Here is a 144179-nt window from a genome sequence, read left to right as displayed (position 1 = left end):
AAGCAGATATTTCCCTGGGCTTTCTGCTGTTTCTTCCATATGCCGGTATTGGGCTGAAAACGCCTGTTTTGAAACTCTGCACAGAAAGTGTTTGCAGACTGCTGAATCCACACACGGGTTTAACTCTGGAAGTTGAGTGCTCACATTGACAACCGTTCTGTTAGATAGCTGCGTTTTGGATTTAGAAGCAGATATTTCCCTGGGCTTTCTGCTGTTTCTTCCATATGCCGGTATTGGGCTGAAAACGCCTGTTTTGAAACTCTGCAGAGAAAGTGTTTGCAGACTGCTGAATCCACACACGGGTTTAACTCTGGAAGTTGAGTGCACACATTGACAACCGTTCTGTTAGATAGCTGCGTTTTGGATTTAGAAGCAGATATTTCCCTGGGCTTTCTGCTGTTTCTTCCATATGCCGGTATTGGGCTGAAAACGCCTGTTTTGAAACTCTGCACAGAAAGTGTTTGCAGACTGCTGAATCCACACACGGGTTTAACTCTGGAAGTTGAGTGCACACATTGACAACCGTTCTGTTAGATAGCTGCGTTTTGGATTTAGAAGCAGATATTTCCCTGTGCTTTCTGCTGTTTCTTCCATATGCCGGTAACGGGCTGAAAACGTCTGTTTTGAAACTCTGCACAGAAATTGTTTGCAGACTGCTGAATCCACACACGGGTTTAACTCTGGAAGTTGAGTGCACACATTGACAACCGTTCTGTTAGTTGGCTGTGTTTTGGATTTAGAAGCAGATATTTCCCTGGGCTTTCTGCTGTTTCTTCCATATGCCGGTATTGGGCTGAAAACGCCTGTTTTGAAACTCTGCACAGAAAGTGTTTGCAGACTGCTGAATCCACACACGGGTTTAACTCTGGAAGTTGAGTGCACACATTGACAACCGTTCTGTTAGATAGCTGCGTTTTGGATTTAGAATCAGATATTTCCCTGGGCTTTCTGCTGTTTCTTCCATATGCCGGTATTGGGCTGAAAACGCCTGTTTTGAAACTCTGCACAGAAAGTGTTTGCAGACTGCTGAATCCACACACGGGATTAACTCTGGAAGTTGAGTGCACACATTGACAACCGTTCTGTTAGATAGCTGTGTTTTGGATTTAGAATCAGATATTTCCCTGTGCTTTCTGCTGTTTCTTCCATATGCCGGTAATGGGCTGAAAACGTCTGTATTGAAACTCTGCACAGAAAGTGTTTGCAGACTGCTGAATCCACACACGGGTTTAACTCTGGAAGTTGAATGCACACATTGACAACCGTTCTGTTAGATAGCTGCGTTTTGGATATAGAAGCAGATATTTCCCTGGGCTTTCTGCTGTTTCTTCCATATGCCGGTATTGGGCTGAATACGCATGTTTTGAAACTCTGCACAGAAAGTGTTTGCAGACTGCTGAATCCACACACGGGTTTAACTCTGGAAGTTGAGTGCACACATTGACAACCGTTCTGTTAGATAGCTGCGTTTTGGATTTAGAAGCAGATATTTCCCTGGGCTTTCTGCTGTTTCTTCCATATGCCGGTAATGGGCTGAAAACGTCTGTTTTGAAACTCTGCACAGAAAGTGTTTGCAGACTGCTGAATCCACACACGGGTTTAACTCTGGAAGTTGAGGGCACACATTGACAACCGTTCTGTTAGATAGCTGCGTTTTGGATTTAGAAGCAGATATTTCCCTGGGCTTTCTGCTGTTTCTTCCATATGCCGGTATTGGGCTGAAAACGCCTGTTTTTAAACTCTGCACAGAAAGTGTTTGCAGACTGCTGAATCCACACACGGGTTTAACTCTGGAAGTTGAGTGCACACATTGACAACCGTTCTGTTAGATAGCTGCGTTTTGGATTTAGAATCAGATATTTCCCTGGGCTTTCTGCTGTTTCTCCAATATGCCGGTAACGGGCTGAAAACGTCTGTTTTGAAACTCTGCACAGAAAGTGTTTGCAGACTGCTGAATCCACACACGGGTTTAACTCTGGAAGTTGAGTGCACACATTGACAACCGTTCTGTTAGATAGCTGCGTTTTGGATTTAGAAGCAGATATTTCCCTGGGCTTTCTGCTGTTTCTTCCATATGCCGGTATTTGGCTGAAAATGCCTGTTTTGAAACTCTGCACAGAAAGTGTTTGCAGACTGCTGAATCCACACACGGGTTTAACTCTGGAAGTTGAGTGCACACATTGACAACCGTTCTGTTAGATAGCTGCGTTTTGGATTTAGAAGCAGATATTTCCCTGGGCTTTCTGCTGTTTCTTCCATATGCCGGTATTGGGCTGAAAACGCCTGTTTTGAAACTCTGCACAGAAAGTGTTTGCAGACTGCTGAATCCACACACGGGTTTAACTCTGGAAGTTGAGTGCACACATTGACAACCGTTCTGTTAGATAGCTGCGTTTTGGATTTAGAAGCAGATATTTCCCTGGGCTTTCTGCTGTTTCTTCCATATGCCGGTATTGGGCTGAAAACGCCTGTTTTGAAACTCTGCACAGAAAGTGTTTGCAGACTGCTGAATCCACACACGGGTTTAACTCTGGAAGTTGAGTGCTCACATTGACAACCGTTCTGTTAGATAGCTGCGTTTTGGATTTAGAAGCAGATATTTCCCTGTGCTTTCTGCTGTTTCTTCCATATGCCGGTATTGGGCTGAAAACGCCTGTTTTGAAACTCTGCACAGAAAGTGTTTGCAGACTGCTGAATCCACACACGGGTTTAACTCTGGAAGTTGAGTGCTCACATTGACAACCGTTCCGTTAGATAGCTGCATTTTGGATTTAGAAGCAGATATTTCCCTGGGCTTTCTGCTGTTTCTTCCATATGCCGGTATTGGGCTGAAAACGCCTGTTTTGAAAATCTGCAGAGAAAGTGTTTGCAGACTGCTGAATCCACACACGAGTTTAACTCTGGAAGTTGAGTGCACACATTGACAACCGTTCTGTTAGATAGCTGCGTTTTGGATTTAGAAGCAGATATTTCCCTGGGCTTTCTGCTGTTTCTTCCATATGCCGGTATTGGGCTGAAAACGCCTGTTTTGAAACTCTGCACAGAAAGTGTTTGCAGACTGCTGAATCCACACACGGGTTTAACTCTGGAAGTTGAGTGCACACATTGACAACCGTTCTGTTAGATAGCTGCGTTTTGGATTTAGAAGCAGATATTTCCCTGTGCTTTCTGCTGTTTCTTCCATATGCCGGTATTGGGCTGAAAACGCCTGTTTTGAAACTCTGCACAGAAAGTGTTTGCAGACTGCTGAATCCACACACGGGTTTAACTCTGGAAGTTGAGTGCACACATTGACAACCGTTCTGTTAGATAGCTGCGTTTTGGATTTAGAAGCAGATATTTCCCTGGGCTTTCTGCTGTTTCTTCCATATGCCGGTATTGGGCTGAAAACGCCTGTTTTGAAACTCTGCACAGAAAGTGTTTGCAGACTGCTGAATCCACACACGGGTTTAACTCTGGAGGTTGAGTGCACACATTGACAACCGTTCTGTTAGATAGCTGCGTTTTGGATTTAGAAGCAGGTATTTCCCTGGGCTTTCTGCTGTTTCTTCCATATGCCGGTAACGGGCTGAAAACGTCTGTTTTGAAACTCTGCACAGAAAGTGTTTGCAGACTGCTGAATCCACACACGGGTTTAACTCTGGAAGTTGAGTGCACACATTGACAACCGTTCTGTTAGATAGCTGCGTTTTGGATTTAGAAGCAGATATTTCCCTGGGCTTTCTGGTGTTTCTTCCATATGCCGGTATTGGGCTGAAAACGCCTGTTTTGAAACTCTGCACAGAAAGTGTTTGCAGACTGCTGAATCCACACACGGGTTTAACTCTGGAAGTTGAGTGCACACATTGACAACCGTTCTGTTAGATAGCTGCGTTTTGGATTTAGAAGCAGATATTTCCCTGTGCTTTCTGCTGTTTCTTCCATATGCCGGTAATGGGCTGAAAACGTCTGTTTTGAAACTCTGCAGAGAAAGTGTTTGCAGACTGCTGAATCCACACACGGGTTTAACTCTGGAAGTTGAGTGCACACATTGACAACCGTTCTGTTAGATAGCTGCGTTTTGGATTTAGAAGCAGATATTTTCCTGTGCTTTCTGCTGTTTCTTCCATATGCCGGTATTGGGTTGAAAACGTCTGTTTTGGGCCTCTGCAGAGAAAGTGTTTGCAGACTGCTGAATCCACACACGGGTTTAACTCTGGAAGTTGAGTGCACACATTGACAACCGTTCTGTTAGATAGCTGCGGTTTGGATTTAGAAGCAGATATTTCCCTGGGCTTTCTGCTGTTTCTTCCATATGCCGGTATTGGGCTGAAAACGCCTGTTTTGAAACTCTGCACAGAAAGTGTTTGCAGACTGCAGAATCCACACACGGGTTTAACTCTGGAAGTTGAGTGCACACATTGACAACCGTTCTGTTAAATAGCTGCGTTTTGGATTTAGAATCAGATATTTCCCTGGGGTTTCTGCTGTTTCTTCCATATGCCGGTATTGGGCTGAAAACGCCTGTTTTGAAACTCTGCACAGAAAGTGTTTGCAGACTGCTGAATCCACACACGGGTTTAACTCTGGAAGTTGAGTGCACACATTGACAACCGTTCTGTTAGATAGCTGCGTTTTGGATTTAGAAGCAGATATTTCCCTGTGCTTTCTGTGTTTCTTCCATATGCCGGTAATGGGCTGAAAACGTCTGTTTTGAAACTCTGCACAGAAAGTGTTTGCAGACTGCTGAATCCACACACGGGATTAACTCTGGAAGTTGAATGCACACATTGACAACCGTTCTGTTAGATAGCTGCGTTTTGGATTTAGGAGCAGATATTTCCCTGGGCTTTCTGCTGTTTCTTCCATATGCAGGTATTGGGCTGAAAACGCCTGTTTTGAAACTCTGCACAGAAAGTGTTTGCAGACTGCTGAATCCACACACGGGTTTAACTCTGGAAGTTGAGTGCACACATTGACAACCGTTCTGTTAGATAGCTGCGTTTTGGATTTAGAAGCAGATATTTCCCTGGGCTTTCTGCTGTTTCTTCCATATGCCGGTATTGGGCTGAAATCGCCTGTTTTGAAACTCTGCACAGAAAATGTTTGCAGACTGCTGAATCCACATACGGGTTTAACTCTGGAAGTTGAGTGCACACATTGACAACCGTTCTGTTAGATAGCTGCGTTTTGGATTTAGAAGCAGATATTTCCCTGGGCTTTCTGCTGTTTCTTCCATATGCCGGTATTGGGCTGAAAACGCCTGTTTTGAAACTCTGCACAGAAAGTGTTTGCAGACTGCTGAATCCACACACGGGTTTAACTCTGGAAGTTGAGTGCACACATTGACAACCGTTCTGTTAGATAGCTGCGTTTTGGATTTAGAAGCAGATATTTCCCTGTGCTTTCTGCTGTTTCTTCCATATGCCGGTATTGGGCTGAAAACGCCTGTTTTGAAACTCTGCACAGAAAGTGTTTGCAGACTGCTGAATCCACACACGGGTTTAACTCTGGAAGTTGAGTGCACACATTGACAACCGTTCTGTTAGATAGCTGCGTTTTGGATTTAGAAGCAGATATTTCCCTGTGCTTTCTGCTGTTTCTTCCATATGCCGGTAATGGGCTGAAAACGTCTGTTATGAAACTCTGCACAGAAAGTGTTTGCAGACTGCTGAATCCACACACGGGTTTAACTCTGGAAGTTGAGTGCACACATTGACAACCGTTCTGTTAGATAGCTGCGTTTTGGATTTAGAAGCAGATATTTCCCTGTGCTTTCTGCTGTTTCTTCCATATGCCGGTATTGGGCTGAAAACGCCTGTTTTGAAACTCTGCATGGAAAGTGTTTGCAGACTGCTGAATCCACACACGGGTTTAACTCTGGAAGTTGAGTGCACACATTGACAACCGTTCTGTTAGATAGCTGCGTTTTGGATTTAGAAGCAGATATTTCCCTGTGCTTTCTGCTGTTTCTTCCATATGCCGGTAATGGGCTGAAAACGTCTGTTTTGAAACTCTGCACAGAAAGTGTTTGCAGACTGCTGAATCCACACACGGGTTTAACTCTGGAAGTTGAGTGCACACATTGACAACCGTTCTGTTAGATAGCTGCGTTTTGGATTTAGAATCAGATATTTCCCTGGGCTTTCTGCTGTTTCTTCCATATGCCGGTATTGGGTTGAAAACGCCTGTTTTGAAACTCTGCACAGAAAGTGTTTGCAGACTGCTGAATCCACACACGGGTTTAACTCTGGAAGTTGAGTGCACACATTGACAACCGTTCTGTTAGATAGCTGCGTTTTGGATTTAGAAGCAGATATTTCCCTGTGCTTTCTGCTGTTTCTTCCATATGCCGGTATTGGGCTGAAAACGTCTGTTTTGAAACTCTGCACAGAAAGTGTTTGCAGACTGCTGAATCCACACACGGGTTTAACTCTGGAAGTTGAGTGCACACATTGACAACCGTTCTGTTAGATAGCTGCGTTTTGGATTTAGAATCAGATATTTCCCTGGGCTTTCTGCTGTTTCTTCCATATGCCGGTATTGGGCTGAAAACGCCTGTTTTGAAACTCTGCACAGAAAGTGTTTGCAGACTGCTGAATCCACACACGGGTTTAACTCTGGAAGTTGAGTGCACACATTGACAACCGTTCTGTTAGATAGCTGCGTTTTGGATTTAGAAGCAGATATTTCCCTGTGCTTTCTGCTGTTTCTTCCATATGCCGGTAATGGGCTGAAAACGTCTGTTTTGAAACTCTGCACGGAAAGTGTTTGCAGACTGCTGAATCCACACACGGGTTTAACTCTGGAAGTTGAGTGCACACATTGACAACCGTTCTGTTAGATAGCTGCGTTTTGGATTTAGAATCAGATATTTCCCTGGGCTTTCTGCTGTTTCTTCCATATGCCGGTATTGGGCTGAAAACGCCTGTTTTGAAACTCTGCACAGAAAGTGTTTGCAGACTGCTGAATCCACACACGGGTTTAACTCTGGAAGTTGAGTGCACACATTGACAACCGTTCTGTTAGATAGCTGCGTTTTGGATTTAGAATCAGATATTTCCCTGTGCTTTCTGCTGTTTCTTCCATATGCCGGTATTGGGCTGAAAACGCCTGTTTTGAAACTCTGCACAGAAAGTGTTTGCAGACTGCTGAATCCACACACGGGTTTAACTCTGGAAGTTGAGTGCTCACATTGACAACCGTTCTGTTAGATAGCTGCGTTTTGGATTTAGAAGCAGATATTTCCCTGGGCTTTCTGCTGTTTCTTCCATATGCCGGTATTGGGCTGAAAACGCCTGTTTTGAAACTCTGCACAGAAAGTGTTTGCAGACTGCTGAATCGACACACGGGTTTAACTCTGGAAGTTGAGTGCACACATTGACAACCGTTCTGTTAGATAGCTGCGTTTTGGATTTAGAAGCAGATATTTCCCTGTGCTTTCTGCTATTTCTTCCATATGCCGGTAATGGGCTGAAAACGTCTGTTTTGAAACTCTGCACAGAAAGTGTTTGCAGACTGCTGAATCCACACACGGGTTTAACTCTGGAAGTTGAGTGCACACATTGACAACCGTTCTGTTAGATAGCTGCGTTTTGGATTTAGAAGCAGATATTTCCCTGGGCTTTCTGCTGTTTCTTCCATATGCCGGTATTGGGCTGAAAACGCCTGTTTTGAAACTCTGCACAGAAAGTGTTTGCAGACTGCTGAATCCACATACGGGTTTAACTCTGGAAGTTGAGTGCACACATTGACAACCGTTCTGTTAGATAGCTGCGTTTTGGATTTAGAAGCAGATATTTCCCTGGGCTTTCTGCTGTTTCTTCCATATGCCGGTAATGGGCTGAAAACGTCTGTTTTGAAACTCTGTACTGAAAGTGTTTGCAGACTGCTGAATCCACACACGGGTTTAACTCTGGAAGTTGAGTGCACACATTGACAACCGTTCTGTTAGATAGCTGCGTTTTGGATTTAGAAGCAGATATTTCCCTGGGCTTTCTGCTGTTTCTTCCATATGCCAGTATTGGGCTGAAAACGCCTGTTTTGAAACTCTGCACAGAAAGTGTTTGCAGACTGCTGAATCCACACACGGGTTTAACTCTGGAAGTTGAGTGCACACATTGACAACCGTTCTGTTAGATAGCTGCGTTTTGGATTTAGAAGCAGATATTTCCCTGTGCTTTCTGCTGTTTCTTCCATATGCCGGTAACGGGCTGAAAACGTCTGTTTTGAAACTCTGCACAGAAAGTGTTTGCAGACTGCTGAATCCACACACGGGTTTAACTCTGGAAGTTGAGTGCACACATTGACAACCGTTCTGTTAGATAGCTGCGTTTTGGATTTAGAATCAGATATTTCCCTGGGCTTTCTGCTGTTTCTTCCATATGCCGGTATTGGGCTGAAAACGCCTGTTTTGAAACTCTGCACAGAAAGTGTTTGCAGACTGCTGAATCCACACACGGGTTTAACTCTGGAAGTTGAGTGCACACATTGACAACCGTTCTGTTAGATAGCTGCGTTTTGGATTTAGAAGCAGATATTTCCCTGGGCTTTCTGCTGTTTCTTCCATATGCCGGTATTGGGCTGAAAACGCCTGTTTTGAAACTCTGCACAGAAAGTGTTTGCAGACTGCTGAATCCACACACGGGTTTAACTCTGGAAGTTGAGTGCACGCATTGACAACCGTTCTGTTAGATAGCTGCGTTTTGGATTTAGAAGCAGATATTTCCCTGGGCTTTCTACTGTTTCTTCCATATGCCGGTATTGGGCTGAAAACGCCTGTTTTGAAACTCTGCACAGAAAGTGTTTGCAGACTGCTGAATCCACACACGGGTTTAACTCTGGAAGTTGAGTGCACACATTGACAACCGTTCTGTTAGATAGCTGCGTTTTGGATTTAGAAGCAGATATTTCCCTGGGCTTTCTGCTGTTTCTTCCATATGCCGGTAACGGGCTGAAAACGTCTGTTTTGAAACTCTGCACAGAAAGTGTTTGCAGACTGCTGAATCCACACACGGGTTTAACTCTGGAAGTTGAGTGCACACATTGACAACCGTTCTGTTAGTTGGCTGTGTTTTGGATTTAGAAGCAGATATTTCCCTGGGCTTTCTGCTGTTTCTTCCATATGCCGGTATTGGGCTGAAAACGCCTGTTTTGAAACTCTGCACAGAAAGTGTTTGCAGACTGCTGAATCCACACACGGGTTTAACTCTGGAAGTTGAGTGCACACATTGACAACCGTTCTGTTAGATAGCTGCGTTTTGGATTTAGAAGCAGATATTTCCCTGTGCTTTCTGCTGTTTCTTCCATATGCCGGTATTGGGCTGAAAACGCCTGTTTTGAAACTCTGCACAGAAAGTGTTTGCAGACTGCTGAATCCACACACGGGTTTAACTCTGGAAGTTGAGTGCACACATTGACAACCGTTCTGTTAGATAGCTGCGTTTTGGATTTAGAAGCAGATATTTCCCTGGGCTTTCTGCTGTTTCTTCCATATGCCGGTATTGGGCTGAAAACGCCTGTTTTGAAACTCTGCACAGAAAGTGTTTGCAGACTGCTGAATCCACACACGGGTTTAACTCTGGAAGTTGAGTGCTCACATTGACAACCGTTCTGTTAGATAGCTGCGTTTTGGATTTAGAAGCAGATATTTCCCTGGGCTTTCTGCTGTTTCTTCCATATGCCGGTATTGGGCTGAAAACGCCTGTTTTGAAACTCTGCACAGAAAGTGTTTGCAGACTGCTGAATCCACACACGGGTTTAACTCTGGAAGTTGAGTGCACACATTGACAACCGTTCTGTTAGATAGCTGCGTTTTGTATTTAGAAGCAGATATTTCCCTGGGCTTTCTGCTGTTTCTTCCATATGCCGGTATTGGGCTGAAAACGCCTGTTTTGAAACTCTGCACAGAAAGTGTTTGCAGACTGCTGAATCCACACACGGGTTTAACTCTGGAAGTTGAGTGCACACATTGACAACCGTTCTGTTAGATAGCTGCGTTTTGGATTTAGAAGCAGATATTTCCCTGGGCTTTCTGCTGTTTCTTCCATATGCCGGTATTGGGCTGAAAACGCCTGTTTTGAAACTCTGCACAGAAAGTGTTTGCAGACTGCTGAATCCACACACGGGTTTAACTCTGGAAGTTGAGTGCACGCATTGACAACCGTTCTGTTAGATAGCTGCGTTTTGGATTTAGAAGCAGATATTTCCCTGGGCTTTCTGCTGTTTCTTCCATATGCCGGTATTGGGCTGAAAACGCCTGTTTTGAAGCTCTGCACAGAAAGTGTTTGCAGACTTCTGAATCCACACACGGGTTTAACTCTGGAAGTTGAGTGCACACATTGACAACCGTTCTGTTAGATAGCTGCGTTTTGGATTTAGAAGCAGATATTTTACTGTGCTTTCTGCTGTTTCTTCCATATGCCGGTAACGGGCTGAAAACGTCTGTTTTGAAAGTCTGCACAGAAAGTGTTTGCAGACTGCTGAATCCACACACGGGTTTAACTCTGGAAGTTGAGTGCACACATTGACAACCGTTCTGTTAGTTGGCTGTGTTTTGGATTTAGAAGCAGATATTTCCCTGGGCTTTCTGCTGTTTCTTCCATATGCCGGTATTGGGCTGAAAACGCCTGTTTTGAAACTCTGCACAGAAAGTGTTTGCAGACTGCTGAATCCACACACGGGTTTAACTCTGGAAGTTGAGTGCACACATTGACAACCGTTCTGTTAGATAGCTGCGTTTTGGATTTAGAATCAGATATTTCCCTGGGCTTTCTGCTGTTTCTTCCATATGCCGGTATTGGGCTGAAAACGACTGTTTTGAAACTCTGCACAGAAAGTGTTTGCAGACTGCTGAATCCACACACGGGATTAACTCTGGAAGTTGAGTGCACACATTGACAACCGTTCTGTTAGATAGCTGCGTTTTGGATTTAGAATCAGATATTTCCCTGTGCTTTCTGCTGTTTCTTCCATATGCCGGTATTGGGCTGAAAACGTCTGTTTTGGGCCTTTGCAGAGAAAGTGTTTGCAGACTGCTGAATCCACACACGGGTTTAACTCTGGAAGTTGAGTGCACACATTGACAACCGTTCTGTTAGATAGCTGTGTTTTGGATTTAGAAGCAGATATTTCCCTGGGCTTTCTGCTGTTTCTTCCATATGCCGGTATTGGGCTGAAAACGCCTGTTTTGAAACTCTGCACAGAAAGTGTTTGCAGACTGCTGAATCCACACACGGGTTTAACTCTGGAAGTTGAGTGCACACATTGACAACCGTTCTGTTAGATAGCTGCGTTTTGGATTTAGAATCAGATATTTCCCTGGGCTTTCTGCTGTTTCTTCCATATGCCGGTATTGGGCTGAAAACGCCTGTTTTGAAACTCTGCACAGAAAGTGTTTGCAGACTGCTGAATCCACACACGGGTTTAACTCTGGAAGTTGAGTGCACACATTGACAACCGTTCTGTTAGATAGCTGCGTTTTGGATTTAGAATCAGATATTTCCCTGTGCTTTCTGCTGTTTCTTCCATATGCCGGTAATGGGCTGAAAACGTCTGTTTTGAAACTCTGCACAGAAAGTGTTTGCAGACTGCTGAATCCACACACGGGTTTAACTCTGGAAGTTGAATGCACACATTGACAACCGTTCTGTTAGATAGCTGCGTTTTGGATTTAGAAGCAGATATTTCCCTGGGCTTTCTGCTGTTTCTTCCATATGCCGGTATTGGGCTGAAAACGCCTGTTTTGAAACTCTGCACAGAAAGTGTTTGCAGACTGCTGAATCCACACACGGGTTTAACTCTGGAAGTTGAGTGCACACATTGACAACCGTTCTGTTAGATAGCTGCGTTTTGGATTTAGAAGCAGATATTTCCCTGTGCTTTCTGCTGTTTCTTCCATATGCCGGTTATGGGCTGAAAACGTCTGTTTTGAAACTCTGCACAGAAAGTGTTTGCAGACTGCTGAATCCACACACGGGTTTAACTCTGGAAGTTGAGTGCACACATTGACAACCGTTCTGTTAGATAGCTGCGTTTTGGATTTAGAAGCAGATATTTCCCTGGGCTTTCTGCTGTTTCTTCCATATGCCGGTATTGGGCTGAAAACGCCTGTTTTGAAACTCTGCACAGAAAGTGTTTGCAGACTGCTGAATCCACACACGGGTTTAACTCTGGAAGTTGAGTGCACACATTGACAACCGTTCTGTTAGATAGCTGCGTTTTGGATTTAGAAGCAGATATTTCCCTGGGCTTTCTGCTGTTTCTCCAATATGCCGGTAACGGGCTGAAAACGTCTGTTTTGAAACTCTGCACAGAAAGTGTTTGCAGACTGCTGAATCCACACACGGGTTTAACTCTGGAAGTTGAGTGCACACATTGACAACCGTTCTGTTAGATAGCTGCGTTTTGGATTTAGAAGCAGATATTTCCCTGGGCTTTCTGCTGTTTCTTCCATATGCCGGTATTGGGCTGAAAACGCCTGTTTTGAAACTCTGCACAGAAAGTGTTTGCAGACTGCTGAATCCACACACGGGTTTAACTCTGGAAGTTGAGTGCACACATTGACAACCGTTCTGTTAGATAGCTGCGTTTTGGATTTAGAAGCAGATATTTCCCTGGGCTTTCTGCTGTTTCTTCCATATGCCGGTATTGGGCTGAAAACGCCTGTTTTGAAACTCTGCACAGAAAGTGTTTGCAGACTGCTGAATCCACACACGGGTTTAACTCTGGAAGTTGAATGCACACATTGACAACCGTTCTGTTAGATAGCTGCGTTTTGGATTTAGAAGCAGATATTTCCCTGGGCTTTCTGCTGTTTCTTCCATATGCCGGTATTGGGCTGAAAACGCCTGTTTTGAAACTCTGCACAGAAAGTGTTTGCAGACTGCTGAATCCACACACGGGTTTAACTCTGGAAGTTGAGTGCACACATTGACAACCGTTCTGTTAGATAGCTGCGTTTTGGATTTAGAATCAGATATTTCCCTGGGCTTTCTGCTGTTTCTTCCATATGCCGGTATTGGGCTGAAAACGCCTGTTTTGAAACTCTGCACAGAAAGTGTTTGCAGACTGCTGAATCCACACACGGGATTAACTCTGGAAGTTGAGTGCACACATTGACAACCGTTCTGTTAGATAGCTGCGTTTTGGATTTAGAATCAGATATTTCCCTGTGCTTTCTGCTGTTTCTTCCATATGCCGGTATTGGGCTGAAAACGTCTGTTTTGGGCCTCTGCAGAGAAAGTGTTTGCAGACTGCTGAATCCACACACGGGTTTAACTCTGGAAGTTGAGTGCACACATTGACAACCGTTCTGTTAGATAGCTGTGTTTTGGATTTAGAAGCAGATATTTCCCTGGGCTTTCTGCTGTTTCTTCCATATGCCGTTATTGGGCTGAAAACGCCTGTTTTGAAACTCTGCACAGAAAGTGTTTGCAGACTGCTGAATCCACACACGGGTTTAACTCTGGAAGTTGAGTGCACACATTGACAACCGTTCTGTTAGATAGCTGCGTTTTGGATTTAGAAGCAGATATTTCCCTGGGCTTTCTGCTGTTTCTTCCATATGCCGGTATTGGGCTGAAAACGCCTGTTTTGAAACTCTGCACAGAAAGTGTTTGCAGACTGCTGAATCCACACACGGGTTTAACTCTGGAAGTTGAGTGCACACATTGACAACCGTTCTGTTAGATAGCTGCTTTTTGGATTTAGAATCAGATATTTCCCTGTGCTTTCTGCTGTTTCTTCCATATGCCGGTAATGGGCTGAAAACGTCTGTTTTGAAACTCTGCACAGAAAGTGTTTGCAGACTGCTGAATCCACACACGGGTTTAACTCTGGAAGTTGAATGCACACATTGACAACCGTTCTGTTAGATAGCTGCGTTTTGGATTTAGAAGCAGATATTTCCCTGGGCTTTCTGCTGTTTCTTCCATATGCCGGTATTGGGCTGAAAACGCCTGTTTTGAAACTCTGCACAGAAAGTGTTTGCAGACTGCTGAATCCACACACGGGTTTAACTCTGGAAGTTGAGTGCACACATTGACAACCGTTCTGTTAGATAGCTGCGTTTTGGATTTAGAAGCAGATATTTCCCTGTGCTTTCTGCTGTTTCTTCCATATGCCGGTTATGGGCTGAAAACGTCTGTTTTGAAACTCTGCACAGAAAGTGTTTGCAGACTGCTGAATCCACACACGGGTTTAACTCTGGAAGTTGAGTGCACACATTGACAACCGTTCTGTTAGATAGCTGCGTTTTGGATTTAGAAGCAGATATTTCCCTGGGCTTTCTGCTGTTTCTTCCATATGCCGGTATTGGGCTGAAAACGCCTGTTTTGAAACTCTGCACAGAAAGTGTTTGCAGACTGCTGAATCCACACACGGGTTTAACTCTGGAAGTTGAGTGCACACATTGACAACCGTTCTGTTAGATAGCTGCGTTTTGGATTTAGAAGCAGATATTTCCCTGGGCTTTCTGCTGTTTCTCCAATATGCCGGTAACGGGCTGAAAACGTCTGTTTTGAAACTCTGCACAGAAAGTGTTTGCAGACTGCTGAATCCACACACGGGTTTAACTCTGGAAGTTGAGTGCACACATTGACAACCGTTCTGTTAGATAGCTGCGTTTTGGATTTAGAAGCAGATATTTCCCTGGGCTTTCTGCTGTTTCTTCCATATGCCGGTATTGGGCTGAAAACGCCTGTTTTGAAACTCTGCACAGAAAGTGTTTGCAGACTGCTGAATCCACACACGGGTTTAACTCTGGAAGTTGAGTGCACACATTGACAACCGTTCTGTTAGATAGCTGCGTTTTGGATTTAGAAGCAGATATTTCCCTGGGCTTTCTGCTGTTTCTTCCATATGCCGGTATTGGGCTGAAAACGCCTGTTTTGAAACTCTGCACAGAAAGTGTTTGCAGACTGCTGAATCCACACACGGGTTTAACTCTGGAAGTTGAATGCACACATTGACAACCGTTCTGTTAGATAGCTGCGTTTTGGATTTAGAAGCAGATATTTCCCTGGGCTTTCTGCTGTTTCTTCCATATGCCGGTATTGGGCTGAAAACGCCTGTTTTGAAACTCTGCACAGAAAGTGTTTGCAGACTGCTGAATCCACACACGGGTTTAACTCTGGAAGTTGAGTGCACACATTGACAACCGTTCTGTTAGATAGCTGCGTTTTGGATTTAGAAGCAGATATTTCCCTGTGCTTTCTGCTGTTTCTTCCATATGCCGGTTATGGGCTGAAAACGTCTGTTTTGAAACTCTGCACAGAAAGTGTTTGCAGACTGCTGAATCCACACACGGGTTTAACTCTGGAAGTTGAGTGCACACATTGACAACCGTTCTGTTAGATAGCTGCGTTTTGGATTTAGAAGCAGATATTTCCCTGGGCTTTCTGCTGTTTCTTCCATATGCCGGTATTGGGCTGAAAACGCCTGTTTTGAAACTCTGCACAGAAAGTGTTTGCAGACTGCTGAATCCACACACGGGTTTAATTCTGGAAGTTGAGTGCACACATTGACAACCGTTCTGTTAGATAGCTGCGTTTTGGATTTAGAAGCAGATATTTCCCTGGGCTTTCTGCTGTTTCTTCCATATGCCGGTATTGGGCTGAAAACGCCTGTTTTGAAACTCTGCACAGAAAGTGTTTGCAGACTTCTGAATCCACACACGGGTTTAACTCTGGAAGTTGAGTGCACACATTGACAACCGTTCTGTTAGATAGCTGCGTTTTGGATTTAGAAGCAGATATTTTACTGTGCTTTCTGCTGTTTCTTCCATATGCCGGTAACGGGCTGAAAACGTCTGTTTTGAAAGTCTGCACAGAAAGTGTTTGCAGACTGCTGAATCCACACACGGGTTTAACTCTGGAAGTTGAGTGCACACATTGACAACCGTTCTGTTAGTTGGCTGTGTTTTGGATTTAGAAGCAGATATTTCCCTGGGCTTTCTGCTGTTTCTTCCATATGCCGGTATTGGGCTGAAAACGCCTGTTTTGAAACTCTGCACAGAAAGTGTTTGCAGACTGCTGAATCCACACACGGGTTTAACTCTGGAAGTTGAGTGCACACATTGACAACCGTTCTGTTAGATAGCTGCGTTTTGGATTTAGAATCAGATATTTCCCTGGGCTTTCTGCTGTTTCTTCCATATGCCGGTATTGGGCTGAAAACGACTGTTTTGAAACTCTGCACAGAAAGTGTTTGCAGACTGCTGAATCCACACACGGGATTAACTCTGGAAGTTGAGTGCACACATTGACAACCGTTCTGTTAGATAGCTGCGTTTTGGATTTAGAATCAGATATTTCCCTGTGCTTTCTGCTGTTTCTTCCATATGCCGGTATTGGGCTGAAAACGTCTGTTTTGGGCCTTTGCAGAGAAAGTGTTTGCAGACTGCTGAATCCACACACGGGTTTAACTCTGGAAGTTGAGTGCACACATTGACAACCGTTCTGTTAGATAGCTGTGTTTTGGATTTAGAAGCAGATATTTCCCTGGGCTTTCTGCTGTTTCTTCCATATGCCGGTATTGGGCTGAAAACGCCTGTTTTGAAACTCTGCACAGAAAGTGTTTGCAGACTGCTGAATCCACACACGGGTTTAACTCTGGAAGTTGAGTGCACACATTGACAACCGTTCTGTTAGATAGCTGCGTTTTGGATTTAGAATCAGATATTTCCCTGGGCTTTCTGCTGTTTCTTCCATATGCCGGTATTGGGCTGAAAACGCCTGTTTTGAAACTCTGCACAGAAAGTGTTTGCAGACTGCTGAATCCACACACGGGTTTAACTCTGGAAGTTGAGTGCACACATTGACAACCGTTCTGTTAGATAGCTGCGTTTTGGATTTAGAATCAGATATTTCCCTGTGCTTTCTGCTGTTTCTTCCATATGCCGGTAATGGGCTGAAAACGTCTGTTTTGAAACTCTGCACAGAAAGTGTTTGCAGACTGCTGAATCCACACACGGGTTTAACTCTGGAAGTTGAATGCACACATTGACAACCGTTCTGTTAGATAGCTGCGTTTTGGATTTAGAAGCAGATATTTCCCTGGGCTTTCTGCTGTTTCTTCCATATGCCGGTATTGGGCTGAAAACGCCTGTTTTGAAACTCTGCACAGAAAGTGTTTGCAGACTGCTGAATCCACACACGGGTTTAACTCTGGAAGTTGAGTGCACACATTGACAACCGTTCTGTTAGATAGCTGCGTTTTGGATTTAGAAGCAGATATTTCCCTGTGCTTTCTGCTGTTTCTTCCATATGCCGGTTATGGGCTGAAAACGTCTGTTTTGAAACTCTGCACAGAAAGTGTTTGCAGACTGCTGAATCCACACACGGGTTTAACTCTGGAAGTTGAGTGCACACATTGACAACCGTTCTGTTAGATAGCTGCGTTTTGGATTTAGAAGCAGATATTTCCCTGGGCTTTCTGCTGTTTCTTCCATATGCCGGTATTGGGCTGAAAACGCCTGTTTTGAAACTCTGCACAGAAAGTGTTTGCAGACTGCTGAATCCACACACGGGTTTAACTCTGGAAGTTGAGTGCACACATTGACAACCGTTCTGTTAGATAGCTGCGTTTTGGATTTAGAAGCAGATATTTCCCTGGGCTTTCTGCTGTTTCTCCAATATGCCGGTAACGGGCTGAAAACGTCTGTTTTGAAACTCTGCACAGAAAGTGTTTGCAGACTGCTGAATCCACACACGGGTTTAACTCTGGAAGTTGAGTGCACACATTGACAACCGTTCTGTTAGATAGCTGCGTTTTGGATTTAGAAGCAGATATTTCCCTGGGCTTTCTGCTGTTTCTTCCATATGCCGGTATTGGGCTGAAAACGCCTGTTTTGAAACTCTGCACAGAAAGTGTTTGCAGACTGCTGAATCCACACACGGGTTTAACTCTGGAAGTTGAGTGCACACATTGACAACCGTTCTGTTAGATAGCTGCGTTTTGGATTTAGAAGCAGATATTTCCCTGGGCTTTCTGCTGTTTCTTCCATATGCCGGTATTGGGCTGAAAACGCCTGTTTTGAAACTCTGCACAGAAAGTGTTTGCAGACTGCTGAATCCACACACGGGTTTAACTCTGGAAGTTGAATGCACACATTGACAACCGTTCTGTTAGATAGCTGCGTTTTGGATTTAGAAGCAGATATTTCCCTGGGCTTTCTGCTGTTTCTTCCATATGCCGGTATTGGGCTGAAAACGCCTGTTTTGAAACTCTGCACAGAAAGTGTTTGCAGACTGCTGAATCCACACACGGGTTTAACTCTGGAAGTTGAGTGCACACATTGACAACCGTTCTGTTAGATAGCTGCGTTTTGGATTTAGAATCAGATATTTCCCTGGGCTTTCTGCTGTTTCTTCCATATGCCGGTATTGGGCTGAAAACGCCTGTTTTGAAACTCTGCACAGAAAGTGTTTGCAGACTGCTGAATCCACACACGGGATTAACTCTGGAAGTTGAGTGCACACATTGACAACCGTTCTGTTAGATAGCTGCGTTTTGGATTTAGAATCAGATATTTCCCTGTGCTTTCTGCTGTTTCTTCCATATGCCGGTATTGGGCTGAAAACGCCTGTTTTGAAACTCTGCACAGAAAGTGTTTGCAGACTGCTGAATCCACACACGGGTTTAACTCTGGAAGTTGAGTGCACACATTGACAACCGTTCTGTTAGATAGCTGCGTTTTGGATTTAGAAGCAGATATTTCCCTGTGCTTTCTGCTGTTTCTTCCATATGCCGGTTATGGGCTGAAAACGTCTGTTTTGAAACTCTGCACAGAAAGTGTTTGCAGACTGCTGAATCCACACACGGGTTTAACTCTGGAAGTTGAGTGCACACATTGACAACCGTTCTGTTAGATAGCTGCGTTTTGGATTTAGAAGCAGATATTTCCCTGGGCTTTCTGCTGTTTCTTCCATATGCCGGTATTGGGCTGAAAACGCCTGTTTTGAAACTCTGCACAGAAAGTGTTTGCAGACTGCTGAATCCACACACGGGTTTAATTCTGGAAGTTGAGTGCACACATTGACAACCGTTCTGTTAGATAGCTGCGTTTTGGATTTAGAAGCAGATATTTCCCTGGGCTTTCTGCTGTTTCTCCAATATGCCGGTAACGGGCTGAAAACGTCTGTTTTGAAACTCTGCACAGAAAGTGTTTGCAGACTGCTGAATCCACACACGGGTTTAACTCTGGAAGTTGAGTGCACACATTGACAACCGTTCTGTTAGATAGCTGCGTTTTGGATTTAGAAGCAGATATTTCCCTGGGCTTTCTGCTGTTTCTTCCATATGCCGGTATTGGGCTGAAAACGCCTGTTTTGAAACTCTGCACAGAAAGTGTTTGCAGACTGCTGAATCCACACACGGGTTTAACTCTGGAAGTTGAGTGCACACATTGACAACCGTTCTGTTAGATAGCTGCGTTTTGGATTTAGAAGCAGATATTTCCCTGGGCTTTCTGCTGTTTCTTCCATATGCCGGTATTGGGCTGAAAACGCCTGTTTTGAAACTCTGCACAGAAAGTGTTTGCAGACTGCTGAATCCACACACGGGTTTAACTCTGGAAGTTGAGTGCACACATTGACAACCGTTCTGTTAGATAGCTGCGTTTTGGATTTAGAAGCAGATATTTCCCTGGGCTTTCTGCTGTTTCTTCCATATGCCGGTATTGGGCTGAAAACGCCTGTTTTGAAACTCTGCACAGAAAGTGTTTGCAGACTGCTGAATCCACACACGGGTTTAACTCTGGAAGTTGAGTGCTCACATTGACAACCGTTCTGTTAGATAGCTGCGTTTTGGATTTAGAAGCAGATATTTCCCTGTGCTTTCTGCTGTTTCTTCCATATGCCGGTATTGGGCTGAAAACGCCTGTTTTGAAACTCTGCACAGAAAGTGTTTGCAGACTGCTGAATCCACACACGGGTTTAACTCTGGAAGTTGAGTGCTCACATTGACAACCGTTCTGTTAGATAGCTGCGTTTTGGATTTAGAAGCAGATATTTCCCTGGGCTTTCTGCTGTTTCTTCCATATGCCGGTATTGGGCTGAAAACGCCTGTTTTGAAACTCTGCAGAGAAAGTGTTTGCAGACTGCTGAATCCACACACGGGTTTAACTCTGGAAGTTGAGTGCACACATTGACAACCGTTCTGTTAGATAGCTGCGTTTTGGATTTAGAAGCAGATATTTCCCTGGGCTTTCTGCTGTTTCTTCCATATGCCGGTATTGGGCTGAAAACGCCTGTTTTGAAACTCTGCACAGAAAGTGTTTGCAGACTGCTGAATCCACACACGGGTTTAACTCTGGAAGTTGAGTGCACACATTGACAACCGTTCTGTTAGATAGCTGCGTTTTGGATTTAGAAGCAGATATTTCCCTGTGCTTTCTGCTGTTTCTTCCATATGCCGGTATTGGGCTGAAAACGCCTGTTTTGAAACTCTGCACAGAAAGTGTTTGCAGACTGCTGAATCCACACACGGGTTTAACTCTGGAAGTTGAGTGCACACATTGACAACCGTTCTGTTAGATAGCTGCGTTTTGGATTTAGAAGCAGATATTTCCCTGGGCTTTCTGCTGTTTCTTCCATATGCCGGTATTGGGCTGAAAACGCCTGTTTTGAAACTCTGCACAGAAAGGGTTTGCAGACTGCTGAATCCACACACGGGTTTAACTCTGGAAGTTGAGTGCACACATTGACAACCGTTCTGTTAGATAGCTGCGTTTTGGATTTAGAAGCAGATATTTCCCTGTGCTTTCTGCTGTTTCTTCCATATGCCGGTAATGGGCTGAAAACTTCTGTTTTGAAACTCTGCACAGAAAGTGTTTGCAGACTGCTGAATCCACACACGGGTTTAACTCTGGAAGTTGAGTGCACACATTGACAACCGTTCTGTTAGATAGCTGCGTTTTGGATTTAGAAGCAGATATTTCCCTGGGCTTTCTGCTGTTTCTTCCATATGCCGGTATTGGGCTGAAAACGCCTGTTTTGAAACTCTGCACAGAAAGTGTTTGCAGACTGCTGAATCCACACACGGGTTTAACTCTGGAAGTTGAGTGCACACATTGAGAACCGTTCTGATAGATAGCTGCGTTTTGGATTTAGAAGCAGATATTTCCCTGTGCTTTCTGCTGTTTCTTCCATATGCCGGTAATGGGCTGAAAACGTCTGTTTTGAAACTCTGCACAGAAAGTGTTTGCAGACTGCTGAATCCACACACGGGTTTAACTCTGGAAGTTGAGGGCACACATTGACAACCGTTCTGTTAGATAGCTGCGTTTTGGATTTAGAAGCAGATATTTCCCTGGGCTTTCTGCTGTTTCTTCCATATGCCGGTATTGGGCTGAAAACGCCTGTTTTGAAACTCTGCACAGAAAGTGTTTGCAGACTGCTGAATCCACACACGGGTTTAACTCTGGAAGTTGAGTGCACACATTGACAACCGTTCTGTTAGATAGCTGCGTTTTGGATTTAGAAGCAGATATTTCCCTGTGCTTTCTGCTGTTTCTTCCATATGCCGGTAATGGGCTGAAAACGTCTGTTTTGAAACTCTGCACAGAAAGTGTTTGCAGACTGCTGAATCCACACACGGGTTTAACTCTGGAAGTTGAGTGCACACATTGACAACCGTTCTGTTAGATAGCTGCGTTTTGGATTTAGAATCAGATATTTCCCTGGGCTTTCTGCTGTTTCTTCCATATGCCGGTATTGGGCTGAAAACGCCTGTTTTGAAACTCTGCACAGAAAGTGTTTGCAGACTGCTGAATCCACACACGCGTTTAACTCTGGAAGTTGAGTGCTCACATTGACAACCGTTCTGTTAGATAGCAGCGTTTTGGATTTAGAAGCAGATATTTCCCTGGGCTTTCTGCTGTTTCTTCCATATGCCGGTATTGGGCTGAAAACGCCTGTTTTGAAACTCTGCACAGAAAGTGTTTGCAGACTGCTGAATCCACACACGGGTTTAACTCTGGAAGTTGAGTGCACACATTGACAACCGTTCTGTTAGATAGCTGCGTTTTGGATTTAGAAGCAGATATTTCCCTGTGCTTTCTGCTGTTTCTTCCATATGCCGGTAATGGGCTGAAAACGTCTGTTTTGAAACTCTGCACAGAAAGTGTTTGCAGACTGCTGAATCCACACACGGGTTTAACTCTGGAAGTTGAGTGCACACATTGACAACCGTTCTGTTAGATAGCTGCGTTTTGGATTTAGAAGCAGATATTTCCCTGGGCTTTCTGCTGTTTCTTCCATATGCCGGTATTGGGCTGAAAACGCCTGTTTTGAAACTCTGCACAGAAAGTGTTTGCAGACTGCTGAATCCACACACGGGTTTAACTCTGGAAGTTGAGTGCACACATTGACAACCGTTCTGTTAGATAGCTGCGTTTTGGATTTAGAAGCAGATATTTCCCTGGGCTTTCTGCTGTTTCTTCCATATGCCGGTAATGGGCTGAAAACGTCTGTTTTGAAACTCTGCACAGAAAGTGTTTGCAGACTGCTGAATCCACACACGGGTTTAACTCTGGAAGTTGAGTGCACACATTGACAACCGTTCTGTTAGATAGCTGCGTTTTGGATTTAGAAGCAGATATTTCCCTGGGCTTTCTGCTGTTTCTTCCATATGCCGGTATTGGGCTGAAAAGGCCTGTTTTGAAACTCTGCACAGAAAGTGTTTGCAGACTGCTGAATCCACACACGGGTTTAACTCTGGAAGTTGAGTGCACACATTGACAACCGTTCTGTTAGATAGCTGCGTTTTGGATTTAGAAGCAGATATTTCCCTGTGCTTTCTGCTGTTTCTTCCGTATGCCGGTAACGGGCTGAAAACGCCTGTTTTGAAACTCTGCACAGAAAGTGTTTGCAGACTGCTGAATCCACACACGGGTTTAACTCTGGAAGTTGAGTGCACACATTGACAACCGTTCTGTTAGATAGCTGCGTTTTGGATTTAGAAACAGATATTTCCCTGGGCTTTCTGCTGTTTCTTCCATATGCCGGTATTGGGCTGAAAACGCCTGTTTTGAAACTCTGCACAGAAAGTGTTTGCAGACTGCTGAATCCACACACGGGTTTAACTCTGGAAGTTGAGTGCACACATTGACAACCGTTCTGTTAGATAGCTGCGTTTTGGATTTAGAAGCAGATATTTCCCTGGGCTTTCTGCTGTTTCTTCCATATGCCGGTATTGGGCTGAAAACGCCTGTTTTGAAACTCTGCACAGAAAGTGTTTGCAGACTGCTGAATCCACACACGGGTTTAACTCTGGAAGTTGAGTGCACACATTGACAACCGTTCTGTTAGATAGCTGCGTTTTGGATTTAGAAGCAGATATTTCCCTGTGCTTTCTGCTGTTTCTTCCATATGCCGGTATTGGGCTGAAAACGTCTGTTTTGGGACTCTGCAGAGAAAGTGTTTGCAGACTGCTGAATCCACACACGGGTTTAACTCTGGAAGTTGAGTGCACACATTGACAACCGTTCTGTTAGATAGCTTCGTTTTGGATTTAGAAGCAGATATTTCCCTGGGCTTTCTGCTGTTTCTTCCATATGCCGGTATTGGGCTGAAAACGCCTGTTTTGAAACTCTGCACAGAAAGAGTTTGCAGACTGCTGAATCCACACACGGGTTTAACTCTGGAAGTTGAGTGCACACATTGACAACCGTTCTGTTAGATAGCTGCTTTTTGGATTTAGAAGCAGATATTTCCCTGTGCTTTCTGCTGTTTCTTCCATATGCCGGTAATGGGCTGAAAACGTCTGTTTTGAAACTCTGCACAGAAAGTGTTTGCAGACTGCTGAATCGACACACGGGTTTAACTCTGGAAGTTGAGTGCACACATTGACAACTGTTCTGTTAGATAGCTGCGTTTTGGATTTAGAAGCAGCTATTTCCCTGTGCTTTCTGCTGTTTCTTCCATATGCCGGTATTGGGCTGAAAACGCCTGTTTTGAAACTCTGCACAGAAAGTGTTTGCAGACTGCTGAATCCACACACGGGTTTAACTCTGGAAGTTGAGTGCTCACATTGACAACCGTTCTGTTAGATAGCTGCGTTTTGGATTTAGAAGCAGATATTTCCCTGGGCTTTCTGCTGTTTCTTCCATATGCCGGTATTGGGCTGAAAGCGCCTGTTTTGAAACTCTGCACAGAAAGTGTTTGCAGACTGCTGAATCCACACACGGGTTTAACTCTGGAAGTTGAGTGCACACATTGACAACCGTTCTGTTAGATAGCTGCGTTTTGGATTTAGAAGCAGATATTTCCCTGGGCTTTCTGCTGTTTCTTCCATATGCCGGTATTGGGCTGAAAACGCCTGTTTTGAAACTCTGCACAGAAAGTGTTTGCAGACTGCTGAATCCACACACGGGTTTAACTCTGGAAGTTGAGTGCACACATTGACAACCGTTCTATTAGATAGCTGCGTTTTGGATTTAGAAGCAGATATTTCCCTGGGCTTTCTGCTGTTTCTTCCATATGCCGGTATTGGGCTGAAAACGCCTGTTTTGAAACTCTGCACAGAAAGTGTTTGCAGACTGCTGAATCCACACACGGGTTTAACTCTGGAAGTTGAGTGCACGCATTGACAACCGTTCTGTTAGATAGCTGCGTTTTGGATTTAGAAGCAGATATTTCCCTGGGCTTTCTGCTGTTTCTTCCATATGCCGGTATTGGGCTGAAAACGCCTGTTTTGAAACTCTGCACAGAAAGTGTTTGCAGACTGCTGAATCCACACACGGGTTTAACTCTGGAAGTTGAGTGCACACATTGACAACCGTTCTGTTAGATAGCTGCGTTTTGGATTTAGAAGCAGATATTTCCCTGGGCTTTCTGCTGTTTCTTCCATATGCCGGTAATGGGCTGAAAACGTCTGTTTTGAAACTCTGCACAGAAAGTGTTTGCAGACTGCTGAATCCACACACGGGTTTAACTCTGGAAGTTGAGTGCACACATGGACAACCGTTCTGTTAGATAGCTGCGTTTTGGATTTAGAAGCAGATATTTCCCTGGGCTTTCTGGTGTTTCTTCCATATGCCGGTATTGGGCTGAAAACGCCTGTTTTGAAACTCTGCACAGAAAGTGTTTGCAGACTGCTGAATCCACACACGGGTTTAACTCTGGAAGTTGAGTGCACACATTGACAACCGTTCTGTTAGATAGCTGCGTTTTGGATTTAGAAGCAGATATTTCCCTGTGCTTTCTGCTGTTTCTTCCATATGCCGGTAATGGGCTGAAAACGTCTGTTTTGAAACTCTGCACAGAAAGTGTTTGCAGACTGCTGAATCCACACACGGGTTTAACTCTGGAAGTTGAGTGCACACATTGACAACCGTTCTGTTAGATAGCTGCGTTTTGGATTTAGAAGCAGATATTTCCCTGGGCTTTCTGCTGTTTCTTCCATATGCCGGTATTGGGCTGAAAACGCCTGTTTTGAAACTCTGCACAGAAAGTGTTTGCAGACTGCTGAATCCAAACACGGGTTTAACTCTGGAAGTTGAGTGCACACATTGACAACCGTTCTGTTAGATAGCTGCGTTTTGGATTTAGAAGCAGATATTTCCCTGTGCTTTCTGCTCTTTCTTCCATATGCCAGTAACGGGCTGAAAACGTCTGTTTTGAAACTCTGCACAGAAAGTGTTTGCAGACTGCTGAATCCACACACGGGTTTAACTCTGGAAGTTGAGTGCACACATTGATAACCGTTCTGTTAGATAGCTGTGTTTTGGATTTAGAAGCAGATATTTCCCTGGGCTTTCTGCTGTTTCTTCCATATGCCGGTATTGGGCTGAAAACGCCTGTTTTGAAACTCTGCACAGAAAGTGTTTGCAGACTGCTGAATCCACACACGGGTTTAACTCTGGAAGTTGAGTGCACACATTGACAACCGTTCTGTTAGATAGGTGTGTTTTGGATTTAGAAGCAGATATTTCCCTGGGCTTTCTGCTGTTTCTTCCATATGCCGGTATTGGGCTGAAAACGCCTGTTTTGAAACTCTGCACAGAAAGTGTTTGCAGACTGCTGAATCCACACACGGGATTAACTCTGGAAATTGAGTGCACACATTGACAACCGTTCTGTTAGATAGCTGCGTTTTGGATTTAGAAGCAGATATTTCCCTGTGCTTTCTGCTGTTTCTTCCATATGCCGGTATTGGGCTGAAAATGTCTGTTTTGGGCCTCTGCAGAGAAAGTGTTTGCAGACTGCTGAATCCACACACGGGTTTAACTCTGGAAGTTGAGTGCACACATTGACAACCGTTCTGTTAGATAGCTGTGTTTTGGATTTAGAAGCAGATATTTCCCTGGGCTTTCTGCTGTTTCTTCCATATGCCGGTAACGGGCTGAAAACGTCTGTTTGGAAACTCTGCACAGAAAGTGTTTGCAGACTGCTGAATCCACACACGGGTTTAACTCTGGAAGTTGAGTGCACACATTGACAACCGTTCTGTTAGATAGCTGCGTTTTGGATTTAGAAGCAGATATTTCCCTGGGCTTTCTGCTGTTTCTTCCATATGCCGGTATTGGGCTGAAAACGCCTGTTTTGAAACTCTGCACAGAAAGTGTTTGCAGACTGCTGAATCCACACACGGGTTTAACTCTGGAAGGTGAGTGCACACATTGACAACCGTTCTGTTAGATAGCTGCGTTTTGGATTTAGAAGCAGATATTTCCCTGGGCTTTCTGCTGTTTCTTCCATATGCCGGTAATGGGCTGAAAACGCCTGTTTTGAAACTCTGCACAGAAAGTGTTTGCAGACTGCTGAATCCACACACGGGTTTACCTCTGGAAGTTGAGTGCACACATTGACAACCGTTCTGTTAGATAGCTGCGTTTTGGATTTAGAAGCAGATATTTCCCTGGGCTTTCTGCTGTTTCTTCCATATGCCGGTATTGGGCTGAAAACGCCTGTTTTGAAACTCTGCACAGAAAGTGTTTGCAGACTGCTGAATGCACACACGGGTTTAACTCTGGAAGTTGAGTGCACACATTGACAACCGTTCTGTTAGATAGCTGCGTTTTGGATTTAGAAGCAGATATTTCCCTGGGCTTTCTGCTGTTTCTTCCATATGCCGGTAATGGGCTGAAAACGTCTGTTTTGAAACTCTGCACAGAAAGTGTTTGCAGACTGCTGAATCAACACACGGGTTTAACTCTGGAAGTTGAGTGCACACATTGACAGCCGTTCTGTTAGATAGCTGCGTTTTGGATTTAGAAGCAGATATTTCCCAGGGCTTTCTGCTGTTTCTTCCATATGCCGGTATTGGGCTGAAAACGCCTGTTTTGAAACTCTGCACAGAAAGTGTTTGCAGACTGCTGAATCCACACACGGGTTTAACTCTGGAAGTTGAGTGCTCACATTGACAACCGTTCTGTTAGATAGCTGCGTTTTGGATTTAGAAGCAGATATTTCCCTGGGCTTTCTGCTGTTTCTTCCATATGCCGGTAATGGGCTGAAAACGTCTGTTTTGAAACTCTGCACAGAAAGTGTTTGCAGACTGCTGAATCCACACACGGGTTTAACTCTGGAAGTTGAGTGCACACATTGACAACCGTTCTGTTAGATAGCTGCGTTTTGGATTTAGAAGCAGATATTTCCCTGGGCTTTCTGCTGTTTCTTCCATATGCCGGTATTGGGCTGAAAACGCCTGTTTTGAAACTCTGCACAGAAAGTGTTTGCAGACTGCTGAATCCACACACGGGTTTAACTCTGGAAGTTGAGTGCACACATTGACAACCGTTCTGTTAGATAGCTGCGTTTTGGATTTAGAAGCAGATATTTCCCTGTGCTTTCTGCTGTTTCTTCCATATGCCGGTAACGGGCTGAAAACGTCTGTTTTGAAACTCTGCACAGAAAGTGTTTGCAGACTGCTGAATCCACACACGGGTTTAACTCTGGAAGTTGAGTGCACACATTGACAACCGTTCTGTTAGATAGCTGCGTTTTTGATTTAGAATCAGATATTTCCCTGGGCTTTCTGCTGTTTCTTCCATATGCCGGTATTGGGCTGAAAACGCCTGTTTTGAAACTCTGCACAGAAAGTGTTTGCAGACTGCTGAATCCACACACGGGTTTAACTCTGGAAGTTGAGTGCACACATTGACAACCGTTCTGTTAGATAGCTGCGTTTTGGATTTAGAAGCAGATATTTCCCTGGGCTTTCTGCTGTTTCTTCCATATGCCGGTATTGGGCTGAAAACGCCTGTTTTGAAACTCTGCACAGAAAGTGTTTGCAGACTGCTGAATCCACACACGGGTTTAACTCTGGAAGTTGAGTGCACACATTGACAACCGTTCTGTTAGATAGCTGCGTTTTGGATTTAGAAGCAGATATTTCCCTGGGCTTTCTGCTGTTTCTTCCATATGCCGGTAATGGGCTGAAAACGTCTGTTTTGAAACTCTGCACAGAAAGTGTTTGCAGACTGCTGAATCCACACACGGGTTTAACTCTGGAAGTTGAATGCACACATTGACAACCGTTCTGTTAGATAGCTGCGTTTTGGATTTAGAAGCAGATATTTCCCTGGGCTTTCTGCTGTTACTTCCATATGCTGGTATTGGGCTGAAAACGCCTGTTTTGAAACTCTGCACAGAAAGTGTTTGCAGACTGCTGAATCCACACACGGGTTTAACTCTGGAAGTTGAGTGCACACATTGACAACCGTTCTGTTAGATAGCTGCGTTTTGGATTTAGAAGCAGATATTTCCCTGGGCTTTCTGCTGTTTCTTCCATATGCCGGTATTGGGCTGAAAACGCCTGTTTTGAAACTCTGCACAGAAAGTGTTTGCAGACTGCTGAATCCACACACGGGTTTAACTCTGGAAGTTGAGTGCACACATTGACAACCGTTCTGTTAGATAGCTGCGTTTTGGATTTAGAAGCAGATATTTCCCTGGGCTTTCTGCTGTTTCTTCCATATGCCGGTAATGGGCTGAAAACGCCTGTTTTGAAACTCTGCACAGAAAGTGTTTGCAGACTGCTGAATCCACACACGGGTTTAACTCTGGAAGTTGAGTGCACGCATTGACAACCGTTCTGTTAGATAGCTGCGTTTTGGATTTAGAAGCAGATATTTCCCTGGGCTTTCTGCTGTTTCTTCCATATGCCGGTATTGGGCTGAAAACGTCTGTTTTGAAACTCTGCACAGAAAGTGTTTGCAGACTGCTGAATCCACACACGGGTTTAACTCTGGAAGTTGAGTGCACACATTGACAACCGTTCTGTTAGATAGCTGCGTTTTGGATTTAGAAGCAGATATTTCCCTGTGCTTTCTGCTGTTTCTTCCATATGCCGGTAATGGGCTGAAAACGTCTGTTTTGAAACTCTGCACAGAAAGTGTTTGCAGACTGCTGAATCCACACACGGGTTTAACTCTGGAAGTTGAGTGCACACATTGACAACCGTTCTGTTAGATAGCTGCGTTTTGGATTTAGAATCAGATATTTCCCTGGGCTTTCTGGTGTTTCTTCCATATGCCGGTATTGGGCTGAAAACGCCTGTTTTGAAACTCTGCACAGAAAGTGTTTGCAGACTGCTGAATCCACACACGGGTTTAACTCTGGAAGTTGAGTGCAGACATTGACAACCGTTCTGTTAGATAGCTGCGTTTTGGATTTAGAAGCAGATATTTCCCTGTGCTTTCTGCTGTTTCTTCCATATGCCGGTAATGGGCTGAAAACGTCTGTTTTGAAACTCTGCACAGAAAGTGTTTGCAGACTGCTGAATCCACACACGGGTTTAACTCTGGAAGTTGAGTGCACACATTGACAACCGTTCTGTTAGATAGCTGTGTTTTGGATTTAGAAGCAGATATTTCCCTGGGCTTTCTGCTGTTTCTTCCATATGCCGGTATTGGGCTGAAAACACCTGTTTTGAAACTCTGCACAGAAAGTGTTTGCAGACTGCTGAATCCACACACGGGTTTAACTCTGGAAGTTGAGTGCACACATTGACAACCGTTCTGTTAGATAGCTGCGTTTTGGATTTAGAAGCAGATATTTCCCTGTGCTTTCTGCTGTTTCTTCCATATGCCGGTATTGGGCTGAAAACGCCTGTTTTGAAACTCTGCACAGAAAGTGTTTGCAGACTGCTGAATCCACACACGGGATTAGCTCTGGAAGTTGAGTGCACACATTGACAACCGTTCTGTTAGATAGCTGCGTTTTGGATTTAGAAGCAGATATTTCCCTGTGCTTTCTGCTGTTTCTTCCATATGCCGGTATTGGGTTGAAAACGTCTGTTTTGGGCCTCTGCAGAGAAAGTGTTTGCAGACTGCTGAATCCACCCACGGGTTTAACTCTGGAAGTTGAGTGCACACATTGACAACCGTTCTGTTAGATAGCTGCGTTTTGGATTTAGAAGCAGATATTTCCCGGGGCTTTCTGCTGTTTCTTCCATATGCCGGTTTTGGGCTGAAAACGCCTGTTTTGAAACTCTGCACAGAAAGTGTTTGCAGACTGCTGAATCCACACACGGGTTTAACTCTGGAAGTTGAGTGCACACATTGACAACCGTTCTGTTAGATAGCTGCGTTTTGGATTTAGAATCAGATATTTCCCTGTGCTTTCTGCTGTTTCTTCCATATGCCGGTATTGGGCTGAAAACGCCTGTTTTGAAACTCTGCACAGAAAGTGTTTGCAGACTGCTGAATCCACACACGGGTTTAACTCTGGAAGTTGAGTGCACACATTGACAACCGTTCTGTTAGATAGCTGCGTTTTGGATTTAGAAGCAGATATTTCCCTGGGCTTTCTGCTGTTTCTTCCATATGCCGGTAATGGGCTGAAAACGTCTGTTTTGAAACTCTGCACAGAAAGTGTTTGCAGACTGCTGAATCCACACACGGGTTTAACTCTGGAAGTTGAATGCACACATTGACAACCGTTCTGTTAGATAGCTGCGTTTTGGATTTAGAAGCAGATATTTCCCTGGGCTTTCTGGTGTTTCTTCCATATGCCGGTATTGGGCTGAAAACGCCTGTTTTGAAACTCTGCACAGAAAGTGTTTGCAGACTGCTGAATCCACACACGGGTTTAACTCTGGAAGTTGAGTGCACACATTGACAACCGTTCTGTTAGATAGCTGCGTTTTGGATTTAGAAGCGGATATTTCCCTGGGCTTTCTGCTGTTTCTTCCATATGCCGGTATTGGGCTGAAAACGCCTGTTTTGAAACTCTGCACAGAAAGTGTTTGCAGACTGCTGAATCCACACACGGGTTTAACTCTGGAAGTTGAGTGCACACATTGACAACCGTTCTGTTAGATAGCTGCGTTTTGGATTTAGAAGCAGATATTTCCCTGGGCTTTCTGCTGTTTCTTCCATATGCTGGTATTGGGCTGAAAACGCCTGTTTTGAAACTCTGCACAGAAAGTGTTTGCAGACTGCTGAATCCACACACGGGTTTAACTCTGGAAGTTGAGTGCACACATTGACAACCGTTCTGTTAGATAGCTGCGTTTTGGATTTAGAAGCAGATATTTCCCTGTGCTTTCTGCTGTTTCTTCCATATGCCGGTATTGGGCTGAAAACGCCTGTTTTGAAACTCTGCACAGAAAGTGTATGCAGACTGCTGAATCCACACACGGGTTTAACTCTGGAAGTTGAGTGCACACATTGACAACCGTTCTGTTAGATAGCTGCGTTTTGGATTTAGAAGCAGATATTTCCCTGTGCTTTCTGCTGTTTCTTCCATATGCCGGTATTGGGTTGAAAACGTCTGTTTTGGGCCTCTGCAGAGAAAGTGTTTGCAGACTGCTGAATACACACACGGGTTTAACTCTGGAAGTTGAGTGCACACATTGACAACCGTTCTGTTAGATAGCTGCGTTTTGGATTTAGAAGCAGATATTTCCCTGGGCTTTCTGCTGTTTCTTCCATATGCCGGTTTTGGGCTGAAAACGCCTGTTTTGAAACTCTGCACAGAAAGTGTTTGCAGACTGCTGAATCCACACACGGGTTTAACTCTGGAAGTTGAGTGCACACATTGACAACCGTTCTGTTAGATAGCTGCGTTTTGGATTTAGAATCAGATATTTCCCTGTGCTTTCTGCTGTTTCTTCCATATGCCGGTATTGGGCTGAAAACGCCTGTTTTGAAACTCTGCACAGAAAGTGTTTGCAGACTGCTGAATCCACACACGGGTTTAACTCTGGAAGTTGAGTGCACACATTGACAACCGTTCTGTTAGATAGCTGCGTTTTGGATTTAGAAGCAGATATTTCCCTGGGCTTTCTGCTGTTTCTTCCATATGCCGGTAATGGGCTGAAAACGTCTGTTTTGAAACTCTGCACAGAAAGTGTTTGCAGACTGCTGAATCCACACACGGGTTTAACTCTGGAAGTTGAATGCACACATTGACAACCGTTCTGTTAGATAACTGCGTTTTGGATTTAGAAGCAGATATTTCCCTGGGCTTTCTGCTGTTTCTTCCATATGCCGGTATTGGGCTGAAAACGCCTGTTTTGAAACTCTGCACAGAAAGTGTTTGCAGACTGCTGAATCCACACACGGGTTTAACTCTGGAAGTTGAGTGCACACATTGACAACCGTTCTGTTAGATAGCTGCGTTTTGGATTTAGAAGCGGATATTTCCCTGGGCTTTCTGCTGTTTCTTCCATATGCCGGTATTGGGCTGAAAACGCCTGTTTTGAAACTCTGCACAGAAAGTGTTTGCAGACTGCTGAATCCACACACGGGTTTAACTCTGGAAGTTGAGTGCACACATTGACAACCGTTCTGTTAGATAGCTGTGTTTTGGATTTAGAAGCAGATATTTCCCTGGGCTTTCTGCTGTTTCTTCCATATGCTGGTATTGGGCTGAAAACGCCTGTTTTGAAACTCTGCACAGAAAGTGTTTGCAGACTGCTGAATCCACACACGGGTTTAACTCTGGAAGTTGAGTGCACACATTGACAACCGTTCTGTTAGATAGCTGCGTTTTGGATTTAGAAGCAGATATTTCCCTGTGCTTTCTGCTGTTTCTTCCATATGCCGGTATTGGGCTGAAAACGCCTGTTTTGAAACTCTGCACAGAAAGTGTTTGCAGACTGCTGAATCCACAAACGGGTTTAACTCTGGAAGTTGAGTGCACACATTGACAACCGTTCTGTTAGATAGCTGCGTTTTGGATTTAGAAGCAGATATTTCCCTGTGCTTTCTGCTGTTTCTTCCATATGCCGGTAATGGGCTGAAAACGTCTGTTATGAAACTCTGCAGAGAAAGTGTTTGCAGACTGCTGAATCCACACACGGGTTTAACTCTGGAAGTTGAGTGCACACATTGACAACCGTTCTGTTAGATAGCTGCGTTTTGGATTTAGAAGCAGATATTTCCCTGTGCTTTCTGCTGTTTCTTCCATATGCCGGTACTGGGCTGAAAACGCCTGTTTTGAAACTCTGCATGGAAAGTGTTTGCAGACTGCTGAATCCACACACGGGTTTAACTCTGGAAGTTGAGTGCACACATTGACAACCGTTCTGTTAGATAGCTGCGTTTTCGATTTAGAAGCAGATATTTCCCTGTGCTTTCTGCTGTTTCTTCCATATGCCGGTAATGGGCTGAAAACGTCTGTTTTGAAACTCTGCACAGAAAGTGTTTGCAGACTGCTGAATCCACACACGGGTTTAACTCTGGAAGTTGAGTGCACACATTGACAACCGTTCTGTTAGATAGCTGCGTTTTGGATTTAGAATCAGATATTTCCCTGGGCTTTCTGCTGTTTCTTCCATATGCCGGTATTGGGTTGAAAACGCCTGTTTTGAAACTCTGCACAGAAAGTGTTTGCAGACTGCTGAATCCACACACGGGTTTAACTCTGGAAGTTGAGTGCACACATTGACAACCGTTCTGTTAGATAGCTGCGTTTTGGATTTAGAAGCAGATATTTCCCTTTGCTTTCTGCTGTTTCTTCCATATGCCGGTATTGGGCTGAAAACGCCTGTTTTGAAACTCTGCACAGAAAGTGTTTGCAGACTGCTGAATCCACACACGGGTTTAACTCTGGAAGTTGAGTGCACACATTGACAACCGTTCTGTTAGATAGCTGCGTTTTGGATTTAGAAGCAGATATTTCCCTGGGCTTTCTGGTGTTTCTTCCATATGCCGGTATTGGGCTGAAAACGCCTGTTTTGAAACTCTGCACAGAAAGTGTTTGCAGACTGCTGAATCCACACACGGGTTTAACTCTGGAAGTTGAGTGCACACATTGACAACCGTTCTGTTAGATAGCTGCGTTTTGGATTTAGAAGCGGATATTTCCCTGGGCTTTCTGCTGTTTCTTCCATATGCCGGTATTGGGCTGAAAACGCCTGTTTTGAAACTCTGCACAGAAAGTGTTTGCAGACTGCTGAATCCACACACGGGTTTAACTCTGGAAGTTGAGTGCACACATTGACAACCGTTCTGTTAGATAGCTGCGTTTTGGATTTAGAAGCAGATATTTCCCTGGGCTTTCTGCTGTTTCTTCCATATGCTGGTATTGGGCTGAAAACGCCTGTTTTGAAACTCTGCACAGAAAGTGTTTGCAGACTGCTGAATCCACACACGGGTTTAACTCTGGAAGTTGAGTGCACACATTGACAACCGTTCTGTTAGATAGCTGCGTTTTGGATTTAGAAGCAGATATTTCCCTGTGCTTTCTGCTGTTTCTTCCATATGCCGGTATTGGGCTGAAAACGCCTGTTTTGAAACTCTGCACAGAAAGTGTATGCAGACTGCTGAATCCACACACGGGTTTAACTCTGGAAGTTGAGTGCACACATTGACAACCGTTCTGTTAGATAGCTGCGTTTTGGATTTAGAAGCAGATATTTCCCTGTGCTTTCTGCTGTTTCTTCCATATGCCGGTATTGGGTTGAAAACGTCTGTTTTGGGCCTCTGCAGAGAAAGTGTTTGCAGACTGCTGAATACACACACGGGTTTAACTCTGGAAGTTGAGTGCACACATTGACAACCGTTCTGTTAGATAGCTGCGTTTTGGATTTAGAAGCAGATATTTCCCTGGGCTTTCTGCTGTTTCTTCCATATGCCGGTTTTGGGCTGAAAACGCCTGTTTTGAAACTCTGCACAGAAAGTGTTTGCAGACTGCTGAATCCACACACGGGTTTAACTCTGGAAGTTGAGTGCACACATTGACAACCGTTCTGTTAGATAGCTGCGTTTTGGATTTAGAATCAGATATTTCCCTGTGCTTTCTGCTGTTTCTTCCATATGCCGGTATTGGGCTGAAAACGCCTGTTTTGAAACTCTGCACAGAAAGTGTTTGCAGACTGCTGAATCCACACACGGGTTTAACTCTGGAAGTTGAGTGCACACATTGACAACCGTTCTGTTAGATAGCTGCGTTTTGGATTTAGAAGCAGATATTTCCCTGGGCTTTCTGCTGTTTCTTCCATATGCCGGTAATGGGCTGAAAACGTCTGTTTTGAAACTCTGCACAGAAAGTGTTTGCAGACTGCTGAATCCACACACGGGTTTAACTCTGGAAGTTGAATGCACACATTGACAACCGTTCTGTTAGATAACTGCGTTTTGGATTTAGAAGCAGATATTTCCCTGGGCTTTCTGCTGTTTCTTCCATATGCCGGTATTGGGCTGAAAACGCCTGTTTTGAAACTCTGCACAGAAAGTGTTTGCAGACTGCTGAATCCACACACGGGTTTAACTCTGGAAGTTGAGTGCACACATTGACAACCGTTCTGTTAGATAGCTGCGTTTTGGATTTAGAAGCGGATATTTCCCTGGGCTTTCTGCTGTTTCTTCCATATGCCGGTATTGGGCTGAAAACGCCTGTTTTGAAACTCTGCACAGAAAGTGTTTGCAGACTGCTGAATCCACACACGGGTTTAACTCTGGAAGTTGAGTGCACACATTGACAACCGTTCTGTTAGATAGCTGTGTTTTGGATTTAGAAGCAGATATTTCCCTGGGCTTTCTGCTGTTTCTTCCATATGCTGGTATTGGGCTGAAAACGCCTGTTTTGAAACTCTGCACAGAAAGTGTTTGCAGACTGCTGAATCCACACACGGGTTTAACTCTGGAAGTTGAGTGCACACATTGACAACCGTTCTGTTAGATAGCTGCGTTTTGGATTTAGAAGCAGATATTTCCCTGTGCTTTCTGCTGTTTCTTCCATATGCCGGTATTGGGCTGAAAACGCCTGTTTTGAAACTCTGCACAGAAAGTGTTTGCAGACTGCTGAATCCACAAACGGGTTTAACTCTGGAAGTTGAGTGCACACATTGACAACCGTTCTGTTAGATAGCTGCGTTTTGGATTTAGAAGCAGATATTTCCCTGTGCTTTCTGCTGTTTCTTCCATATGCCGGTAATGGGCTGAAAACGTCTGTTATGAAACTCTGCAGAGAAAGTGTTTGCAGACTGCTGAATCCACACACGGGTTTAACTCTGGAAGTTGAGTGCACACATTGACAACCGTTCTGTTAGATAGCTGCGTTTTGGATTTAGAAGCAGATATTTCCCTGTGCTTTCTGCTGTTTCTTCCATATGCCGGTACTGGGCTGAAAACGCCTGTTTTGAAACTCTGCATGGAAAGTGTTTGCAGACTGCTGAATCCACACACGGGTTTAACTCTGGAAGTTGAGTGCACACATTGACAACCGTTCTGTTAGATAGCTGCGTTTTCGATTTAGAAGCAGATATTTCCCTGTGCTTTCTGCTGTTTCTTCCATATGCCGGTAATGGGCTGAAAACGTCTGTTTTGAAACTCTGCACAGAAAGTGTTTGCAGACTGCTGAATCCACACACGGGTTTAACTCTGGAAGTTGAGTGCACACATTGACAACCGTTCTGTTAGATAGCTGCGTTTTGGATTTAGAATCAGATATTTCCCTGGGCTTTCTGCTGTTTCTTCCATATGCCGGTATTGGGTTGAAAACGCCTGTTTTGAAACTCTGCACAGAAAGTGTTTGCAGACTGCTGAATCCACACACGGGTTTAACTCTGGAAGTTGAGTGCACACATTGACAACCGTTCTGTTAGATAGCTGCGTTTTGGATTTAGAAGCAGATATTTCCCTTTGCTTTCTGCTGTTTCTTCCATATGCCGGTATTGGGCTGAAAACGCCTGTTTTGAAACTCTGCACAGAAAGTGTTTGCAGACTGCTGAATCCACACACGGGTTTAACTCTGGAAGTTGAGTGCACACATTGACAACCGTTCTGTTAGATAGCTGCGTTTTGGATTTAGAATCAGATATTTCCCTGGGCTTTCTGCTGTTTCTTCCATATGCCGGTATTGGGCTGAAAACGCCTGTTTTGAAACTCTGCACAGAAAGTGTTTGCAGACTGCTGAATCCTCACACGGGTTTAACTCTGGAAGTTGAGTGCACACATTGACAACCGTTCTGTTAGATAGCTGCGTTTTGGATTTAGAAGCAGATATTTCCCTGGGCTTTCTGCTGTTTCTTCCATATGCCGGTAATGGGCTGAAAACGTCTGTTTTGAAACTCTGCACAGAAAGTGTTTGCAGACTGCTGAATCCACACACGGGTTTAACTCTGGAAGTTGAGTGCACACATTGACAACCGTTCTGTTAGATAGCTGCGTTTTGGATTTAGAAGCAGATATTTCCCTGTGCTTTCTGCTGTTTCTTCCATATGCCGGTATTGGGCTGAAAACGCCTGTTTTGAAACTCTGCACAGAAAGTGTTTGCAGACTGCTGAATCCACACACGGGTTTAACTCTGGAAGTTGAGTGCACACATTGACAACCCTTCTGTTAGATAGCTGCGTTTTGGATTTAGAAGCAGATATTTCCCTGTGCTTTCTGCTGTTTCTTCCATATGCCGGTATTGGGCTGAAAACGCCTGTTTTGAAACTCTGCACAGAAAGTGTTTGCAGACTGCTGAATCCACACACGGGTTTAACTCTGGAAGTTGAGTGCACACATTGACAACCGTTCTGTTAGATAGCTGCGTTTTGGATTTAGAAGCAGATATTTCCCTGGGCTTTCTGCTGTTTCTTCCATATGCCGGTAATGGGCTGAAAACGTCTGTTTTGAAACTCTGCACAGAAAGTGTTTGCAGACTGCTGAATCCACACACGGGTTTAACTCTGGAAGTTGAGTGCACACATTGACAACCGTTCTGTTAGATAGCTGCGTTTTGGATTTAGAAGCAGATATTTCCCTGGGCTTTCTGCTGTTTCTTCCATATGCCGGTATTGGGCTGAAAACGCCTGTTTTGAAACTCTGCACAGAAAGTGTTTGCAGACTGCTGAATCCACACACGGGTTTAACTCTGGAAGTTGAGTGCACACATTGACAACCGTTCTGTTAGATAGCTGCGTTTTGGATTTAGAAGCAGATATTTCCCTGGGCTTTCTGCTGTTTCTTCCATATGCCGGTAACGGGCTGAAAACGTCTGTTTTGAAACTCTGCACAGAAAGTGTTTGCAGACTGCTGAATCCACACACGGGTTTAACTCTGGAAGTTGAGTGCACACATTGACAACCGTTCTGTTAGATAGCTGCGTTTTGGATTTAGAATCAGATATTTCCCTGGGCTTTCTGCTGTTTCTTCCATATGCCGGTAATGGGCTGAAAACGTCTGTTTTGAAACTCTGCACAGAAAGTGTTTGCAGACTGTTGAATCCACACACGGGTTTAACTCTGGAAGTTGAGTGCACACATTGGCAACCGTTCTGTTAGATAGCTGCGTTTTGGATTTAGAAGCAGATATTTCCCTGGGCTTTCTGCTGTTTCTTCCATATGCCGGTAACGGGCTGAAAACGCCTGTTTTGAAACTCTGCACAGAAAGTGTTTGCAGACTGCTGAATCCACACACGGGTTTAACTCTGGAAGTTGAGTGCACACATTGACAACCGTTCTGTTAGATAGCTGCGTTTTGGATTTAGAAGCAGATATTTCCCTGTGCTTTCTGCTGTTTCTTCCATATGCCGGTAATGGGCTGAAAACGTCTGTTATGAAACTCTGCACAGAAAGTGTTTGCAGATTGCTGAATCCACACACGGGTTTAACTCTGTAAGTTGAGTGCACACATTGACAACCGTTCTGTTAGATAGCTGCGTTTTGGATTTAGAAGCAGATATTTCCCTGTGCTTTCTGCTGTTTCTTCCATATGCCGGTATTGGGCTGAAAACGCCTGTTTTGAAACTCTGCACGGAAAGTGTTTGCAGACTGCTGAATCCACACACGGGTTTAACTCTGGAAGTTGAGTGAACACATTGACAACCGTTCTGTTAGATAGCTGCGTTTTGGATTTAGAATCAGATATTTCCCTGGGCTTTCTGCTGTTTCTTCCATATGCCGGTATTGGGCTGAAAACGCCTGTTTTGAAACTCTGCACAGAAAGTGTTTGCAGACTGCTGAATCCACACACGGGTTTAACTCTGGAAGTTGAGTGCACACATTGACAACCGTTCTGTTAGATAGCTGCTTTTTGGATTTAGAAGCAGATATTTCCCTGTGCTTTCTGCTGTTTCTTCCATATGCCGGTAATGGGCTGAAAACGTCTGTTTTGAAACTCTGCACAGAAAGTGTTTGCAGACTGCTGAATCCACACACGGGTTTAACTCTGGAAGTTGAGTGCACACATTGACAACCGTTCTGTTAGATAGCTGCGTTTTGGATTTAGAATCAGATATTTCCCTGGGCTTTCTGCTGTTTCTTCCATATGCCGGTATTGGGCTGAAAACACCTGTTTTGAAACTCTGCACAGAAAGTGTTTGCAGACTGCTGAATCCACACACGGGTTTAACTCTGGAAGTTGAGTGAACACATTGACAACCGTTCTGTTAGATAGCTGCGTTTTGGATTTAGAAGCAGATATTTCCCTGTGCTTTCTGCTGTTTCTTCCATATGCCGGTATTGGGATGAAAACGCCTGTTTTGAAACTCTGCACAGAAAGTGTTTGCAGACTGCTGAATCGACACACGGGTTTAACTCTGGAAGTTGAGTGCTCACATTGACAACCGTTCTGTTAGATAGCTGCGTTTTGGATTTAGAAGCAGATATTTCCCTGGGCTTTCTGCTGTTTCTTCCATATGCCGGTAATGGGCTGAAAACGTCTGTTTTGAAACTCTGCACAGAAAGTGTTTGCAGACTGCTGAATCCACACACGGGTTTAACTCTGGAAGTTGAGTGCACACATTGACAACCGTTCTGTTAGATAGCTGCGTTTTGGATTTAGAAGCAGATATTTCCCTGGGCTTTCTGCTGTTTCTTCCATATGCCGGTATTGGGCTGAAAACGCCTGTTTTGAAACTCTGCACAGAAAGTGTTTGCAGACTGCTGAATCCACACACGGGTTTAACTCTGGAAGTTGAGTGCACACATTGACAACCGTTCTGTTAGATAGCTGCGTTTTGGATTTAGAAGCAGATATTTCCCTGGGCTTTCTGCTGTTTCTTCCATATGCCGGTAACGGGCTGAAAACGTCTGTTTTGAAACTCTGCACAGAAAGTGTTTGCAGACTGCTGAATCCACACACGGGTTTAACTCTGGAAGTTGAGTGCACACATTGACAACCGTTCTGTTAGATAGCTGCGTTTTGGATTTAGAAGCAGATATTTCCCTGGGCTTTCTGCTGTTTCTTCCATATGCCGGTATTGGGCTGAAAACGCCTGTTTTGAAACTCTGCACAGAAAGTGTTTGCAGACTGCTGAATCCACACACGGGTTTAACTCTGGAAGTTGAGTGCACACATTGACAACCGTTCTGTTAGATAGCTGCGTTTTGGATTTAGAAGCAGATATTTCCCTGGGCTTTCTGCTGTTTCTTCCAAATGCCGGTATTGGGCTGAAAACGCCTGTTTTGAAACTCTGCACAGAAAGTGTTTGCAGACTGCTGAATCCACACACGGGTTTAACTCTGGAAGTTGAGTGCACGCATTGACAACCGTTCTGTTAGATAGCTGCGTTTTGGATTTAGAAGCAGATATTTCCCTGGGCTTTCTGCTGTTTCTTCCATATGCCGGTATTGGGCTGAAAACGCCTGTTTTGAAACTCTGCACAGAAAGTGTTTGCAGACTGCTGAATCCACACACGGGTTTAACTCTGGAAGTTGAGTGCACACATTGACAACCGTTCTGTTAGATAGCTGCGTTTTGGATTTAGAATCAGATATTTCCCTGGGCTTTCTGCTGTTTCTTCCATATGCCGGTAACGGGCTGAAAACGTCTGTTTTGAAACTCTGCACAGAAAGTGTTTGCAGACTGCTGAATCCACACACGGGTTTAACTCTGGAAGTTGAGTGCACACATTGACAACCGTTCTGTTAGATAGCTGCGTTTTGGATTTAGAAGCAGATATTTCCCTGGGCTTTCTGGTGTTTCTTCCATATGCCGGTATTGGGCTGAAAACGCCTGTTTTGAAACTCTGCACAGAAAGTGTTTGCAGACTGCTGAATCCACACACGGGTTTAACTCTGGAAGTTAAGTGCACACATTGACAACCGTTCTGTTAGATAGCTGCGTTTTGGATTTAGAAGCAGATATTTCCCTGTGCTTTCTGCTGTTTCTTCCATATGCCGGTAATGGGCTGAAAACTTCTGTTTTGAAACTCTGCACAGAAAGTGTTTGCAGACTGCTGAATCCACACACGGGTTTAACTCTGGAAGTTGAGTGCACACATTGACAACCGTTCTGTTAGATAGCTGCGTTTTGGATTTAGAAGCAGATATTTCCCTGGGCTTTCTGCTGTTTCTTCCATATGCCGGTATTGGGATGAAAACGCCTGTTTTGAAACTCTGCACAGAAAATGTTTGCAGACTGCTGAATCCACACACGGGTTTAACTCTGGAAGTTGAGTGCACACATTGACAACCGTTCTGTTAGATAGCTGCGTTTTGGATTTAGAAGCAGATATTTCCCTGTGTTTTCTGCTGTTTCTTCCATATGCCGGTAACGGGCTGAAAACGTCTGTTTTGAAACTCTGCACAGAAAGTGTTTGCAGACTGCTGAATCCACACACGGGTTTAACTCTGGAAGTTGAGTGCACACATTGACAACCGTTCTGTTATATAGCTGCTTTTTGGATTTAGAAGCAGATATTTCCCTGTGCTTTCTGCTGTTTCTTCCTTATGCCGGTATTGGGCTGAAAACGTCTGTTTTGAAACTCTGCACAGAAAGTGTTTGCAGACTGCTGAATCCACACACGGGTTTAACTCTGGAAGTTGAGTGCACACATTGACAACCGTTCTGTTAGATAGGTGCGTTTTGGATTTAGAAGCAGATATTTCCCTGTGCTTTCTGCTGTTTCTTCCATATGCCGGTATTGGGCTGAAAACGCCTGTTTTGTAACTCTGCACAGAAAGTGCTTGCAGACTGCTGAATCCACACACGGGTTTAACTCTGGAAGTTGAGTGCACACATTGACAACCGTTCTGTTAGATAGCTGCGTTTTGGATTTAGAAGCAGATATTTCCCTGTGCTTTCTGCTGTTTCTTCCATATGCCGGTATTGGGCTTAAAACGTCTGTTTTGGGCCTCTGCAGAGAAAGTGTTTGCAGACTGCTGAATCCACACACGGGTTTAACTCTGGAAGTTGAGTGCACACATTGACAACCGTTCTGTTAGATAGCTGCGTTTTGGATTTAGAAGCAGATATTTCCCTGGGCTTTCTGCTGTTTCTTCCATATGCCGGTATTGGGCTGAAAACGCCTGTTTTGAAACTCTGCACAGAAAGTGTTTGCAGACTGCTGAATCCACACACGGGTTTAACTCTGGAAGTTGAGTGCACACATTGACAACCGTTCTGTTAGATAGCTGCGTTTTGGATTTAGAATCAGATATTTCCCTGGGCTTTCTGCTGTTTCTTCCATATGCCGGTATTGGGCTGAAAACGCCTGTTTTGAAACTCTGCACAGAAAGTGTTTGCAGACTGCTGAATCCACACACGGGTTTAACTCTGGAAGTTGAGTGCACACATTGACAACCGTTCTGTTAGATAGCTGCGTTTTGGATTTAGAAGCAGATATTTCCCTGGGCTTTCTGCTGTTTCTTCCATATGCCGGTAATGGGCTGAAAACGTCTGTTTTGAAACTCTGCACAGAAAGTGTTTGCAGACTGCTGAATGCACACACGGGTTTAACTCTGGAAGTTGAATGCACACATTGACAACCGTTCTGTTAGATAGCTGCGTTTTGGATTTAGAAGCAGATATTTCCCTGGGCTTTCTGCTGTTTCTTCCATATGCCGGTATTGGGCTGAAAACGCCTGTTTTGAAACTCTGCACAGAAAGTGTTTGCAGACTGCTGAATCCACACACGGGTTTAACTCTGGAAGTTGAGTGCACACATTGACAACCGTTCTGTTAGATAGCTGCGTTTTGGATTTAGAAGCAGATATTTCCCTGGGCTTTCTGCTGTTTCTTCCATATGCCGGTATTGGGCTGAAAACGCCTGTTTTGAAACTCTGCACAGAAAGTGTTTGCAGACTGCTGAATCCACACACGGGTTTAACTCTGGAAGTTGAGTGCACACATTGACAACCGTTCTGTTAGATAGCTGCGTTTTGGATTTAGAAGCAGATATTTCCCTGGGCTTTCTGCTGTTTCTTCCATATGCCGGTATTGGGCTGAAAACGCCTGTTTTGAAACTCTGCACAGAAAGTGTTTGCAGACTGCTGAATCCACACACGGGTTTAACTCTGGAAGTTGAGTGCACACATTGACAACCGTTCTGTTAGATAGCTGCGTTTTGGATTTAGAAGCAGATATTTCCCTGTGCTTTCTGCTGTTTCTTCCATATGCCGGTATTGGGCTGAAAACGCCTGTTTTGAAACTCTGCACAGAAAGTGTTTGCAGACTGCTGAATCCACACACGGGTTTAACTCTGGAAGTTGAGTGCACACATTGACAACCGTTCTGTTAGATAGCTGCGTTTTGGATTTAGAATCAGATATTTCCCTGGGCTTTCTGCTGTTTCTTCCATATGCCGGTAATGGGCTGAAAACGCCTGTTTTGAAACTCTGCACGGAAAGTGTTTGCAGACTGCTGAATCCACACACGGGTTTAACTCTGGAAGTTGAGTGCACACATTGACAACCGTTCTGTTAGATAGCTGCGTTTTGGATTTAGAATCAGATATTTCCCTGGGCTTTCTGCTGTTTCTTCCATATGCCGGTATTGGGCTGAAAACGCCTGTTTTGAAACTCTGCACGGAAAGTGTTTGCAGACTGCTGAATCCACACACGGGTTTAACTCTGGAAGTTGAGTGCACACATTGACAACCGTTCTGTTAGATAGCTGCGTTTTCGATTTAGAAGCAGATATTTCCCTGTGCTTTCTGCTGTTTCTTTCATATGCCGGTAATGGGCTGAAAACGTCTGTTTTGAAACTCTGCACAGAAAGTGTTTGCAGACTGCTGAATCCACACACGGGTTTAACTCTGGAAGTTGAGTGCACACATTGACAACCGTTCTGTTAGATAGCTGCGTTTTGGATTTAGAATCAGATATTTCCCTGGGCTTTCTGCTGTTTCTTCCATATGCCGGTATTGGGTTGAAAACGCCTGTTATGAAACTCTGCACAGAAAGTGTTTGCAGACTGCTGAATCCACACACGGGTTTAACTCTGGAAGTTGAGTGCACACATTGACAACCGTTCTGTTAGATAGCTGCGTTTTGGATTTAGAAGCAGATATTTCCCTGTGCTTTCTGCTGTTTCTTCCATATGCCGGTAATGGGCTGAAAACGTCTGTTATGAAACTCTGCACAGAAAGTGTTTGCAGACTGCTGAATCCACACACGGGTTTAACTCTGGAAGTTGAGTGCACACATTGACAACCGTTCTGTTAGATAGCTGCGTTTTGGATTTAGAAGCAGATATTTCCCTGTGCTTTCTGCTGTTTCTTCCTTATGCCGGTATTGGGCTGAAAACGCCTGTTTTGAAACTCTGCACGGAAAGTGTTTGCAGAATGCTGAATCCACATACGGGTTTAACTCTGGAAGTTGAGTGCACACATTGACAACCGTTCTGTTAGATAGCTGCGTTTTCGATTTAGAAGCAGATATTTCCCTGTGCTTTCTGCTGTTTCTTCCATATGCCGGTAATGGGCTGAAAACGTCTGTTTTGAAACTCTGCACAGAAAGTGTTTGCAGACTGCTGAATCCACACACGGGTTTAACTCTGGAAGTTGAGTGCACACATTGACAACCGTTCTGTTAGATAGCTGCGTTTTGGATTTAGAATCAGATATTTCCCTGGGCTTTCTGCTGTTTCTTCCATATGCCGGTATTGGGTTGAAAACGCCTGTTTTGAAACTCTGCACAGAAAGTGTTTGCAGACTGCTGAATCCACACACGGGTTTAACTCTGGAAGTTGAGTGCACACATTGACAACCGTTCTGTTAGATAGCTGCGTTTTGGATTTAGAAGCAGATATTTCCCTGTGCTTTCTGCTGTTTCTTCCATATGCCGGTAATGGGCTGAAAACGTCTGTTTTGAAACTCTGCACAGAAAGTGTTTGCAGACTGCTGAATCCACACACGGGTTTAACTCTGGAAGTTGAGTGCACACATTGACAACCGTTCTGTTAGATAGGTGCGTTTAGGATTTAGAAGCAGATATTTCCCTGGGCTTTCTGCTGTTTCTTCCATATGCCGGTATTGGGCTGAAAACGCCTGTTTTGAAACTCTGCACAGAAAGTGTTTGCAGACTGCTGAATCCACACACGGGATTAACTCTGGAAGTTGAGTGCACACATTGACAACCGTTCTGTTAGATAGCTGCGTTTTGGATTTAGAAGCAGATATTTCCCTGTGCTTTCTGCTGTTTCTTCCATATGCCGGTATTGGGCTTAAAACGTCTGTTTTGGGCCTCTGCAGAGAAAGTGTTTGCAGACTGCTGAATCCACACACGGGTTTAACTCTGGAAGTTGAGTGCACACATTGACAACCGTTCTGTTAGATAGCTGCGTTTTGGATTTAGAAGCAGATATTTCCCTGGGCTTTCTGCTGTTTCTTCCATATGCCGGTATTGGGCTGAAAACGCCTGTTTTGAAACTCTGCACAGAAAGTGTTTGCAGACTGCTGAATCCACACACGGGTTTAACTCTGGAAGTTGAGTGCACACATTGACAACCGTTCTGTTAGATAGCTGCGTTTTGGATTTAGAATCAGATATTTCCCTGGGCTTTCTGCTGTTTCTTCCATATGCCGGTATTGGGCTGAAAACGCCTGTTTTGAAACTCTGCACAGAAAGTGTTTGCAGACTGCTGAATCCACACACGGGTTTAACTCTGGAAGTTGAGTGCACACATTGACAACCGTTCTGTTAGATAGCTGCGTTTTGGATTTAGAATCAGATATTTCCCTGGGCTTTCTGCTGTTTCTTCCATATGCCGGTAATGGGCTGAAAACGTCTGTTTTGAAACTCTGCACAGAAAGTGTTTGCAGACTGCTGAATCCACACACGGGTTTAACTCTGGAAGTTGAGTGCACACATTGACAACCGTTCTGTTAGATAGCTGCGTTTTGGATTTAGAAGCAGATATTTCCCTGTGTTTTCTGCTGTTTCTTCCATATGCCGGTAACGGGCTGAAAACGTCTGTTTTGAAACTCTGCACAGAAAGTGTTTGCAGACTGCTGAATCCACACACGGGTTTAACTCTGGAAGTTGAGTGCACACATTGACAACCGTTCTGTTATATAGCTGCTTTTTGGATTTAGAAGCAGATATTTCCCTGTGCTTTCTGCTGTTTCTTCCTTATGCCGGTATTGGGCTGAAAACGTCTGTTTTGAAACTCTGCACAGAAAGTGTTTGCAGACTGCTGAATCCACACACGGGTTTAACTCTGGAAGTTGAGTGCACACATTGACAACCGTTCTGTTAGATAGGTGCGTTTTGGATTTAGAAGCAGATATTTCCCTGTGCTTTCTGCTGTTTCTTCCATATGCCGGTATTGGGCTGAAAACGCCTGTTTTGTAACTCTGCACAGAAAGTGCTTGCAGACTGCTGAATCCACACACGGGTTTAACTCTGGAAGTTGAGTGCACACATTGACAACCGTTCTGTTAGATAGCTGCGTTTTGGATTTAGAAGCAGATATTTCCCTGTGCTTTCTGCTGTTTCTTCCATATGCCGGTATTGGGCTTAAAACGTCTGTTTTGGGCCTCTGCAGAGAAAGTGTTTGCAGACTGCTGAATCCACACACGGGTTTAACTCTGGAAGTTGAGTGCACACATTGACAACCGTTCTGTTAGATAGCTGCGTTTTGGATTTAGAAGCAGATATTTCCCTGGGCTTTCTGCTGTTTCTTCCATATGCCGGTATTGGGCTGAAAACGCCTGTTTTGAAACTCTGCACAGAAAGTGTTTGCAGACTGCTGAATCCACACACGGGTTTAACTCTGGAAGTTGAGTGCACACATTGACAACCGTTCTGTTAGATAGCTGCGTTTTGGATTTAGAATCAGATATTTCCCTGGGCTTTCTGCTGTTTCTTCCATATGCCGGTATTGGGCTGAAAACGCCTGTTTTGAAACTCTGCACAGAAAGTGTTTGCAGACTGCTGAATCCACACACGGGTTTAACTCTGGAAGTTGAGTGCACACATTGACAACCGTTCTGTTAGATAGCTGCGTTTTGGATTTAGAAGCAGATATTTCCCTGGGCTTTCTGCTGTTTCTTCCATATGCCGGTAATGGGCTGAAAACGTCTGTTTTGAAACTCTGCACAGAAAGTGTTTGCAGACTGCTGAATGCACACACGGGTTTAACTCTGGAAGTTGAATGCACACATTGACAACCGTTCTGTTAGATAGCTGCGTTTTGGATTTAGAAGCAGATATTTCCCTGGGCTTTCTGCTGTTTCTTCCATATGCCGGTATTGGGCTGAAAACGCCTGTTTTGAAACTCTGCACAGAAAGTGTTTGCAGACTGCTGAATCCACACACGGGTTTAACTCTGGAAGTTGAGTGCACACATTGACAACCGTTCTGTTAGATAGCTGCGTTTTGGATTTAGAAGCAGATATTTCCCTGGGCTTTCTGCTGTTTCTTCCATATGCCGGTATTGGGCTGAAAACGCCTGTTTTGAAACTCTGCACAGAAAGTGTTTGCAGACTGCTGAATCCACACACGGGTTTAACTCTGGAAGTTGAGTGCACACATTGACAACCGTTCTGTTAGATAGCTGCGTTTTGGATTTAGAAGCAGATATTTCCCTGGGCTTTCTGCTGTTTCTTCCATATGCCGGTATTGGGCTGAAAACGCCTGTTTTGAAACTCTGCACAGAAAGTGTTTGCAGACTGCTGAATCCACACACGGGTTTAACTCTGGAAGTTGAGTGCACACATTGACAACCGTTCTGTTAGATAGCTGCGTTTTGGATTTAGAAGCAGATATTTCCCTGTGCTTTCTGCTGTTTCTTCCATATGCCGGTATTGGGCTGAAAACGCCTGTTTTGAAACTCTGCACAGAAAGTGTTTGCAGACTGCTGAATCCACACACGGGTTTAACTCTGGAAGTTGAGTGCACACATTGACAACCGTTCTGTTAGATAGCTGCGTTTTGGATTTAGAAGCAGATATTTCCCTGGGCTTTCTGCTGTTTCTTCCATATGCCGGTAATGGGCTGAAAACGCCTGTTTTGAAACTCTGCACGGAAAGTGTTTGCAGACTGCTGAATCCACACACGGGTTTAACTCTGGAAGTTGAGTGCACACATTGACAACCGTTCTGTTAGATAGCTGCGTTTTGGATTTAGAATCAGATATTTCCCTGGGCTTTCTGCTGTTTCTTCCATATGCCGGTATTGGGCTGAAAACGCCTGTTTTGAAACTCTGCACGGAAAGTGTTTGCAGACTGCTGAATCCACACACGGGTTTAACTCTGGAAGTTGAGTGCACACATTGACAACCGTTCTGTTAGATAGCTGCGTTTTCGATTTAGAAGCAGATATTTCCCTGTGCTTTCTGCTGTTTCTTTCATATGCCGGTAATGGGCTGAAAACGTCTGTTTTGAAACTCTGCACAGAAAGTGTTTGCAGACTGCTGAATCCACACACGGGTTTAACTCTGGAAGTTGAGTGCACACATTGACAACCGTTCTGTTAGATAGCTGCGTTTTGGATTTAGAATCAGATATTTCCCTGGGCTTTCTGCTGTTTCTTCCATATGCCGGTATTGGGTTGAAAACGCCTGTTATGAAACTCTGCACAGAAAGTGTTTGCAGACTGCTGAATCCACACACGGGTTTAACTCTGGAAGTTGAGTGCACACATTGACAACCGTTCTGTTAGATAGCTGCGTTTTGGATTTAGAAGCAGATATTTCCCTGTGCTTTCTGCTGTTTCTTCCATATGCCGGTAATGGGCTGAAAACGTCTGTTATGAAACTCTGCACAGAAAGTGTTTGCAGACTGCTGAATCCACACACGGGTTTAACTCTGGAAGTTGAGTGCACACATTGACAACCGTTCTGTTAGATAGCTGCGTTTTGGATTTAGAAGCAGATATTTCCCTGTGCTTTCTGCTGTTTCTTCCTTATGCCGGTATTGGGCTGAAAACGCCTGTTTTGAAACTCTGCACGGAAAGTGTTTGCAGAATGCTGAATCCACATACGGGTTTAACTCTGGAAGTTGAGTGCACACATTGACAACCGTTCTGTTAGATAGCTGCGTTTTCGATTTAGAAGCAGATATTTCCCTGTGCTTTCTGCTGTTTCTTCCATATGCCGGTAATGGGCTGAAAACGTCTGTTTTGAAACTCTGCACAGAAAGTGTTTGCAGACTGCTGAATCCACACACGGGTTTAACTCTGGAAGTTGAGTGCACACATTGACAACCGTTCTGTTAGATAGCTGCGTTTTGGATTTAGAATCAGATATTTCCCTGGGCTTTCTGCTGTTTCTTCCATATGCCGGTATTGGGTTGAAAACGCCTGTTTTGAAACTCTGCACAGAAAGTGTTTGCAGACTGCTGAATCCACACACGGGTTTAACTCTGGAAGTTGAGTGCACACATTGACAACCGTTCTGTTAGATAGCTGCGTTTTGGATTTAGAAGCAGATATTTCCCTGTGCTTTCTGCTGTTTCTTCCATATGCCGGTAATGGGCTGAAAACGTCTGTTTTGAAACTCTGCACAGAAAGTGTTTGCAGACTGCTGAATCCACACACGGGTTTAACTCTGGAAGTTGAGTGCACACATTGACAACCGTTCTGTTAGATAGGTGCGTTTAGGATTTAGAAGCAGATATTTCCCTGGGCTTTCTGCTGTTTCTTCCATATGCCGGTATTGGGCTGAAAACGCCTGTTTTGAAACTCTGCACAGAAAGTGTTTGCAGACTGCTGAATCCACACACGGGATTAACTCTGGAAGTTGAGTGCACACATTGACAACCGTTCTGTTAGATAGCTGCGTTTTGGATTTAGAAGCAGATATTTCCCTGTGCTTTCTGCTGTTTCTTCCATATGCCGGTATTGGGCTTAAAACGTCTGTTTTGGGCCTCTGCAGAGAAAGTGTTTGCAGACTGCTGAATCCACACACGGGTTTAACTCTGGAAGTTGAGTGCACACATTGACAACCGTTCTGTTAGATAGCTGCGTTTTGGATTTAGAAGCAGATATTTCCCTGGGCTTTCTGCTGTTTCTTCCATATGCCGGTATTGGGCTGAAAACGCCTGTTTTGAAACTCTGCACAGAAAGTGTTTGCAGACTGCTGAATCCACACACGGGTTTAACTCTGGAAGTTGAGTGCACACATTGACAACCGTTCTGTTAGATAGCTGCGTTTTGGATTTAGAATCAGATATTTCCCTGGCCTTTCTGCTGTTTCTTCCATATGCCGGTATTGGGCTGAAAACGCCTGTTTTGAAACTCTGCACAGAAAGTGTTTTCAGACTGCTGAATCCACACACGGGTTTAACTCTGGAAGTTGAGTGCACACATTGACAACCGTTCTGTTAGATAGCTGCGTTTTGGATTTAGAATCAGATATTTCCCTGGGCTTTCTGCTGTTTCTTCCATATGCCGGTAATGGGCTGAAAACGTCTGTTTTGAAACTCTGCACAGAAAGTGTTTGCAGACTGCTGAATCCACACACGGGTTTAACTCTGGAAGTTGAATGCACACATTGACAACCGTTCTGTTAGATAGCTGCGTTTTGGATTTAGAAGCAGATATTTCCCTGTGCTTTCTGGTGTTTCTTCCATATGCCGGTATTGGGCTGAAAACGCCTGTTTTGAAACTCTGCACGGAAAGTGTTTGCAGACTGCTGAATCCACACACGGGTTTAACTCTGGAAGTTGAGTGCACACATTGACAACCGTTCTGTTAGATAGCTGCGTTTTCGATTTAGAAGCAGATATTTCCCTGTGCTTTCTGCTGTTTCTTCCATATGCCGGTAATGGGCTGAAAACGTCTGTTTTGAAACTCTGCACAGAAAGTGTTTGCAGACTGCTGAATCCACACACGGGTTTAACTCTGGAAGTTGAGTGCACACATTGACAACCGTTCTGTTAGATAGCTGCGTTTTGGATTTAGAATCAGATATTTCCCTGGGCTTTCTGCTGTTTCTTCCATATGCCGGTATTGGGTTGAAAACGCCTGTTTTGAAACTCTGCACAGAAAGTGTTTGCAGACTGCTGAATCCACACACGGGTTTAACTCTGGAAGTTGAGTGCACACATTGACAACCGTTCTGTTAGATAGCTGCGTTTTGGATTTAGAAGCATATATTTCCCATTGCTTTCTGCTGTTTCTTCCATATGCCGGTAATGGGCTGAAAACGTCTGTTTTGAAACTCTGCACAGAAAGTGTTTGCAGACTGCGGAATCCACACACGGGTTTAACTCTGGAAGTTGAGTGCACACATTGACAACCGTTCTGTTAGATAGCTGCGTTTTGGATTTAGAATCAGATATTTCCCTGGGCTTTCTGCTGTTTCTTCCATATGCCGGTATTGGGCTGAAAACGCCTGTTTTGAAACTCTGCACAGAAAGTGTTTGCAGACTGCTGAATCCACACACGGGTTTAACTCTGGAAGTTGAGTGCACAGATTGACAACCGTTCTGTTAGATAGCTGCGTTTTGGATTTAGAAGCAGATATTTCCCTGTGCTTTCTGCTGTTTCTTCCATATGCCGGTAATGGGCTGAAAACGTCTGTTTTGAAACTCTGCACAGAAAGTGTTTGCAGACTGCTGAATCCACACACGGGTTTAACTCTGGAAGTTGAGTGCACACATTGACAACCGTTCTGTTAGATAGCTGCGTTTTGGATTTAGAATCAGATATTTCCCTGGGCTTTCTGCTGTTTCTTCCATATGCCGGTATTGTGCTGAAAACGCCTGTTTTGAAACTCTGCACAGAAAGTGTTTGCAGACTGCTGAATCCACACACGGGTTTAACTCTGGAAGTTGAGTGCACACATTGACAACCGTTCTGTTAGATAGCTGCGTTTTGGATTTAGAAGCAGATATTTCCCTGGGCTTTCTGCTGTTTCTTCCATATGCCGGTATTGGGCTGAAAACGCCTGTTTTGAAACTCTGCACAGAAAGTGTTTGCATACTGCTGAATCGACACACGGGTTTAACTCTGGAAGTTGAGTGCACACATTGACAACCGTTCTGTTAGATAGCTGCGTTTTGGATTTAGAATCAGATATTTCCCTGGGCTTTCTGCTGTTTCTTCCATATGCCGGTATTGGGCTGAAAACGCCTGTTTTGAAACTCTGCACAGAAAGTGTTTGCAGACTGCTGAATCCACACACGGGTTTAACTCTGGAAGTTGAGTGCACACATTGACAACCGTTCTGTTAGATAGCTGCGTTTTGGATTTAGAAGCAGATATTTCCCTGTGCTTTCTGCTGTTTCTTCCATATGCCGGTATTGGGCTGAAAACGCCTGTTTTGAAACTCTGCACAGAAAGTGTTTGCAGACTGCTGAATCCACACACGGGTTTAACTCTGGAAGTTGAGTGCTCACATTGACAACCGTTCTGTTAGATAGCTGCGTTTTGGATTTAGAAGCAGATATTTCCCTGGGCTTTCTGCTGTTTCTTCCATATGCCGGTAACGGGCTGAAAACGCCTGTTTTGAAACTCTGCACAGAAAGTGTTTGCAGACTGCTGAATCCACACACGGGTTTAACTCTGGAAGTTGAGTGCACACATTGACAACCGTTCTGTTAGATAGCTGCGTTTTGGATTTAGAAGCAGATATTTCCCTGTGCTTTCTGCTGTTTCTTCCATATGCCGGTAATGGGCTGAAAACGTCTGTTATGAAACTCTGCACAGAAAGTGTTTGCAGATTGCTGAATCCACACACGGGTTTAACTCTGTAAGTTGAGTGCACACATTGACAACCGTTCTGTTATATAGCTGCGTTTTGGATTTAGAAGCAGATATTTCCCTGTGCTTTCTGCTGTTTCTTCCATATGCCGGTATTGGGCTGAAAACGCCTGTTTTGAAACTCTGCACGGAAAGTGTTTGCAGACTGCTGAATCCACACACGGGTTTAACTCTGGAAGTTGAGTGAACACATTGACAACCGTTCTGTTAGATAGCTGCGTTTTGGATTTAGAATCAGATATTTCCCTGGGCTTTCTGCTGTTTCTTCCATATGCCGGTATTGGGCTGAAAACGCCTGTTTTGAAACTCTGCACAGAAAGTGTTTGCAGACTGCTGAATCCACACACGGGTTTAACTCTGGAAGTTGAGTGCACACATTGACAACCGTTCTGTTAGATAGCTGCTTTTTGGATTTAGAAGCAGATATTTCCCTGTGCTTTCTGCTGTTTCTTCCATATGCCGGTAATGGGCTGAAAACGTCTGTTTTGAAACTCTGCACAGAAAGTGTTTGCAGACTGCTGAATCCACACACGGGTTTAACTCTGGAAGTTGAGTGCACACATTGACAACCGTTCTGTTAGATAGCTGCGTTTTGGATTTAGAATCAGATATTTCCCTGGGCTTTCTGCTGTTTCTTCCATATGCCGGTATTGGGCTGAAAACACCTGTTTTGAAACTCTGCACAGAAAGTGTTTGCAGACTGCTGAATCCACACACGGGTTTAACTCTGGAAGTTGAGTGAACACATTGACAACCGTTCTGTTAGATAGCTGCGTTTTGGATTTAGAAGCAGATATTTCCCTGTGCTTTCTGCTGTTTCTTCCATATGCCGGTATTGGGATGAAAACGCCTGTTTTGAAACTCTGCACAGAAAGTGTTTGCAGACTGCTGAATCGACACACGGGTTTAACTCTGGAAGTTGAGTGCTCACATTGACAACCGTTCTGTTAGATAGCTGCGTTTTGGATTTAGAAGCAGATATTTCCCTGGGCTTTCTGCTGTTTCTTCCATATGCCGGTAATGGGCTGAAAACGTCTGTTTTGAAACTCTGCACAGAAAGTGTTTGCAGACTGCTGAATCCACACACGGGTTTAACTCTGGAAGTTGAGTGCACACATTGACAACCGTTCTGTTAGATAGCTGCGTTTTGGATTTAGAAGCAGATATTTCCCTGGGCTTTCTGCTGTTTCTTCCATATGCCGGTATTGGGCTGAAAACGACTGTTTTGAAACTCTGCACAGAAAGTGTTTGCAGAATGCTGAATCCACACACGGGTTTAACTCTGGAAGTTGAGTGCACACATTGACAACCGTTCTGTTAGATAGCTGCGTTTTGGATTTAGAAGCAGATATTTCCCTGGGCTTTCTGCTGTTTCTTCCATATGCCGGTAACGGGCTGAAAACGTCTGTTTTGAAACTCTGCACAGAAAGTGTTTGCAGACTGCTGAATCCACACACGGGTTTAACTCTGGAAGTTGAGTGCACACATTGACAACCGTTCTGTTAGATAGCTGCGTTTTGGATTTAGAAGCAGATATTTCCCTGGGCTTTCTGCTGTTTCTTCCATATGCCGGTATTGGGCTGAAAACGCCTGTTTTGAAACTCTGCACAGAAAGTGTTTGCAGACTGCTGAATCCACACACGGGTTTAACTCTGGAAGTTGAGTGCACACATTGACAACCGTTCTGTTAGATAGCTGCGTTTTGGATTTAGAAGCAGATATTTCCCTGGGCTTTCTGCTGTTTCTTCCAAATGCCGGTATTGGGCTGAAAACGCCTGTTTTGAAACTCTGCACAGAAAGTGTTTGCAGACTGCTGAATCCACACACGGGTTTAACTCTGGAAGTTGAGTGCACGCATTGACAACCGTTCTGTTAGATAGCTGCGTTTTGGATTTAGAAGCAGATATTTCCCTGGGCTTTCTGCTGTTTCTTCCATATGCCGGTATTGGGCTGAAAACGCCTGTTTTGAAACTCTGCACAGAAAGTGTTTGCAGACTGCTGAATCCACACACGGGTTTAACTCTGGAAGTTGAGTGCACACATTGACAACCGTTCTGTTAGATAGCTGCGTTTTGGATTTAGAATCAGATATTTCCCTGGGCTTTCTGCTGTTTCTTCCATATGCCGGTAACGGGCTGAAAACGTCTGTTTTGAAACTCTGCACAGAAAGTGTTTGCAGACTGCTGAATCCACACACGGGTTTAACTCTGGAAGTTGAGTGCACACATTGACAACCGTTCTGTTAGATAGCTGCGTTTTGGATTTAGAAGCAGATATTTCCCTGGGCTTTCTGGTGTTTCTTCCATATGCCGGTATTGGGCTGAAAACGCCTGTTTTGAAACTCTGCACAGAAAGTGTTTGCAGACTGCTGAATCCACACACGGGTTTAACTCTGGAAGTTAAGTGCACACATTGACAACCGTTCTGTTAGATAGCTGCGTTTTGGATTTAGAAGCAGATATTTCCCTGTGCTTTCTGCTGTTTCTTCCATATGCCGGTAATGGGCTGAAAACTTCTGTTTTGAAACTCTGCACAGAAAGTGTTTGCAGACTGCTGAATCCACACACGGGTTTAACTCTGGAAGTTGAGTGCACACATTGACAACCGTTCTGTTAGATAGCTGCGTTTTGGATTTAGAAGCAGATATTTCCCTGGGCTTTCTGCTGTTTCTTCCATATGCCGGTATTGGGATGAAAACGCCTGTTTTGAAACTCTGCACAGAAAATGTTTGCAGACTGCTGAATCCACACACGGGTTTAACTCTGGAAGTTGAGTGCACACATTGACAACCGTTCTGTTAGATAGCTGCGTTTTGGATTTAGAAGCAGATATTTCCCTGTGTTTTCTGCTGTTTCTTCCATATGCCGGTAACGGGCTGAAAACGTCTGTTTTGAAACTCTGCACAGAAAGTGTTTGCAGACTGCTGAATCCACACACGGGTTTAACTCTGGAAGTTGAGTGCACACATTGACAACCGTTCTGTTATATAGCTGCTTTTTGGATTTAGAAGCAGATATTTCCCTGTGCTTTCTGCTGTTTCTTCCTTATGCCGGTATTGGGCTGAAAACGTCTGTTTTGAAACTCTGCACAGAAAGTGTTTGCAGACTGCTGAATCCACACACGGGTTTAACTCTGGAAGTTGAGTGCACACATTGACAACCGTTCTGTTAGATAGGTGCGTTTTGGATTTAGAAGCAGATATTTCCCTGTGCTTTCTGCTGTTTCTTCCATATGCCGGTATTGGGCTGAAAACGCCTGTTTTGTAACTCTGCACAGAAAGTGCTTGCAGACTGCTGAATCCACACACGGGTTTAACTCTGGAAGTTGAGTGCACACATTGACAACCGTTCTGTTAGATAGCTGCGTTTTGGATTTAGAAGCAGATATTTCCCTGTGCTTTCTGCTGTTTCTTCCATATGCCGGTATTGGGCTTAAAACGTCTGTTTTGGGCCTCTGCAGAGAAAGTGTTTGCAGACTGCTGAATCCACACACGGGTTTAACTCTGGAAGTTGAGTGCACACATTGACAACCGTTCTGTTAGATAGCTGCGTTTTGGATTTAGAAGCAGATATTTCCCTGGGCTTTCTGCTGTTTCTTCCATATGCCGGTATTGGGCTGAAAACGCCTGTTTTGAAACTCTGCACAGAAAGTGTTTGCAGACTGCTGAATCCACACACGGGTTTAACTCTGGAAGTTGAGTGCACACATTGACAACCGTTCTGTTAGATAGCTGCGTTTTGGATTTAGAATCAGATATTTCCCTGGGCTTTCTGCTGTTTCTTCCATATGCCGGTATTGGGCTGAAAACGCCTGTTTTGAAACTCTGCACAGAAAGTGTTTGCAGACTGCTGAATCCACACACGGGTTTAACTCTGGAAGTTGAGTGCACACATTGACAACCGTTCTGTTAGATAGCTGCGTTTTGGATTTAGAAGCAGATATTTCCCTGGGCTTTCTGCTGTTTCTTCCATATGCCGGTAATGGGCTGAAAACGTCTGTTTTGAAACTCTGCACAGAAAGTGTTTGCAGACTGCTGAATGCACACACGGGTTTAACTCTGGATGTTGAATGCACACATTGACAACCGTTCTGTTAGATAGCTGCGTTTTGGATTTAGAAGCAGATATTTCCCTGGGCTTTCTGCTGTTTCTTCCATATGCCGGTATTGGGCTGAAAACGCCTGTTTTGAAACTCTGCACAGAAAGTGTTTGCAGACTGCTGAATCCACACACGGGTTTAACTCTGGAAGTTGAGTGCACACATTGACAACCGTTCTGTTAGATAGCTGCGTTTTGGATTTAGAAGCAGATATTTCCCTGGGCTTTCTGCTGTTTCTTCCATATGCCGGTATTGGGCTGAAAACGCCTGTTTTGAAACTCTGCACAGAAAGTGTTTGCAGACTGCTGAATCCACACACGGGTTTAACTCTGGAAGTTGAGTGCACACATTGACAACCGTTCTGTTAGATAGCTGCGTTTTGGATTTAGAAGCAGATATTTCCCTGGGCTTTCTGCTGTTTCTTCCATATGCCGGTATTGGGCTGAAAACGCCTGTTTTGAAACTCTGCACAGAAAGTGTTTGCAGACTGCTGAATCCACACACGGGTTTAACTCTGGAAGTTGAGTGCACACATTGACAACCGTTCTGTTAGATAGCTGCGTTTTGGATTTAGAAGCAGATATTTCCCTGTGCTTTCTGCTGTTTCTTCCATATGCCGGTATTGGGCTGTAAATGCCTGTTTTGAAACTCTGCACAGAAAGTGTTTGCAGACTGCTGAATCCACACACGGGTTTAACTCTGGAAGTTGAGTGCACACATTGACAACCGTTCTGTTAGATAGCTGCGTTTTGGATTTAGAAGCAGATATTTCCCTGTGCTTTCTGCTGTTTCTTCCATATGCCGGTAATGGGCTGAAAACGCCTGTTTTGAAACTCTGCACGGAAAGTGTTTGCAGACTGCTGAATCCACACACGGGTTTAACTCTGGAAGTTGAGTGCACACATTGACAACCGTTCTGTTAGATAGCTGCGTTTTGGATTTAGAAGCAGATATTTCCCTGTGCTTTCTGCTGTTTCTTCCATATGCCGGTATTGGGCTGAAAACGCCTGTTTTGAAACTCTGCACGGAAAGTGTTTGCAGACTGCTGAATCCACACACGGGTTTAACTCTGGAAGTTGAGTGCACACATTGACAACCGTTCTGTTAGATAGCTGCGTTTTCGATTTAGAAGCAGATATTTCCCTGTGCTTTCTGCTGTTTCTTTCATATGCCGGTAATGGGCTGAAAACGTCTGTTTTGAAACTCTGCACAGAAAGTGTTTGCAGACTGCTGAATCCACACACGGGTTTAACTCTGGAAGTTGAGTGCACACATTGACAACCGTTCTGTTAGATAGCTGCGTTTTGGATTTAGAATCAGATATTTCCCTGGGCTTTCTGCTGTTTCTTCCATATGCCGGTATTGGGTTGAAAACGCCTGTTTTGAAACTCTGCACAGAAAGTGTTTGCAGACTGCTGAATCCACACACGGGTTTAACTCTGGAAGTTGAGTGCACACATTGACAACCGTTCTGTTAGATAGCTGCGTTTTGGATTTAGAAGCAGATATTTCCCTGTGCTTTCTGCTGTTTCTTCCATATGCCGGTAATGGGCTGAAAACGTCTGTTATGAAACTCTGCACAGAAAGTGTTTGCAGACTGCTGAATCCACACACGGGTTTAACTCTGGAAGTTGAGTGCACACATTGACAACCGTTCTGTTAGATAGCTGCGTTTTGGATTTAGAAGCAGATATTTCCCTGTGCTTTCTGCTGTTTCTTCCTTATGCCGGTATTGGGCTGAAAACGCCTGTTTTGAAACTCTGCACGGAAAGTGTTTGCAGAATGCTGAATCCACATACGGGTTTAACTCTGGAAGTTGAGTGCACACATTGACAACCGTTCTGTTAGATAGCTGCGTTTTCGATTTAGAAGCAGATATTTCCCTGTGCTTTCTGCTGTTTCTTCCATATGCCGGTAATGGGCTGAAAACGTCTGTTTTGAAACTCTGCACAGAAAGTGTTTGCAGACTGCTGAATCCACACACGGGTTTAACTCTGGAAGTTGAGTGCACACATTGACAACCGTTCTGTTAGATAGCTGCGTTTTGGATTTAGAATCAGATATTTCCCTGGGCTTTCTGCTGTTTCTTCCATATGCCGGTATTGGGTTGAAAACGCCTGTTTTGAAACTCTGCACAGAAAGTGTTTGCAGACTGCTGAATCCACACACGGGTTTAACTCTGGAAGTTGAGTGCACACATTGACAACCGTTCTGTTAGATAGCTGCGTTTTGGATTTAGAAGCAGATATTTCCCTGTGCTTTCTGCTGTTTCTTCCATATGCCGGTAATGGGCTGAAAACGTCTGTTTTGAAACTCTGCACAGAAAGTGTTTGCAGACTGCTGAATCCACACACGGGTTTAACTCTGGAAGTTGAGTGCACACATTGACAACCGTTCTGTTAGATAGGTGCGTTTAGGATTTAGAAGCAGATATTTCCCTGGGCTTTCTGCTGTTTCTTCCATATGCCGGTATTGGGCTGAAAACGCCTGTTTTGAAACTCTGCACAGAAAGTGTTTGCAGACTGCTGAATCCACACACGGGATTAACTCTGGAAGTTGAGTGCACACATTGACAACCGTTCTGTTAGATAGCTGCGTTTTGGATTTAGAAGCAGATATTTCCCTGTGCTTTCTGCTGTTTCTTCCATATGCCGGTATTGGGCTTAAAACGTCTGTTTTGGGCCTCTGCAGAGAAAGTGTTTGCAGACTGCTGAATCCACACACGGGTTTAACTCTGGAAGTTGAGTGCACACATTGACAACCGTTCTGTTAGATAGCTGCGTTTTGGATTTAGAAGCAGATATTTCCCTGGGCTTTCTGCTGTTTCTTCCATATGCCGGTATTGGGCTGAAAACGCCTGTTTTGAAACTCTGCACAGAAAGTGTTTGCAGACTGCTGAATCCACACACGGGTTTAACTCTGGAAGTTGAGTGCACACATTGACAACCGTTCTGTTAGATAGCTGCGTTTTGGATTTAGAATCAGATATTTCCCTGGGCTTTCTGCTGTTTCTTCCATATGCCGGTAATGGGCTGAAAACGTCTGTTTTGAAACTCTGCACAGAATGTGTTTGCAGACTGCTGAATCCACACACGGGTTTAACTCTGGAAGTTGAATGCACACATTGACAACCGTTCTGTTAGATAGCTGCGTTTTGGATTTAGAAGCAGATATTTCCCTGTGCTTTCTGGTGTTTCTTCCATATGCCGGTATTGGGCTGAAAACGCCTGTTTTGAAACTCTGCACGGAAAGTGTTTGCAGACTGCTGAATCCACACACGGGTTTAACTCTGGAAGTTGAGTGCACACATTGACAACCGTTCTGTTAGATAGCTGCGTTTTCGATTTAGAAGCAGATATTTCCCTGTGCTTTCTGCTGTTTCTTCCATATGCCGGTAATGGGCTGAAAACGTCTGTTTTGAAACTCTGCACAGAAAGTGTTTGCAGACTGCTGAATCCACACACGGGTTTAACTCTGGAAGTTGAGTGCACACATTGACAACCGTTCTGTTAGATAGCTGCGTTTTGGATTTAGAATCAGATATTTCCCTGGGCTTTCTGCTGTTTCTTCCATATGCCGGTATTGGGTTGAAAACGCCTGTTTTGAAACTCTGCACAGAAAGTGTTTGCAGACTGCTGAATCCACACACGGGTTTAACTCTGGAAGTTGAGTGCACACATTGACAACCGTTCTGTTAGATAGCTGCGTTTTGGATTTAGAAGCATATATTTCCCATTGCTTTCTGCTGTTTCTTCCATATGCCGGTAATGGGCTGAAAACGTCTGTTTTGAAACTCTGCACAGAAAGTGTTTGCAGACTGCGGAATCCACACACGGGTTTAACTCTGGAAGTTGAGTGCACACATTGACAACCGTTCTGTTAGATAGCTGCGTTTTGGATTTAGAATCAGTTGTTTCCCTGGGCTTTCTGCTGTTTCTTCCATATGCCGGTATTGGGCTGAAAACGCCTGTTTTGAAACTCTGCACAGAAAGTGTTTGCAGACTGCTGAATCCACACACGGGTTTAACTCTGGAAGTTGAGTGCACAGATTGACAACCGTTCTGTTAGATAGCTGCGTTTTGGATTTAGAAGCAGATATTTCCCTGTGCTTTCTGCTGTTTCTTCCATATGCCGGTATTGGGCTGAAAACGTCTGTTTTGAAACTCTGCACAGAAAGTGTTTGCAGACTGCTGAATCCACACACGGGTTTAACTCTGGAAGTTGAGTGCACACATTGACAACCGTTCTGTTAGATAGCTGCGTTTTGGATTTAGAATCAGATATTTCCCTGGGCTTTCTGCTGTTTCTTCCATATGCCGGTATTGGGCTGAAAACGCCTGTTTTGAAACTCTGCACAGAAAGTGTTTGCAGACTGCTGAATCCACACACGGGTTTAACTCTGGAAGTTGAGTGCACACATTGACAACCGTTCTGTTAGATAGCTGCGTTTTGGATTTAGAAGCAGATATTTCCCTGGGCTTTCTGCTGTTTCTTCCATATGCCGGTATTGGGCTGAAAACGCCTGTTTTGAAACTCTGCACAGAAAGTGTTTGCATACTGCTGAATCGACACACGGGTTTAACTCTGGAAGTTGAGTGCACACATTGACAACCGTTCTGTTAGATAGCTGCGTTTTGGATTTAGAATCAGATATTTCCCTGGGCTTTCTGCTGTTTCTTCCATATGCCGGTATTGGGCTGAAAACGCCTGTTTTGAAACTCTGCACAGAAAGTGTTTGCAGACTGCTGAATCCACACACGGGTTTAACTCTGGAAGTTGAGTGCACACATTGACAACCGTTCTGTTAGATAGCTGCGTTTTGGATTTAGAAGCAGATATTTCCCTGTGCTTTCTGCTGTTTCTTCCATATGCCGGTATTGGGCTGAAAACGCCTGTTTTGAAACTCTGCACAGAAAGTGTTTGCAGACTGCTGAATCCACACACGGGTTTAACTCTGGAAGTTGAGTGCTCACATTGACAACCGTTCTGTTAGATAGCTGCGTTTTGGATTTAGAAGCAGATATTTCCCTGGGCTTTCTGCTGTTTCTTCCATATGCCGGTATTGGGCTGAAAACGCCTGTTTTGAAACTCTGCACAGAAAGTGTTTGCATACTGCTGAATCGACACACGGGTTTAACTCTGGAAGTTGAGTGCACACATTGACAACCGTTCTGTTAGATAGCTGCGTTTTGGATTTAGAAGCAGATATTTCCCTGTGCTTTCTGCTATTTCTTCCATATGCCGGTAATGGGCTGAAAACGCCTGTTTTGAAACTCTGCACAGAAAGTGTTTGCAGACTGCTGAATCCACACACGGGTTTAACTCTGGAAGTTGAGTGCACACATTGACAACCGTTCTGTTAGATAGCTGTGTTTTGGATTTAGAAGCAGATATTTCCCTGTGCTTTCTGCTGTTTCTTCCATATGCCGGTATTGGGCTGAAAACGCCTGTTTTGAAACTCTGCACAGAAAGTGTTTGCAGACTGCTGAATCCACACACGGGTTTAACTCTGGAAGTTGAGTGCACACATTGACAACCGTTCTGTTAGATAGCTGCGTTTTGGATTTAGAAGCAGATATTTCCCTGGGCTTTCTGCTGTTTCTTCCATATGCCGGTAATGGGCTGAAAACGTCTGTTTTGAAACTCTGCACAGAAAGTGTTTGCAGACTGCTGAATCCACACACGGGTTTAACTCTGGAAGTTGAGTGCACACATTGACAACCGTTCTGTTAGATAGCTGCGTTTTGGATTTAGAAGCAGATATTTCCCTGGGCTTTCTGCTGTTTCTTCCATATGCCGGTATTGGGCTGAAAACGCCTGTTTTGAAACTCTGCACAGAAAGTGTTTGCAGACTGCTGAATCCACACACGGGTTTAACTCTGGAAGTTGAGTGCACACATTGACAACCGTTCTGTTAGATAGCTGCGTTTTGGATTTAGAAGCAGATATTTCCCTGTGCTTTCTGCTGTTTCTTCCATATGCCGGTAATGGGCTGAAAACGTCTGTTTTGAAACTCTGCACAGAAAGTGGTTGCAGACTGCTGAATCCACACACGGGTTTAACTCTGGAAGTTGAGTGCACACATTGACAACCGTTCTGTTAGATAGCTGCGTTTTGGATTTAGAAGCAGATATTTCCCTGGGCTTTCTGCTGTTTCTTCCATATGCCGGTATTGGGCTGAAAACGCCTGTTTTGAAACTCTGCACAGAAAGTGTTTGCAGACTGCTGAATCCACACACGGGTTTAACTCTGGAAGTTGAGTGCACACATTGACAACCGTTCTGTTAGATAGCTGCGTTTTGGATTTAGAAGCAGATATTTCCCTGTGCTTTCTGCTGTTTCTTCCATATGCCGGTATTGGGTTGAAAACGCCTGTTTTGAAACTCTGCACAGAAAGTGTTTGCAGACTGCTGAATCCACACACGGGTTTAACTCTGGAAGTTGAGTGCACACATTGACAACCGTTCTGTTAGATAGCTGCGTTTTGGATTTAGAAGCAGATATTTCCCTGGGCTTTCTGCTGTTTCTTCCATATGCCGGTAACGGGCTGAAAACGTCTGTTTTGAAACTCTGCACAGAAAGTGTTTGCAGACTGCTGAATCCACACACGGGTTTAACTCTGGAAGTTGAGTGCACACATTGACAACCGTTCTGTTAGATAGCTGCGTTTTGGATTTAGAATCAGATATTTCCCTGTGCTTTCTGCTGTTTCTTCCATATGCCGGTATTGGGCTGAAAACGCCTGTTTTGAAACTCTGCACAGAAAGTGTTTGCAGACTGCTGAATCCACACACGGGTTTAACTCTGGAAGTTGAGTGCACACATTGACAACCGTTCTGTTAGATAGCTGCGTTTTGGATTTAGAAGCAGATATTTCCCTGTGCTTTCTGCTGTTTCTTCCCTATGCCGGTATTGGGCTGAAAACGCCTGTTTTGAAACTCTGCACAGAAAGTGTTTGCAGACTGCTGAATCCACACACGGGTTTAACTCTGGAAGTTGAGTGCACGCATTGACAACCGTTCTGTTAGATAGCTGCGTTTTGGATTTAGAAGCAGATATTTCCCTGGGCTTTCTGCTGTTTCTTCCATATGCCGGTATTGGGCTGAAAACGCCTGTTTTGAAACTCTGCACAGAAAGTGTTTGCAGACTGCTGAATCCACACACGGGTTTAACTCTGGAAGTTGAGTGCACGCATTGACAACCGTTCTGTTAGATAGCTGCGTTTTGGATTTAGAAGCAGATATTTCCCTGGGCTTTCTGCTGTTTCTTCCATATGCCGGTATTGGGCTGAAAACGCCTGTTATGAAACTCTGCACAGAAAGTGTTTGCAGACTGCTGAATCCACACACGGGTTTAACTCTGGAAGTTGAGTGCACACATTGACAACCGTTCTGTTAGATAGCTGCGTTTTGGATTTAGAAGCAGATATTTCCCTGGGCTTTCTGCTGTTTCTTCCATATGCCGGTAAAGGGCTGAAAACGTCTGTATTGAAACTCTGCACAGAAAGTGTTTGCAGACTGCTGAATCCACACACGGGTTTAACTCTGGAAGTTGAGTGCACACATTGACAACCGTTCTGTTAGATAGCTGCGTTTTGGATTTAGAAGCAGATATTTCCCTGGGCTTTCTGCTGTTTCTTCCATATGCCGGTATTGGGCTGAAAACGCCTGTTTTGAAACTCTGCACAGAAAGTGTTTACAGACTGCTGAATCCACACACGGGTTTAACTCTGGAAGTTGAGTGCACGCATTGACAACCGTTCTGTTAGATAGCTGCGTTTTGGATTTAGAAGCAGATATTTCCCTGGGCTTTCTGCTGTTTCTTCCATATGCCGGTATTGGGCTGAAAACGCCTGTTTTGAAACTCTGCACAGAAAGTGTTTGCAGACTGCTGAATCCACACACGGGTTTAACTCTGGAAGTTGAGTGCACACATTGACAACCGTTCTGTTAGATAGCTGCGTTTTGGATTTAGAAGCAGATATTTCCCTGGGCTTTCTGCTGTTTCTTCCATATGCCGGTAATGGGCTGAAAACGCCTGTTTTGAAACTCTGCACAGAAAGTGTTTGCAGACTGCTGAATCCACACACGGGTTTAACTCTGGAAGTTGAGTGCACACATTGACAACCGTTCTGTTAGATAGCTGCGTTTTGGATTTAGAAGCAGATATTTCCCTGGGCTTTCTGCTGTTTCTTCCATATGCCGGTATTGGGCTGAAAACGCCTGTTTTGAAACTCTGCACAGAAAGTGTTTGCAGACTGCTGAATCCACACACGGGTTTAACTCTGGAAGTTGAGTGCACACATTGACAACCGTTCTGTTATATAGCTGCGTTTTGGATTTAGAAGCAGATATTTCCCTGTGCTTTCTGCTGTTTCTTCCACATGCCGGTAATGGGCTGAAAACGTCTGTTTTGAAACTCTGCACAGAAAGTGTTTGCAGACTGCTGAATCCACACACGGGTTTAACTCTGGAAGTTGAGTGCACACATTGACAACCGTTCTGTTACATAGCTGCGTTTTGGTTTTAGAAGCAGATATTTCCCTGGGCTTTCTGCTGTTTCTTCCATATGCCGGTATTGGGCTGAAAACGCCTGTTTTGAAACTCTGCACAGAAAGTGTTTGCAGACTGCTGAATCCACACACGGGTTTAACTCTGGAAGTTGAGTGCACGCATTGACAACCGTTCTGTTAGATAGCTGCGTTTTGGATTTAGAAGCAGATATTTCCCTGGGCTTTCTGCTGTTTCTTCCATATGCCGGTATTGGGCTGAAAACGCCTGTTTTGAAACTCTGCACAGAAAGTGTTTGCAGACTGCTGAATCCACACACGGGTTTAACTCTGGAAGTTGAGTGCACACATTGACAACCGTTCTGTTACATAGCTGCGTTTTGGATTTAGAAGCAGATATTTCCCTGGGCTTTCTGCTGTTTCTTCCCTATGCCAGTATTGGGCTGAAAACGCCTGTTTTGAAACTCTGCACAGAAAGTGTTTGCAGACTGCTGAATCCACACACGGGTTTAACTCTGGAAGTTGAGTGCACGCATTGACAACCGTTCTGTTAGATAGCTGCGTTTTGGATTTAGAAGCAGATATTTCCCTGGGCTTTCTGCTGTTTCTTCCATATGCCGGTATTGGGCTGAAAACGCCGGTTTTGAAACTCTGCACAGAAAGTGTTTGCAGACTGCTGAATCCACACACGGGTTTAACTCTGGAAGTTGAGTGCACACATTGACAACCGTTCTGTTAGATAGCTGCGTTTTGGATTTAGAAGCAGATATTTCCCTGTGCTTTCTGCTGTTTCTTCCATATGCCGGTAATGGGGTGAAAACGTCTGTTTTGAAACTCTGCACAGAAAGTGTTTGCAGACTGCTGAATCCACACACGGGTTTAACTCTGGAAGTTGAGTGCACACATTGACAACCGTTCTGTTAGATAGCTGCGTTTTGGATTTAGAAGCAGATATTTCCCTGGGCTTTCTGGTGTTTCTTCCATATGCCGGTATTGGGCTGAAAACGCCTGTTTTGAAACTCTGCACAGAAAGTGTTTGCAGACTGCTGAATCCACACACGGGTTTAACTCTGGAAGTTGAGTGCACACATTGACAACCGTTCTGTTAGATAGCTGCTTTTTGGATTTAGAAGCAGATATTTCCCTGTGCTTTCTGCTGTTTCTTCCATATGCCGGTAATGGGCTGAAAACGTCTGTTTTGAAACTCTGCACAGAAAGTGTTTGCAGACTGCTGAATCCACACACGGGTTTAACTCTGGAAGTTGAGTGCACACATTGACAACCGTTCTGTTAGATAGCTGCGTTTTGGATTTAGAAGCAGATATTTCCCTGGGCTTTCTGCTGTTTCTTCCATATGCCGGTATTGGGCTGAAAACGCCTGTTTTGAAACTCTGCACAGAAAGTGTTTGCAGACTGCTGAATCCACACACGGGTTTAACTCTGGAAGTTGAGTGCACACATTGACAACCGTTCTGTTAGATAGCTGCGTTTTGGATTTAGAAGCAGATATTTCCCTGGGCTTTCTGCTGTTTCTTCCATATGCCCGTATTGGGCTGAAAACGCCGGTTTTGAAACTCTGCACAGAAAGTGTTTGCAGACTGCTGAATCCACACACGGGTTTAACTCTGGAAGTTGAGTGCACACATTGACAACCGTTCTGTTAGATAGCTGCGTTTTGGATTTAGAAGCAGATATTTCCCTGTGCTTTCTGCTGTTTCTTCCATATGCCGGTAATGGGCTGAAAACGTCTGTTTTGAAACTCTGCACAGAAAGTGTTTGCAGACTGCTGAATCCACACACGGGTTTAATTCTGGAAGTTGAGTGCACACATTGACAACCGTTCTGTTAGATAGCTGCGTTTTGGATTTAGAAGCAGATATTTCCCTGGGCTTTCTGCTGTTTCTTCCATATGCCGGTATTGGGCTGAAAACGCCTGTTTTGAAACTCTGCACAGAAAGTGTTTGCAGACTGCTGAATCAACACACGGGTTTAACTCTGGAAGTTGAGTGCACAGATTGACAACCGTTCTGTTAGAGAGCTGCGTTTTGGATTTAGAAGCAGATATTTCCCTGTGCTTTCTGCTGTTTCTTCCATATGCCGGTAATGGGCTGAAAACGTCTGTTTTGAAACTCTGCACAGAAAGTGTTTGCAGACTGCTGAATCCACACACGGGTTTAACTCTGGAAGTTGAGTGAACACATTGACAACCGTTCTGTTAGATAGCTGCGTTTTGGATTTAGAAGCAGATATTTCCCTGGGCTTTCTGCTGTTTCTTCCATATGCCGGTATTGGGCTGAAAACGCCTGTTTTGAAACTCTGCACAGAAAGTGTTTGCAGACTGCTGAATCCACACACGGGTTTAACTCTGGAAGTTGAGTGCACACATTGACAACCGTTCTGTTAGATAGCTGCGTTTTGGATTTAGAAGCAGATATTTCCCTGTGCTTTCTGCTGTTTCTTCCATATGCCGGTAACGGGCTGAAAACGTCTGTTTTGAAACTCTGCACAGAAAGTGTTTGCAGACTGCTGAATCCACACACGGGTTTAACTCTGGAAGTTGAGTGCACACATTGACAACCGTTCTGTTAGATAGCTGCGTTTTGGATTTAGAATCAGATATTTCCCTGGGCTTTCTGCTGTTTCTTCCATATGCCGGTATTGGGCTGAAAACGCCTGTTTTGAAACTCTGCACAGAAAGTGTTTGCAGACTGCTGAATCCACACACGGGTTTAACTCTGGAAGTTGAGTGCACACATTGACAACCGTTCTGTTAGATAGCTGCGTTTTGGATTTAGAAGCAGATATTTCCCTGGGCTTTCTGCTGTTTCTTCCATATGCCGGTATTGGGCTGAAAACGCCTGTTTTGAAACTCTGCACAGAAAGTGTTTGCAGACTGCTGAATCCACACACGGGTTTAACTCTGGAAGTTGAGTGCACACATTGACAACCGTTCTGTTAGATAGCTGCGTTTTGGATTTAGAAGCAGATATTTCCCTGGGCTTTCTGCTGTTTCTTCCATATGCCGGTATTGGGCTGAAAACGCCTGTTTTGAAACTCTGCACAGAAAGTGTTTGCAGACTGCTGAATCCACACACGGGTTTAACTCTGGAAGTTGAGTGCACACATTGACAACCGTTCTGTTAGATAGCTGCGTTTTGGATTTAGAAGCAGATATTTCCCTGGGCTTTCTGCTGTTTCTTCCATATGCCGGTAATGGGCTGAAAACGCCTGTTTTGAAACTCTGCACAGAAAGTGTTTGCAGACTGCTGAATCCACACATGGGTTTAACTCTGGAAGTTGAGTGCACACATTGACAACCGTTCTGTTAGATAGCTGCGTTTTGGATTTAGAAGCAGATATTTCCCTGGGCTTTCTGCTGTTTCTTCCATATGCCGGTATTTGCCTGAAAACGCCTGTTTTGAAACTCTGCACAGAAAGTGTTTGCAGACTGCTGAATCCACACACGGGTTTAACTCTGGAAGTTGAGTGCACGCATTGACAACCGTTCTGTTAGATAGCTGCGTTTTGGATTTAGAAGCAGATATTTCCCTGGGCTTTCTGCTGTTTCTTCCATATGCCGGTATTGGGCTGAAAACGCCTGTTTTGAAACTCTGCACAGAAAGTGTTTGCAGACTGCTGAATCCACACACGGGTTTAACTCTGGAAGTTGAGTGCACACATTGACAACCGTTCTGTTAGATAGCTGCGTTTTGGATTTAGAAGCAGATATTTCCCTGTGCTTTCTGCTGTTTCTTCCATATGCCGGTATTGGGTTGAAAACGCCTGTTTTGAAACTCTGCACAGAAAGTGTTTGCAGACTGCTGAATCCACACACGGGTTTAACTCTGGAAGTTGAGTGCACACATTGACAACCGTTCTGTTAGATAGCTGCGTTTTGGATTTAGAAGCAGATATTTCCCTGGGCTTTCTGCTGTTTCTTCCATATGCCGGTAACGGGCTGAAAACGTCTGTTTTGAAACTCTGCACAGAAAGTGTTTGCAGACTGCTGAATCCACACACGGGTTTAACTCTGGAAGTTGAGTGCACACATTGACAACCGTTCTGTTAGATAGCTGCGTTTTGGATTTAGAATCAGATATTTCCCTGTGCTTTCTGCTGTTTCTTCCATATGCCGGTATTGGGCTGAAAACGCCTGTTTTGAAACTCTGCACAGAAAGTGTTTGCAGACTGCTGAATCCACACACGGGTTTAACTCTGGAAGTTGAGTGCACACATTGACAACCGTTCTGTTAGATAGCTGCGTTTTGGATTTAGAAGCAGATATTTCCCTGTGCTTTCTGCTGTTTCTTCCCTATGCCGGTATTGGGCTGAAAACGCCTGTTTTGAAACTCTGCACAGAAAGTGTTTGCAGACTGCTGAATCCACACACGGGTTTAACTCTGGAAGTTGAGTGCACGCATTGACAACCGTTCTGTTAGATAGCTGCGTTTTGGATTTAGAAGCAGATATTTCCCTGGGCTTTCTGCTGTTTCTTCCATATGCCGGTATTGGGCTGAAAACGCCTGTTTTGAAACTCTGCACAGAAAGTGTTTGCAGACTGCTGAATCCACACACGGGTTTAACTCTGGAAGTTGAGTGCACGCATTGACAACCGTTCTGTTAGATAGCTGCGTTTTGGATTTAGAAGCAGATATTTCCCTGGGCTTTCTGCTGTTTCTTCCATATGCCGGTATTGGGCTGAAAACGCCTGTTTTGAAACTCTGCACAGAAAGTGTTTGCAGACTGCTGAATCCACACACGGGTTTAACTCTGGAAGTTGAGTGCACACATTGACAACCGTTCTGTTAGATAGCTGCGTTTTGGATTTAGAAGCAGATATTTCCCTGGGCTTTCTGCTGTTTCTTCCATATGCCGGTAAAGGGCTGAAAACGTCTGTATTGAAACTCTGCACAGAAAGTGTTTGCAGACTGCTGAATCCACACACGGGTTTAACTCTGGAAGTTGAGTGCACACATTGACAACCGTTCTGTTAGATAGCTGCGTTTTGGATTTAGAAGCAGATATTTCCCTGGGCTTTCTGCTGTTTCTTCCATATGCCGGTATTGGGCTGAAAACGCCTGTTTTGAAACTCTGCACAGAAAGTGTTTACAGACTGCTGAATCCACACACGGGTTTAACTCTGGAAGTTGAGTGCACGCATTGACAACCGTTCTGTTAGATAGCTGCGTTTTGGATTTAGAAGCAGATATTTCCCTGGGCTTTCTGCTGTTTCTTCCATATGCCGGTATTGGGCTGAAAACGCCTGTTTTGAAACTCTGCACAGAAAGTGTTTGCAGACTGCTGAATCCACACACGGGTTTAACTCTGGAAGTTGAGTGCACACATTGACAACCGTTCTGTTAGATAGCTGCGTTTTGGATTTAGAAGCAGATATTTCCCTGGGCTTTCTGCTGTTTCTTCCATATGCCGGTAATGGGCTGAAAACGCCTGTTTTGAAACTCTGCACAGAAAGTGTTTGCAGACTGCTGAATCCACACACGGGTTTAACTCTGGAAGTTGAGTGCACACATTGACAACCGTTCTGTTAGATAGCTGCGTTTTGGATTTAGAAGCAGATATTTCCCTGGGCTTTCTGCTGTTTCTTCCATATGCCGGTATTGGGCTGAAAACGCCTGTTTTGAAACTCTGCACAGAAAGTGTTTGCAGACTGCTGAATCCACACACGGGTTTAACTCTGGAAGTTGAGTGCACACATTGACAACCGTTCTGTTATATAGCTGCGTTTTGGATTTAGAAGCAGATATTTCCCTGTGCTTTCTGCTGTTTCTTCCACATGCCGGTAATGGGCTGAAAACGTCTGTTTTGAAACTCTGCACAGAAAGTGTTTGCAGACTGCTGAATCCACACACGGGTTTAACTCTGGAAGTTGAGTGCACACATTGACAACCGTTCTGTTACATAGCTGCGTTTTGGATTTAGAAGCAGATATTTCCCTGGGCTTTCTGCTGTTTCTTCCATATGCCGGTATTGGGCTGAAAACGCCTGTTTTGAAACTCTGCACAGAAAGTGTTTGCAGACTGCTGAATCCACACACGGGTTTAACTCTGGAAGTTGAGTGCACGCATTGACAACCGTTCTGTTAGATAGCTGCGTTTTGGATTTAGAAGCAGATATTTCCCTGGGCTTTCTGCTGTTTCTTCCATATGCCGGTATTGGGCTGAAAACGCCTGTTTTGAAACTCTGCACAGAAAGTGTTTGCAGACTGCTGAATCCACACACGGGTTTAACTCTGGAAGTTGAGTGCACACATTGACAACCGTTCTGTTACATAGCTGCGTTTTGGATTTAGAAGCAGATATTTCCCTGGGCTTTCTGCTGTTTCTTCCCTATGCCAGTATTGGGCTGAAAACGCCTGTTTTGAAACTCTGCACAGAAAGTGTTTGCAGACTGCTGAATCCACACACGGGTTTAACTCTGGAAGTTGAGTGCACGCATTGACAACCGTTCTGTTAGATAGCTGCGTTTTGGATTTAGAAGCAGATATTTCCCTGGGCTTTCTGCTGTTTCTTCCATATGCCGGTATTGGGCTGAAAACGCCGGTTTTGAAACTCTGCACAGAAAGTGTTTGCAGACTGCTGAATCCACACACGGGTTTAACTCTGGAAGTTGAGTGCACACATTGACAACCGTTCTGTTAGATAGCTGCGTTTTGGATTTAGAAGCAGATATTTCCCTGTGCTTTCTGCTGTTTCTTCCATATGCCGGTAATGGGGTGAAAACGTCTGTTTTGAAACTCTGCACAGAAAGTGTTTGCAGACTGCTGAATCCACACACGGGTTTAACTCTGGAAGTTGAGTGCACACATTGACAACCGTTCTGTTAGATAGCTGCGTTTTGGATTTAGAAGCAGATATTTCCCTGGGCTTTCTGCTGTTTCTTCCATATGCCGGTATTGGGCTGAAAACGCCTGTTTTGAAACTCTGCACAGAAAGTGTTTGCAGACTGCTGAATCCACACACGGGTTTAACTCTGGAAGTTGAGTGCACACATTGACAACCGTTCTGTTAGATAGCTGCGTTTTGGATTTAGAAGCAGATATTTCCCTGGGCTTTCTGCTGTTTCTTCCATATGCCCGTATTGGGCTGAAAACGCCGGTTTTGAAACTCTGCACAGAAAGTGTTTGCAGACTGCTGAATCCACACACGGGTTTAACTCTGGAAGTTGAGTGCACACATTGACAACCGTTCTGTTAGATAGCTGCGTTTTGGATTTAGAAGCAGATATTTCCCTGTGCTTTCTGCTGTTTCTTCCATATGCCGGTAATGGGCTGAAAACGTCTGTTTTGAAACTCTGCACAGAAAGTGTTTGCAGACTGCTGAATCCACACACGGGTTTAATTCTGGAAGTTGAGTGCACACATTGACAACCGTTCTGTTAGATAGCTGCGTTTTGGATTTAGAAGCAGATATTTCCCTGTGCTTTCTGCTGTTTCTTCCATATGCCGGTATTGGGCTGAAAACGCCTGTTTTGAAACTCTGCACAGAAAGTGTTTGCAGACTGCTGAATCCACACACGGGTTTAACTCTGGAAGTTGAGTGCACACATTGACAACCGTTCTGTTAGATAGCTGCGTTTTGGATTTAGAAGCAGATATTTCCCTGGGCTTTCTGCTGTTTCTTCCATATGCCGGTAATGGGCTGAAAACGCCTGTTTTGAAACTCTGCACAGAAAGTGTTTGCAGACTGCTGAATCCACACATGGGTTTAACTCTGGAAGTTGAGTGCACACATTGACAACCGTTCTGTTAGATAGCTGCGTTTTGGATTTAGAAGCAGATATTTCCCTGGGCTTTCTGCTGTTTCTTCCATATGCCGGTATTTGCCTGAAAACGCCTGTTTTGAAACTCTGCACAGAAAGTGTTTGCAGACTGCTGAATCCACACACGGGTTTAACTCTGGAAGTTGAGTGCACGCATTGACAACCGTTCTGTTAGATAGCTGCGTTTTGGATTTAGAAGCAGATATTTCCCTGGGCTTTCTGCTGTTTCTTCCATATGCCGGTATTGGGCTGAAAACGCCTGTTTTGAAACTCTGCACAGAAAGTGTTTGCAGACTGCTGAATCCACACACGGGTTTAACTCTGGAAGTTGAGTGCACACATTGACAACCGTTCTGTTAGATAGCTGCGTTTTGGATTTAGAAGCAGATATTTCCCTGTGCTTTCTGCTGTTTCTTCCATATGCCGGTAATGGGCTGAAAACGTCTGTTTTGAAACTCTGCACAGAAAGTGTTTGCAGACTGCTGAATCCACACACGGGTTTAACTCTGGAAGTTGAGTGCACACATTGACAACCGTTCTGTTAGATAGCTGCGTTTTGGATTTAGAAGCAGATATTTCCCTGGGCTTTCTGGTGTTTCTTCTATATGCCGGTATTGGGCTGAAAACGCCTGTTTTGAAACTCTGCACAGAAAGTGTTTGCAGACTGCTGAATCCACACACGGGTTTAACTCTGGAAGTTGAGTGCACACATTGACAACCGTTCTGTTAGATAGCTGCGTTTTGGATTTAGAAGCAGATATTTCCCTGGGCTTTCTGCTGTTTCTTCCATATGCCGGTAATGGGCTGAAAACGTCTGTTTTGAAACTCTGCACAGAAAGTGTTTGCAGACTGCTGAATCCACACACGGGTTTAACTCTGGAAGTTGAGTGCACACATTGACAACCGTTCTGTTAGATAGCTGCGTTCTGGATTTAGAAGCAGATATTTCCCTGGGCTTTCTGCTGTTTCTTCCATATGCCGGTATTGGGCTGAAAACGCCTGTTTTGAAACTCTGCACAGAAAGTGTTTGCAGACTGCTGAATCCACACACGGGTTTAACTCTGGAAGTTGAGTGCCCACATTGACAACCGTTCTGTTAGATAGCTGCGTTTTGGATTTAGAAGCAGATATTTCCCTGTGCTTTCTGCTGTTTCTTCCATATGCCGGTAACGGGCTGAAAACGTCTGTTTTGAAACTCTGCACAGAAAGTGTTTGCAGACTGCTGAATCCACACACGGGTTTAACTCTGGAAGTTGAGTGCACACATTGACAACCGTTCTGTTAGATAGCTGTGTTTTGGATTTAGAAGCAGATATTTCCCTGGGCTTTCTGCTGTTTCTTCCATATGCCGGTATTGGGCTGAAAACGCCTGTTTTGAAACTCTGCACAGAAAGTGTTTGCAGACTGCTGAATCCACACACGGGTTTAACTCTGGAAGTTGAGTGCACACATTTACAACCGTTCTGTTAGATAGCTGCGTTTTGGATTTAGAAGCAGATATTTCCCTGGGCTTTCTGCTGTTTCTTCCATATGCCGGTATTGGGCTGAAAACGCCTGTTTTGAAACTCTGCACCGAAAGTGTTTGCAGACTGCTGAATCCACACACGGGATTAACTCTGGAAGTTGAGTGCACACATTGACAACCGTTCTGTTAGATAGCTGCGTTTTGGATTTAGAAGCAGATATTTCCCTGGGCTTTCTGCTGTTTCTTCCATATGCCGGTATTGGGCTGAAAACGTCTGTTTTGGGCCTCTGCAGAGAAAGTGTTTGCAGACTGCTGAATCCACACACGGGTTTAACTCTGGAAGTTGAGTGCACGCATTGACAACCGTTCTGTTAGATAGCTGCGTTTTGGATTTAGAAGCAGATATTTCCCTGGGCTTTCTGCTGTTTCTTCCATATGCCGGTATTGGGCTGAAAACGCCTGTTTTGAAACTCTGCACAGAAAGTGTTTGCAGACTGCTGAATCCACACACGGGTTTAACTCTGGAAGTTGAGTGCACACATTGACAACCGTTCTGTTAAATAGCTGCGTTTTGGATTTAGAAGCAGATATTTCCCTGTGCTTTCTGCTGTTTCTTCCATATGCCGGTAACGGGCTGAAAACGTCTGTTTTGAAACTCTGCACAGAAAGTGTTTGCAGACTGCTGAATCCACACACGGGTTTAACTCTGGAAGTTGAGTGCACACATTGACAACCGTTCTGTTAGATAGCTGCGTTTTGGATTTAGAAGCAGATATTTCCCTGGGCTTTCTGCTGTTTCTTCCATATGCCGGTATTGGGCTGAAAACGCCTGTTTTGAAACTCTGCACAGAAAGTGTTTGCAGACTGCTGAATCCACACACGGGATTAACTCTGGAAGTTGAGTGCACACATTGACAACCGTTCTGTTAGATAGCTGCGTTTTGGATTTAGAAGCAGATATTTCCCTGTGCTTTCTGCTGTTTCTTCCATATGCCGGTAATGGGCTGAAAACGTCTGTTTTGAAACTCTGCCCAGAAAGTGTTTGCAGACTGCTGAATCCACACACGGGTTTAACTCTGGAAGTTGAGTGCACACATTGACAACCGTTCTGTTAGATAGCTGCGTTTTGGATTTAGAAGCAGATATTTCCCTGGGCTTTCTGCTGTTTCTTCCATATGCCGGTATTGGGCTGAAAACGCCTGTTTTGAAACTCTGCACAGAAAGTGTTTGCAGACTCCTGAATCCACACACGGGTTTAACTCTGGAAGTTGAGTGCACACATTGACAACCGTTCTGTTAGATAGCTGCGTTTTGGATTTAGAAGCAGATATTTCCCTGTGCTTTCTGCTGTTTCTTCCATATGCCGGTAACGGGCTGAAAACGTCTGTTTTGAAACTCTGCACAGAAAGTGTTTGCAGACTGCTGAATCCACACACGGGTTTAACTCTGGAAGTTGAGTGCACACATTGACAATCGTTCTGTTAGACAGCTGTGTTTTGGATTTAGAAGCAGATATTTCCCTGGGCTTTCTGCTGTTTCTTCCATATGCCGGTATTGGGCTGAAAACGCCTGTTTTGAAACTCTGCACAGAAAGTGTTTGCAGACTGCTGAATCCACACACGGGTTTAACTCTGGAAGTTGAGTGCACACATTGACAACCGTTCTGTTAGATAGCTGCGTTTTGGATTTAGAAGCAGATATTTCCCTGTGCTTTCTGCTGTTTCTTCCATATGCCGGTATTGGGCTGAAAACGCCTGTTTTGAAACTCTGCACAGAAAGTGTTTGCAGACTGCTGAATCCACACACGGGATTAACTCTGGAAGTTGAGTGCACACATTGACAACCGTTCTGTTAAATAGCTGCGTTTTGGATTTAGAAGCAGATATTTCCCTGTGCTTTCTGCTGTTTCTTCCATATGCCGGTAATGGGCTGAAAACGTCTGTTTTGAAACTCTGCACAGAAAGTGTTTGCAGACTGCTGAATCCACACACGGGTTTAACTCTGGAAGTTGAGTGCACACATTGACAACCGTTCTGTTAGATAGCTGCGTTTTGGATTTAGAAGCAGATATTTCCCTGGGCTTTCTGCTGTTTCTTCCATATGCCGGTATTGGGCTGAAAACGCCTGTTTTGAAACTCTGCACAGAAAGTGTTTGCAGACTGCTGAATCCACACACGGGTTTAACTCTGGAAGTTGAGTGCACACATTGACAACCGTTCTGTTAGATAGCTGCGTTTTGGATTTAGAAGCAGATATTTCCCTGTGCTTTCTGCTGTTTCTTCCATATGCCGGTAATGGGCTGAAAACGTCTGTTTTGAAACTCTGCACAGAAAGTGTTTGCAGACTGCTGAATCCACACACGGGTTTAACTCTGGAAGTTGAGTGCACACATTGACAACCGTTCTGTTAGATAGCTGCGTTTTGGATTTAGAATCAGATATTTCCCTGGGCTTTCTGCTGTTTCTTCCATATGCCGGTATTGGGCTGAAAACGCCTGTTTTGAAACTCTGCACAGAAAGTGTTTGCAGACTGCTGAATCCACACACGGGTTTAACTCTGGAAGTCGAGTGCACACATTGACAACCGTTCTGTTAGATAGCTGCGTTTTGGATTTAGAAGCAGATATTTCCCTGTGCTTTCTGCTGTTTCTTCCATATGCCGGTAATGCGCTGAAAACGTCTGTTTTGAAACTCTGCACAGAAAGTGGTTGCAGACTGCTGAATCCACACACGGGTTTAACTCTGGAAGTTGAGTGCACACATTGACAACCGTTCTGTTAGATAGCTGCGTTTTGGATTTAGAAGCAGATATTTCCCTGGGCTTTCTGCTGTTTCTTCCATATGCCGGTATTGGGCTGAAAACGCCTGTTTTGAAACTCTGCACAGAAAGTGTTTGCAGACTGCTGAATCCACACACGGGTTTAACTCTGGAAGTTGAGTGCACACATTGACAACCGTTCTGTTAGATAGCTGCGTTTTGGATTTAGAAGCAGATATTTCCCTGTGCTTTCTGCTGTTTCTTCCATATGCCGGTATTGGGCTGAAAACGTCTGTTTTGAAACTCTGCACAGAAAGTGTTTGCAGACTGCTGAATCCACACACGGGTTTAACTCTGGAAGTTGAGTGCACACATTGACAACCGTTCTGTTAGATAGCTGCGTTTTGGATTTAGAAGCAGATATTTCCCTGGGCTTTCTGCTGTTTCTTCCATATGCCGGTATTGGGCTGAAAACGTCTGTTTTGGGCCTCTGCAGAGAAAGTGTTTGCAGACTGCTGAATCCACACACGGGTTTAACTCTGGAAGTTGAGTGCACACATTGACAACCGTTCTGTTAGATAGCTGTGTTTTGGATTTAGAAGCAGATATTTCCCTGGGCTTTCTGCTGTTTCTTCCATATGCCGGTATTGGGCTGAAAACGCCTGTTTTGAAACTCTGCACAGAAAGTGTTTGCAGACTGCTGAATCCACACACGGGTTTAACTCTGGAAGTTGAGTGCACACATTGACAACCGTTCTGTTAGATAGCTGCGTTTTGGATTTAGAATCAGATATTTCCCTGTGCTTTCTGCTGTTTCTTCCATATGCCGGTATTGGGCTGAAAACGCCTGTTTTGAAACTCTGCACAGAAAGTGTTTGCAGACTGCTGAATCCACACACGGGTTTAACTCTGGAAGTTGAGTGCACACATTGACAACCGTTCTGTTAGATAGCTGCGTTTTGGATTTAGAAGCAGATATTTCCCTGGGCTTTCTGCTGTTTCTTCCATATGCCGGTAATGGGCTGAAAACGTCTGTTTTGAAACTCTGCACAGAAAGTGTTTGCAGACTGCTGAATCCACACACGGGTTTAACTCTGGAAGTTGAATGCACACATTGACAACCGTTCTGTTAGATAGCTGCGTTTTGGATTTAGAAGCAGATATTTCCCTGGGCTTTCTGCTGTTTCTTCCATATGCCGGTATTGGGCTGAAAACGCCTGTTTTGAAACTCTGCACAGAAAGTGTTTGCAGACTGCTGAATCCACACACGGGTTTAACTCTGGAAGTTGAGTGCACACATTGACAACCGTTCTGTTAGATAGCTGCGTTTTGGATTTAGAAGCAGATATTTCCCTGTGCTTTCTGCTGTTTCTTCCATATGCCGGTATTGGGCTGAAAACGCCTGTTTTGAAACTCTGCACAGAAAGTGTTTGCAGACTGCTGAATCCACACACGGGTTTAACTCTGGAAGTTGAGTGCACGCATTGACAACCGTTCTGTTAGACAGCTGCGTTTTGGATTGAGAAGCAGATATTTCCCTGTGCTTTCTGCTGTTTCTTCCATATGCCGGTAATGGGCTGAAAACGTCTGTTTTGAAACTCTGCACAGAAAGTGTTTGCAGACTGCTGAATCCACACACGGGTTTAACTCTGGAAGTTGAGTGCACACATTGACAACCGTTCTGTTAGATAGCTGCGTTTTGGATTTAGAAGCAGATATTTCCCTGTGCTTTCTGCTGTTTCTTCCATATGCCGGTATTGGGCTGAAAACGCCTGTTTTGAAACTCTGCACAGAAAGTGTTTGCAGACTGCTGAATCCACACACGGGATTAACTCTGGAAGTTGAGTGCACACATTGACAACCGTTCTGTTAAATAGCTGCGTTTTGGATTTAGAAGCAGATATTTCCCTGTGCTTTCTGCTGTTTCTTCCATATGCCGGTAATGGGCTGAAAACGTCTGTTTTGAAACTCTGCACAGAAAGTGTTTGCAGACTGCTGAATCCACACACGGGTTTAACTCTGGAAGTTGAGTGCACACATTGACAACCGTTCTGTTAGATAGCTGCGTTTTGGATTTAGAAGCAGATATTTCCCTGGGCTTTCTGCTGTTTCTTCCATATGCCGGTATTGGGCTGAAAACGCCTGTTTTGAAACTCTGCACAGAAAGTGTTTGCAGACTGCTGAATCCACACACGGGTTTAACTCTGGAAGTTGAGTGCACACATTGACAACCGTTCTGTTAGATAGCTGCGTTTTGGATTTAGAAGCAGATATTTCCCTGTGCTTTCTGCTGTTTCTTCCATATGCCGGTAATGGGCTGAAAACGTCTGTTTTGAAACTCTGCACAGAAAGTGTTTGCAGACTGCTGAATCCACACACGGGTTTAACTCTGGAAGTTGAGTGCACACATTGACAACCGTTCTGTTAGATAGCTGCGTTTTGGATTTAGAATCAGATATTTCCCTGGGCTTTCTGCTGTTTCTTCCATATGCCGGTATTGGGCTGAAAACGCCTGTTTTGAAACTCTGCACAGAAAGTGTTTGCAGACTGCTGAATCCACACACGGGTTTAACTCTGGAAGTCGAGTGCACACATTGACAACCGTTCTGTTAGATAGCTGCGTTTTGGATTTAGAAGCAGATATTTCCCTGTGCTTTCTGCTGTTTCTTCCATATGCCGGTAATGCGCTGAAAACGTCTGTTTTGAAACTCTGCACAGAAAGTGGTTGCAGACTGCTGAATCCACACACGGGTTTAACTCTGGAAGTTGAGTGCACACATTGACAACCGTTCTGTTAGATAGCTGCGTTTTGGATTTAGAAGCAGATATTTCCCTGGGCTTTCTGCTGTTTCTTCCATATGCCGGTATTGGGCTGAAAACGCCTGTTTTGAAACTCTGCACAGAAAGTGTTTGCAGACTGCTGAATCCACACACGGGTTTAACTCTGGAAGTTGAGTGCACACATTGACAACCGTTCTGTTAGATAGCTGCGTTTTGGATTTAGAAGCAGATATTTCCCTGTGCTTTCTGCTGTTTCTTCCATATGCCGGTATTGGGCTGAAAACGTCTGTTTTGAAACTCTGCACAGAAAGTGTTTGCAGACTGCTGAATCCACACACGGGTTTAACTCTGGAAGTTGAGTGCACACATTGACAACCGTTCTGTTAGATAGCTGCGTTTTGGATTTAGAAGCAGATATTTCCCTGGGCTTTCTGCTGTTTCTTCCATATGCCGGTATTGGGCTGAAAACGTCTGTTTTGGGCCTCTGCAGAGAAAGTGTTTGCAGACTGCTGAATCCACACACGGGTTTAACTCTGGAAGTTGAGTGCACACATTGACAACCGTTCTGTTAGATAGCTGTGTTTTGGATTTAGAAGCAGATATTTCCCTGGGCTTTCTGCTGTTTCTTCCATATGCCGGTATTGGGCTGAAAACGCCTGTTTTGAAACTCTGCACAGAAAGTGTTTGCAGACTGCTGAATCCACACACGGGTTTAACTCTGGAAGTTGAGTGCACACATTGACAACCGTTCTGTTAGATAGCTGCGTTTTGGATTTAGAATCAGATATTTCCCTGTGCTTTCTGCTGTTTCTTCCATATGCCGGTATTGGGCTGAAAACGCCTGTTTTGAAACTCTGCACAGAAAGTGTTTGCAGACTGCTGAATCCACACACGGGTTTAACTCTGGAAGTTGAGTGCACACATTGACAACCGTTCTGTTAGATAGCTGCGTTTTGGATTTAGAAGCAGATATTTCCCTGGGCTTTCTGCTGTTTCTTCCATATGCCGGTAATGGGCTGAAAACGTCTGTTTTGAAACTCTGCACAGAAAGTGTTTGCAGACTGCTGAATCCACACACGGGTTTAACTCTGGAAGTTGAATGCGCACATTGACAACCGTTCTGTTAGATAGCTGCGTTTTGGATTTAGAAGCAGATATTTCCCTGGGCTTTCTGCTGTTTCTTCCATATGCCGGTATTGGGCTGAAAACGCCTGTTTTGAAACTCTGCACAGAAAGTGTTTGCAGACTGCTGAATCCACACACGGGTTTAACTCTGGAAGTTGAGTGCACACATTGACAACCGTTCTGTTAGATAGCTGCGTTTTGGATTTAGAAGCAGATATTTCCCTGTGCTTTCTGCTGTTTCTTCCATATGCCGGTATTGGGCTGAAAACGCCTGTTTTGAAACTCTGCACAGAAAGTGTTTGCAGACTGCTGAATCCACACACGGGTTTAACTCTGGAAGTTGAGTGCACGCATTGACAACCGTTCTGTTAGACAGCTGCGTTTTGGATTGAGAAGCAGATATTTCCCTGTGCTTTCTGCTGTTTCTTCCATATGCCGGTAATGGGCTGAAAACGTCTGTTTTGAAACTCTGCACAGAAAGTGTTTGCAGACTGCTGAATCCACACACGGGTTTAACTCTGGAAGTTGAGTGCACACATTGACAACCGTTCTGTTAGATAGCTGCGTTTTGGATTTAGAAGCAGATATTTCCCTGGGCTTTCTGGTGTTTCTTCCATATTCCGGTATTGGGCTGAAAACGCCTGTTTTGAAACTCTGCACAGAAAGTGTTTGCAGACTGCTGAATCCACACACGGGTTTAACTCTGGAAGTTGAGTGCACACATTGACAACCGTTCTGTTAGATAGCTGCGTTTTGGATTTAGAAGCAGATATTTCCCTGTGCTTTCTGCTGTTTCTTCCATATGCCGGTAATGGGCTGAAAACGTCTGTTTTGAAACTCTGCACAGAAAGTGTTTGCAGACTGCTGAATCCACACACGGGTTTAACTCTGGAAGTTGAGTGCACACATTGACAACCGTTCTGTTAGATAGCTGCGTTTTGGATTTAGAAGCAGATATTTCCCTGGGCTTTCTGCTGTTTCTTCCAAATGCCGGTATTGGGCTGAAAACGTCTGTTTTGAAACTCTGCACAGAAAGTGTTTGCAGACTGCTGAATCCACACACGGGTTTAACTCTGGAAGTTGAGTGCACACATTGACAACCGTTCTGTTAGATAGCTGTGCTTTGGATTTAGAAGCAGATATTTCCCTGGGCTTTCTGCTGTTTCTTCCATATGCCGGTATTGGGCTGAAAACGCCTGTTTTGAAACTCTGCACAGAAAGTGTTTGCAGACTGCTGAATCCACACACGGGTTTAACTCTGGAAGTTGAGTGCACACATTGACAACCGTTCTGTTAGATAGCTGCGTTTTGGATTTAGAAGCAGATATTTCCCTGGGCTTTCTGCTGTTTCTTCCATATGCCGGTATTGGGCTGAAAACGCCTGTTTTGAAACTCTGCACCGAAAGTGTTTGCAGACTGCTGAATCCACACACGGGATTAACTCTGGAAGTTGAGTGCACACATTGACAACCGTTCTGTTAGATAGCTGCGTTTTGGATTTAGAAGCAGATATTTCCCTGGGCTTTCTGCTGTTTCTTCCATATGCCGGTATTGGGCTGAAAACGCCTGTTTTGAAACTCTGCACAGAAAGTGTTAGCAGACTGCTGAATCCACACACGGGTTTAACTCTGGAAGTTGAGTGCACACATTGACAACCGTTCTGTTAGATAGCTGCTTTTTGGATTTAGAAGCAGATATTTCCCTGGGCTTTCTGCTGTTTCTTCCATATGCCGGTAATGGGCTGAAAACGTCTGTTTTGAAACTCTGCACAGAAAGTGTTTGCAGACTGCTGAATCCACACACGGGTTTAACTCTGGAAGTTGAGTGCACACATTGACAACCGTTCTGTTAGATAGCTGCGTTTTGGATTTAGAAGCAGATATTTCCCTGGGCTTTCTGCTGTTTCTTCCATATGCCGGTATTGGGCTGAAAACGCCTGTTTTGAAACTCTGCACAGAAAGTGTTAGCAGACTGCTGAATCCACACACGGGTTTAACTCTGGAAGTTGAGTGCACACATTGACAACCGTTCTGTTAGATAGCTGCGTTTTGGATTTAGAAGCAGATATTTCCCTGGGCTTTCTGCTGTTTCTTCCATATGCCGGTAATGGGCTGAAAACGTCTGTTTTGAAACTCTGCACAGAAAGTGTTTGCAGACTGCTGAATCCACACACGGGTTTAACTCTGGAAGTTGAGTGCACACATTGACAACCGTTCTGTTAGATAGCTGCGTTTTGGATTTAGAAGCAGATATTTCCCTGGGCTTTCTGCTGTTTCTTCCATATGCCGGTATTGGGCTGAAAACACCTGTTTTGAAACTCTGCACAGAAAGTGTTTGCAGACTGCTGAATCCACACACGGGTTTAACTCTGGAAGTTGAGTGCACACATTGACAACCGTTCTGTTAGATAGCTGCGTTTTGGATTTAGAAGCAGATATTTCCCTGGGCTTTCTGCTGTTGCTTCCATATGCCCGTATTGGGCTGAAAACGCCGGTTTTGAAACTCTGCACAGAAAGTGTTTGCAGACTGCTGAATCCACACACGGGTTTAACTCTGGAAGTTGAGTGCACACATTGACAACCGTTCTGTTAGATAGCTGCGTTTTGGATTTAGAAGCAGATATTTCCCTGTGCTTTCTGCTGTTTCTTCCATATGCCGGTAATGGGCTGAAAACGTCTGTTTTGAAACTCTGCACAGAAAGTGTTTGCAGACTGCTGAATCCACACACGGGTTTAATTCTGGAAGTTGAGTGCACACATTGACAACCGTTCTGTTAGATAGCTGCGTTTTGGATTTAGAAGCAGATATTTCCCTGGGCTTTCTGCTGTTTCTTCCATATGCCGGTATTGGGCTGAAAACGCCTGTTTTGAAACTCTGCACAGAAAGTGTTTGCAGACTGCTGAATCAACACACGGGTTTAACTCTGGAAGTTGAGTGCACAGATTGACAACCGTTCTGTTAGAGAGCTGCGTTTTGGATTTAGAAGCAGATATTTCCCTGTGCTTTCTGCTGTTTCTTCCATATGCCGGTAATGGGCTGAAAACGTCTGTTTTGAAACTCTGCACAGAAAGTGTTTGCAGACTGCTGAATCCACACACGGGTTTAACTCTGGAAGTTGAGTGAACACATTGACAACCGTTCTGTTAGATAGCTGCGTTTTGGATTTAGAAGCAGATATTTCCCTGGGCTTTCTGCTGTTTCTTCCATATGCCGGTATTGGGCTGAAAACGCCTGTTTTGAAACTCTGCACAGAAAGTGTTTGCAGACTGCTGAATCCACACACGGGTTTAACTCTGGAAGTTGAGTGCACACATTGACAACCGTTCTGTTAGATAGCTGCGTTTTGGATTTAGAAGCAGATATTTCCCTGTGCTTTCTGCTGTTTCTTCCATATGCCGGTAACGGGCTGAAAACGTCTGTTTTGAAACTCTGCACAGAAAGTGTTTGCAGACTGCTGAATCCACACACGGGTTTAACTCTGGAAGTTGAGTGCACACATTGACAACCGTTCTGTTAGATAGCTGCGTTTTGGATTTAGAATCAGATATTTCCCTGGGCTTTCTGCTGTTTCTTCCATATGCCGGTATTGGGCTGAAAACGCCTGTTTTGAAACTCTGCACAGAAAGTGTTTGCAGACTGCTGGATCCACACACGGGTTTAACTCTGGAAGTTGAGTGCACACATTGACAACCGTTCTGTTAGATAGCTGCGTTTTGGATTTAGAAGCAGATATTTCCCTGGGCTTTCTGCTGTTTCTTCCATATGCCGGTATTGGGCTGAAAACGCCTGTTTTGAAACTCTGCACAGAAAGTGTTTGCAGACTGCTGAATCCACACACGGGTTTAACTCTGGAAGTTGAGTGCACACATTGACAACCGTTCTGTTAGATAGCTGCGTTTTGGATTTAGAAGCAGATATTTCCCTGGGCTTTCTGCTGTTTCTTCCATATGCCGGTATTGGGCTGAAAACGCCTGTTTTGAAACTCTGCACAGAAAGTGTTTGCAGACTGCTGAATCCACACACGGGTTTAACTCTGGAAGTTGAGTGCACACATTGACAACCGTTCTGTTAGATAGCTGCGTTTTGGATTTAGAAGCAGATATTTCCCTGGGCTTTCTGCTGTTTCTTCCATATGCCGGTAATGGGATGAAAACGCCTGTTTTGAAACTCTGCACAGAAAGGGTTTGCAGACTGCTGAATCCACACACGGGTTTAACTCTGGAAGTTGAGTGCACACATTGACAACCGTTCTGTTAGATAGCTGCGTTTTGGATTTAGAAGCAGATATTTCCCTGGGCTTTCTGCTGTTTCTTCCATATGCCGGTATTGGGCTGAAAACGCCTGTTTTGAAACTCTGCACAGAAAGTGTTTGCAGACTGCTGAATCCACACACGGGTTTAACTCTGGAAGTTGAGTGCACGCATTGACAACCGTTCTGTTAGATAGCTGCGTTTTGGATTTAGAAGCAGATATTTCCCTGGGCTTTCTGCTGTTTCTTCCATATGCCGGTATTGGGCTGAAAACGCCTGTTTTGAAACTCTGCACAGAAAGTGTTTGCAGACTGCTGAATCCACACACGGGTTTAACTCTGGAAGTTGAGTGCACACATTGACAACCGTTCTGTTAGATAGCTGCGTTTTGGATTTAGAAGCAGATATTTCCCTGTGCTTTCTGCTGTTTCTTCCATATGCCGGTAATGGGCTGAAAACGTCTGTTTGAAACTCTGCACAGAAAGTGTTTGCAGACTGCTGAATCCACACACGGGTTTAACTCTGGAAGTTGAGTGCACACATTGACAACCGTTCTGTTAGATAGCTGCGTTTTGGATTTAGAAGCAGATATTTCCCTGGGCTTTCTGCTGTTTCTTCCATATGCCGGTAATGGGCTGAAAACGTCTGTTTTGAAACTCTGCACTGAAAGTGTTTGCAAACTGCTGAATCCACACACGGGTTTAACTCTGGAAGTTGAGTGCACACATTGACAACCGTTCTGTTAGATAGCTGCGTTTTGGATTTAGAAGCAGATATTTCCCTGTGCTTTCTGCTGTTTCTTCCATATGCCGGTAATGGGCTGAAAACGTCTGTTTGAAACTCTGCACAGAAAGTGTTTGCAGACTGCTGAATCCACACACGGGTTTAACTCTGGAAGTTGAGTGCACACATTGACAACCGTTCTGTTAGATAGCTGCGTTTTGGATTTAGAAGCAGATATTTCCCTGGGCTTTCTGCTGTTTCTTCCATATGCCGGTAATGGGCTGAAAACGTCTGTTTTGAAACTCTGCACTGAAAGTGTTTGCAAACTGCTGAATCCACACACGGGTTTAACTCTGGAAGTTGAGTGCACACATTGACAACCGTTCTGTTAGATAGCTGCGTTTTGGATTTAGAAGCAGATATTTCCCTGTGCTTTCTGCTGTTTCTTCCATATGCCGGTAACGGGCTGAAAACGTCTGTTTTGAAACTCTGCACAGAAAGTGTTTGCAGACTGCTGAATCCACACACGGGTTTAACTCTGGAAGTTGAGTGCACACATTGACAACCGTTCTGTTAGATAGCTGTGTTTTGGATTTAGAAGCAGATATTTCCCTGGGCTTTCTGCTGTTTCTTCCATATGCCGGTATTGGGCTGAAAACGCCGGTTTTGAAACTCTGCACAGAAAGTGTTTGCAGACTGCTGAATCCACACACGGGTTTAACTCTGGAAGTTGAGTGCACACATTTACAACCGTTCTGTTAGATAGCTGCGTTTTGGATTTAGAAGCAGATATTTCCCTGGGCTTTCTGCTGTTTCTTCCATATGCCGGTATTGGGCTGAAAACGCCTGTTTTGAAACTCTGCACCGAAAGTGTTTGCAGACTGCTGAATCCACACACGGGATTAACTCTGGAAGTTGAGTGCACACATTGACAACCGTTCTGTTAGATAGCTGCGTTTTGGATTTAGAAGCAGATATTTCCCTGGGCTTTCTGCTGTTTCTTCCATATGCCGGTATTGGGCTGAAAACGCCTGTTTTGAAACTCTGCACAGAAAGTGTTAGCAGACTGCTGAATCCACACACGGGTTTAACTCTGGAAGTTGAGTGCACACATTGACAACCGTTCTGTTAGATAGCTGCGTTTTGGATTTAGAAGCAGATATTCCCCTGGGCTTTCTGCTGTTTCTTCCATATGCCGGTATTGGGCTGAAAACGCCTGTTTTGAAACTCTGCACAGAAAGTGTTTGCAGACTGCTGAATCCACACACGGGTTTAACTCTGGAAGTTGAGTGCACGCATTGACAACCGTTCTGTTAGATAGCTGCGTTTTGGATTTAGAATCAGATATTTCCCTGGGCTTTCTGCTGTTTCTTCCATATGCCGGTATTGGGCTGAAAACGCCTGTTTTGAAACTCTGCACAGAAAGTGTTTGCAGACTGCTGAATCCACACACGGGTTTAACTCTGGAAGTTGAGTGCACACATTGACAACCGTTCTGTTACATAGCTGCGTTTTGGATTTAGAAGCAGATATTTCCCTGGGCTTTCTGCTGTTTCTTCCATATGCCGGTATTGGGCTGAAAACGCCTGTTTTGAAACTCTGCACAGAAAGTGTTTGCAGACTGCTGAATCCACACACGGGTTTAACTCTGGAAGTTGAGTGCACACATTGACAACCGTTCTGTTAGATAGCTGCTTTTTGGATTTAGAAGCAGATATTTCCCTGGGCTTTCTGCTGTTTCTTCCATATGCCGGTAATGGGCTGAAAACGTCTGTTTTGAAACTCTGCACAGAAAGTGTTTGCAGACTGCTGAATCCACACACGGGTTTAACTCTGGAAGTTGAGTGCACACATTGACAACCGTTCTGTTAGATAGCTGCGTTTTGGATTTAGAAGCAGATATTTCCCTGGGCTTTCTGCTGTTTCTTCCATATGCCGGTATTGGGCTGAAAACGCCTGTTTTGAAACTCTGCACAGAAAGTGTTTGCAGACTGCTGAATCCACACACGGGTTTAACTCTGGAAGTTGAGTGCACACATTGACAACCGTTCTGTTAGAGAGCTGCGTTTTGGATTTAGAAGCAGATATTTCCCTGGGCTTTCTGCTGTTGCTTCCATATGCCCGTATTGGGCTGAAAACGCCGGTTTTGAAACTCTGCACAGAAAGTGTTTGCAGACTGCTGAATCCACACACGGGTTTAACTCTGGAAGTTGAGTGCACACATTGACAACCGTTCTGTTAGATAGCTGCGTTTTGGATTTAGAAGCAGATATTTCCCTGTGCTTTCTGCTGTTTCTTCCATATGCCGGTAATGGGCTGAAAACGTCTGTTTTGAAACTCTGCACAGAAAGTGTTTGCAGACTGCTGAATCCACACACGGGTTTAATTCTGGAAGTTGAGTGCACACATTGACAACCGTTCTGTTAGATAGCTGCGTTTTGGATTTAGAAGCAGATATTTCCCTGGGCTTTCTGCTGTTTCTTCCATATGCCGGTATTGGGCTGAAAACGCCTGTTTTGAAACTCTGCACAGAAAGTGTTTGCAGACTGCTGAATCAACACACGGGTTTAACTCTGGAAGTTGAGTGCACAGATTGACAACCGTTCTGTTAGAGAGCTGCGTTTTGGATTTAGAAGCAGATATTTCCCTGTGCTTTCTGCTGTTTCTTCCATATGCCGGTAATGGGCTGAAAACCTCTGTTTTGAAACTCTGCACAGAAAGTGTTTGCAGACTGCTGAATCCACACACGGGTTTAACTCTGGAAGTTGAGTGAACACATTGACAACCGTTCTGTTAGATAGCTGCGTTTTGGATTTAGAAGCAGATATTTCCCTGGGCTTTCTGCTGTTTCTTCCATATGCCGGTATTGGGCTGAAAACGCCTGTTTTGAAACTCTGCACAGAAAGTGTTTGCAGACTGCTGAATCCACACACGGGTTTAACTCTGGAAGTTGAGTGCACACATTGACAACCGTTCTGTTAGATAGCTGCGTTTTGGATTTAGAAGCAGATATTTCCCTGTGCTTTCTGCTGTTTCTTCCATATGCCGGTAACGGGCTGAAAACGTCTGTTTTGAAACTCTGCACAGAAAGTGTTTGCAGACTGCTGAATCCACACACGGGTTTAACTCTGGAAGTTGAGTGCACACATTGACAACCGTTCTGTTAGATAGCTGCGTTTTGGATTTAGAATCAGATATTTCCCTGGGCTTTCTGCTGTTTCTTCCATATGCCGGTATTGGGCTGAAAACGCCTGTTTTGAAACTCTGCACAGAAAGTGTTTGCAGACTGCTGGATCCACACACGGGTTTAACTCTGGAAGTTGAGTGCACACATTGACAACCGTTCTGTTAGATAGCTGCGTTTTGGATTTAGAAGCAGATATTTCCCTGGGCTTTCTGCTGTTTCTTCCATATGCCGGTATTGGGCTGAAAACGCCTGTTTTGAAACTCTGCACAGAAAGTGTTTGCAGACTGCTGAATCCACACACGGGTTTAACTCTGGAAGTTGAGTGCACACATTGACAACCGTTCTGTTAGATAGCTGCGTTTTGGATTTAGAAGCAGATATTTCCCTGGGCTTTCTGCTGTTTCTTCCATATGCCGGTATTGGGCTGAAAACGCCTGTTTTGAAACTCTGCACAGAAAGTGTTTGCAGACTGCTGAATCCACACACGGGTTTAACTCTGGAAGTTGAGTGCACACATTGACAACCGTTCTGTTAGATAGCTGCGTTTTGGATTTAGAAGCAGATATTTCCCTGGGCTTTCTGCTGTTTCTTCCATATGCCGGTATTGGGCTGAAAACGCCTGTTTTGAAACTCTGCACAGAAAGTGTTTGCAGACTGCTGAATCCACACACGGGTTTAACTCTGGAAGTTGAGTGCACGCATTGACAACCGTTCTGTTAGATAGCTGCGTTTTGGATTTAGAAGCAGATATTTCCCTGGGCTTTCTGCTGTTTCTTCCATATGCCGGTATTGGGCTGAAAACGCCTGTTTTGAAACTCTGCACAGAAAGTGTTTGCAGACTGCTGAATCCACACACGGGTTTAACTCTGGAAGTTGAGTGCACACATTGACAACCGTTCTGTTAGATAGCTGCGTTTTGGATTTAGAAGCAGATATTTCCCTGGGCTTTCTGCTGTTTCTTCCATATGCCGGTAATGGGCTGAAAACGTCTGTTTTGAAACTCTGCACAGAAAGTGTTTGCAGACTGCTGAATCCACACACGGGTTTAACTCTGGAAGTTGAGTGCACACATTGACAACCGTTCTGTTAGATAGCTGCGTTTTGGATTTAGAAGCAGATATTTCCCTGGGCTTTCTGGTGTTTCTTCCATATGCCGGTATTGGGCTGAAAACGCCTGTTTTGAAACTCTGCACAGAAAGTGTTTGCAGACTGCTGAATCCACACACGGGTTTAACTCTGGAAGTTGAGTGCACACATTGACAACCGTTCTGTTAGATAGCTGCGTTTTGGATTTAGAAGCAGATATTTCCCTGTGCTTTCTGCTGTTTCTTCCATATGCCGGTAATGGGCTGAAAACGTCTGTTTTGAAACTCTGCACAGAAAGTGTTTGCAGACTGCTGAATCCACACACGGGTTTAACTCTGGAAGTTGAGTGCACACATTGACAACCGTTCTGTTAGATAGCTGCGTTTTGGATTTAGAAGCAGATATTTCCCTGGGCTTTCTGCTGTTTCTTCCATATGCCGGTATTGGGCTGAAAACGCCTGTTTTGAAACTCTGCACAGAAAGTGTTTGCAGACTGCTGAATCCAAACACGGGTTTAACTCTGGAAGTTGAGTGCACACATTGACAACCGTTCTGTTAGATAGCTGCGTTTTGGATTTAGAAGCAGATATTTCCCTGTGCTTTCTGCTCTTTCATCCATATGCCAGTAACGGGCTGAAAACGTCTGTTTTGAAACTCTGCACAGAAAGTGTTTGCAGACTGCTGAATCCACACACGGGTTTAACTCTGGAAGTTGAGTGCACACATTGATAACCGTTCTGTTAGATAGCTGTGTTTTGGATTTAGAAGCAGATATTTCCCTGGGCTTTCTGCTGTTTCTTCCATATGCCGGTATTGGGCTGAAAACGCCTGTTTTGAAACTCTGCACAGAAAGTGTTTGCAGACTGCTGAATCCACACACGGGTTTAACTCTGGAAGTTGAGTGCACACATTGACAACCGTTCTGTTAGATAGGTGTGTTTTGGATTTAGAAGCAGATATTTCCCTGGGCTTTCTGCTGTTTCTTCCATATGCCGGTATTGGGCTGAAAACGCCTGTTTTGAAACTCTGCACAGAAAGTGTTTGCAGACTGCTGAATCCACACACGGGATTAACTCTGGAAATTGAGTGCACACATTGACAACCGTTCTGTTAGATAGCTGCGTTTTGGATTTAGAAGCAGATATTTCCCTGTGCTTTCTGCTGTTTCTTCCATATGCCGGTATTGGGCTGAAAACGTCTGTTTTGGGCCTCTGCAGAGAAAGTGTTTGCAGACTGCTGAATCCACACACGGGTTTAACTCTGGAAGTTGAGTGCACACATTGACAACCGTTCTGTTAGATAGCTGTGTTTTGGATTTAGAAGCAGATATTTCCCTGGGCTTTCTGCTGTTTCTTCCATATGCCGGTAACGGGCTGAAAACGTCTGTTTGGAAACTCTGCACAGAAAGTGTTTGCAGACTGCTGAATCCACACACGGGTTTAACTCTGGAAGTTGAGTGCACACATTGACAACCGTTCTGTTAGATAGCTGCGTTTTGGATTTAGAAGCAGATATTTCCCTGGGCTTTCTGCTGTTTCTTCCATATGCCGGTATTGGGCTGAAAACGCCTGTTTTGAAACTCTGCACAGAAAGTGTTTGCAGACTGCTGAATCCACACACGGGTTTAACTCTGGAAGTTGAGTGCACACATTGACAACCGTTCTGTTAGATAGCTGCGTTTTGGATTTAGAAGCAGATATTTCCCTGGGCTTTCTGCTGTTTCTTCCATATGCCGGTAATGGGCTGAAAACGCCTGTTTTGAAACTCTGCACAGAAAGTGTTTGCAGACTGCTGAATCCACACACGGGTTTACCTCTGGAAGTTGAGTGCACACATTGACAACCGTTCTGTTAGATAGCTGCGTTTTGGATTTAGAAGCAGATATTTCCCTGGGCTTTCTGCTGTTTCTTCCATATGCCGGTATTGGGCTGAAAACGCCTGTTTTGAAACTCTGCACAGAAAGTGTTTGCAGACTGCTGAATGCACACACGGGTTTAACTCTGGAAGTTGAGTGCACACATTGACAACCGTTCTGTTAGATAGCTGCGTTTTGGATTTAGAAGCAGATATTTCCCTGGGCTTTCTGCTGTTTCTTCCATATGCCGGTAATGGGCTGAAAACGTCTGTTTTGAAACTCTGCACAGAAAGTGTTTGCAGACTGCTGAATCCACACACGGGTTTAACTCTGGAAGTTGAGTGCACACATTGACAGCCGTTCTGTTAGATAGCTGCGTTTTGGATTTAGAAGCAGATATTTCCCAGGGCTTTCTGCTGTTTCTTCCATATGCCGGTATTGGGCTGAAAACGCCTGTTTTGAAACTCTGCACAGAAAGTGTTTGCAGACTGCTGAATCCACACACGGGTTTAACTCTGGAAGTTGAGTGCACGCATTGACAACCGTTCTGTTAGATAGCTGCGTTTTGGATTTAGAAGCAGATATTTCCCTGGGCTTTCTGCTGTTTCTTCCATATGCCGGTATTGGGCTGAAAACGCCTGTTTTGAAACTCTGCACAGAAAGTGTTTGCAGACTGCTGAATCCACACACGGGTTTAACTCTGGAAGTTGAGTGCACGCATTGACAACCGTTCTGTTAGATAGCTGCGTTTTGGATTTAGAAGCAGATATTTCCCTGGGCTTTCTGCTGTTTCTTCCATATGCCGGTATTGGGCTGAAAACGCCTGTTTTGAAACTCTGCACAGAAAGTGTTTGCAGACTGCTGAATCCACACACGGGTTTAACTCTGGAAGTTGAGTGCACACATTGACAACCGTTCTGTTAGATAGCTGCGTTTTGGATTTAGAAGCAGATATTTCCCTGTGCTTTCTGCTGTTTCTTCCATATGCCGGTAATGGGCTGAAAACGTCTGTTTTGAAACTCTGCACAGAAAGTGTTTGCAGACTGCTGAATCCACACACGGGTTTAACTCTGGAAGTTGAGTGCACACATTGACAACCGTTCTGTTAGATAGCTGCGTTTTGGATTTAGAAGCAGATATTTCCCTGGGCTTTCTGGTGTTTCTTCCATATGCCGGTATTGGGCTGAAAACGCCTGTTTTGAAACTCTGCACAGAAAGTGTTTGCAGACTGCTGAATCCACACACGGGTTTAACTCTGGAAGTTGAGTGCACACATTGACAACCGTTCTGTTAGATAGCTGCGTTTTGGATTTAGAAGCAGATATTTCCCTGTGCTTTCTGCTGTTTCTTCCATATGCCGGTAACGGGCTGAAAACGTCTGTTTTGAAACTCTGCACAGAAAGTGTTTGCAGACTGCTGAATCCACACACGGGTTTAACTCTGGAAGTTGAGTGCACACATTGACAACCGTTCTGTTAGATAGGTGTGTTTTGGATTTAGAAGCAGATATTTCCCTGGGCTTTCTGCTGTTTCTTCCATATGCCGGTATTGGGCTGAAAACGCCTGTTTTGAAACTCTGCACAGAAAGTGTTTGCAGACTGCTGAATCCACACACGGGATTAACTCTGGAAATTGAGTGCACACATTGACAACCGTTCTGTTAGATAGCTGCGTTTTGGATTTAGAAGCAGATATTTCCCTGTGCTTTTTGCTGTTTCTTCCATATGCCGGTATTGGGCTGAAAACGCCTGTTTTGGGCCTCTGCAGAGAAAGTGTTTGCAGACTGCTGAATCCACACACGGGTTTAACTCTGGAAGTTGAGTGCACACATTGACAACCGTTCTGTTAGATAGCTGCGTTTTGGATTTAGAAGCAGATATTTCCCTGGGCTTTCTGCTGTTTCTTCCATATGCCGGTAACGGGCTGAAAGCGTCTGTTTGGAAACTCTGCACAGAAAGTGTTTGCAGACTGCTGAATCCACACACGGGTTTAACTCTGGAAGTTGAGTGCACACATTGACAACCGTTCTGTTAGATAGCTGCGTTTTGGATTTAGAAGCAGATATTTCCCTGGGCTTTCTGCTGTTTCTTCCATATGCCGGTATTGGGCTGAAAACGCCTGTTTTGAAACTCTGCACAGAAAGTGTTTGCAGACTGCTGAATCCACACACGGGTTTAACTCTGGAAGTTGAGTGCACACATTGACAACCGTTCTGTTAGATAGCTGCGTTTTGGATTTAGAAGCAGATATTTCCCTGGGCTTTCTGCTGTTTCTTCCATATGCCGGTAACGGGCTGAAAACGCCTGTTTTGAAACTCTGCACAGAAAGTGTTTGCAGACTGCTGAATCCACACACGGGTTTACCTCTGGAAGTTGAGTGCACACATTGACAACCGTTCTGTTAGATAGCTGCGTTTTGGATTTAGAAGCAGATATTTCCCTGGGCTTTCTGCTGTTTCTTCCATATGCCGGTATTGGGCTGAAAACGCCTGTTTTGAAACTCTGCACAGAAAGTGTTTGCAGACTGCTGAATGCACACACGGGTTTAACTCTGGAAGTTGAGTGCACACATTGACAACCGTTCTGTTAGATAGCTGCGTTTTGGATTTAGAAGCAGATATTTCCCTGGGCTTTCTGCTGTTTCTTCCATATGCCGGTAATGGGCTGAAAACGTCTGTTTTGAAACTCTGCACAGAAAGTGTTTGCAGACTGCTGAATCCACACACGGGTTTAACTCTGGAAGTTGAGTGCACACATTGACAGCCGTTCTGTTAGATAGCTGCGTTTTGGATTTAGAAGCAGATATTTCCCTGGGCTTTCTGCTGTTTCTTCCATATGCCGGTATTGGGCTGAAAACGCCTGTTTTGAAACTCTGCACAGAAAGTGTTTGCAGACTGCTGAATCCACACACGGGTTTAACTCTGGAAGTTGAGTGCACACATTGACAACCGTTCTGTTAGATAGCTGCGTTTTGGATTTAGAAGCAGATATTTCCCTGGGCTTTCTGCTGTTTCTTCCATATGCCGGTAACGGGCTGAAAACGTCTGTTTTGAAACTCTGCACAGAAAGTGTTTGCAGACTGCTGAATCCACACACGGGTTTAACTCTGGAAGTTGAGTGCACACATTGACAACCGCTCTGTTAGATAGCTGCGTTTTGGATTTAGAATCAGATATTTCCCTGGGCTTTCTGCTGTTTCTTCCATATGCCGGTATTGGGCTGAAAACGCCTGTTTTGAAACTCTGCACAGAAAGTGTTTGCAGACTGCTGAATCCACACACGGGTTTAACTCTGGAAGTTGAGTGCACACATTGACAACCGTTCTGTTAGATCGCTGCGTTTTGGATTTAGAAGCAGATATTTCCCTGTGCTTTCTGCTGTTTCTTCCATATGCCGGTATTGGGCTGAAAACGCCTGTTTTGAAACTCTGCACAGTAAGTGTTTGCAGACTGCTGAATCCACACACGGGTTTAACTCTGGAAGTTGAGTGCACACATTGACAACCGTTCTGTTAGATAGCTGCGTTTTGGATTTAGAAGCAGATATTTCCCTGGGCTTTCTGCTGTTTCTTCCATATGCCGGTAACGGGCTGAAAACGTCTGTTTTGAAACTCTGCACAGAAAGTGTTTGCAGACTGCTGAATCCACACACGGGTTTAACTCTGGAAGTTGAGTGCACACATTGACAACCGTTCTGTTAGATAGCTGCGTTTTGGATTTAGAATCAGATATTTCCCTGGGCTTTCTGCTGTTTCTTCCATATGCCGGTATTGGGCTGAAAACGCCTGTTTTGAAACTCTGCACAGAAAGTGTTTGCAGACTGCTGAATCCACACACGGGTTTAACTCTGGAAGTTGAGTGCACACATTGACAACCGTTCTGTTAGATAGCTGCGTTTTGGATTTAGAAGCAGATATTTCCCTGGGCTTTCTGCTGTTTCTTCCATATGCCGGTAATGGGCTGAAAACGCCTGTTTTGAAACTCTGCACAGAAAGTGTTTGCAGACTGCTGAATCCACACACGGGTTTAACTCTGGAAGTTGAGTGCACGCATTGACAACCGTTCTGTTAGATAGCTGCGTTTTGGATTTAGAAGCAGATATTTCCCTGGGCTTTCTGCTGTTTCTTCCATATGCCGGTATTGGGCTGAAAACGCCTGTTTTGAAACTCTGCACAGAAAGTGTTTGCAGACTGCTGAATCCACACACGGGTTTAACTCTGGAAGTTGAGTGCACACATTGACAACCGTTCTGTTAGATAGCTGCGTTTTGGATTTAGAAGCAGATATTTCCCTGTGCTTTCTGCTGTTTCTTCCATATGCCGGTAATGGGCTGAAAACGTCTGTTTTGAAACTCTGCACAGAAAGTGTTTGCAGACTGCTGAATCCACACACGGGTTTAACTCTGGAAGTTGAGTGCACACATTGACAACCGTTCTGTTAGATAGCTGCGTTTTGGATTTAGAATCAGATATTTCCCTGGGCTTTCTGGTGTTTCTTCCATATGCCGGTATTGGGCTGAAAACGCCTGTTTTGAAACTCTGCACAGAAAGTGTTTGCAGACTGCTGAATCCACACACGGGTTTAACTCTGGAAGTTGAGTGCAGACATTGACAACCGTTCTGTTAGATAGCTGCGTTTTGGATTTAGAAGCAGATATTTCCCTGTGCTTTCTGCTGTTTCTTCCATATGCCGGTAATGGGCTGAAAACGTCTGTTTTGAAACTCTGCACAGAAAGTGTTTGCAGACTGCTGAATCCACACACGGGTTTAACTCTGGAAGTTGAGTGCACACATTGACAACCGTTCTGTTAGATAGCTGTGTTTTGGATTTAGAAGCAGATATTTCCCTGGGCTTTCTGCTGTTTCTTCCATATGCCGGTATTGGGCTGAAAACACCTGTTTTGAAACTCTGCACAGAAAGTGTTTGCAGACTGCTGAATCCACACACGGGTTTAACTCTGGAAGTTGAGTGCACACATTGACAACCGTTCTGTTAGATAGCTGCGTTTTGGATTTAGAACCAGATATTTCCCTGTGCTTTCTGCTGTTTCTTCCATATGCCGGTATAGGGCTGAAAACGCCTGTTTTGAAACTCTGCACAGAAAGTGTTTGCAGACTGCTGAATCCACACACGGGATTAACTCTGGAAGTTGAGTGCACACATTGACAACCGTTCTGTTAGATAGCTGCGTTTTGGATTTAGAAGCAGATATTTCCCTGTGCTTTCTGCTGTTTCTTCCATATGCCGGTATTGGGTTGAAAACGTCTGTTTTGGGCCTCTGCAGAGAAAGTGTTTGCAGACTGCTGAATCCACACACGGGTTTAACTCTGGAAGTTGAGTGCACACATTGACAACCGTTCTGTTAGATAGCTGCGTTTTGGATTTAGAAGCAGATATTTCCCTGGGCTTTCTGCTGTTTCTTCCATATGCCGGTATTGGGCTGAAAACGCCTGTTTTGAAACTCTGCACAGAAAGTGTTTGCAGACTGCTGAATCCACACACGGGTTTAACTCTGGAAGTTGAGTGCACACATTGACAACCGTTCTGTTAGATAGCTGCATTTTGGATTTAGAATCAGATATTTCCCTGTGCTTTCTGCTGTTTCTTCCATATGCCGGTATTGGGCTGAAAACGCCTGTTTTGAAACTCTGCACAGAAAGTGTTTGCAGACTGCTGAATCCACACACGGGTTTAACTCTGGAAGTTGAGTGCACACATTGACAACCGTTCTGTTAGATAGCTGCGTTTTGGATTTAGAAGCAGATATTTCCCTGTGCTTTCTGCTGTTTCTTCCATATGCCGGTAACGGGCTGAAAACGTCTGTTTTGAAACTCTGCACAGAAAGTGTTTGCAGACTGCTGAATCCACACACGGGTTTAACTCTGGAAGTTGAGTGCACACATTGACAACCGTTCTGTTAGATAGGTGTGTTTTGGATTTAGAAGCAGATATTTCCCTGGGCTTTCTGCTGTTTCTTCCATATGCCGGTATTGGGCTGAAAACGCCTGTTTTGAAACTCTGCACAGAAAGTGTTTGCAGACTGCTGAATCCACACACGGGATTAACTCTGGAAATTGAGTGCACACATTGACAACCGTTCTGTTAGATAGCTGCGTTTTGGATTTAGAAGCAGATATTTCCCTGTGCTTTCTGCTGTTTCTTCCATATGCCGGTATTGGGCTGAAAACGCCTGTTTTGGGCCTCTGCAGAGAAAGTGTTTGCAGACTGCTGAATCCACACACGGGTTTAACTCTGGAAGTTGAGTGCACACATTGACAACCGTTCTGTTAGATAGCTGCGTTTTGGATTTAGAAGCAGATATTTCCCTGGGCTTTCTGCTGTTTCTTCCATATGCCGGTAACGGGCTGAAAACGTCTGTTTGGAAACTCTGCACAGAAAGTGTTTGCAGACTGCTGAATCCACACACGGGTTTAACTCTGGAAGTTGAGTGCACACATTGACAACCGTTCTGTTAGATAGCTGCGTTTTGGATTTAGAAGCAGATATTTCCCTGGGCTTTCTGCTGTTTCTTCCATATGCCGGTATTGGGCTGAAAACGCCTGTTTTGAAACTCTGCACAGAAAGTGTTTGCAGACTGCTGAATCCACACACGGGTTTAACTCTGGAAGTTGAGTGCACACATTGACAACCGTTCTGTTAGATAGCTGCGTTTTGGATTTAGAAGCAGATATTTCCCTGGGCTTTCTGCTGTTTCTTCCATATGCCGGTAACGGGCTGAAAACGCCTGTTTTGAAACTCTGCACAGAAAGTGTTTGCAGACTGCTGAATCCACACACGGGTTTACCTCTGGAAGTTGAGTGCACACATTGACAACCGTTCTGTTAGATAGCTGCGTTTTGGATTTAGAAGCAGATATTTCCCTGGGCTTTCTGCTGTTTCTTCCATATGCCGGTATTGGGCTGAAAACGCCTGTTTTGAAACTCTGCACAGAAAGTGTTTGCAGACTGCTGAATGCACACACGGGTTTAACTCTGGAAGTTGAGTGCACACATTGACAACCGTTCTGTTAGATAGCTGCGTTTTGGATTTAGAAGCAGATATTTCCCTGGGCTTTCTGCTGTTTCTTCCATATGCCGGTAATGGGCTGAAAACGTCTGTTTTGAAACTCTGCACAGAAAGTGTTTGCAGACTGCTGAATCCACACACGGGTTTAACTCTGGAAGTTGAGTGCACACATTGACAGCCGTTCTGTTAGATAGCTGCGTTTTGGATTTAGAAGCAGATATTTCCCTGGGCTTTCTGCTGTTTCTTCCATATGCCGGTATTGGGCTGAAAACGCCTGTTTTGAAACTCTGCACAGAAAGTGTTTGCAGACTGCTGAATCCACACACGGGTTTAACTCTGGAAGTTGAGTGCACACATTGACAACCGTTCTGTTAGATAGCTGCGTTTTGGATTTAGAAGCAGATATTTCCCTGGGCTTTCTGCTGTTTCTTCCATATGCCGGTAACGGGCTGAAAACGTCTGTTTTGAAACTCTGCACAGAAAGTGTTTGCAGACTGCTGAATCCACACACGGGTTTAACTCTGGAAGTTGAGTGCACACATTGACAACCGTTCTGTTAGATAGCTGCGTTTTGGATTTAGAATCAGATATTTCCCTGGGCTTTCTGCTGTTTCTTCCATATGCCGGTATTGGGCTGAAAACGCCTGTTTTGAAACTCTGCACAGAAAGTGTTTGCAGACTGCTGAATCCACACACGGGTTTAACTCTGGAAGTTGAGTGCACACATTGACAACCGTTCTGTTAGATAGCTGCGTTTTGGATTTAGAAGCAGATATTTCCCTGTGCTTTCTGCTGTTTCTTCCATATGCCGGTATTGGGCTGAAAACGCCTGTTTTGAAACTCTGCACAGTAAGTGTTTGCAGACTGCTGAATCCACACACGGGTTTAACTCTGGAAGTTGAGTGCACACATTGACAACCGTTCTGTTAGATAGCTGCGTTTTGGATTTAGAAGCAGATATTTCCCTGGGCTTTCTGCTGTTTCTTCCATATGCCGGTAACGGGCTGAAAACGTCTGTTTTGAAACTCTGCACAGAAAGTGTTTGCAGACTGCCGAATCCACACACGGGTTTAACTCTGGAAGTTGAGTGCACACATTGACAACCGTTCTGTTAGATAGCTGCGTTTTGGATTTAGAATCAGATATTTCCCTGGGCTTTCTGCTGTTTCTTCCATATGCCGGTATTGGGCTGAAAACGCCTGTTTTGAAACTCTGCACAGAAAGTGTTTGCAGACTGCTGAATCCACACACGGGTTTAACTCTGGAAGTTGAGTGCACACATTGACAACCGTTCTGTTAGATAGCTGCGTTTTGGATTTAGAATCAGATATTTCCCTGGGCTTTCTGCTGTTTCTTCCATATGCCGGTATTGGGCTGAAAACGCCTGTTTTGAAACTCTGCACAGAAAGTGTTTGCAGACTGCTGAATCCACACACGGGTTTAACTCTGGAAGTTGAGTGCACACATTGACAACCGTTCTGTTAGATAGCTGCGTTTTGGATTTAGAAGCAGATATTTCCCTGGGCTTTCTGCTGTTTCTTCGATATGCCGGTATTGGGCTGAAAACGCCTGTTTTGAAACTCTGCACAGAAAGTGTTTGCAGACTGCTGAATCCACACACGGGTTTAACTCTGGAAGTTGAGTGCACGCATTGACAACCGTTCTGTTAGATAGCTGCGTTTTGGATTTAGAAGCAGATATTTCCCTGGGCTTTCTGCTGTTTCTTCCATATGCCGGTATTGGGCTGAAAACGCCTGTTTTGAAACTCTGCACAGAAAGTGTTTGCAGACTGCTGAATCCACACACGGGTTTAACTCTGGAAGTTGAGTGCACACATTGACAACCGTTCTGTTAGATAGCTGCGTTTTGGATTTAGAAGCAGATATTTCCCTGTGCTTTCTGCTGTTTCTTCCATATGCCGGTAATGGGCTGAAAACGTCTGTTTTGAAACTCTGCACAGAAAGTGTTTGCAGACTGCTGAATCCACACACGGGTTTAACTCTGGAAGTTGAGTGCACACATTGACAACCGTTCTGTTAGATAGCTGCGTTTTGGATTTAGAAGCAGATATTTCCCTGGGCTTTCTGGTGTTTCTTCCATATGCCGGTATTGGGCTGAAAACGCCTGTTTTGAAACTCTGCACAGAAAGTGTTTGCAGACTGCTGAATCCACACACGGGTTTAACTCTGGAAGTTGAGTGCACACATTGACAACCGTTCTGTTAGATAGCTGCGTTTTGGATTTAGAAGCAGATATTTCCCTGTGCTTTCTGCTGTTTCTTCCATATGCCGGTAACGGGCTGAAAACGTCTGTTTTGAAACTCTGCACAGAAAGTGTTTGCAGACTGCTGAATCCACACACGGGTTTAACTCTGGAAGTTGAGTGCACACATTGACAACCGTTCTGTTAGACAGGTGTGTTTTGGATTTAGAAGCAGATATTTCCCTGGGCTTTCTGCTGTTTCTTCCATATGCCGGTATTGGGCTGAAAACGCCTGTTTTGAAACTCTGCACAGAAAGTGTTTGCAGACTGCTGAATCCACACACGGGATTAACTCTGGAAATTGAGTGCACACATTGACAACCGTTCTGTTAGATAGCTGCGTTTTGGATTTAGAAGCAGATATTTCCCTGTGCTTTTTGCTGTTTCTTCCATATGCCGGTATTGGGCTGAAAACGCCTGTTTTGGGCCTCTGCAGAGAAAGTGTTTGCAGACTGCTGAATCCACACACGGGTTTAACTCTGGAAGTTGAGTGCACACATTGACAACCGTTCTGTTAGATAGCTGCGTTTTGGATTTAGAAGCAGATATTTCCCTGGGCTTTCTGCTGTTTCTTCCATATGCCGGTAACGGGCTGAAAGCGTCTGTTTGGAAACTCTGCACAGAAAGTGTTTGCAGACTGCTGAATCCACACACGGGTTTAACTCTGGAAGTTGAGTGCACACATTGACAACCGTTCTGTTAGATAGCTGCGTTTTGGATTTAGAAGCAGATATTTCCCTGGGCTTTCTGCTGTTTCTTCCATATGCCGGTATTGGGCTGAAAACGCCTGTTTTGAAACTCTGCACAGAAAGTGTTTGCAGACTGCTGAATCCACACACGGGTTTAACTCTGGAAGTTGAGTGCACACATTGACAACCGTTCTGTTAGATAGCTGCGTTTTGGATTTAGAAGCAGATATTTCCCTGGGCTTTCTGCTGTTTCTTCCATATGCCGGTAACGGGCTGAAAACGCCTGTTTTGAAACTCTGCACAGAAAGTGTTTGCAGACTGCTGAATCCACACACGGGTTTACCTCTGGAAGTTGAGTGCACACATTGACAACCGTTCTGTTAGATAGCTGCGTTTTGGATTTAGAAGCAGATATTTCCCTGGGCTTTCTGCTGTTTCTTCCATATGCCGGTATTGGGCTGAAAACGCCTGTTTTGAAACTCTGCACAGAAAGTGTTTGCAGACTGCTGAATGCACACACGGGTTTAACTCTGGAAGTTGAGTGCACACATTGACAACCGTTCTGTTAGATAGCTGCGTTTTGGATTTAGAAGCAGATATTTCCCTGGGCTTTCTGCTGTTTCTTCCATATGCCGGTAATGGGCTGAAAACGTCTGTTTTGAAACTCTGCACAGAAAGTGTTTGCAGACTGCTGAATCCACACACGGGTTTAACTCTGGAAGTTGAGTGCACACATTGACAGCCGTTCTGTTAGATAGCTGCGTTTTGGATTTAGAAGCAGATATTTCCCTGGGCTTTCTGCTGTTTCTTCCATATGCCGGTATTGGGCTGAAAACGCCTGTTTTGAAACTCTGCACAGAAAGTGTTTGCAGACTGCTGAATCCACACACGGGTTTAACTCTGGAAGTTGAGTGCACACATTGACAACCGTTCTGTTAGATAGCTGCGTTTTGGATTTAGAAGCAGATATTTCCCTGGGCTTTCTGCTGTTTCTTCCATATGCCGGTAACGGGCTGAAAACGTCTGTTTTGAAACTCTGCACAGAAAGTGTTTGCAGACTGCTGAATCCACACACGGGTTTAACTCTGGAAGTTGAGTGCACACATTGACAACCGTTCTGTTAGATAGCTGCGTTTTGGATTTAGAATCAGATATTTCCCTGGGCTTTCTGCTGTTTCTTCCATATGCCGGTATTGGGCTGAAAACGCCTGTTTTGAAACTCTGCACAGAAAGTGTTTGCAGACTGCTGAATCCACACACGGGTTTAACTCTGGAAGTTGAGTGCACACATTGACAACCGTTCTGTTAGATCGCTGCGTTTTGGATTTAGAAGCAGATATTTCCCTGTGCTTTCTGCTGTTTCTTCCATATGCCGGTATTGGGCTGAAAACGCCTGTTTTGAAACTCTGCACAGTAAGTGTTTGCAGACTGCTGAATCCACACACGGGTTTAACTCTGGAAGTTGAGTGCACACATTGACAACCGTTCTGTTAGATAGCTGCGTTTTGGATTTAGAAGCAGATATTTCCCTGGGCTTTCTGCTGTTTCTTCCATATGCCGGTAACGGGCTGAAAACGTCTGTTTTGAAACTCTGCACAGAAAGTGTTTGCAGACTGCTGAATCCACACACGGGTTTAACTCTGGAAGTTGAGTGCACACATTGACAACCGTTCTGTTAGATAGCTGCGTTTTGGATTTAGAATCAGATATTTCCCTGGGCTTTCTGCTGTTTCTTCCATATGCCGGTATTGGGCTGAAAACGCCTGTTTTGAAACTCTGCACAGAAAGTGTTTGCAGACTGCTGAATCCACACACGGGTTTAACTCTGGAAGTTGAGTGCACACATTGACAACCGTTCTGTTAGATAGCTGCGTTTTGGATTTAGAAGCAGATATTTCCCTGGGCTTTCTGCTGTTTCTTCCATATGCCGGTAATGGGCTGAAAACGCCTGTTTTGAAACTCTGCACAGAAAGTGTTTGCAGACTGCTGAATCCACACACGGGTTTAACTCTGGAAGTTGAGTGCACGCATTGACAACCGTTCTGTTAGATAGCTGCGTTTTGGATTTAGAAGCAGATATTTCCCTGGGCTTTCTGCTGTTTCTTCCATATGCCGGTATTGGGCTGAAAACGCCTGTTTTGAAACTCTGCACAGAAAGTGTTTGCAGACTGCTGAATCCACACACGGGTTTAACTCTGGAAGTTGAGTGCACACATTGACAACCGTTCTGTTAGATAGCTGCGTTTTGGATTTAGAAGCAGATATTTCCCTGTGCTTTCTGCTGTTTCTTCCATATGCCGGTAATGGGCTGAAAACGTCTGTTTTGAAACTCTGCACAGAAAGTGTTTGCAGACTGCTGAATCCACACACGGGTTTAACTCTGGAAGTTGAGTGCACACATTGACAACCGTTCTGTTAGATAGCTGCGTTTTGGATTTAGAATCAGATATTTCCCTGGGCTTTCTGCTGTTTCTTCCATATGCCGGTATTGGGCTGAAAACGCCTGTTTTGAAACTCTGCACAGAAAGTGTTTGCAGACTGCTGAATCCACACACGGGTTTAACTCTGGAAGTTGAGTGCAGACATTGACAACCGTTCTGTTAGATAGCTGCGTTTTGGATTTAGAAGCAGATATTTCCCTGTGCTTTCTGCTGTTTCTTCCATATGCCGGTAATGGGCTGAAAACGTCTGTTTTGAAACTCTGCACAGAAAGTGTTTGCAGACTGCTGAATCCACACACGGGTTTAACTCTGGAAGTTGAGTGCACACATTGACAACCGTTCTGTTAGATAGCTGTGTTTTGGATTTAGAAGCAGATATTTCCCTGGGCTTTCTGCTGTTTCTTCCATATGCCGGTATTGGGCTGAAAACACCTGTTTTGAAACTCTGCACAGAAAGTGTTTGCAGACTGCTGAATCCACACACGGGTTTAACTCTGGAAGTTGAGTGCACACATTGACAACCGTTCTGTTAGAGAGCTGCGTTTTGGATTTAGAAGCAGATATTTCCCTGTGCTTTCTGCTGTTTCTTCCATATGCCGGTATAGGGCTGAAAACGCCTGTTTTGAAACTCTGCACAGAAAGTGTTTGCAGACTGCTGAATCCACACACGGGATTAACTCTGGAAGTTGAGTGCACACATTGACAACCGTTCTGTTAGATAGCTGCGTTTTGGATTTAGAAGCAGATATTTCCCTGTGCTTTCTGCTGTTTCTTCCATATGCCGGTATTGGGTTGAAAACGTCTGTTTTGGGCCTCTGCAGAGAAAGTGTTTGCAGACTGCTGAATCCACACACGGGTTTAACTCTGGAAGTTGAGTGCACACATTGACAACCGTTCTGTTAGATAGCTGCGTTTTGGATTTAGAAGCAGATATTTCCCTGGGCTTTCTGCTGTTTCTTCCATATGCCGGTTTTGGGCTGAAAACGCCTGTTTTGAAACTCTGCACAGAAAGTGTTTGCAGACTGCTGAATCCACACACGGGTTTAACTCTGGAAGTTGAGTGCACACATTGACAACCGTTCTGTTAGATAGCTGCGTTTTGGATTTAGAATCAGATATTTCCCTGTGCTTTCTGCTGTTTCTTCCATATGCCGGTATTGGGCTGAAAACGCCTGTTTTGAAACTCTGCACAGAAATTGTTTGCAGACTGCTGAATCCACACACGGGTTTAACTCTGGAAGTTGAGTGCACACATTGACAACCGTTCTGTTAGATAGCTGCGTTTTGGATTTAGAAGCAGATATTTCCCTGTGCTTTCTGCTGTTTCTTCCATATGCCGGTAACGGGCTGAAAACGTCTGTTTTGAAACTCTGCACAGAAAGTGTTTGCAGACTGCTGAATCCACACACGGGTTTAACTCTGGAAGTTGAGTGCACACATTGACAACCGTTCTGTTAGATAGGTGTGTTTTGGATTTAGAAGCAGATATTTCCCTGGGCTTTCTGCTGTTTCTTCCATATGCCGGTATTGGGCTGAAAACGCCTGTTTTGAAACTCTGCACAGAAAGTGTTTGCAGACTGCTGAATCCACACACGGGATTAACTCTGGAAATTGAGTGCACACATTGACAACCGTTCTGTTAGATAGCTGCGTTTTGGATTTAGAAGCAGATATTTCCCTGTGCTTTCTGCTGTTTCTTCCATATGCCGGTATTGGGCTGAAAACGCCTGTTTTGGGCCTCTGCAGAGAAAGTGTTTGCAGACTGCTGAATCCACACACGGGTTTAACTCTGGAAGTTGAGTGCACACATTGACAACCGTTCTGTTAGATAGCTGCGTTTTGGATTTAGAAGCAGATATTTCCCTGGGCTTTCTGCTGTTTCTTCCATATGCCGGTAACGGGCTGAAAACGTCTGTTTGGAAACTCTGCACAGAAAGTGTTTGCAGACTGCTGAATCCACACACGGGTTTAACTCTGGAAGTTGAGTGCACACATTGACAACCGTTCTGTTAGATAGCTGCGTTTTGGATTTAGAAGCAGATATTTCCCTGGGCTTTCTGCTGTTTCTTCCATATGCCGGTATTGGGCTGAAAACGCCTGTTTTGAAACTCTGCACAGAAAGTGTTTACAGACTGCTGAATCCACACACGGGTTTAACTCTGGAAGTTGAGTGCACACATTGACAACCGTTCTGTTAGATAGCTGCGTTTTGGATTTAGAAGCAGATATTTCCCTGGGCTTTCTGCTGTTTCTTCCATATGCCGGTAACGGGCTGAAAACGCCTGTTTTGAAACTCTGCACAGAAAGTGTTTGCAGACTGCTGAATCCACACACGGGTTTACCTCTGGAAGTTGAGTGCACACATTGACAACCGTTCTGTTAGATAGCTGCGTTTTGGATTTAGAAGCAGATATTTCCCTGGGCTTTCTGCTGTTTCTTCCGTATGCCGGTATTGGGCTGAAAACGCCTGTTTTGAAACTCTGCACAGAAAGTGTTTGCAGACTGCTGAATGCACACACGGGTTTAACTCTGGAAGTTGAGTGCACACATTGACAACCGTTCTGTTAGATAGCTGCGTTTTGGATTTAGAAGCAGATATTTCCCTGGGCTTTCTGCTGTTTCTTCCATATGCCGGTAATGGGCTGAAAACGTCTGTTTTGAAACTCTGCACAGAAAGTGTTTGCAGACTGCTGAATCCACACATGGGTTTAACTCTGGAAGTTGAGTGCACACATTGACAGCCGTTCTGTTAGATAGCTGCGTTTTGGATTTAGAAGCAGATATTTCCCTGGGCTTTCTGCTGTTTCTTCCATATGCCGGTATTGGGCTGAAAACGCCTGTTTTGAAACTCTGCACAGAAAGTGTTTGCAGACTGCTGAATCCACACACGGGTTTAACTCTGGAAGTTGAGTGCACACATTGACAACCGTTCTGTTAGATAGCTGCGTTTTGGATTTAGAAGCAGATATTTCCCTGGGCTTTCTGCTGTTTCTTCCATATGCCGGTAACGGGCTGAAAACGTCTGTTTTGAAACTCTGCACAGAAAGTGTTTGCAGACTGCTGAATCCACACACGGGTTTAACTCTGGAAGTTGAGTGCACACATTGACAACCGTTCTGTTAGATAGCTGCGTTTTGGATTTAGAATCAGATATTTCCCTGGGCTTTCTGCTGTTTCTTCCATATGCCGGTATTGGGCTGAAAACGCCTGTTTTGAAACTCTGCACAGAAAGTGTTTGCAGACTGCTGAATCCACACACGGGTTTAACTCTGGAAGTTGAGTGCACACATTGACAACCGTTCTGTTAGATAGCTGCGTTTTGGATTTAGAAGCAGATATTTCCCTGTGCTTTCTGCTGTTTCTTCCATATGCCGGTATTGGGCTGAAAACGCCTGTTTTGAAACTCTGCACAGTAAGTGTTTGCAGACTGCTGAATCCACACACGGGTTTAACTCTGGAAGTTGAGTGCACACATTGACAACCGTTCTGTTAGATAGCTGCGTTTTGGATTTAGAAGCAGATATTTCCCTGGGCTTTCTGCTGTTTCTTCCATATGCCGGTAACGGGCTGAAAACGTCTGTTTTGAAACTCTGCACAGAAAGTGTTTGCAGACTGCTGAATCCACACACGGGTTTAACTCTGGAAGTTGAGTGCACACATTGACAACCGTTCTGTTAGATAGCTGCGTTTTGGATTTAGAATCAGATATTTCCCTGGGCTTTCTGCTGTTTCTTCCATATGCCGGTATTGGGCTGAAAACGCCTGTTTTGAAACTCTGCACAGAAAGTGTTTGCAGACTGCTGAATCCACACACGGGTTTAACTCTGGAAGTTGAGTGCACACATTGACAACCGTTCTGTTAGATAGCTGCGTTTTGGATTTAGAAGCAGATATTTCCCTGGGCTTTCTGCTGTTTCTTCCATATGCCGGTAATGGGCTGAAAACGCCTGTTTTGAAACTCTGCACAGAAAGTGTTTGCAGACTGCTGAATCCACACACGGGTTTAACTCTGGAAGTTGAGTGCACGCATTGACAACCGTTCTGTTAGATAGCTGCGTTTTGGATTTAGAAGCAGATATTTCCCTGGGCTTTCTGCTGTTTCTTCCATATGCCGGTATTGGGCTGAAAACGCCTGTTTTGAAACTCTGCACAGAAAGTGTTTGCAGACTGCTGAATCCACACACGGGTTTAACTCTGGAAGTTGAGTGCACACATTGACAACCGTTCTGTTAGATAGCTGCGTTTTGGATTTAGAAGCAGATATTTCCCTGTGCTTTCTGCTGTTTCTTCCATATGCCGGTAATGGGCTGAAAACGTCTGTTTTGAAACTCTGCACAGAAAGTGTTTGCAGACTGCTGAATCCACACACGGGTTTAACTCTGGAAGTTGAGTGCACACATTGACAACCGTTCTGTTAGATAGCTGCGTTTTGGATTTAGAATCAGATATTTCCCTGGGCTTTCTGGTGTTTCTTCCATATGCCGGTATTGGGCTGAAAACGCCTGTTTTGAAACTCTGCACAGAAAGTGTTTGCAGACTGCTGAATCCACACACGGGTTTAACTCTGGAAGTTGAGTGCAGACATTGACAACCGTTCTGTTAGATAGCTGCGTTTTGGATTTAGAAGCAGATATTTCCCTGTGCTTTCTGCTGTTTCTTCCATATGCCGGTAATGGGCTGAAAACGTCTGTTTTGAAACTCTGCACAGAAAGTGTTTGCAGACTGCTGAATCCACACACGGGTTTAACTCTGGAAGTTGAGTGCACACATTGACAACCGTTCTGTTAGATAGCTGTGTTTTGGATTTAGAAGCAGATATTTCCCTGGGCTTTCTGCTGTTTCTTCCATATGCCGGTATTGGGCTGAAAACACCTGTTTTGAAACTCTGCACAGAAAGTGTTTGCAGACTGCTGAATCCACACACGGGTTTAACTCTGGAAGTTGAGTGCACACATTGACAACCGTTCTGTTAGATAGCTGCGTTTTGGATTTAGAAGCAGATATTTCCCTGTGCTTTCTGCTGTTTCTTCCATATGCCGGTATAGGGCTGAAAACGCCTGTTTTGAAACTCTGCACAGAAAGTGTTTGCAGACTGCTGAATCCACACACGGGATTAACTCTGGAAGTTGAGTGCACACATTGACAACCGTTCTGTTAGATAGCTGCGTTTTGGATTTAGAAGCAGATATTTCCCTGTGCTTTCTGCTGTTTCTTCCATATGCCGGTATTGGGTTGAAAACGTCTGTTTTGGGCCTCTGCAGAGAAAGTGTTTGCAGACTGCTGAATCCACACACGGGTTTAACTCTGGAAGTTGAGTGCACACATTGACAACCGTTCTGTTAGATAGCTGCGTTTTGGATTTAGAAGCAGATATTTCCCTGGGCTTTCTGCTGTTTCTTCCATATGCCGGTTTTGGGCTGAAAACGCCTGTTTTGAAACTCTGCACAGAAAGTGTTTGCAGACTGCTGAATCCACACACGGGTTTAACTCTGGAAGTTGAGTGCACACATTGACAACCGTTCTGTTAGATAGCTGCGTTTTGGATTTAGAATCAGATATTTCCCTGTGCTTTCTGCTGTTTCTTCCATATGCCGGTATTGGGCTGAAAACGCCTGTTTTGAAACTCTGCACAGAAAGTGTTTGCAGACTGCTGAATCCACACACGGGTTTAACTCTGGAAGTTGAGTGCACACATTTACAACCGTTCTGTTAGATAGCTGCGTTTTGGATTTAGAAGCAGATATTTCCCTGGGCTTTCTGCTGTTTCTTCCATATGCCGGTAATGGGCTGAAAACGTCTGTTTTGAAACTCTGCACAGAAAGTGTTTGCAGACTGCTGAATCCACACACGGGTTTAACTCTGGAAGTTGAATGCACACATTGACAACCGTTCTGTTAGATAGCTGCGTTTTGGATTTAGAAGCAGATATTTCCCTGGGCTTTCTGCTGTTTCTTCCATATGCCGGTATTGGGCTGAAAACGCCTGTTTTGAAACTCTGCACAGAAAGTGTTTGCAGACTGCTGAATCCACACACGGGTTTAACTCTGGAAGTTGAGTGCACACATTGACAACCGTTCTGTTAGATAGCTGCGTTTTGGATTTAGAAGCGGATATTTCCCTGGGCTTTCTGCTGTTTCTTCCATATGCCGGTATTGGGCTGAAAACGCCTGTTTTGAAACTCTGCACAGAAAGTGTTTGCAGACTGCTGAATCCACACACGGGTTTAACTCTGGAAGTTGAGTGCACACATTGACAACCGTTCTGTTAGATAGCTGCGTTTTGGATTTAGAAGCAGATATTTCCCTGGGCTTTCTGCTGTTTCTTCCATATGCTGGTATTGGGCTGAAAACGCCTGTTTTGAAACTCTGCACAGAAAGTGTTTGCAGACTGCTGAATCCACACACGGGTTTAACTCTGGAAGTTGAGTGCACACATTGACAACCGTTCTGTTAGATAGCTGCGTTTTGGATTTAGAAGCAGATATTTCCCTGTGCTTTCTGCTGTTTCTTCCATATGCCGGTATTGGGCTGAAAACGCCTGTTTTGAAACTCTGCACAGAAAGTGTTTGCAGACTGCTGAATCCACACACGGGATTAACTCTGGAAGTTGAGTGCACACATTGACAACCGTTCTGTTAGATAGCTGCGTTTTGGATTTAGAAGCAGATATTTCCCTGTGCTTTCTGCTGTTTCTTCCATATGCCGGTAATGGGCTGAAAACGTCTGTTTTGAAACTCTGCACAGAAAGTGTTTGCAGACTGCTGAATCCACACACGGGTTTAACTCTGGAAGTTGAGTGCACACATTGACAACCGTTCTGTTAGATAGCTGTGTTTTGGATTTAGAAGCAGATATTTCCCTGGGCTTTCTGCTGTTTCTTCCATATGCCGGTATTGGGCTGAAAACACCTGTTTTGAAAATCTGCACAGAAAGTGTTTGCAGACTGCTGAATCCACACACGGGTTTAACTCTGGAAGTTGAGTGCACACATTGACAACCGTTCTGTTAGATAGCTGCGTTTTGGATTTAGAAGCAGATATTTCCCTGTGCTTTCTGCTGTTTCTTCCATATGCCGGTATTGGGCTGAAAACGCCTGTTTTGAAACTCTGCACAGAAAGTGTTTGCAGACTGCTGAATCCACACACGGGATTAACTCTGGAAGTTGAGTGCACACATTGACAACCGTTCTGTTAGATAGCTGCGTTTTGGATTTAGAAGCAGATATTTCCCTGTGCTTTCTGCTGTTTCTTCCATATGCCGGTATTGGGTTGAAAACGTCTGTTTTGGGCCTCTGCAGAGAAAGTGTTTGCAGACTGCTGAATCCACACACGGGTTTAACTCTGGAAGTTGAGTGCACACATTGACAACCGTTCTGTTAGATAGCTGCGTTTTGGATTTAGAAGCAGATATTTCCCTGGGCTTTCTGCTGTTTCTTCCATATGCCGGTTTTGGGCTGAAAACGCCTGTTTTGAAACTCTGCACAGAAAGTGTTTGCAGACTGCTGAATCCACACACGGGTTTAACTCTGGAAGTTGAGTGCACACATTGACAACCGTTCTGTTAGATAGCTGCGTTTTGGATTTAGAATCAGATATTTCCCTGTGCTTTCTGCTGTTTCATCCATATGCCGGTATTGGGCTGAAAACGCCTGTTTTGAAACTCTGCACAGAAAGTGTTTGCAGACTGCTGAATCCACACACGGGTTTAACTCTGGAAGTTGAGTGCACACATTGACAACCGTTCTGTTAGATAGCTGCGTTTTGGATTTAGAAGCAGATATTTCCCTGGGCTTTCTGCTGTTTCTTCCATATGCCGGTAATGGGCTGAAAACGTCTGTTTTGAAACTCTGCACAGAAAGTGTTTGCAGACTGCTGAATCCACACACGGGTTTAACTCTGGAAGTTGAATGCACACATTGACAACCGTTCTGTTAGATAACTGCGTTTTGGATTTAGAAGCAGATATTTCCCTGGGCTTTCTGCTGTTTCTTCCATATGCCGGTATTGGGCTGAAAACGCCTGTTTTGAAACTCTGCACAGAAAGTGTTTGCAGACTGCTGAATCCACACACGGGTTTAACTCTGGAAGTTGAGTGCACACATTGACAACCGTTCTGTTAGATAGCTGTGTTTTGGATTTAGAAGCGGATATTTCCCTGGGCTTTCTGCTGTTTCTTCCATATGCCGGTATTGGGCTGAAAACGCCTGTTTTGAAACTCTGCACAGAAAGTGTTTGCAGACTGCTGAATCCACACACGGGTTTAACTCTGGAAGTTGAGTGCACACATTGACAACCGTTCTGTTAGATAGCTGCGTTTTGGATTTAGAAGCAGATATTTCCCTGGGCTTTCTGCTGTTTCTTCCATATGCTGGTATTGGGCTGAAAACGCCTGTTTTGAAACTCTGCACAGAAAGTGTTTGCAGACTGCTGAATCCACACACGGGTTTAACTCTGGAAGTTGAGTGCACACATTGACAACCGTTCTGTTAGATAGCTGCGTTTTGGATTTAGAAGCAGATATTTCCCTGTGCTTTCTGCTGTTTCTTCCATATGCCGGTATTGGGCTGAAAACGCCTGTTTTGAAACTCTGCACAGAAAGTGTTTGCAGACTGCTGAATCCACAAACGGGTTTAACTCTGGAAGTTGAGTGCACACATTGACAACCGTTCTGTTAGATAGCTGCGTTTTGGATTTAGAAGCAGATATTTCCCTGTGCTTTCTGCTGTTTCTTCCATATGCCGGTAATGGGCTGAAAACGTCTGTTATGAAACTCTGCACAGAAAGTGTTTGCAGACTGCTGAATCCACACACGGGTTTAACTCTGGAAGTTGAGTGCACACATTGACAACCGTTCTGTTAGATAGCTGCGTTTTGGATTTAGAAGCAGATATTTCCCTGTGCTTTCTGCTGTTTCTTCCATATGCCGGTACTGGGCTGAAAACGCCTGTTTTGAAACTCTGCAGGGAAAGTGTTTGCAGACTGCTGAATCCACACACGGGTTTAACTCTGGAAGTTGAGTGCACACATTGACAACCGTTCTGTTAGATAGCTGCGTTTTCGATTTAGAAGCAGATATTTCCCTGTGCTTTCTGCTGTTTCTTCCATATGCCGGTAATGGGCTGAAAACGTCTGTTTTGAAACTCTGCACAGAAAGTGTTTGCAGACTGCTGAATCCACACACGGGTTTAACTCTGGAAGTTGAGTGCACACATTGACAACCGTTCTGTTAGATAGCTGCGTTTTGGATTTAGAATCAGATATTTCCCTGGGCTTTCTGCTGTTTCTTCCATATGCCGGTATTGGGTTGAAAACGCCTGTTTTGAAACTCTGCACAGAAAGTGTTTGCAGACTGCTGAATCCACACACGGGTTTAACTCTGGAAGTTGAGTGCACACATTGACAACCGTTCTGTTAGATAGCTGCGTTTTGGATTTAGAAGCAGATATTTCCCTTTGCTTTCTGCTGTTTCTTCCATATGCCGGTATTGGGCTGAAAACGCCTGTTTTGAAACTCTGCACAGAAAGTGTTTGCAGACTGCTGAATCCACACACGGGTTTAACTCTGGAAGTTGAGTGCACACATTGACAACCGTTCTGTTAGATAGCTGCGTTTTGGATTTAGAATCAGATATTTCCCTGGGCTTTCTGCTGTTTCTTCCATATGCCGGTATTGGGCTGAAAACGCCTGTTTTGAAACTCTGCACAGAAAGTGTTTGCAGACTGCTGAATCCTCACACGGGTTTAACTCTGGAAGTTGAGTGCACACATTGACAACCGTTCTGTTAGATAGCTGCGTTTTGGATTTAGAAGCAGATATTTCCCTGGGCTTTCTGCTGTTTCTTCCATATGCCGGTAATGGGCTGAAAACGTCTGTTTTGAAACTCTGCACAGAAAGTGTTTGCAGACTGCTGAATCCACACACGGGTTTAACTCTGGAAGTTGAGTGCACACATTGACAACCGTTCTGTTAGATAGCTGCGTTTTGGATTTAGAAGCAGATATTTCCCTGGGCTTTCTGCTGTTTCTTCCATATGCCAGTATTGGGCTGAAAACGCCTGTTTTGAAACTCTGCACAGAAAGTGTTTGCAGACTGCTGAATCCACACACGGGTTTAACTCTGGAAGTTGAGTGCACACATTGACAACCCTTCTGTTAGATAGCTGCGTTTTGGATTTAGAAGCAGATATTTCCCTGTGCTTTCTGCTGTTTCTTCCATATGCCGGTATTGGGCTGAAAACGCCTGTTTTGAAACTCTGCACAGAAAGTGTTTGCAGACTGCTGAATCCACACACGGGTTTAACTCTGGAAGTTGAGTGCACACATTGACAACCGTTCTGTTAGATAGCTGCGTTTTGGATTTAGAAGCAGATATTTCCCTGGGCTTTCTGCTGTTTCTTCCATATGCCGGTAATGGGCTGAAAACGTCTGTTTTGAAACTCTGCACAGAAAGTGTTTGCAGACTGCTGAATCCACACACGGGTTTAACTCTGGAAGTTGAGTGCACACATTGACAACCGTTCTGTTAGATAGCTGCGTTTTGGATTTAGAAGCAGATATTTCCCTGGGCTTTCTGCTGTTTCTTCCATATGCCGGTATTGGGCTGAAAACGCCTGTTTTGAAACTCTGCACAGAAAGTGTTTGCAGACTGCTGAATCCACACACGGGTTTAACTCTGGAAGTTGAGTGCACACATTGACAACCGTTCTGTTAGATAGCTGCGTTTTGGATTTAGAAGCAGATATTTCCCTGGGCTTTCTGCTGTTTCTTCCATATGCCGGTAACGGGCTGAAAACGTCTGTTTTGAAACTCTGCACAGAAAGTGTTTGCAGACTGCTGAATCCACACACGGGTTTAACTCTGGAAGTTGAGTGCACACATTGACAACCGTTCTGTTAGATAGCTGCGTTTTGGATTTAGAATCAGATATTTCCCTGGGCTTTCTGCTGTTTCTTCCATATGCCGGTATTGGGCTGAAAACGCCTGTTTTGAAACTCTGCACAGAAAGTGTTTGCAGACTGCTGAATCCACACACGGGTTTAACTCTGGAAGTTGAGTGCACACATTGACAACCGTTCTGTTAGATAGCTGCGTTTTGGATTTAGAAGCAGATATTTCCCTGGGCTTTCTGCTGTTTCTTCCATATGCCGGTATTGGGCTGAAAACGCCTGTTTTGAAACTCTGCACAGAAAGTGTTTGCAGACTGCTGAATCCACACACGGGTTTAATTCTGGAAGTTGAGTGCACACATTGACAACCGTTCTGTTAGATAGCTGTGTTTTGGATTTAGAATCAGATATTTCCCTGGGCTTTCTGCTGTTTCTTCCATATGCCGGTATTGGGCTGAAAACGCCTGTTTTGAAACTCTGCACAGAAAGTGTTTGCAGACTGCTGAATCCACACACGGGTTTAACTCTGGAAGTTGAGTGCACACATTGACAACCGTTCTGTTAGATAGCTGCGTTTTGGATTTAGAAGCAGATATTTCCCTGGGCTTTCTGCTGTTTCTTCCATATGCCGGTATTGGGTTGAAAACGCCTGTTTTGAAACTCTGCACAGAAAGTGTTTGCAGACTGCTGAATCCACACACGGGTTTAACTCTGGAAGTTGAGTGCACACATTGACAACCGTTCTGTTAGATAGCTGCGTTTTGGATTTAGAATCAGATATTTCCCTGGGCTTTCTGCTGTTTCTTCCATATGCCGGTATTGGGCTGAAAACGCCTGTTTTGAAACTCTGCACAGAAAGTGTTTGCAGACTGCTGAATCCTCACACGGGTTTAACTCTGGAAGTTGAGTGCACACATTGACAACCGTTCTGTTAGATAGCTGCGTTTTGGATTTAGAAGCAGATATTTCCCTGGGCTTTCTGCTGTTTCTTCCATATGCCGGTAATGGGCTGAAAACGTCTGTTTTGAAACTCTGCACAGAAAGTGTTTGCAGACTGCTGAATCCACACACGGGTTTAACTCTGGAAGTTGAGTGCACACATTGACAACCGTTCTGTTAGATAGCTGCGTTTTGGATTTAGAAGCAGATATTTCCCTGGGCTTTCTGCTGTTTCTTCCATATGCCAGTATTGGGCTGAAAACGCCTGTTTTGAAACTCTGCACAGAAAGTGTTTGCAGACTGCTGAATCCACACACGGGTTTAACTCTGGAAGTTGAGTGCACACATTGACAACCCTTCTGTTAGATAGCTGCGTTTTGGATTTAGAAGCAGATATTTCCCTGTGCTTTCTGCTGTTTCTTCCATATGCCGGTATTGGGCTGAAAACGCCTGTTTTGAAACTCTGCACAGAAAGTGTTTGCAGACTGCTGAATCCACACACGGGTTTAACTCTGGAAGTTGAGTGCACACATTGACAACCGTTCTGTTAGATAGCTGCGTTTTGGATTTAGAAGCAGATATTTCCCTGGGCTTTCTGCTGTTTCTTCCATATGCCGGTAATGGGCTGAAAACGTCTGTTTTGAAACTCTGCACAGAAAGTGTTTGCAGACTGCTGAATCCACACACGGGTTTAACTCTGGAAGTTGAGTGCACACATTGACAACCGTTCTGTTAGATAGCTGCGTTTTGGATTTAGAAGCAGATATTTCCCTGGGCTTTCTGCTGTTTCTTCCATATGCCGGTATTGGGCTGAAAACGCCTGTTTTGAAACTCTGCACAGAAAGTGTTTGCAGACTGCTGAATCCACACACGGGTTTAACTCTGGAAGTTGAGTGCACACATTGACAACCGTTCTGTTAGATAGCTGCGTTTTGGATTTAGAAGCAGATATTTCCCTGGGCTTTCTGCTGTTTCTTCCATATGCCGGTAACGGGCTGAAAACGTCTGTTTTGAAACTCTGCACAGAAAGTGTTTGCAGACTGCTGAATCCACACACGGGTTTAACTCTGGAAGTTGAGTGCACACATTGACAACCGTTCTGTTAGATAGCTGCGTTTTGGATTTAGAATCAGATATTTCCCTGGGCTTTCTGCTGTTTCTTCCATATGCCGGTATTGGGCTGAAAACGCCTGTTTTGAAACTCTGCACAGAAAGTGTTTGCAGACTGCTGAATCCACACACGGGTTTAACTCTGGAAGTTGAGTGCACACATTGACAACCGTTCTGTTAGATAGCTGCGTTTTGGATTTAGAAGCAGATATTTCCCTGGGCTTTCTGCTGTTTCTTCCATATGCCGGTATTGGGCTGAAAACGCCTGTTTTGAAACTCTGCACAGAAAGTTTTTGCAGACTGCTGAATCCACACACGGGTTTAATTCTGGAAGTTGAGTGCACACATTGACAACCGTTCTGTTAGATAGCTGCGTTTTGGATTTAGAATCAGATATTTCCCTGGGCTTTCTGCTGTTTCTTCCATATGCCGGTATTGGGCTGAAAACGCCTGTTTTGAACCTCTGCACAGAAAGTGTTTGCAGACTGCTGAATCCACACACGGGTTTAACTCTGGAAGTTGAGTGCACACATTGACAACCGTTCTGTTAGATAGCTGCGTTTTGGATTTAGAAGCAGATATTTCCCTGGGCTTTCTGCTGTTTCTTCCATATGCCGGTAATGGGCTGAAAACGTCTGTTTTGAAACTCTGCACAGAAAGTGTTTGCAGACTGCTGAATCCACACACGGGTTTAACTCTGGAAGTTGAGTGCACACATTGACAACCGTTCTGTTAGATAGCTGCGTTTTGGATTTAGAAGCAGATATTTCCCTGGGCTTTCTGCTGTTTCTTCCATATGCCGGTATTGGGCTGAAAACACCTGTTTTGAAACTCTGCACAGAAAGTGTTTGCAGACTGCTGAATCCACACACGGGTTTAACTCTGGAAGTTGAGTGCACACATTGACAACCGTTCTGTTAGATAGCTGCGTTTTGGATTTAGAAGCAGATATTTCCCTGGGCTTTCTGCTGTTTCTTCCATATGCCGGTAACGGGCTGAAAACGTCTGTTTTGAAACTCTGCACAGAAAGTGTTTGCAGACTGCTGAATCCACACACGGGTTTAACTCTGGAAGTTGAGTGCACGCATTGACAACCGTTCTGTTAGATAGCTGCGTTTTGGATTTAGAAGCAGATATTTCCCTGGGCTTTCTGCTGTTTCTTCCATATGCCGGTATTGGGCTGAAAACGCCTGTTTTGAAACTCTGCACAGAAAGTGTTTGCAGACTGCTGAATCCACACACGGGTTTAACTCTGGAAGTTGAGTGCACACATTGACAACCGTTCTGTTAGATAGCTGCGTTTTGGATTTAGAAGCAGATATTTCCCTGGGCTTTCTGCTGTTTCTTCCATATGCCGGTATTGGGCTGAAAACGCCTGCTTTGAAACTCTGCACAGAAAGTGTTTGCAGACTGCTGAATCCACACACGGGTTTAACTCTGGAAGTTGAGTGCACGCATTGACAACCGTTCTGTTAGATAGCTGCGTTTTGGATTTAGAAGCAGATATTTCCCTGGGCTTTCTGCTGTTTCTTCCATATGCCGGTATTGGGCTGAAAACGCCTGTTTTGAAACTCTGCACAGAAAGTGTTTGCAGACTGCTGAATCCACACACGGGTTTAACTCTGGAAGTTGAGTGCACACATTGACAACCGTTCTGTTAGATAGCTGCGTTTTGGATTTAGAAGCAGATATTTCCCTGGGCTTTCTGCTGTTTCTTCCATATGCCGGTAACGGGCTGAAAACGTCTGTTTTGAAACTCTGCACAGAAAGTGTTTGCAGACTGCTGAATCCACACACGGGTTTAACTCTGGAAGTTGAGTGCACACATTGACAACCGTTCTGTTAGTTGGCTGTGTTTTGGATTTAGAAGCAGATGTTTCCCTGGGCTTTCTGCTGTTTCTTCCATATGCCGGTATTGGGCTGAAAACGCCTGTTTTGAAACTCTGCACAGAAAGTGTTTGCAGACTGCTGAATCCACACACGGGTTTAACTCTGGAAGTTGAGTGCACACGTTTACAACCGTTCTGTTAGATAGCTGCGTTTTGGATTTAGAAGCAGATATTTCCCTGGGCTTTCTGCTGTTTCTTCCATATGCCGGTATTGGGCTGAAAACGCCTGTTTTGAAACTCTGCACAGAAAGTGTTTGCAGACTGCTGAATCCACACACGGGATTAACTCTGGAAGTTGAGTGCACACATTGACAACCGTTCTGTTAGATAGCTGCGTTTTGGATTTAGAATCAGATATTTCCCTGTGCTTTCTGCTGTTTCTTCCATATGCCGGTATTGGGCTGAAAACGTCTGTTTTGGGCCTCTGCAGAGAAAGTGTTTGCAGACTGCTGAATCCACACACGGGTTTAACTCTGGAAGTTCAGTGCACACATTGACAACCGTTCTGTTAGATAGCTGTGTTTTGGATTTAGAAGCAGATATTTCCCTGGGCTTTCTGCTGTTTCTTCCATATGCCGGTATTGGGTTGAAAACGCCTGTTTTGAAACTCTGCACAGAAAGTGTTTGCAGACTGCTGAATCCACACACGGGTTTAACTCTGGAAGTTGAGTGCACACATTGACAACCGTTCTGTTAGATAGCTGCGTTTTGGATTTAGAAGCAGATATTTCCCTTTGCTTTCTGCTGTTTCTTCCATATGCCGGTATTGGGCTGAAAACGCCTGTTTTGAAACTCTGCACAGAAAGTGTTTGCAGACTGCTGAATCCACACACGGGTTTAACTCTGGAAGTTGAGTGCACACATTGACAACCGTTCTGTTAGATAGCTGCGTTTTGGATTTAGAATCAGATATTTCCCTGGGCTTTCTGCTGTTTCTTCCATATGCCGGTATTGGGCTGAAAACGCCTGTTTTGAAACTCTGCACAGAAAGTGTTTGCAGACTGCTGAATCCTCACACGGGTTTAACTCTGGAAGTTGAGTGCACACATTGACAACCGTTCTGTTAGATAGCTGCGTTTTGGATTTAGAAGCAGATATTTCCCTGGGCTTTCTGCTGTTTCTTCCATATGCCGGTAATGGGCTGAAAACGTCTGTTTTGAAACTCTGCACAGAAAGTGTTTGCAGACTGCTGAATCCACACACGGGTTTAACTCTGGAAGTTGAGTGCACACATTGACAACCGTTCTGTTAGATAGCTGCGTTTTGGATTTAGAAGCAGATATTTCCCTGGGCTTTCTGCTGTTTCTTCCATATGCCGGTATTGGGCTGAAAACGCCTGTTTTGAAACTCTGCACAGAAAGTGTTTGCAGACTGCTGAATCCACACACGGGTTTAACTCTGGAAGTTGAGTGCACACATTGACAACCCTTCTGTTAGATAGCTGCGTTTTGGATTTAGAAGCAGATATTTCCCTGTGCTTTCTGCTGTTTCTTCCATATGCCGGTATTGGGCTGAAAACGCCTGTTTTGAAACTCTGCACAGAAAGTGTTTGCAGACTGCTGAATCCACACATGGGTTTAACTCTGGAAGTTGAATGCACACATTGACAACCGTTCTGTTAGATAGCTGCGTTTTGGATTTAGAAGCAGATATTTCCCTGGGCTTTCTGCTGTTTCTTCCATATGCCGGTATTGGGCTGAAAACGCCTGTTTTGAAACTCTGCACAGAAAGTGTTTGCAGACTGCTGAATCCACACACGGGTTTAACTCTGGAAGTTGAGTGCACACATTGACAACCGTTCTGTTAGATAGCTGCGTTTTGGATTTAGAAGCAGATATTTCCCTGGGCTTTCTGCTGTTTCTTCCATATGCCGGTATTGGGCTGAAAACGCCTGTTTTGAAACTCTGCACAGAAAGTGTTTGCAGACTGCTGAATCCACACACGGGTTTAACTCTGGAAGTTGAGTGCACACATTGACAACCGTTCTGTTAGATAGCTGTGTTTTGGATTTAGAAGCAGATATTTCCCTGTGCTTTCTGCTGTTTCTTCCATATGCCGGTAACGGGCTGAAAACGTCTGTTTTGAAACTCTGCACAGAAAGTGTTTGCAGACTGCTGAATCCACACACGGGTTTAACTCTGGAAGTTGAGTGCACACATTGACAACCGTTCTGTTAGTTGGCTGTGTTTTGGATTTAGAAGCAGATATTTCCCTGTGCTTTCTGCTGTTTCTTCCATATGCCGGTATTGGGCTGAAAACGCCTGTTTTGAAACTCTGCACAGAAAGTGTTTGCAGACTGCTGAATCCACACACGGGATTAACTCTGGAAGTTGAGTGCACACATTGACAACCGTTCTGTTAGATAGCTGCGTTTTGGATTTAGAATCAGATATTTCCCTGTGCTTTCTGCTGTTTCTTCCATATGCCGGTATTGGGCTGAAAACGTCTGTTTTGGGCCTCTGCAGAGAAAGTGTTTGCAGACTGCTGAATCCACACACGGATTTAACTCTGGAAGTTGAGTGCACACATTGACAACCGTTCTGTTAGATAGCTGTGTTTTGGATTTAGAAGCAGATATTTCCCTGGGCTTTCTGCTGTTTCTTCCATATGCCGGTATTGGGCTGAAAACGCCTGTTTTGAAACTCTGCACAGAAAGTGTTTGCAGACTGCTGAATCCACACACGGGTTTAACTCTGGAAGTTGAGTGCACACATTGACAACCGTTCTGTTAGATAGCTGCGTTTTGGATTTAGAATCAGATATTTCCCTGGGCTTTCTGCTGTTTCTTCCATATGCCGGTATTGGGCTGAAAACGCCTGTTTTGAAACTCTGCACAGAAAGTGTTTGCAGACTGCTGAATCCACACACGGGTTTAACTCTGGAAGTTGAGTGCACACATTGACAACCGTTCTGTTAGATAGCTGCGTTTTGGATTTAGAAGCAGATATTTCCCTGTGCTTTCTGCTGTTTCTTCCATATGCCGGTAATGGGCTGAAAACGTCTGTTTTGAAACTCTGCACAGAAAGTGTTTGCAGACTGCTGAATCCACACACGGGTTTAACTCTGGAAGTTGAATGCACACATTGACAACCGTTCTGTTAGATAGCTGCGTTTTGGATTTAGAAGCAGATATTTCCCTGGGCTTTCTGCTGTTTCTTCCATATGCCGGTATTGGGCTGAAAACGCCTGTTTTGAAACTCTGCACAGAAAGTGTTTGCAGACTGCTGAATCCACACACGGGTTTAACTCTGGAAGTTGAGTGCACACATTGACAACCGTTCTGTTAGATAGCTGCGTTTTGGATTTAGAAGCAGATATTTCCCTGGGCTTTCTGCTGTTTCTTCCATATGCCGGTATTGGGCTGAAAACGCCTGTTTTGAAACTCTGCACAGAAAGTGTTTGCAGACTGCTGAATCCACACACGGGTTTAACTCTGGAAGTTGAGTGCACACATTGACAACCGTTCTGTTAGATAGCTGTGTTTTGGATTTAGAAGCAGATATTTCCCTGTGCTTTCTGCTGTTTCTTCCATATGCCGGTAACGGGCTGAAAACGTCTGTTTTGAAACTCTGCACAGAAAGTGTTTGCAGACTGCTGAATCCACACACGGGTTTAACTCTGGAAGTTGAGTGCACACATTGACAACCGTTCTGTTAGTTGGCTGTGTTTTGGATTTAGAAGCAGATATTTCCCTGGGCTTTCTGCTGTTTCTTCCATATGCCGGTATTGGGCTGAAAACGCCTGTTTTGAAACTCTGCACAGAAAGTGTTTGCAGACTGCTGAATCCACACACGGGATTAACTCTGGAAGTTGAGTGCACACATTGACAACCGTTCTGTTAGATAGCTGCGTTTTGGATTTAGAATCAGATATTTCCCTGTGCTTTCTGCTGTTTCTTCCATATGCCGATATTGGGCTGAAAACGTCTGTTTTGGGCCTCTGCAGAGAAAGTGTTTGCAGACTGCTGAATCCACACACGGATTTAACTCTGGAAGTTGAGTGCACACATTGACAACCGTTCTGTTAGATAGCTGTGTTTTGGATTTAGAAGCAGATATTTCCCTGGGCTTTCTGCTGTTTCTTCCATATGCCGGTATTGGACTGAAAACGCCTGTTTTGAAACTCTGCACAGAAAGTGTTTGCAGACTGCTGAATCCACACACGGGTTTAACTCTGGAAGTTGAGTGCACACATTGACAACCGTTCTGTTAGATAGCTGCGTTTTGGATTTAGAATCAGATATTTCCCTGGGCTTTCTGCTGTTTCTTCCATATGCCGGTATTGGGCTGAAAACGCCTGTTTTGAAACTCTGCACAGAAAGTGTTTGCAGACTGCTGAATCCACACACGGGTTTAACTCTGGAAGTTGAGTGCACACATTGACAACCGTTCTGTTAGATAGCTGCGTTTTGGATTTAGAAGCAGATATTTCCCTGTGCTTTCTGCTGTTTCTTCCATATGCCGGTAATGGGCTGAAAACGTCTGTTTTGAAACTCTGCACAGAAAGTGTTTGCAGACTGCTGAATCCACACACGGGTTTAACTCTGGAAGTTGAATGCACACATTGACAACCGTTCTGTTAGATAGCTGCGTTTTGGATTTAGAAGCAGATATTTCCCTGGGCTTTCTGCTGTTTCTTCCATATGCCGGTATTGGGCTGAAAACGCCTGTTTTGAACCTCTGCACAGAAAGTGTTTGCAGACTGCTGAATCCACACACGGGTTTAACTCTGGAAGTTGAGTGCACACATTGACAACCGTTCTGTTAGATAGCTGCGTTTTGGATTTAGAAGCAGATATTTCCCTGGGCTTTCTGCTGTTTCTTCCTTATGCCGGTAATGGGCTGAAAACGTCTGTTTTGAAACTCTGCACAGAAAGTGTTTGCAGACTGCTGAATCCACACACGGGTTTAACTCTGGAAGTTGAGTGCACACATTGACAACCGTTCTGTTAGATAGCTGCGTTTTGGATTTAGAAGCAGATATTTCCCTGGGCTTTCTGCTGTTTCTTCCATATGCCGGTATTGGGCTGAAAACACCTGTTTTGAAACTCTGCACAGAAAGTGTTTGCAGACTGCTGAATCCACACACGGGTTTAACTCTGGAAGTTGAGTGCACACATTGACAACCGTTCTGTTAGATAGCTGCGTTTTGGATTTAGAAGCAGATATTTCCCTGGGCTTTCTGCTGTTTCTTCCATATGCCGGTAACGGGCTGAAAACGTCTGTTTTGAAACTCTGCACAGAAAGTGTTTGCAGACTGCTGAATCCACACACGGGTTTAACTCTGGAAGTTGAGTGCACGCATTGACAACCGTTCTGTTAGATAGCTGCGTTTTGGATTTAGAAGCAGATATTTCCCTGGGCTTTCTGCTGTTTCTTCCATATGCCGGTATTGGGCTGAAAACGCCTGTTTTGAAACTCTGCACAGAAAGTGTTTGCAGACTGCTGAATCCACACACGGGTTTAACTCTGGAAGTTGAGTGCACACATTGACAACCGTTCTGTTAGATAGCTGCGTTTTGGATTTAGAAGCAGATATTTCCCTGGGCTTTCTGCTGTTTCTTCCATATGCCGGTATTGGGCTGAAAACGCCTGCTTTGAAACTCTGCACAGAAAGTGTTTGCAGACTGCTGAATCCACACACGGGTTTAACTCTGGAAGTTGAGTGCACGCATTGACAACCGTTCTGTTAGATAGCTGCGTTTTGGATTTAGAAGCAGATATTTCCCTGGGCTTTCTGCTGTTTCTTCCATATGCCGGTATTGGGCTGAAAACGCCTGTTTTGAAACTCTGCACAGAAAGTGTTTGCAGACTGCTGAATCCACACACGGGTTTAACTCTGGAAGTTGAGTGCACACATTGACAACCGTTCTGTTAGATAGCTGCGTTTTGGATTTAGAAGCAGATATTTCCCTGGGCTTTCTGCTGTTTCTTCCATATGCCGGTAACGGGCTGAAAACGTCTGTTTTGAAACTCTGCACAGAAAGTGTTTGCAGACTGCTGAATCCACACACGGGTTTAACTCTGGAAGTTGAGTGCACACATTGACAACCGTTCTGTTAGTTGGCTGTGTTTTGGATTTAGAAGCAGATGTTTCCCTGGGCTTTCTGCTGTTTCTTCCATATGCCGGTATTGGGCTGAAAACGCCTGTTTTGAAACTCTGCACAGAAAGTGTTTGCAGACTGCTGAATCCACACACGGGTTTAACTCTGGAAGTTGAGTGCACACGTTTACAACCGTTCTGTTAGATAGCTGCGTTTTGGATTTAGAAGCAGATATTTCCCTGGGCTTTCTGCTGTTTCTTCCATATGCCGGTATTGGGCTGAAAACGCCTGTTTTGAAACTCTGCACAGAAAGTGTTTGCAGACTGCTGAATCCACACACGGGATTAACTCTGGAAGTTGAGTGCACACATTGACAACCGTTCTGTTAGATAGCTGCGTTTTGGATTTAGAATCAGATATTTCCCTGTGCTTTCTGCTGTTTCTTCCATATGCCGGTATTGGGCTGAAAACGTCTGTTTTGGGCCTCTGCAGAGAAAGTGTTTGCAGACTGCTGAATCCACACACGGGTTTAACTCTGGAAGTTCAGTGCACACATTGACAACCGTTCTGTTAGATAGCTGTGTTTTGGATTTAGAAGCAGATATTTCCCTGGGCTTTCTGCTGTTTCTTCCATATGCCGGTATTGGGTTGAAAACGCCTGTTTTGAAACTCTGCACAGAAAGTGTTTGCAGACTGCTGAATCCACACACGGGTTTAACTCTGGAAGTTGAGTGCACACATTGACAACCGTTCTGTTAGATAGCTGCGTTTTGGATTTAGAAGCAGATATTTCCCTTTGCTTTCTGCTGTTTCTTCCATATGCCGGTATTGGGCTGAAAACGCCTGTTTTGAAACTCTGCACAGAAAGTGTTTGCAGACTGCTGAATCCACACACGGGTTTAACTCTGGAAGTTGAGTGCACACATTGACAACCGTTCTGTTAGATAGCTGCGTTTTGGATTTAGAATCAGATATTTCCCTGGGCTTTCTGCTGTTTCTTCCATATGCCGGTATTGGGCTGAAAACGCCTGTTTTGAAACTCTGCACAGAAAGTGTTTGCAGACTGCTGAATCCTCACACGGGTTTAACTCTGGAAGTTGAGTGCACACATTGACAACCGTTCTGTTAGATAGCTGCGTTTTGGATTTAGAAGCAGATATTTCCCTGGGCTTTCTGCTGTTTCTTCCATATGCCGGTAATGGGCTGAAAACGTCTGTTTTGAAACTCTGCACAGAAAGTGTTTGCAGACTGCTGAATCCACACACGGGTTTAACTCTGGAAGTTGAGTGCACACATTGACAACCGTTCTGTTAGATAGCTGCGTTTTGGATTTAGAAGCAGATATTTCCCTGGGCTTTCTGCTGTTTCTTCCATATGCCGGTATTGGGCTGAAAACGCCTGTTTTGAAACTCTGCACAGAAAGTGTTTGCAGACTGCTGAATCCACACACGGGTTTAACTCTGGAAGTTGAGTGCACACATTGACAACCCTTCTGTTAGATAGCTGCGTTTTGGATTTAGAAGCAGATATTTCCCTGTGCTTTCTGCTGTTTCTTCCATATGCCGGTATTGGGCTGAAAACGCCTGTTTTGAAACTCTGCACAGAAAGTGTTTGCAGACTGCTGAATCCACACATGGGTTTAACTCTGGAAGTTGAATGCACACATTGACAACCGTTCTGTTAGATAGCTGCGTTTTGGATTTAGAAGCAGATATTTCCCTGGGCTTTCTGCTGTTTCTTCCATATGCCGGTATTGGGCTGAAAACGCCTGTTTTGAAACTCTGCACAGAAAGTGTTTGCAGACTGCTGAATCCACACACGGGTTTAACTCTGGAAGTTGAGTGCACACATTGACAACCGTTCTGTTAGATAGCTGCGTTTTGGATTTAGAAGCAGATATTTCCCTGGGCTTTCTGCTGTTTCTTCCATATGCCGGTATTGGGCTGAAAACGCCTGTTTTGAAACTCTGCACAGAAAGTGTTTGCAGACTGCTGAATCCACACACGGGTTTAACTCTGGAAGTTGAGTGCACACATTGACAACCGTTCTGTTAGATAGCTGCGTTTTGGATTTAGAAGCAGATATTTCCCTGGGCTTTCTGCTGTTTCTTCCATATGCCGGTAACGGGCTGAAAACGTCTGTTTTGAAACTCTGCACAGAAAGTGTTTGCAGACTGCTGAATCCACACACGGGTTTAACTCTGGAAGTTGAGTGCACACATTGACAACCGTTCTGTTAGTTGGCTGTGTTTTGGATTTAGAAGCAGATGTTTCCCTGGGCTTTCTGCTGTTTCTTCCATATGCCGGTATTGGGCTGAAAACGCCTGTTTTGAAACTCTGCACAGAAAGTGTTTGCAGACTGCTGAATCCACACACGGGTTTAACTCTGGAAGTTGAGTGCACACGTTTACAACCGTTCTGTTAGATAGCTGCGTTTTGGATTTAGAAGCAGATATTTCCCTGGGCTTTCTGCTGTTTCTTCCATATGCCGGTATTGGGCTGAAAACGCCTGTTTTGAAACTCTGCACAGAAAGTGTTTGCAGACTGCTGAATCCACACACGGGATTAACTCTGGAAGTTGAGTGCACACATTGACAACCGTTCTGTTAGATAGCTGCGTTTTGGATTTAGAATCAGATATTTCCCTGTGCTTTCTGCTGTTTCTTCCATATGCCGGTATTGGGCTGAAAACGTCTGTTTTGGGCCTCTGCAGAGAAAGTGTTTGCAGACTGCTGAATCCACACACGGGTTTAACTCTGGAAGTTCAGTGCACACATTGACAACCGTTCTGTTAGATAGCTGTGTTTTGGATTTAGAAGCAGATATTTCCCTGGGCTTTCTGCTGTTTCTTCCATATGCCGGTATTGGGTTGAAAACGCCTGTTTTGAAACTCTGCACAGAAAGTGTTTGCAGACTGCTGAATCCACACACGGGTTTAACTCTGGAAGTTGAGTGCACACATTGACAACCGTTCTGTTAGATAGCTGCGTTTTGGATTTAGAAGCAGATATTTCCCTTTGCTTTCTGCTGTTTCTTCCATATGCCGGTATTGGGCTGAAAACGCCTGTTTTGAAACTCTGCACAGAAAGTGTTTGCAGACTGCTGAATCCACACACGGGTTTAACTCTGGAAGTTGAGTGCACACATTGACAACCGTTCTGTTAGATAGCTGCGTTTTGGATTTAGAATCAGATATTTCCCTGGGCTTTCTGCTGTTTCTTCCATATGCCGGTATTGGGCTGAAAACGCCTGTTTTGAAACTCTGCACAGAAAGTGTTTGCAGACTGCTGAATCCTCACACGGGTTTAACTCTGGAAGTTGAGTGCACACATTGACAACCGTTCTGTTAGATAGCTGCGTTTTGGATTTAGAAGCAGATATTTCCCTGGGCTTTCTGCTGTTTCTTCCATATGCCGGTAATGGGCTGAAAACGTCTGTTTTGAAACTCTGCACAGAAAGTGTTTGCAGACTGCTGAATCCACACACGGGTTTAACTCTGGAAGTTGAGTGCACACATTGACAACCGTTCTGTTAGATAGCTGCGTTTTGGATTTAGAAGCAGATATTTCCCTGGGCTTTCTGCTGTTTCTTCCATATGCCGGTATTGGGCTGAAAACGCCTGTTTCGAAACTCTGCACAGAAAGTGTTTGCAGACTGCTGAATCCACACACGGGTTTAACTCTGGAAGTTGAGTGCACACATTGACAACCCTTCTGTTAGATAGCTGCGTTTTGGATTTAGAAGAAGATATTTCCCTGTGCTTTCTGCTGTTTCTTCCATATGCCGGTATTGGGCTGAAAACGCCTGTTTTGAAACTCTGCACAGAAAGTGTTTGCAGACTGCTGAATCCACACATGGGTTTAACTCTGGAAGTTGAATGCACACATTGACAACCGTTCTGTTAGATAGCTGCGTTTTGGATTTAGAAGCAGATATTTCCCTGGGCTTTCTGCTGTTTCTTCCATATGCCGGTATTGGGCTGAAAACGCCTGTTTTGAAACTCTGCACAGAAAGTGTTTGCAGACTGCTGAATCCACACACGGGTTTAACTCTGGAAGTTGAGTGCACACATTGACAACCGTTCTGTTAGATAGCTGCGTTTTGGATTTAGAAGCAGATATTTCCCTGGGCTTTCTGCTGTTTCTTCCATATGCCGGTATTGGGCTGAAAACGCCTGTTTTGAAACTCTGCACAGAAAGTGTTTGCAGACTGCTGAATCCACACACGGGTTTAACTCTGGAAGTTGAGTGCACACATTGACAACCGTTCTGTTAGATAGCTGTGTTTTGGATTTAGAAGCAGATATTTCCCTGTGCTTTCTGCTGTTTCTTCCATATGCCGGTAACGGGCTGAAAACGTCTGTTTTGAAACTCTGCACAGAAAGTGTTTGCAGACTGCTGAATCCACACACGGGTTTAACTCTGGAAGTTGAGTGCACACATTGACAACCGTTCTGTTAGTTGGCTGTGTTTTGGATTTAGAAGCAGATATTTCCCTGGGCTTTCTGCTGTTTCTTCCATATGCCGGTATTGGGCTGAAAACGCCTGTTTTGAAACTCTGCACAGAAAGTGTTTGCAGACTGCTGAATCCACACACGGGATTAACTCTGGAAGTTGAGTGCACACATTGACAACCGTTCTGTTAGATAGCTGCGTTTTGGATTTAGAATCAGATATTTCCCTGTGCTTTCTGCTGTTTCTTCCATATGCCGGTATTGGGCTGAAAACGTCTGTTTTGGGCCTCTGCAGAGAAAGTGTTTGCAGACTGCTGAATCCACACACGGATTTAACTCTGGAAGTTGAGTGCACACATTGACAACCGTTCTGTTAGATAGCTGTGTTTTGGATTTAGAAGCAGATATTTCCCTGGGCTTTCTGCTGTTTCTTCCATATGCCGGTATTGGGCTGAAAACGCCTGTTTTGAAACTCTGCACAGAAAGTGTTTGCAGACTGCTGAATCCACACACGGGTTTAACTCTGGAAGTTGAGTGCACACATTGACAACCGTTCTGTTAGATAGCTGCGTTTTGGATTTAGAATCAGATATTTCCCTGGGCTTTCTGCTGTTTCTTCCATATGCCGGTATTGGGCTGAAAACGCCTGTTTTGAAACTCTGCACAGAAAGTGTTTGCAGACTGCTGAATCCACACACGGGTTTAACTCTGGAAGTTGAGTGCACACATTGACAACCGTTCTGTTAGATAGCTGCGTTTTGGATTTAGAAGCAGATATTTCCCTGTGCTTTCTGCTGTTTCTTCCATATGCCGGTAATGGGCTGAAAACGTCTGTTTTGAAACTCTGCACAGAAAGTGTTTGCAGACTGCTGAATCCACACACGGGTTTAACTCTGGAAGTTGAATGCACACATTGACAACCGTTCTGTTAGATAGCTGCGTTTTGGATTTAGAAGCAGATATTTCCCTGGGCTTTCTGCTGTTTCTTCCATATGCCGGTATTGGGCTGAAAACGCCTGTTTTGAACCTCTGCACAGAAAGTGTTTGCAGACTGCTGAATCCACACACGGGTTTAACTCTGGAAGTTGAGTGCACACATTGACAACCGTTCTGTTAGATAGCTGCGTTTTGGATTTAGAAGCAGATATTTCCCTGGGCTTTCTGCTGTTTCTTCCATATGCCGGTAATGGGCTGAAAACGTCTGTTTTGAAACTCTGCACAGAAAGTGTTTGCAGACTGCTGAATCCACACACGGGTTTAACTCTGGAAGTTGAGTGCACACATTGACAACCGTTCTGTTAGATAGCTGCGTTTTGGATTTAGAAGCAGATATTTCCCTGGGCTTTCTGCTGTTTCTTCCATATGCCGGTATTGGGCTGAAAACACCTGTTTTGAAACTCTGCACAGAAAGTGTTTGCAGACTGCTGAATCCACACACGGGTTTAACTCTGGAAGTTGAGTGCACACATTGACAACCGTTCTGTTAGATAGCTGCGTTTTGGATTTAGAAGCAGATATTTCCCTGGGCTTTCTGCTGTTTCTTCCATATGCCGGTAACGGGCTGAAAACGTCTGTTTTGAAACTCTGCACAGAAAGTGTTTGCAGACTGCTGAATCCACACACGGGTTTAACTCTGGAAGTTGAGTGCACGCATTGACAACCGTTCTGTTAGATAGCTGCGTTTTGGATTTAGAAGCAGATATTTCCCTGGGCTTTCTGCTGTTTCTTCCATATGCCGGTATTGGGCTGAAAACGCCTGTTTTGAAACTCTGCACAGAAAGTGTTTGCAGACTGCTGAATCCACACACGGGTTTAACTCTGGAAGTTGAGTGCACACATTGACAACCGTTCTGTTAGATAGCTGCGTTTTGGATTTAGAAGCAGATATTTCCCTGGGCTTTCTGCTGTTTCTTCCATATGCCGGTATTGGGCTGAAAACGCCTGCTTTGAAACTCTGCACAGAAAGTGTTTGCAGACTGCTGAATCCACACACGGGTTTAACTCTGGAAGTTGAGTGCACGCATTGACAACCGTTCTGTTAGATAGCTGCGTTTTGGATTTAGAAGCAGATATTTCCCTGGGCTTTCTGCTGTTTCTTCCATATGCCGGTATTGGGCTGAAAACGCCTGTTTTGAAACTCTGCACAGAAAGTGTTTGCAGACTGCTGAATCCACACACGGGTTTAACTCTGGAAGTTGAGTGCACACATTGACAACCGTTCTGTTAGATAGCTGCGTTTTGGATTTAGAAGCAGATATTTCCCTGGGCTTTCTGCTGTTTCTTCCATATGCCGGTAACGGGCTGAAAACGTCTGTTTTGAAACTCTGCACAGAAAGTGTTTGCAGACTGCTGAATCCACACACGGGTTTAACTCTGGAAGTTGAGTGCACACATTGACAACCGTTCTGTTAGTTGGCTGTGTTTTGGATTTAGAAGCAGATATTTCCCTGTGCTTTCTGCTGTTTCTTCCATATGCCGGTATTGGGCTGAAAACGCCTGTTTTGAAACTCTGCACAGAAAGTGTTTGCAGACTGCTGAATCCACACACGGGTTTAACTCTGGAAGTTGAGTGCACACGTTTACAACCGTTCTGTTAGATAGCTGCGTTTTGGATTTAGAAGCAGATATTTCCCTGGGCTTTCTGCTGTTTCTTCCATATGCCGGTATTGGGCTGAAAACGCCTGTTTTGAAACTCTGCACAGAAAGTGTTTGCAGACTGCTGAATCCACACACGGGATTAACGCTGGAAGTTGAGTGCACACATTGACAACCGTTCTGTTAGATAGCTGCGTTTTGGATTTAGAATCAGATATTTCCCTGTGCTTTCTGCTGTTTCTTCCATATGCCGGTATTGGGCTGAAAACGTCTGTTTTGGGCCTCTGCAGAGAAAGTGTTTGCAGACTGCTGAATCCACACACGGGTTTAACTCTGGAAGTTCAGTGCACACATTGACAACCGTTCTGTTAGATAGCTGTGTTTTGGATTTAGAAGCAGATATTTCCCTGGGCTTTCTGCTGTTTCTTCCATATGCCGGTATTGGGCTGAAAACGCCTGTTTTGAAACTCTGCACAGAAAGTGTTTGCAGACTGCTGAATCCACACACGGGTTTAACTCTGGAAGTTGAGTGCACACATTGACAACCGTTCTGTTAGATAGCTGCGTTTTGGATTTAGAATCAGATATTTCCCTGGGCTTTCTGCTGTTTCTTCCATATGCCGGTATTGGGCTGAAAACGCCTGTTTTGAAACTCTGCACAGAAAGTGTTTGCAGACTGCTGAATCCACACACGGGTTTAACTCTGGAAGTTGAATGCACACATTGACAACCGTTCTGTTAGATAGCTGCGTTTTGGATTTAGAAGCAGATATTTCCCTGGTCTTTCTGCTGTTTCTTCCATATGCCGGTAACGGGCTGAAAACGTCTGTTTTGAAACTCTGCACAGAAAGTGTTTGCAGACTGCTGAATCCACACACGGGTTTAACTCTGGAAGTTGAGTGCACACATTGACAACCGTTCTGTTAGATAGCTGCGTTTTGGATTTAGAATCAGATATTTCCCTGGGCTTTCTGCTGTTTCTTCCATATGCCGGTATTGGGCTGAAAACGCCTGTTTTGAAACTCTGCACAGAAAGTGTTTGCAGACTGCTGAATCCACACACGGGTTTAACTCTGGAAGTTGAGTGCACACATTGACAACCGTTCTGTTAGATAGCTGCGTTTTGGATTTAGAAGCAGATATTTCCCTGGGCTTTCTGCTGTTTCTTCCATATGCCGGTATTGGGCTGAAAACGCCTGTTTTGAAACTCTGCACAGAAAGTGTTTGCAGACTGCTGAATCCACACACGGGTTTAACTCTGGAAGTTGAGTGCACACATTGACAACCGTTCTGTTAGATAGCTGCGTTTTGGATTTAGAAGCAGATATTTCCCTGTGCTTTCTGCTGTTTCTTCCATATGCCGGTATTGGGCTGAAAACGCCTGTTTTGAAACTCTGCACAGAAAGTGTTTGCAGACTGCTGAATCCACACACGGGTTTAACTCTGGAAGTTGAGTGCACACATTGACAACCGTTCTGTTAGATAGCTGCGTTTTGGATTTAGAAGCAGATATTTCCCTGTGCTTTCTGCTGTTTCTTCCATATGCCGGTAATGGGCTGAAAACGTCTGTTATGAAACTCTGCACAGAAAGTGTTTGCAGACTGCTGAATCCACACACGGGTTTAACTCTGGAAGTTGAGTGCACACATTGACAACCGTTCTGTTAGATAGCTGCGTTTTGGATTTAGAAGCAGATATTTCCCTGTGCTTTCTGCTGTTTCTTCCATATGCCGGTATTGGGCTGAAAACGCCTGTTTTGAAACTCTGCACGGAAAGTGTTTGCAGACTGCTGAATCCACACACGGGTTTAACTCTGGAAGTTGAGTGAACACATTGACAACCGTTCTGTTAGATAGCTGCGTTTTGGATTTAGAATCAGATATTTCCCTGGGCTTTCTGCTGTTTCTTCCATATGCCGGTATTGGGCTGAAAACGCCTGTTTTGAAACTCTGCACAGAAAGTGTTTGCAGACTGCTGAATCCACACACGGGTTTAACTCTGGAAGTTGAGTGCACACATTGACAACCGTTCTGCTAGATAGCTGCTTTTTGGATTTAGAAGCAGATATTTCCCTGTGCTTTCTGCTGTTTCTTCCATATGCCGGTAATGGGCTGAAAACGTCTGTTTTGAAACTCTGCACAGAAAGTGTTTGCAGACTGCTGAATCCACACACGGGTTTAACTCTGGAAGTTGAGTGCACACATTGACAACCGTTCTGTTAGATAGCTGCGTTTTGGATTTAGAATCAGATATTTCCCTGGGCTTTCTGCTGTTTCTTCCATATGCCGGTATTGGGCTGAAAACACCTGTTTTGAAACTCTGCACAGAAAGTGTTTGCAGACTGCTGAATCCACACACGGGTTTAACTCTGGAAGTTGAGTGAACACATTGACAACCGTTCTGTTAGATAGCTGCGTTTTGGATTTAGAAGCAGATATTTCCCTGTGCTTTCTGCTGTTTCTTCCATATGCCGGTATTGGGATGAAAACGCCTGTTTTGAAACTCTGCACAGAAAGTGTTTGCAGACTGCTGAATCGACACACGGGTTTAACTCTGGAAGTTGAGTGCTCACATTGACAACCGTTCTGTTAGATAGCTGCGTTTTGGATTTAGAAGCAGATATTTCCCTGGGCTTTCTGCTGTTTCTTCCATATGCCGGTAATGGGCTGAAAACGTCTGTTTTGAAACTCTGCACAGAAAGTGTTTGCAGACTGCTGAATCCACACACGGGTTTAACTCTGGAAGTTGAGTGCACACATTGACAACCGTTCTGTTAGATAGCTGCGTTTTGGATTTAGAAGCAGATATTTCCCTGGGCTTTCTGCTGTTTCTTCCATATGCCGGTATTGGGCTGAAAACGCCTGTTTTGAAACTCTGCACAGAAAGTGTTTGCAGACTGCTGAATCCACACACGGGTTTAACTCTGGAAGTTGAGTGCACACATTGACAACCGTTCTGTTAGATAGCTGCGTTTTGGATTTAGAAGCAGATATTTCCCTGGGCTTTCTGCTGTTTCTTCCATATGCCGGTAACGGGCTGAAAACGTCTGTTTTGAAACTCTGCACAGAAAGTGTTTGCAGACTGCTGAATCCACACACGGGTTTAACTCTGGAAGTTGAGTGCACACATTGACAACCGTTCTGTTAGATAGCTGCGTTTTGGATTTAGAAGCAGATATTTCCCTGGGCTTTCTGCTGTTTCTTCCATATGCCGGTATTGGGCTGAAAACGCCTGTTTTGAAACTCTGCACAGAAAGTGTTTGCAGACTGCTGAATCCACACACGGGTTTAACTCTGGAAGTTGAGTGCACACATTGACAACCGTTCTGTTAGATAGCTGCGTTTTGGATTTAGAAGCAGATATTTCCCTGGGCTTTCTGCTGTTTCTTCCAAATGCCGGTATTGGGCTGAAAACGCCTGTTTTGAAACTCTGCACAGAAAGTGTTTGCAGACTGCTGAATCCACACACGGGTTTAACTCTGGAAGTTGAGTGCACGCATTGACAACCGTTCTGTTAGATAGCTGCGTTTTGGATTTAGAAGCAGATATTTCCCTGGGCTTTCTGCTGTTTCTTCCATATGCCGGTATTGGGCTGAAAACGCCTGTTTTGAAACTCTGCACAGAAAGTGTTTGCAGACTGCTGAATCCACACACGGGTTTAACTCTGGAAGTTGAGTGCACACATTGACAACCGTTCTGTTAGATAGCTGCGTTTTGGATTTAGAATCAGATATTTCCCTGTGCTTTCTGCTGTTTCTTCCATATGCCGGTATTGGGCTGAAAACGTCTGTTTTGAAACTCTGCACAGAAAGTGTTTGCAGACTGCTGAATCCACACACGGGTTTAACTCTGGAAGTTGAGTGCACACATTGACAACCGTTCTGTTAGATAGCTGCGTTTTGGATTTAGAAGCAGATATTTCCCTGGGCTTTCTGGTGTTTCTTCCATATGCCGGTATTGGGCTGAAAACGCCTGTTTTGAAACTCTGCACAGAAAGTGTTTGCAGACTGCTGAATCCACACACGGGTTTAACTCTGGAAGTTAAGTGCACACATTGACAACCGTTCTGTTAGATAGCTGCGTTTTGGATTTAGAAGCAGATATTTCCCTGTGCTTTCTGCTGTTTCTTCCATATGCCGGTAATGGGCTGAAAACTTCTGTTTTGAAACTCTGCACAGAAAGTGTTTGCAGACTGCTGAATCCACACACGGGTTTAACTCTGGAAGTTGAGTGCACACATTGACAACCGTTCTGTTAGATAGCTGCGTTTTGGATTTAGAAGCAGATATTTCCCTGGGCTTTCTGCTGTTTCTTCCATATGCCGGTATTGGGCTGAAAACGCCTGTTTTGAAACTCTGCACAGAAAATGTTTGCAGACTGCTGAATCCACACACGGGTTTAACTCTGGAAGTTGAGTGCACACATTGACAACCGTTCTGTTAGATAGCTGCGTTTTGGATTTAGAAGCAGATATTTCCCTGTGTTTTCTGCTGTTTCTTCCATATGCCGGTAACGGGCTGAAAACGTCTGTTTTGAAACTCTGCACAGAAAGTGTTTGCAGACTGCTGAATCCACACACGGGTTTAACTCTGGAAGTTGAGTGCACACATTGACAACCGTTCTGTTATATAGCTGCTTTTTGGATTTAGAAGCAGATATTTCCCTGTGCTTTCTGCTGTTTCTTCCTTATGCCGGTATTGGGCTGAAAACGCCTGTTTTGAAACTCTGCACAGAAAGTGTTTGCAGACTGCTGAATCCACACACGGGTTTAACTCTGGAAGTTGAGTGCTCACATTGACAACCGTTCTGTTAGATAGGTGCGTTTTGGATTTAGAAGCAGATATTTCCCTGGGCGTTCTGCTGTTTCTTCCATATGCCGGTATTGGGCTGAAAACGCCTGCTTTGAAACTCTGCACAGAAAGTGTTTGCAGACTGCTGAATCCACACACGGGATTAACTCTGGAAGTTGAGTGCACACATTGACAACCGTTCTGTTAGATAGCTGCGTTTTGGATTTAGAATCAGATATTTCCCTGGGCTTTCTGCTGTTTCTTCCATATGCCGGTATTGGGCTGAAAACGCCTGTTTTGAAACTCTGCACAGAAAGTGTTTGCAGACTGCTGAATCCACACACGGGTTTAACTCTGGAAGTTGAGTGCACACATTGACAACCGTTCTGTTAGATAGCTGCGTTTTGGATTTAGAAGCAGATATTTCCCTGTGCTTTCTGCTGTTTCTTCCATATGCCGGTAATGGGCTGAAAACGTCTGTTTTGAAACTCTGCACAGAAAGTGTTTGCAGACTGCTGAATCCACACACGGGTTTAACTCTGGAAGTTGAATGCACACATTGACAACCGTTCTGTTAGATAGCTGCGTTTTGGATTTAGAAGCAGATACTTCCCTGGGCTTTCTGCTGTTTCTTCCATATGCCGGTATTGGGCTGAAAACGCCTGTTTTGAAACTCTGCACAGAAAGTGTTTGCAGACTGCTGAATCCACACACGGGTTTAACTCTGGAAGTTGAGTGCACACATTGACAACCGTTCTGTTAGATAGCTGCGTTTTGGATTTAGAAGCAGATATTTCCCTGGGCTTTCTGCTGTTTCTTCCATATGCCGGTATTGGGCTGAAAACGCCTGTTTTGAAACTCTGCACAGAAAGTGTTTGCAGACTGCTGAATCCACACACGGGTTTAACTCTGGAAGTTGAGTGCACACATTGACAACCGTTCTGTTAGATAGCTGCGTTTTGGATTTAGAAGCAGATATTTCCCTGGGCTTTCTGCTGTTTCTTCCATATGCCGGTATTGGGCTGAAAACGCCTGTTTTGAAACTCTGCACAGAAAGTGTTTGCAGACTGCTGAATCCACACACGGGTTTAACTCTGGAAGTTGAGTGCACACATTGACAACCGTTCTGTTAGATAGCTGCGTTTTGGATTTAGAAGCAGATATTTCCCTGTGCTTTCTGCTGTTTCTTCCATATGCCGGTATTGGGCTGAAAACGCCTGTTTTGAAACTCTGCACAGAAAGTGTTTGCAGACTGCTGAATCCACACACGGGTTTAACTCTGGAAGTTGAGTGCACACATTGACAACCGTTCTGTTAGATAGCTGCGTTTTGGATTTAGAAGCAGATATTTCCCTGTGCTTTCTGCTGTTTCTTCCATATGCCGGTAATGGGCTGAAAACGCCTGTTTTGAAACTCTGCACGGAAAGTGTTTGCAGACTGCTGAATCCACACACGGGTTTAACTCTGGAAGTTGAGTGCACACCTTGACAACCGTTCTGTTAGATAGCTGCGTTTTGGATTTAGAAGCAGATATTTCCCTGTGCTTTCTGCTGTTTCTTCCATATGCCGGTATTGGGCTGAAAACGCCTGTTTTGAAACTCTGCACGGAAAGTGTTTGCAGACTGCTGAATCCACACACGGGTTTAACTCTGGAAGTTGAGTGCACACATTGACAACCGTTCTGTTAGATAGCTGCGTTTTCGATTTAGAAGCAGATATTTCCCTGTGCTTTCTGCTGTTTCTTTCATATGCCGGTAATGGGCTGAAAACGTCTGTTTTGAAACTCTGCACAGAAAGTGTTTGCAGACTGCTGAATCCACACACGGGTTTAACTCTGGAAGTTGAGTGCACACATTGACAACCGTTCTGTTAGATAGCTGCGTTTTGGATTTAGAATCAGATATTTCCCTGGGCTTTCTGCTGTTTCTTCCATATGCCGGTATTGGGTTGAAAACGCCTGTTTTGAAACTCTGCACAGAAAGTGTTTGCAGACTGCTGAATCCACACACGGGTTTAACTCTGGAAGTTGAGTGCACACATTGACAACCGTTCTGTTAGATAGCTGCGTTTTGGATTTAGAAGCAGATATTTCCCTGGGCTTTCTGCTGTTTCTTCCATATGCCGGTAATGGGCTGAAAACGTCTGTTATGAAACTCTGCACAGAAAGTGTTTGCAGACTGCTGAATCCACACACGGGTTTAACTCTGGAAGTTGAGTGCACACATTGACAACCGTTCTGTTAGATAGCTGCGTTTTGGATTTAGAAGCAGATATTTCCCTGTGCTTTCTGCTGTTTCTTCCATATGCCGGTATTGGGCTGAAAACGCCTGTTTTGAAACTGTGCACGGAAAGTGTTTGCAGAATGCTGAATCCACACACGGGTTTAACTCTGGAAGTTGAGTGCACACATTGACAACCGTTCTGTTAGATAGCTGCGTTTTCGATTTAGAAGCAGATATTTCCCTGTGCTTTCTGCTGTTTCTTCCATATGCCGGTAATGGGCTGAAAACGTCTGTTTTGAAACTCTGCACAGAAAGTGTTTGCAGACTGCTGAATCCACACACGGGTTTAACTCTGGAAGTTGAGTGCACACATTGACAACCGTTCTGTTAGATAGCTGCGTTTTGGATTTAGAATCAGATATTTCCCTGGGCTTTCTGCTGTTTCTTCCATATGCCGGTATTGGGTTGAAAACGCCTGTTTTGAAACTCTGCACAGAAAGTGTTTGCAGACTGCTGAATCCACACACGGGTTTAACTCTGGAAGTTGAGTGCACACATTGACAACCGTTCTGTTAGATAGCTGCGTTTTGGATTTAGAAGCAGATATTTCCCTGTGCTTTCTGCTGTTTCTTCCATATGCCGGTAATGGGCTGAAAACGTCTGTTTTGAAACTCTGCACAGAAAGTGTTTGCAGACTGCTGAATCCACACACGGGTTTAACTCTGGAAGTTGAGTGCACACATTGACAACCGTTCTGTTAGATAGGTGCGTTTAGGATTTAGAAGCAGATATTTCCCTGGGCTTTCTGCTGTTTCTTCCATATGCCGGTATTGGGCTGAAAACGCCTGTTTTGAAACTCTGCACAGAAAGTGTTTGCAGACTGCTGAATCCACACACGGGATTAACTCTGGAAGTTGAGTGCACACATTGACAACCGTTCTGTTAGATAGCTGCGTTTTGGATTTAGAAGCAGATATTTCCCTGTGCTTTCTGCTGTTTCTTCCATATGCCGGTATTGGGCTTAAAACGTCTGTTTTGGGCCTCTGCAGAGAAAGTGTTTGCAGACTGCTGAATCCACACACGGGTTTAACTCTGGAAGTTGAGTGCACACATTGACAACCGTTCTGTTAGATAGCTGCGTTTTGGATTTAGAAGCAGATATTTCCCTGGGCTTTCTGCTGTTTCTTCCATATGCCGGTATTGGGCTGAAAACGCCTGTTTTGAAACTCTGCACAGAAAGTGTTTGCAGACTGCTGAATCCACACACGGGTTTAACTCTGGAAGTTGAGTGCAAACATTGACAACCGTTCTGTTAGATAGCTGCGTTTTGGATTTAGAATCAGATATTTCCCTGGGCTTTCTGCTGTTTCTTCCATATGCCGGTATTGGGCTGAAAACGCCTGTTTTGAAACTCTGCACAGAAAGTGTTTGCAGACTGCTGAATCCACACACGGGTTTAACTCTGGAAGTTGAGTGCACACATTGACAACCGTTCTGTTAGATAGCTGCGTTTTGGATTTAGAATCAGATATTTCCCTGGGCTTTCTGCTGTTTCTTCCATATGCCGGTAATGGGCTGAAAACGTCTGTTTTGAAACTCTGCACAGAAAGTGTTTGCAGACTGCTGAATCCACACACGGGTTTAACTCTGGAAGTTGAATGCACACATTGACAACCGTTCTGTTAGATAGCTGCGTTTTGGATTTAGAAGCAGATATTTACCTGTGCTTTCTGGTGTTTCTTCCATATGCCGGTATTGGGCTGAAAACGCCTGTTTTGAAACTCTGCACGGAAAGTGTTTGCAGACTGCTGAATCCACACACGGGTTTAACTCTGGAAGTTGAGTGCACACATTGACAACCGTTCTGTTAGATAGCTGCGTTTTCGATTTAGAAGCAGATATTTCCCTGTGCTTTCTGCTGTTTCTTCCATATGCCGGTAATGGGCTGAAAACGTCTGTTTTGAAACTCTGCACAGAAAGTGTTTGCAGACTGCTGAATCCACACACGGGTTTAACTCTGGAAGTTGAGTGCACACATTGACAACCGTTCTGTTAGATAGCTGCGTTTTGGATTTAGAATCAGATATTTCCCTGGGCTTTCTGCTGTTTCTTCCATATGCCGGTATTGGGTTGAAAACGCCTGTTTTGAAACTCTGCACAGAAAGTGTTTGCAGACTGCTGAATCCACACACGGGTTTAACTCTGGAAGTTGAGTGCACACATTGACAACCGTTCTGTTAGATAGCTGCGTTTTGGATTTAGAAGCATATATTTCCCTTTGCTTTCTGCTGTTTCTTCCATATGCCGGTAATGGGCTGAAAACGTCTGTTTTGAAACTCTGCACAGAAAGTGTTTGCAGACTGTGGAATCCACACACGGGTTTAACTCTGGAAGTTGAGTGCACACATTGACAACCGTTCTGTTAGATAGCTGCGTTTTGGATTTAGAATCAGATATTTCCCTGGGCTTTCTGCTGTTTCTTCCATATGCCGGTATTGGGCTGAAAACGCCTGTTTGGAAACTCTGCACAGAAAGTGTTTGCAGACTGCTGAATCCACACACGGGTTTAACTCTGGAAGTTGAGTGCACACATTGACAACCGTTCTGTTAGATAGCTGCGTTTTGGATTTAGAAGCAGATATTTCCCTGTGCTTTCTGCTGTTTCTTCCATATGCCGGTAATGGGCTGAAAACGTCTGTTTTGAAACTCTGCACAGAAAGTGTTTGCAGACTGCTGAATCCACACACGGGTTTAACTCTGGAAGTTGAGTGCACACATTGACAACCGTTCTGTTAGATAGCTGCGTTTTGGATTTAGAAGCAGATATTTCCCTGGGCTTTCTGCTGTTTCTTCCATATGCCGGTATTGGGCTGAAAACGCCTGTTTTGAAACTCTGCACAGAAAGTGTTTGCAGACTGCTGAATCCACACACGGGTTTAACTCTGGAAGTTGAGTGCACACATTGACAACCGTTCTGTTAGATAGCTGCGTTTTGGATTTAGAAGCAGATATTTCCCTGGGCTTTCTGCTGTTTCTTCCATATGCCGGTATTGGGCTGAAAACGCCTGTTTTGAAACTCTGCACAGAAAGTGTTTGCATACTGCTGAATCGACACACGGGTTTAACTCTGGAAGTTGAGTGCACACATTGACAACCGTTCTGTTAGATAGCTGCGTTTTGGATTTAGAATCAGATATTTCCCTGGGCTTTCTGCTGTTTCTTCCATATGCCGGTATTGGGCTGAAAACGCCTGTTTTGAAACTCTGCACAGAAAGTGTTTGCAGACTGCTGAATCCACACACGGGTTTAACTCTGGAAGTTGAGTGCACACATTGACAACCGTTCTGTTAGATAGCTGCGTTTTGGATTTAGAAGCAGATATTTCCCTGTGCTTTCTGCTGTTTCTTCCATATGCCGGTATTGGGCTGAAAACGCCTGTTTTGAAACTCTGCACAGAAAGTGTTTGCAGACTGCTGAATCCACACACGGGTTTAACTCTGGAAGTTGAGTGCTCACATTGACAACCGTTCTGTTAGATAGCTGCGTTTTGGATTTAGAAGCAGATATTTCCCTGGGCTTTCTGCTGTTTCTTCCATATGCCGGTATTGGGCTGAAAACGCCTGTTTTGAAACTCTGCACAGAAAGTGTTTGCATACTGCTGAATCGACACACGGGTTTAACTCTGGAAGTTGAGTGCACACATTGACAACCGTTCTGTTAGATAGCTGCGTTTTGGATTTAGAAGCAGATATTTCCCTGTGCTTTCTGCTATTTCTTCCATATGCCGGTAATGGGCTGAAAACGCCTGTTTTGAAACTCTGCACAGAAAGTGTTTGCAGACTGCTGAATCCACACACGGGTTTAACTCTGGAAGTTGAGTGCACACATTGACAACCGTTCTGTTAGATAGCTGTGTTTTGGATTTAGAAGCAGATATTTCCCTGTGCTTTCTGCTGTTTCTTCCATATGCCGGTATTGGGCTGAAAACGCCTGT

Source organism: Aotus nancymaae, unplaced genomic scaffold (assembly GCF_030222135.1).
Source record: "Aotus nancymaae isolate 86718 unplaced genomic scaffold, 86718_ANA_hifiasm-v0.15.2.pri h1tg000041l, whole genome shotgun sequence".
Classification (NCBI taxonomy): domain Eukaryota; kingdom Metazoa; phylum Chordata; class Mammalia; order Primates; family Aotidae; genus Aotus; species Aotus nancymaae.
Note: the sequence above shows the minus strand (reverse complement) of the source record.